This window comes from Callospermophilus lateralis, chromosome 1 (genome assembly GCF_048772815.1).
Source record: "Callospermophilus lateralis isolate mCalLat2 chromosome 1, mCalLat2.hap1, whole genome shotgun sequence".
NCBI classification, from domain to species: Eukaryota; Metazoa; Chordata; class Mammalia; order Rodentia; family Sciuridae; genus Callospermophilus; species Callospermophilus lateralis.
Window position 1 is genome coordinate 102,498,326 of NC_135305.1, and position 115,454 is coordinate 102,613,779.

At 37.7% G+C, this 115,454-nt stretch overlaps 3 protein-coding genes across 3 annotated transcripts; 1 reads left to right on the plus strand and 2 right to left on the minus strand.

Moving 5' to 3' along the window:
- Positions 1–3,794: 3,794 nt before the first annotated feature.
- Hus1 (HUS1 checkpoint clamp component) lies at positions 3,795–22,357 on the minus strand. Its single transcript, XM_076864513.2, has 8 exons — positions 22,270–22,357; positions 21,557–21,684; positions 21,300–21,476; positions 19,555–19,662; positions 18,463–18,537; positions 11,474–11,573; positions 9,447–9,566; positions 3,795–8,248 (listed from the first exon to the last, which is right to left on the minus strand). Exons 1-8 carry the CDS (start codon positions 22,319–22,321, stop codon positions 8,166–8,168), a joined length of 843 nt encoding a protein of 280 aa, XP_076720628.1. The 5' UTR covers positions 22,322–22,357; the 3' UTR covers positions 3,795–8,165.
- Positions 22,358–29,009: 6,652 nt separating this feature from the next.
- On the minus strand, positions 29,010–63,785 carry Sun3 (Sad1 and UNC84 domain containing 3). Its single transcript, XM_076864525.1, has 10 exons — positions 63,664–63,785; positions 60,595–60,656; positions 49,486–49,589; positions 42,557–42,597; positions 40,916–41,087; positions 39,671–39,755; positions 36,551–36,666; positions 35,111–35,278; positions 31,092–31,184; positions 29,010–29,129 (listed from the first exon to the last, which is right to left on the minus strand). Exons 1-10 carry the CDS (start codon positions 63,783–63,785, stop codon positions 29,010–29,012), a joined length of 1,083 nt encoding a protein of 360 aa, XP_076720640.1.
- Positions 63,786–70,723: 6,938 nt separating this feature from the next.
- Positions 70,724–85,028, plus strand: C1H7orf57 (chromosome 1 C7orf57 homolog). Its single transcript, XM_076854239.2, has 8 exons — positions 70,724–70,799; positions 71,386–71,458; positions 75,034–75,219; positions 77,765–77,873; positions 79,225–79,381; positions 82,339–82,436; positions 83,727–83,971; positions 85,000–85,028. The coding sequence occupies exons 2-8, from the start codon at positions 71,404–71,406 to the stop codon at positions 85,026–85,028; spliced, it is 879 nt and encodes a 292-aa protein (XP_076710354.2). The 5' UTR covers positions 70,724–70,799; positions 71,386–71,403.
- Positions 85,029–115,454: the final 30,426 nt, after the last annotated feature.

The window sequence follows — 115,454 nt, forward strand, 5'->3', positions numbered from 1 at the left end:
GGTTCTTGCTAAAATAAAAAGGTGAGGAACTGTTCTCCCATGTCATGGATGGCATTTAATGATTTGGGCGAGTATATTTGCAACTTAGACAAGTGCATATGTAAAACATACAGGGGGAAATTAATTTTAGAATGATGTTTCTCATGAGTAATCAACCTTGCTTCTCAGGTCATAAGCCCAGGTTCTGATTATTATTACCTCATGACCTTCATGCCTCAGTTTCTTACCTTCAAATGGTGTTTCCTGGGATGGCACTGACTTTCACTCCATAAGGGTCTTAGCAAATTGGCAGTCACTCCATTTCTATTACATTCCTAGAAGCACCTTGTGCAATGAGGACACTATTGTGTATCTTTAGATACTCTGAATCCTGCACAGCAGCCACTCCACTTTCAGAAGCACTTGAGGTCCCAACACACAGAGTACCAAACACAGCACCAGGGCCAATTTTTGGTAATGAAATTGTGGCATAAATAAATAAGGGAAAGATCTTGGTAGAATGTGCAACTTACCACTTGCTGAGCCAATCCCTGGAGTGGATTGCACCAAAGAGAATAGGGATAATGCTCCAATTAGCACCCTCCACCCAGGTCCCATGGGTCCTCTTGTTCAGCATCAAAATCACAAATGGCTTTAGGCAAATGAGTGCAAGCAGGAGAATGGCTAGAAGGGGGTTCTGAAGCACAGAAGGGAACTGGGCTTCCCTTGTCCATGGCCACAGCAGGGAGCCTTCCCAGTCCCCACCCCACCCAGCAACTGGAGCAATCAGCCAATCATGAGATGGACCTGGGAAACAAACATCCTCTCCAGAGGGGGTCTGGGATCTTATGCCCTCCCAACATTTTCTGGGCTGTTTTCCCTAACATAAATATGTCCCAAAAGGTGCTAATTTTCAGGGAAAAGGGTGTTAACCATCTTTGAGGCTCAACAGTAGCTCCACTAAACATGGTTATAACATGACTTTGTGAAAAAATAGCTGGTGCCTTGTAATTTGTAATGGAGAGACACCAGGGCACTTTGAAGGCCATTTTCAAGTCAGTAAAAGCACAATTTTGTATAGCAGGGACTAAAAATGAGCATTCAGAGGCTGTGGGTGTGACTCAGTGGTAGAACATGTGTCTAACATGCTCAAGATCTTAGGTTCAATCCCCTGCACCAATAAACAGGGATAAAAATGGTAATTTTGTCTTATACAAATCATAAATACTTGTTGGATTACAAAGGATGCCCATTTCATCTATAATCATGCATGCTTCCCATTGGCTTCAAAATAAATATATCCATAGCTCAGTCTATCACATAATTAACACCTTGGTAAGTTTCCCCCAGATGCCTTTGGTCCTTCAGCCATTTGGAATGTAGGGAGGGCATCAATGTCCTGTTCTCTCCGCAAAATCACATGCTGCAACTCCATGGGAGGGCTGCAGTTATCACAGTAGGGATCATCTTTTAGGATTGCAGGGTTCAGTGATCACTTTATCACTTTGCTTTATTTTGAGTGGGTAATTAAATAACCACCTATGTTGTCCAATACATTTGCCAAAAAAAAAAGAAGAAAAAGAAACCAACCAACACACACATACACACACACTCTCTGGGGGAATTTATTAGGTTCTGAAGCACATTATTTTTTATTTTTAAAAAATTGTTCTAAGTAGTTATAGGATAGAAGAATGCATTTTCAAACATTGTACACAAATGGAGCACAACTTCGTATTCCTCTGGCTGTACATAGTACAGAAAAGAATCACACCGGTAATATAATCATACATGTATATAGGGTAATAATGTCCATCTCATTCCACCATCCTTCCCACTCCCACAACCTCTCACCTCCCTGTGCTTCCCTCTGCCCAATCCAAAGTTCCTTCATTCTTCCCTACCCACCCCCGCCCTCCTTATGGATCAATATCCACTGATCAGAGAAAACATTCAGCCTTTGGTTTTGGGGTTTGGCTTATTTCACTTAGCATGATATTCTCTAGTTCAATCCAAGTACTTGCAAATGCCATAATTTCATCTGAAGCACATATTTTTAATTTGATTTTGTGAACAACTCTCTTTATCCTCTTGATTCCTGTGCTCACCCCCACATGCCAGCCTTGCTTCCCCGCTTTTTTTTTTTTTTTTTGTCTAGAGTGTTTTTTCCACATCAAGTGAACAAGTATTATTTGGTCCGACATATCATAAATTCTGATTAAAGTCTTCTTGAGAAACCTATGCTACTAGATCACGTATATAATGTGAGAATATGCAAAACAGACTCACGGTAAGTGCCCCTGGTTGGGCATGGTTCCTTTAAGCTTCCCCCACAGAGCTGGGGTAAAGTGGTCACTGTTTCTCTTGGTTATTTTAGATATGTTTAATATGGAGGGAGGTCCACCTTTTGTCTTTGAGGACAAATAACATCCAAGAGTCACACTAGCATCACATTCCTGATTTGACAAGATTACATGCTCCAGAAATTGGTGAAGCCCCAGATGGTGAAACTGCTTTGGGTAACCTGTATGTGAACAGTGAAGGGTTAACCAGGAGAAGCTGCCTGCCAGGCCTTGCCCTCTTATGAGGTCTCCTTCCTTAAACTCATTGCCTCCTCAGCAGGATTTATTTGCAAAGAGTGAAAGCAGTGAACAAAGCACAAAAACACCAGGAAGAAGCTCAAGACCCAATGCTGGTTCTTGCATCTGTTTGGTGGCCTGTTTTTATCCCCTTGAGGGGAAGTACCTCGCCCAGGTGACCCAAGTAGGATTTTCTAAGAAAGTTGATCACACAGACATTTCAAAGGGGAACTTGCATGGTAGAAAGTGGTTATGATATTTACATGTACATTTTTTAAAAGCCTAAATTTTAAAATAACTCTAAGCTGGGAACACAGATTGTCAGCCCTAAGGTCACTGGATGTTGTCAATGTTCTGGGCAGTGCTGACCAAGCCTCTGTGAGCTTCAGAGAAATAGTGGAAGTACTGGGTCTGCCCTGTTGGCTGCTATAAAGCAGCATGGATCCACTGGTTTACTTTTTATTTTCTTTTTTTTTTTTTTTGTAAGGCTTACAAATGCTGACATCTTATACTTCCCAATTGAGAACTGTGTCTCTGAGGAATTGAATTCCTTGATATTCCAACCACAAAGGCAGTGAACATTAATAATCACTGTTAGAGAAGCCATCTCTCTAAGATGTTAACTGACTTACCCAATATTAGGAGGCTGGGAAGAAGCAGGATCTATCACTGGATATTCAGACGTGGGATTCAGCATCTTTCAGAGCCATGCATGTTGTATGTGATTACCAAACTGGCTCAGCTGGGTAATGCTATATGTACAGGACCTAGACCAGAAACAGGTGCTTTATTTCCTCATGTTACCATTGGGGTTATCTTATGGTTATCATTCAGTGAATTTTTTTTAAGCCCTCTGACCTAGCTGGTCTCAGAATTTTTCAGACTAAAACTACTGCCTCGCCACAGGCATAAAAGCAATAGGTCAAAGCCTGTAGACTGAAACTCCCCAAACTTTGAGCCAAATATACCTTTTCTCTTATTATCTCAGTATTCTGCAACAGTGACAGAAAGCTAACACATTCACATGGGATAAAAAGAGGCCATTCTTCAATGTACTACCATTTTATTGGTCCATGCTCCAGCATTCTGAACTTGGTATAATTTCAATATGACATATAAGTTTAATTTTCTACTCATGAGAAAAATATGTGCAGAAGTTCAGGAAATTAAACCTGAAGTTCAGGAAACTGAAAATGCCAGCTAAATATGTACAAATAATAAATATTCAAACAAATATTCAAATAATAAATATTTATTATTCAGTCCAATGAAAGTATTTTTTGTTACAATTGGTTATAAAATTGTTAGAAAACACATAATTATACAAAGATTGAAATCAGAATCACCCAGAAATAGCCAGGTTTGGATGTTGGTATATATGTATCTTCCCAGTCTTTTTCTAACACACCTGGTTCATACTAACATCTAATCCACTTTTTTTCTTTTTCAGTACTAGGGATTTAATCTAGGACCTCACACATGCCAGGCAAGCACTCAACCACTGAGCTATATCCCCAGCCCTAAACTGCTTTTTTAACTTGACTATCAAGTCATAAACATTTTGTCATCTTGGTATACATTTTTCTGTAACATTATTTTCACAGTATGAAACATATCAAAGCATGGATCATAAAACCAATTACCCATTGATTTATATTTAAGACATTTTGTGGTTTTCATATTACAGTACTAGAATATCTTTGATTATAATCTTTATGTAAATTCTTATAGGAAGAAGTATTATCAAAGAAAATCACACATTTTTTTAAGGCTTTTCATATATAATAAACACCAAACTGGACTCCAACAAGTGATATCAATTCACAATACCATCAGCAATGTCCAAGTGGGGTTAATTGATTTCTCTGTAATCTCAGGGTATTACCAGTTATAAAAAATGATTTTGTCTTAGTTCAAAAACCATATTTAGAAGCAGCTCTGAAAGTTCAAAAAATTTGAGCTTCCTTTCAGACTGTCCCTATCGGAATCCTTACAAAGTTCAGAATTAAAGAGTAATGTCAGCAAAATGGTGGAGTTCTCAGCTTCTTTTCATGCCCACAGAATTTCTACCAGCAACTATTCAGTGGCAAGATTACCACCTTGAGTACTCCAGAACTCAGTGAAGCTGTGTTGCCCCTTGAATCACAGATATGAGAAAAACTGCAATCATATGTTAAGAGAAAGTTCTCTGTGAGGCTCCTCCCCATCAAGGCAATGGAGTGCCACCTGCAGCAAATTTCCCTGAATTGATGATTTCTACTGTAGAAAAAGTAAGTGGGAGATGGCATTTGTATTCCCCACCAATTACAAATGGTTAAGGGTTATGTAATATAAAAAGTTATAAATTGTGACATCAAAAATTCAAAATGTGCCAGACTCAGTGGTGCACACCTGTAATCCCAGCTACTCAGGAGGCTGAGGCAAGAAGATCACAAGCTTAAGGCCAGGCTGGACTACCTAGTGAAACCCAAAATAAATTTTTTAAAAAGGGTTGGAGTTGTAGTTCAGCAGTAAAGCACTTACCTAACATATGTGAGGCCTTTAGTATCACACACACAATAACAACAACAACAACAACAACAACAATAATAATGTGAGGATACGAAGACTTAGATTTTTTAAAAGATTTTTTTAGTGACCAAAGTTCAGTTTAAAATAACCTTTTATAATTATTTGCAGCAACATGAATGAATGAACCTGGAGAAGTTATGTGAAGTAAAATAAATCAGGCATGGAAAGACAATCATTGTATGATTTTGCTCATGTGATTCATATGTGGAATCGTAGAAGTAGAGAGTAGAATAGTGGTCACCAGGGGTTGTGTGGCTGTGGCGAAGGTAGGTATGTGGAAATACTGATCGAAGTATATCTAATTACAGTTAGAAAGGAGGAGCTTTAAAAAGATGTCCAGAAAAGACAAATGTACAGAGGCAGAAAAGTAGACAACTGGGTTGCCTGCAAGGAAAAGTGGAGCAGGGGTTGGAAACGGGAATGGTTTGGGATTTTCCTTATTGGGTAATGACAAAGTTCTAAAATTGTGGTGGTGGCTGCACAAGGCCTGTGAATGAACTAAACCCACAAGATTGAATACTTTAATGGATTAACTGTATGATCAGTGACTTTCAATAAAGTTTTTAAAATAAAAATGCATAGAATTGTATCTCTCTTCAAAAAGATGAATACTCTATCCATTGGCAACATATACCAAGAATATGAACATCACTGAGATAAAACCAGAATTCCTGCTCCAGAACTAATGCTGATGCCACTTTTCAGGGCAAGAGCAGGGTCCTTTGTGCTAGGGAAGCATTATCCAATAAACTATATCTGAGACCTGATTGGTAAGCAATTCCCTGCTGAACTAAGGAAAGGCTGCTGGAAGATGGCAAGGCCACTTGGATGTGAGCTTGAGTACCTGGATTAGAAATGCTTATGTCTCCCTGACCTACTCAGGATGATCCAAAACTCAGTTCAAGATGTGGCTATCAGTTGCACATGGTGATGCACCCTGTAATTCCATCAACTCAGGAAGCTGAGGCAGGAGGATTAAACGTCTGAAGCCAGCCTCAGTTAACTTAGGGATACCCCAGCAACTTAACAAAATGCTGTCTCAAAAAAAAAATAAATAAAATCCACTGAGGATGTAACTCAGTGGTAAAGTGCCCCTAAGTTCAATGCCCAGTTCAACAACAACAAAAGATGGGGCTACCAAAGGTAAGTTGGGCTCTGAGCCCATGCAGGCAAGGCAAGAGGATGCCTTACTGGCTCTGACATTTAGGACAGTGCTCCTCAAACCTAAATTCTTACACATGCACAGCCAGTAAAAGTGTGTTTCCAAAATCCAGAAGTTATCTTTGGTCCTCTAAATGAACTAAGTTGCTATTTCTTGTTTACATAATCTTATCTTGGCACACTACTCAATAAAGCAACCCCAGACACTTCTTAAGTTTGTGGTTTTCTACTAGTTCCCTCCCTCATCGTATAGGTCTGTGAGATGCAAAGAGTAGGAGACTTGATGAACAAAACAAAGCAAGTTGTGGCAAAAATCAGAAAGACTGTAGCCTCCCCACTGCCAATGAGGACTTCTTTAGCCACATTCCAAGGACAGGAAATCCTGAACTATCCATAAAATCATACAGTTCAGATACACTGATAATAAATGTTATACAACTGGTAAATCATAACACATTTTCACAAACATAATTTTTTATAAAATAATTTTCAGATATCATTCTATTTTGCATCATGATTTTTAGGTTTTATGACTATAGTGGGAATTGATTTTATTACAAGCCAAGAAGGGAGACAGCATTTCAAAACTAAAATGTCTGATTTTAAAACGTTAACCTCACAAAATAGAACATCCTACTGAAACTAACATTACTAAAAACCAGAAAAGTCATTCACATACATTGGTTTTATCAAATAATAAAGCCAAAAGAGATTTTCATTTTTGCTGATGTTCCATTTCTTCATCTTATCCTAAACAAAATAGGTCTTGACTTTGTAATGAGACATTACAATACTCTATGTATTATGTCCACCTCCATAGGTCACATGAGATTTAATTAAAATAGGAAATATGATGGAATGTGCTTCAGGGAGAATGAGGAAGCACATCCATCACAACTGCATCAGCTTTGATACATAAATGGAAACAAGGTCTCATCATTTAACACAAAAGCTAACTTAGAAATTCCTTTTTTCTACTCTAAATGCAAATTCTTCTCAAAATGAAAGATCTGATGTACCACAGAGGAAAAACACTATAAAGAATTATAAACCAAAGGACTGGGGATGTAGCTCAGTGTAGCATATGCAAGGCCCTTGGTTCAACTCCTGGCACTGCAAAAAACAAAATAAGAGCAAAACTGGCCCCAGGGAGACAGTGAGAGCAGCAGAAGGAAGGGACAAGCTTGCAGCTGAGAACCATGTTGTCTGGGCCAGCTCTCAGGGTGCAGAGAGGCAAGTGGGCTGGAGTTCTTTGCAAGTTGGACAGAGGGTCCTATGCTGCAGTTATTGAGCACTAAATAACCACAGGTGCTGTGGGGGACGGAAGGAGCATCTTTTCTATCACTGGGCTCTTGGGGATGGGAGCAAGGAGAGAGAAACATGCTGAAATTTGAGAGTGGCCAACAGTGTGCTGAGCTAGAGATTGTACTTGGGGGAAAACTCCAAGCTCCATGGGCAACACTCTTATGAATTCTATGACACTGATTCCACGTGTGTGAGGATTTTCATAACTTCAATGAGAAACTGCTGTTTAACGAGGAGAGGATCAGGTGTAGCTCAGCAGTAGAGTGCTAGGGTCCATTCCCAGCACCACAAAATAAATAAAGACTGGATAAATTTTAGCTCTTCTTCTCAATGTCTTAAAAGCAAATAAAAAATAAAAAAACAAAACAGACATAAATAATATAAAGTAATACGTTCATCCAACTATGTTGCACTGATTTCACTTTTAGTTAAAATATTATAGAGGAAGAATAAGCATGGTGTGGAGATTTGTGGTGTTGTGAGGACAGATAAGCGACTCAGAACACATTGCCCCACTGCCTCTCCCGTCAGGACAAAGGCCTCTGGGCTTTCAAATCTGGCAAGGTGGTGCTAGGACAATGCTGGGATGAAATACTGTAGGGAGACGTCTTCATGAAGCAAATCAAAATGAACAATCCTATTATTCACAATATCTGGGGAGAGAAGAGCCACTATTTTAAAGACTCATCACAAAACACACATGCCCCCCATCAGAGCAGTTATTCCACACTGAACACCTCCTATGGAAGGTCTCTGTCTTCTCAGCAGGTCCCTGAAGAGGTCATAACACAGGCAACTGTCATCTCTCGGGGGAAAAAAATGAGAGAACACAGCTTCCCAGGTCTTAGGTTCAAACCCAAAAGGCAGGCTTCCCAGTAAACCACACAGAGTCAATCACACCCTTCCATGGAAAAGCTGCTGCCCACCAGTGAGTGACACAATGTAGAGAAGGCCCAAGTGCCCACATTCCCCTTACACTGGGCAAACTGTGCTACATACTCCATCTGCCACCTTCCCTGAGTACCTGACGCCACCACCCCTCTCAGAGTCCCTCCTCTCTATTCTTAGTGCTTTCTCTGTGTCTCTCTTTGACAGAGTCACCTAGAATTTTCTATTTCTTCTCTACAGTGTAGTGAAGATCCAAATGTTCTAAGGTACTGTTCTGGGCCATTCTCCTCAGCTTTATCCACTAGTGTCTGAAGGGTCAGCCTTGGAGCTATTTCACAAAAGGAGGAGCTTCATATCCAGGCCACAATTTCTTTTAGATTGCTGCAAGGAGGCAGAAAACACCCTGAGAAGCCCTTGACAAGACTGTCCTGCTGACATGTGGCCAGTAGATAAGGAGAGCCAGGGTAGGTGTGTGACCTCAGAGTAGGGATTAAGCCAGAATTAAGAGGTAATCAGTAATAACCAGGATCTGAGAAGGAGATTCTGGTGGTAAGCACAGGTAACGTGGTCAAAAAAAGGAAGCAAAACACTGTGAATGAAAATTCAGATCTAAGCACAGCATACAGGGAACTCTGAATGTGTAAAATCTGAGGAACCTGGTGAACAGAAGCCATCTGTGTGGTCCTCCTGACAGTGTCTCTGCAAGAATGACCTGCTGCGTGGTGGCCGCATGAGGCAGGCCACATGCCTACCCAGTGTGGCTGTAGGCTTTCCTCTAGATGCTTCTAAATCCAGGCAAATTTTAAGAACTTGACTATCCTAGAAAGCTTAAGTCCATATACTTGAGATCATTTTACATTTATAAGATGGCATGCAATCTGTTGGACTAGAGTGACTAAACTGCCTAAGATAAAACAAAAAACAAAAAAAACCCAAAAACAAAAAACAGAGAAGCAAACTCACTGCATATGGCCTTTGTAGGATTCACCTGCTGTCCAGCAAGAAATTGGAGGAGCTTCTTGATATCTATGTGCACCTCAGCCATCTCTTCTGGGTTTCTGTTCTGAGAAGTATTTTCAGAGGCTAAAATGACACAAATGTTTTAAAGTATAACATCCTTGGAAGTAACAGAATCCAGAAATATGCAAAACATGCTTACTTAAATAAATGTTTCACCTTGCAATTGATTTTAGTACCCTGGAGAAATATAACAACTTGTAAATATTGTCACTCATTACATGAGTATTTATTTGGTCCTAACTATTTAAAATACTGTAATAAGCCGAATACAGTGGTGCACGCCTGTAATCCCAGCAGCTCAGGAGGCTGATTCAGGAGGATTTCAAGTTCAGAGCCGGCCTCAGCAATTTAGTGAGCTCCTGAGCAACTCAGTGAGACCACTATCTTCTCTAAATATAAAAAGGGCTGGGGATATGGCTCAGTACTTAAGTGCCTCTGGGTTCAATACCTGGAACCAATAAATAAGTAAATAAATAAATAAATAGTACTGTGATAATTTCCAGGGCATCTTCATTTACAAGAACTTGAAATATGGTTCAACCTCCCCTTTATGTGAAAGAAAATTATATTTGATATTCACTATTTATTTATTTTTGGTATTGTGTACTGAACCCAGGATCTCTTGCATGAGCCCTTTCCCACTGAGCCACTTCTCCATCTCCTTCTCTTTAGAAAATTCATCTTATTTTATTTTGAGAAGAAGTCTTGCTAAGTTACCCAGGCTGACCTTGAACTTGTTGATCCTCCTGCCTCAGTCTTCTGAATACCTTGGATTACAGGTATGCACCACCACACTCAGCTTCTTACTAGGCATTTAAAAGCTGAAATGTAGATAGCTAATACAAAACCTCTTATTCTAAAGTAGAATGCAATAAAAGAGTCTTTCAACTTCTGGGAAAGTACCAAAAGTAGTTCTGTTTTGTATTTATTAAAATAAACAAAATAGCCAGGTGTGGTGGTGCTCATCTGTAATCTCAGAGTCCCTAAGGCAGGAGGATCACAAGTTCAAAGCCAGTCTCAACAACTTAGCGAGACCTTTACCAACTTAGTGAGACTCTGTCTCAAAATAAAAAATAAAAAAGGGCTTGGAATGTGACTCAATGGTTAAGTTTAAGCCCCTGGCTTTAATCCCTTGTACTAAAAAGTAAAAAATAAATAAATAATGCCAAAATAAGTCATTCCATGCAGTACTGTTCAACTTTAATCATACAGATTTTACTCTGCTATAGTAGTATACACTCCACTACAAAGTAAAAATCCTTTGCAGTGTTATGCTAAAATTGCTTATCTATGTATAGATAAGCAAATGTAGTAATAAATTTTAATTTTAAAGGTGACTGGGAACTATTTCACCTGTTTCCAAATAAATATATATGTCAGGAAATAATTTGACATTGTTTGCAGATACTTTTTCTTTGGTCTTTTGCTTATCTGCTTGAGCCACATGTGCCAGCTCCTCTGGCCTCACTGCTCAGCATGCTGTTCAATCTCCTCCTTCACTGCTTGCTGAACCAACTCCACAGTCCTTCATTACCTGACTAAGTATATCTGTATCACATTTTATATCTGCTAATCTAATTTTATAAATACTGAAGTGACTAAAGAAGGAGAAAATAAGAAATGTACCTGCCTTTCTGAGCATATTCCAGGACGGAAACTGAAATCTCTCAGAGCAGAATGGACTGACAAGCTAGAAAGGATCTTGGAGCTCATTTAGTATGATCTGAGTTCTAGAGAGGTGGAAGAATCCCCTGTGCAGTTCCCTCAGCTGTCTGGTGTCTCAGCCCCTTCCCCCAATGGCTAATGTCCCACTACAGGGTAGGGACAGATAGTCCAAGCAGGAAATGCTTGGACTTCTCAAGCATGAAATTGAATAAACTGAATTTCAACTTTTCTGCATCGAGACCTCAAAACACATGTTACCTGAAATAACTTATCAACAGAAAAATATAATCCACAAGAAAACTTACCTAATGGAGGATTTCCAAGATCTTTAAAATGAGTTGTAATACATACTAATTCAGTTTCTATCTTCAAGTTCAAATCTCCATTTAGGTTTGCTTCAATAATCTACAAATTGAATATTGTAAAATTGTCTTAAAAAGACAAGGAAGGCAAAAAAAAAAAAAAAAAAAAAAAAAAGAACCCCTCGGATATTAGCTTCCACAAAGTCAGGTGACCAGGCAACCTGTTAAACCTCAGAACACCTCAGGCACTTAGATCATGGTGATGTCAAGGACAAGAGAGGAGATAAGTCCTCAGAGCCCAGAACTCAGATATTCCCCTAAGACACCAAAAGAAAGGTTCCCTTAGTGGAGAACTCAGTGGGAGACAAGAAAACAGGGGTAGTAGGAGGGGCCTTGCTGGAAACAATGGCTAAGGGACCTGGCTCTGGATGCCTGGGCAGAGGGCTCCCTTACAGGATAAGGAAGCCCTATACTGAAAAGGAACAGAGAAAAGTAAAAACACAATTAACAGGAGGCACACTCTTGGAAGTAAAGTGAAGGAAGGTTTTATAAAGGGGAGGAAAAGAGGGACAAGTCTCAGAAAGTCCTAGGGAGATGGTCCCAGTCTATATATCTTAATATTTTAAAGAATAAAGAAGCTGTGAAGTTAGAAAACTGTCTTCATTCACACATCTACAATGAAACTTCTTAAAAGAACCAAAAACACAATAACAACATTTTATTTTTTGGTGACAACAATAATAAGAGTTGGCGAGGATGTGGGGGAAAGGGTACACTCATACATTGCTGGCAGAACTGCAAATTGGTGCAGCCAATATTGAAAGCAGTATGGAGATTCTTTGGATAACTGGGAATGGAACCACCATTTGACCCAGCTATCCCTCCCCTTGGTCTATACCCAAAGGACTTAAAAACAACATACTACAGGACACAGCCACATCTATGTTGATAGCAGCACAATTCACAATAGCTGAATAGTAGAACCAACCTAGATATCCTTCAGTAGATGAATGGATTTTTAAAATGTGGCATATATACACAATGGAATGTTACTCAGCAATAAGAGAGAATAAAATCATGGCATTTGCGGGTAAATGGATGGAGTTGGAGAGGACAATGCTAAGTGAAGTTAGCCAACACCAAAAAAACAAATGCTGAATGTTATCTCTGATATAAGGAGATTGATTCATAGTGGGGTAGTGGGAGGAGCATGGGAGGAATAGATGAACTCTAGATACAGCAGACCGGTGGGAGGGGAAGGGAAGGGGCATGGGGTTGGCAATTGTTAGAGTCTGTAAACAAGTCGCAAAATGCCAGGCACCATCCTGACTTGTTTACAGACTCTAACAGGCAATGATGGTGGAATGTGATGGACATCATTATCCAAAGTACATGTATGAAGACATGAATTGGTGTGAATATACTGTATATACAATTTCTATTACAACTGTATATTATAATTTCTATTACACATTTAGAGCACAATTTTTCATAAGCCAGAGATATGAAAAATTGTGCTCTAAATGTGTAATAGAAATTGTAATGCATTCCACTGTCATTTATTTTTTTTTAAATCAATAAAAAATTCAGACTATGACTGAATTCTATATGTATTTGAAGAAAAAAGAGAAACAGAAATAATAATACCCAAATAGCATATGAAAAGACCTGAAAATACTCCACAAGCAAATGCAGAAAATGAACTTGAATAAACAAACAATAGAAGCAAGGAAAGAACAGCAGTAAATCAAGATTAGGGAAGATTAGAAATGAGAAGACCACATAGCCAATCCATAAAAAAAAAAAAAAAGAGCTGGCAGAGCTCAGGAAATGGTTAGAAATATAAGAAAATTTCCAAAAGTAAAGTAAACTTGAAGAAAGAGAAGAACAAATAAGCAACAAAGATCACAGTAAGTAAAGCTGTAATAGAAAGGCAAAAATGTAAAAATTACCAAAGAGAAATAAAGGGCTAAAAAGAATCTGAAAGAAAACAGATATGGAAGTGAAGAAGATCCAAGTCCAATGAGTCCCAGAAGAAGAAAATCAAAGGATTGGGTACAAAGAAATGCTAGCTAGCATAGTGGTGCACTCCTGTAATCCCAGCAGCTCTGGAGGCTGAGGCAGGGGGATTGTGATTTCAAAGCCAGCCTCAGCAATTTAGTGAGGCGCTATACAACTCACCGAGACCCTGACTCTAAATAAAATATAAAAAGGGCTGGGATGTGGCTCAGTGGTTAAGCACCCCTGGGTTCAATCCAAAAAAAAAAAAAAAAAAAAAAAAAGGGCTAACAGTCATAGTTCAAAACGTTCCTGACGTGAAGGAAAGCTGGCTAACACACAGAAGGTATACTCCCCACACCTGGTGAAGTGGACCAGGTATCAAGACAATGGGATTCAAAGAAAATAAAAGCAACACACACACCAAAAACAAAACAAATTCTGGGGTATTCATGTCCCCTCACCTCAAATTAATAATCCAACTTATTAAAACAAAATCAGAATGACATCAGTCTCTCTGACAGCAGCATTATATAACAAAGACAATAAAGTACAGTGAGCCAACAAGTGACAAATGAACATCATGAACAAAATGACATCATGAACATGGGCCAGCTAATGAAATTCTTCGGCCTTCAAGTCCTTCCAGAATGAGATGCTAGAGAATAAGCTTCAGATAACAAAAAATTATTACAGTTACAACACAAAGACAGATATGGTTGCTTTTATCTGTAAAGCCAAAATTAATAATAAGGGAAGATAATAAGGTACAATAATTGTACTCTATGACAATGGGACCTAAACACAATTATTAAAAAGCAGGAGCAGGGAGAATGGGAAGGGAACATAGAAATTAGTGCCTTATTTCTATAAATGGACCAAACTATCTGGCATAATTACAAATTTAGTATGACCATAGAGACATTCAAAGTTTTATGAGAATAATTTATCCTGAAAATACTTTAGATGTTGGCAAATGAGATTTCCAGATTCAAAAAGGTAGGGGCTGCTGTCATGTAACGAGAACTGAGCAAGACACAATGTTGCTGGTGGCTAGTCTCTGCACCCATAGCACAGCTTGGGGAGAGGACTAAGACCTTTGTCCCTCCCTTCTCCTCTATCACAGGCCTCTCTGCAACTTCTGCTCTTTCTGCTCTTTTTCCCTTGCTTTGGTACCAGGAATTGAACCCACGGGTACTTAACCATGGAGCTACATCCCCAGCTCTTTTTATATTTTATTTTTAGACAGAATCCCACCAAGTTGCTCAGGACCTCGTTAGGTTACTGAGGCTGGCTTTGAATTTGCGATTCTCCTGTCTAGCCTCCCGAGCCTCTGGGATTATAGACACACCCAGCTCACTCCTGCTCTTCCCATCCTGGGACTGGCCACAAAGGTCTCAGGGGGTTCCTTTCCTTTCAAGTTCTTCCCTTTACTCCACCAACTTACTGATTATTGTAACTGAAGTGAAGTATAAGCACGATGTGCATTGAGTCTTGCTAACCTGCTCATGGGACACTGTCTTTCGTTTTCTTTTTTTGGTACCGGAGATTGAACCCAGGGATGCTACATCCTGAGCCCCTTTCGAGATAGGGTTCTCACTAAGTTGCAAAGGGCCTTGCTAAATTGCTGAGGCTGGCCTCAAATTCCTGCCTCAGTCTCCTGAGGCACTGGGATTAATGGTATGCACCACCATGACCACAGGGACACTGTATTTCTATTTTGGATGTTGGCATCTGCCTATTGTTAAAGCCTGTATAGAGTTTGCTGTCAGCACTCTGCCAAACAGTAGTGAAGTGTGCCAGCTAAACTAGAGTTCAGTGAGTACAGGTGAGTACAGGCCTCTGATTTAGTAGGCCCCACACATCTTTGAAAGTGCTATTGGGAGAGGGGCAGAGAGACCTTTGGAGGAGCGGAAGAGTATCCTTCTGCACAACTCTGCTAGAGCACCCATGTTTAGGGAATATCACTTAGTGTTTCTCATTCTCATGCCTTAAAACTGCCAAAATCTAAATCATTCAGATTCCAGAAACAAAAAGTTTTTATGAACTTGAGTGAACTCTTATTTCTGAGCTTTTGACATCAGAATAAGTCCTCCTTAAACTCACTTTTTGTATAATCTTGTAAATTTACTTTTGAATAAAAAACATTCATCGTAAGTCTTTCATTAGCATAGAAATATACCAGTATATTTATTAACCTACTATCCTCTAATCTGGAACAATATTTTATTAAAATAAAATAAATAAAACCATCCTTGTGAATGTTCTGGATCACTCAGTGGGGCTCTTTAGAGCTAGCACATGACATATACCTATTTGTTTCAAACAACCACATACCGGAGATCTGTAAATTCCCATTGCTTTTGAAGGAGAGTGGTTTTAGAAACAAATTCTTGGCCAAAAAAGCAACTTGCATTGGTTCTAAATTATATTCAGGCTCTTATGCTTTTTTCCAATTTCTAAAATATGTGTAATGGAACATTAGATTCAAATTTGTTTCTGATCCTACCCAGTCTGGCACATGGTAGCATTCAATTAACACTCTGAAGGAATTAACAGCCAATTCTCTGAACATCTATCACTGATTTTTATGATTCAGTTATCTGAACTACTATGTGCATCAACATAATCAATTTCTTAACTATGAGGACAGGATCTTACTTCTTTCAATGATTTCCTTAATAATTGTTACCTTCTATTCATTGAACGCCAATGAACTATACTGGGCACCTACCACAAATTATTATCTCTCAATTTATAATAAGTGACAAAACCCATGATAGCTCTACTATTGTCCCATTTAGGGTAATAATACTCTGCACTAAGGTTCACAATGCCACCCCTCCTCCACCACATATCACTGTGCTTCCTATCCTTAAGTCATGTTCGCTTATTTTAATCATTAAGCTGATCTTGTGAAGGCCCTTTCTCTCAAATGACCTATAGCATGGCATGCATCACTAAACATTGCTGCTGGGAGTGATTCAAAGACAGGCAGCATCAGCACCGTGAGCTGGTCAGAAGTGCAGAGCCTTGGCCCAGCCCATTCCTCCCAAATTCAAACCAGATTCTAACCAGATCTCAGGGATTCTTGTGCACAGGTGGCTTAGAAGCAACGTGTCAGAAGATGGCATGGACTCCTGGTGGTATTTGCTGCTTTTTCTACGTGACTCACATATACAACCCAATTCTATTAGCCTTCTTGCCTTAAATGAAGGAAGGTAGGGATCAAGCATCTCTTAGGGGAGGGTAGACAATTTTATTGTGTTGAGTCTCATTCATTTTCCTTAATTCTACTACCTATTATTTTCAGACACAGACTTCTGGTTATCCAGGTTAATCTCATTAAGCACTCAGCTAATCTAACTTGGTAAGCTTCCATTTAGCAATTTCACATTATAATAGTCACTCCAAAAAACTTGTAGACATTTTTAAACACTCCTGAAAAGGAAAACTAATATCTCTGGTTTTATCTAAGCCACTTTCCACCTCTCTATTTTGCTGATTCATTTCCATGGAACAGAAAGAACAAATATGCCCTTCCAATAATTGCCACATCTTCTCCCCTGGGTCTCTCTGAAACTCTCTGGAAATCCCAGGAGATCCTAGAGGAAGCCAGCCTGACAACTGGATCAGCACCATGGTGGATACCACTGTAAGCACAATGCATTGCTTCATGGGAAACAGATTTTAGCCTCAAATGGGTTCTGTGAAGATTAAATTACATGAGAAAGCTTTCAGCTGGATAAGCCTAATGTCAGCACTGTTTTTAAGTTAGCAGAACTCAAAGAAATAAAACGGCCCATGAACATTTTCTAGGCTTCAAAAAAAACTTTTCTTTAAAAAATTCCAAGCTAAATTTCACACCAGATCCATGCAGCAATACTAATTACTGCACACCAAGTGACAATTGTACCCTGGGTCCTGGAACATAGAGTAAGACAGGTTCTCTCCTTTTCAGAAGATGGCAGTTGAAGTTCTGATACTAGCAGGTTTATGGTGTACACTGAAGAAAGGAGTTCAGTGGAGGAGGGGCTTTCTGGCAGACTGTGGGAAAGGGTCTGGGGTGAACAGTGAGAATGTTTAAGTGCTTCCCAGGAGATGACAGACATAAGAAACTGAGTGTGAAATGGCCAAGAAACAAAACCCAAAAAGAAGAGAGGAACAGTTAGATATGGTAGAGCCCAGTGTGGACCTATAGCCCACAGAGCCCACAGAACCCAGTGTAGCCTGGTCCCATAGAGATATAGAGATATGGCCCAGCCACATCTCCATGTGACTGGGAAGATCAGAGGTTTAAGTTTATAAAGTGAAATGTGGCTTTTAAAGATAGAAGGGTATAAATGTGTTTTGTTTTTTTTTCCTTTTTTGGAGGTGGGGATGTGAAAGTAAAATTCAGGATAAGCCCTGCTGTGTAGGAGGACTATCCACACAATTCTTCATCACTGCAGCATATTGTAGTATTTTGAGCATGGCAGAAGGAGACCTTCACAGAATAAATAGAAAAATACAAGCATCCATTGGTTTGGTGTGAGATCTTTTGGAATTAAAAAACTGCTGAGGTGTGAGGAATCTTTATGGTTTACTGAAAGACATTTGGCAAGCAGATAGAACATTTTACACTGTCAACCGAATCCATGATTCATTTTAAAAAACATATACACATTAGCAGATAAAAGATAGAAGTTGCTGTCTAAAATAAAGAAAAAGAAGCAGAACTGTTAAACATATTCATAATAAACTATACCCATAGACATGAGGGATTAAGAATAAATAGAAAGCCTTCCCCAGTGAATGATAGTTGAAACGCACTAGGTTTCTAAAGGCAACTGTAAAACTGCTTGTTCTTAGCACCAGGCGAGGCCTCACAAGGATTTTAGTGAGATGCCTCAGAAGTCTCACAGTGGCACAGGAGCACCATACCCAGGTCCATGGTAGGCTGTCCTCCCAAAAGAAGGCTAACATTATAGGAAAAAAAAAAAGTTATTACTTACAAGATGATTGCTGATGTTTTTCATTTTTTCTACAACACTCCTCATAGTCTTCAAGACTGGCAAATAAATACTCACCTACAAAACCAATAAGAGCAATCACAAGTATAAAAAAATTAATACATTCTAGTTACGAAAAGTTGCTCAATAACTAATTTGGGATTGCACACATGCTTAAGAACTCTGAATTCCTGGTTTTTAATTTTCTGAATAGAGTTCTTTTTTAAATACTAAAAGGAAAACAACTGTATAATTTCATTAACTCACAGGCATTTGAGTAAAATTAAAGAAATGAATGCCTGCCTCTGGTTACCTCAGCGACTACATCCCTATGGGCATTCCTTTGGTTTGAGGACCAGAGTGCCACAACTGAGATGCCTGTATATGAGCCCAAGGGAATAAAATTCAAGCACTGAGCAGAAGACTTGCCCTGAGGGATGTACACAGCCAGGTCTCAGGGGCCTTTTGTGTACTCTGCACAAAAATACAGTGCAGCAGCCACTGCTTCTCACCTGAGGCTGTCATTACCAGTGCTTTACAACAGGTTGGCTTTTTCCTAGTTTGTGTAGTTGTTTCCTAGTGAAAAAAACAAGTACATGTTCTATCCAGTATAATTATAATTTCCAGTATATGTTTGTAATTGTGAGCAAAAAGCAAAGGACTCTTTGGCTTCATCATTATTTTCAGTAGCTCCAGGGTTCCTATCAAGTTCTAGGTCATGCAAATGTCTATCCTTGTGGCTTTTTAACACATATTTGGCCCTCAAGTCCTGTAAAACTCAACTTGGTGCCTAAGGCCAAGAATTCTAATAAATATAAATTATCTGAGCAAGATATTCTACCTCTTGTATGTAGAGAGGATGGCATTTCTACTATATACAACAGTGATTTAAGATGGCTTAAATAAATCAAAGAAAACATTCTAATTTTTTTTTCTTTAAAAATAAATAATACCACTTTCATTTTAGGTACTACATAACCTTCAAATAAAATGTACTGCAAGACAGTTAAAATTAAAAGAATTCACACACACACACACACACACACACACACCCTTTAATATGCAATGAGCAACAAGACTGCAGGCCTCACTCACATCAGAATCTGGGACTGAGGGTTCTTGTAAGTCCTTCCACAATCTTCTAGGAATAATCGTTATGGGGATGTCATGGGTCACAATGCGACTACTGCTTGACACAGATAACTGCCAAGAAAAGAATTCAAAATATATTTTATGTTGTCAATATTAAAAACAAAATCAAAAGCAAAGGATTAAGCATAAAAAAACTGAAAATATCAAATCTAAGTGGAATGTTCTCAATTCATTCATTTAAAATCCATTCAACCTATACTGGCATTATCAGTTCTGCTCTGGGTTCTAGGAGTAGCTGGCAAATGTGGTGAACAAACAAGAAGTCCTGATGCTCCAGTGGAATGAATGTATCAATAAGAAAAAAAAAATATATCATAAGAGATACTCATTAAAGCCTTCAAGAAAACAGAGCAATGACCAGGCTAAGCATGAAGGAGGTTCCTAGACTGGGGGGCCCACGTAGGCCTCTCTTAGGAGGTGATGTTTCAGATGACACAAAAACTAGAGGAAGATGACTATGGGAAGATGGGGATGAGGAGACATGGTTTCAGGCACAGAACAAAATACCTAGTTCTGAGACAGAAACAAGCAAGCTTACTATGTTGAAGCAACCCAGAGACCATTCTATGAGCACAGGATGTTCAGAGTGCTGCACTTTCTACACTGCTAAAAGAATAAACTATGTTTATTTCTAGGGGCTTTTGTGAGACTCAGATAAAAGTATCTTGCATTTTGAAATAGAAAAACTATTATATTTTATTACCCCGCTTTCCCTTAAGAAGTGGAAGAAAACTCCATACTTAATATTGTGACATGGAATATGCTGATGAGCTCTAAGATCTGCCTAACTGCAAAGAGCTGAGAAACAGTTATTTAAAAAAAAAAAAATCCTCTTCCATAGAACATTTGAAACTGTAAATAATACTCATATAGATTACCAAGCACAAACAAAACAAGGGGAGAACTGTAAGGACAAGGGAGACTATGGAGGAGGCAGTACTGATGCTGAGTGCTAAAGAAAGAGAAAGTTTAAGAGAGGAGAAAGACTCCAAGTAGAAGGGCCAATGTCACCATTCTGTGAGTTGGGAATGAACTGGACACATCCAGAGAACCAGAGGGTGGTAATTTGGAATATAGTTCCAAGATAGCCTGGGCTATATGTCAAAAGCTTTGAATATCATGTTAAGAAACCAAACTTCATCATGTGTGTGTTCTGATAACCATGCACTAAACTCATCTGGCAGTATGTGAGACAGTATGTTTACTAAAGAATGACTGTTACTGAAAGGTACTACAACAAAGGTGGTGATGGGGGAGGAGAGCACACCAAAGGTGAAAATGGATAAAAATCATGATTTGTAGAGTAGCTAATGATACCACTAAAAGAAACAAGAGATGTGGAAGTTTCACTGTTTGGAAAAGGCAGCATCTTAGTTGAATACTGTGTGATCAGAACATTAACATAACAAAGAAGAACAACTGAGTGTAAGTGAGAGAAAAAAATAGGTATGCAACAGATCTTTATAAAACAAACCAATTATCTTTCAACCATACTATTTATAACCCACTTGAATCAAATGTATGAAATATGATATGTCAAGAGCTTTGTAATGTTTTGAACAACCAATTAAAAAAAAAAGAAAAATAAATAAAAAATAAAAATAAAAGCCTGGCTTTTTAACTACTTGTATCCTTTAGGGGCCAAGACCTTTGTGGAAAGCTTGTGAAACCCTGTTCTTCCTACTCACCAGCTCTACAGAGATTGTGAGGCAGGGAAAGTGTTTATTAGTCAGCTTGATTTTCAAGGATCTGGCATTCTGGGTAGTTTTCAAAGCTCGAGATAAGTTTTCCGATGTTAGCTCTAAATAAATCTCATTGTTTTCTGCCGAAACACCCTCCATTTGAAATTCGCTGAAAAAGTTCTCCTAAGGAAAGAAAACGAGTATTTGTGGGTTTTCCAATAGCATTAGGTGAAGTCTGGGGCCTTTTGGGAACTTCTGCTTACCTGCTCCAGCTCACACCACATGCTCACCCCTCCACTGGCCAGTTTATCAGAAAGGATGAAGTTCAGCTTATTGGGGCTGATTCGGAGGGTGCAGGTTTTCGCAAGCTTGGCTATCATGTTACTGACTCCTGAGACAGGGAGTAAAGTAAGGTGTAACTAAGACACACATCATGTTTCCTAGAAGTCACCTTGCCTTGCAGAACTTCTAGTTCATCCAAGTGCAACTAGCAGGCGGAAAAACAGTGTATGTAGGGATCACGATGGAAAATATTTCAGTACCACGCATGTCATGCCAGTCTTACAATAACCCGGCGAGGCTTGCAGCACACACCATTAATGTTCAAAATGGAAACTGGGGTTCGGAGGCTAATTGGCACATAAGGGCCATTCATACATTCAACACAAACTTATGGACAGCCGGGTGCTGCAGCACACAGTTCAAAGCAATGTTGGCCACAGTCGGGTGGAAGGAGGAATGGGGCCTAACGCAAAGGGATGTCTATGCCAGACGTCGATGGGAGCAGTAGTACAAAAGAAGGACCAAGTGATCAGAAATAGGTCCTGTAACTGTCCTTCTTCCCAGAGTACCCGTCTGCAATCCACGGCCAACGTCCAGAACTCCGAGCCCCACCCCCAACGTCCCGCAAGGCTGCTGCGCGCCAAGTAAGCCTACTTCCGGTTTTCCCCGACTCCCCACAGCCCTCCCAGCTCACGCGTGAACTGATTCAGGCAGGCAGCGTCCACGATTTTGGCACGAAACTTCATTGCCGCACCAAGCCCTGGCGGGGGCGTCTGACTGGCAGCGGATACGTGTCCCTCCTAGAGCCTTCCGTCTCGGAAACGCGGCGGCGTTCACAGAGGTTCCGCGGAGAGCCTTTCCGCGATTTTTGCCCAGTCATGCTCCGGGCGAAGCTGGGTTCCTAGTCCCCTGACCTCCATCCCCATACCCACTCCACCTACAAGAAAAGGTCTGCCTTTTGTCTTTTTTGCGGTGCTGAACTGCATAGAGTATTCTATGCTCCTATTTGCAAAGGACTTAAAAAAAAATATCTTGGGTTGGGGATGTACCACTTGCCTAGCCTGTAGGAGGCCTGGCAGGTTTCATCCCCAGCATAAAAAGAAAATCTTTACATAGATAATCAATAAAGTTTGTATCCACATAAATTGGATGCAATTTTTCCGTTACCCCTTTAAAATTCCTCTTAAAAAAAAATTCTAATACTTAAAAGAACTTTTTTTTCGAATTTGGTGAAGTTCCTATTGAGAAAAAGATGCAGAATTATCATTTAACATCATTGTTCTTTAACCATCCTGTCTTTAACAACTATTCAGTATTATGTTTAAAATTGTAAATATTTAAAACAGTTTTCAAAACCTTAAGATACCAGTCTGCAGAGATAGCAGTACTATCAGGTTGGAAAGGATTTAAAGCTGCCTTAAAAAGTTGTATCTAAAATATACTTTAATTCTTAAAGTTTGCTTTTATTCAAGTATTTTAACACAAAACCTGAGCTAGATGTCAAAGTTTTTTCAAAATGTGAATTCTTAGAAACATTTCTCCACACCTGGGGATAGGAAACTCCGGAGTCACTAAATGTCCTAAATTTCTATTTGTAAAGGACTTAAAGCACTCAACAAAATGTGCTTTTAAAAGTTAACTTACAAATTAATTTGAAATAAAAACTATCACTTATGAAATAATGTGATTGCTAAGTAGAGCACAGATATGATTAAGTCAGTTTTGTAAGTAATGTTTCATTGCATCTGAACTTTATGTAAAATGCTTATTATTATGCCTTAAAAAATGATAAGACATTTTTTAAACTTCCTAAAAGGTATCGGATTTTGCATTCTTTCTTGCCAAAACCCAAATAATATAGGATTTTTTACTCAATGAGTTTAAAATTGGGCTATAATATTTTTTTTTTCCTTAGGAAAAAAAAAAGGGCATCTTCGGTGTGCTCTTGCAGTTTTCTTAACTAAATAAGTTTAGCAAATTAATTCAACATGGACACTGCTTTCCTATTTTCTTTCCAAATGGTTTTGAGTCCAGAAATGAGTCACAAGAGGCTCTCTAATCCCCATGTGCCTGTTTTTTAAAACAATAATATGTTCATGTTGCTTTTGGTCTAGCTAGGAACTAGCTTTCTGGTTTTTTAAAAAAAGTTCTAACCTCAGGGTTTAGCAATTCATCATGCATGAATCTGGAGAACAGTGTTGATGTTGTTAGTTATATTGGTTTATCTTATTCTTGTCTAGGAACCAAAATACAGTATTCTATGCTCCTATTTGCAAAGGACTTAAAAAAAAATATCTTGGGTCAAGGATGTACCACTTGCCTAGCCTGTAGGTGGATGTAAAGTGTCCAGATGGATGATTGGAAGTAAGGAAAGTTACTTCTTTAGAGCTGCAGAGAAAGTAAACTCCAACTGGATAAGCAGTGTGTTTTTACAGCTGTGAGCCAAAGCTGTGTTTGGCTGCTGTCCTTCAGATGCTTGCTCATCTTCACTAGTCCCTGAGGAAGGAGTGACTATTTGTAGTCCTGTTGTTAGCAGTTATTGTAGGAAAAATTACCCCCCTGCCCCTAGGGAAAGAAAATGGCATTGCTCAGAGGTTCTACATCAAACCTAAAGGAAATATTTATTTTTTTTTAACATGAGAAAATTGTAAAGGGAGGGAACTCCAGAGATAGCCCTAATGATCATTTTATAAAAGCTGCCCTCACTTAAGGGATGCAGTTTTGCTTAAGCAACTCTTCACAGAATCGGCTCATCTTTGACACGTCAAAGAAAAAATACTTCTGAAATTCAGTCTATTTTTAAATTTATGTCTGTGGAGCACATAAGAAATACCAGCCATAGTGGGGAAGGAGGAGCATCTGAGGAGGAGGACTAACCCATATGCAGAAGGAGAAAGCCCAGCATTTGTTGAGTATGTTTCATTAAAAAACATTTTAAAAAATATGTCCATCATGGGCTGAGGCTATAGTTAAGTGGTAGAGTGCTTGCCTAGCATGTGTGAGGCGCTGGGTTCAAGCCTCAGCACCACATAAAAATAAATAAGGTATAAAAATAACTTAAAAAAAGAATGGATGCTAAATTTTTAAAAAGTATATTGTCCATCAGCAAGGTAATGTATGGAATTTAATTTATTCCATTTCAGTCCCTGGTGCCCTCCCTCACCCTCTCCTTTTCTCTCCCACATCGTCCTTCTTCTACTCTACTGGTCTATTTTCCACTCATTTAAATATTTTTAATTGGTGATTTCTAGATTATTTTATAGTACAGTAAGCTGATAACATCAGCAGAAACATAAATGCCCCCCTTTATGAGAATCTGAATCAGCAGGTTGTAAATGGACAGAGACCCACAAGTTTCTGCTCATTGAACCAGGTTTATTTACATTTGACCTTCAGGAAGACGATTGATAGCACAGAATTAAACAGAGACCACCCAAATGAGAATAAGGAAAACCTGTTTATTTGGAGTTGACCATCCTTGCGACACAGGGCTGAGATTCATAGGCAGGCAGAGGAGTGATTCAGCTCACTTTGGGAAGAGAGGGCTCCCTGATAAAGGCTAGAGTAGGGTCCTTTGATGTGATTTGGCTAAGGGAGCATATTTAAGCATCCCTAATTGATCCTAAGTTGGAAATGAGACCAAATATTAAGGAAGCTGTCAGTTACTAATCAAGTGCTGGCCATTTGGGACCAATTATTATAGGAGCTGTTTGGCTTCTTGGCTCAATGTTCTGACTTCCCACAAGTCTAATTTGTAAGAAAGAAGACTGAAGTCCAGGACAGGTTACTGTAGAAAATGGATTGGTTTCTAGAGCTCTTTGCCACAGATTGTATGACAGAGTTCTATTATTATGTATGGTCTGGTCCTTACCTATAAAAATAAAAAATAGAGATGGAACTCAGCCAATTTGTAATCTTCTTTTAGGGACTGGGAATAAGATTCTAGGAAACTGTAGCAGTGGGAAAATGAGGAGTTTATCAGTTACCTATTAATGTATAAGACACTACTCCAAAGCATGTGACTTCAACAAGGACTTATGTTTTGGGCTGAGTGGTCCCTCCACTGCTTCCCCTGGGCTTCTTCAGGAGGCTGCATTCAGGTGAGGGTCAGCTAAGCTGGGAGATTCACTTTACCTGTCTGAAAACTGGTGCTGGGTGTTTCCTCGGCATCTCATTCACTATGGCCTCTCATCATTCAGCTGGCTAACCCACCTTGTTTACAAGGACAGTGGTCCAAGGAGAGGGCAGGTATAAGGAAGTGTTCACTAATGCTTTCAATTCACTCAGCAGGAACTAAAATATAGTTAGGTGACTATACTTTGGCCCCAAGTCTGTAGGAGAAGACCCTGTGCTCAAGGGAGGGTTTCAGGTGGAGCTGAGGATTGGAATTTTGAGCTGAAGCACTGCTTTTCTATAATAAAAAGGGAGGGTTACTATGATTTTGCTTCATGAAAGGTATATGGGATTTTTCTGTTTTCATATCATGCCATCATAGCCACATCTTGAAGCTCCCAGAATATGCACAGGCAGCACCTCAGTGTCTGTTTTCTCCATTTCCCATCTTTCTAGCTCTTTGTTGTTTCAAAATATCCAGTGAATTTCCCTCATATACCACCTGGGTTGACACTGAGCACAGCCTGAGAACACTTTCACAAATCTTTTCTCCTACAGGATCTTGCCCACTTTCCTGGCTAAGGCCCCTGCCTTCCTATGTCCGTTTTTTTTTCCTTTACATCTCTCACTCTTTATGTAACTTTCCTCCTTTGACCACTATGTTAAAGAGAGAGAGAGAGAGAGAGAGAGAGAGAGAGAGAGAGAGAGAGACCATGTCTATTAAAACTTGTTTAATGTCTAAATAGGTAATATAGTCACATAGTTTAAAAATACTATAAATATACAGTGAAATACTTTGATCCTATCTTTTTGGGGTCCACCTACCCCATCCCCATCTCTTACTCCCTTTTCTCCTGGGAAGCATTGCTGATGAATAACTTTTTATGTTTGTTATATGTGATAATTTTTTGAGTCAAAGGGTGTATGCATATTTAATTTTGAAAAATATTGCCAAGTTCTCTCCATAAAGTTGTACTTATTTGCATCTGTGCCAACAATGTGTTAGAGATCTTACTTCTCTTGCATCTCAGAATAAATTACCAGATTTCTGGAGTTTTCTGATTTCATTAGTATAAAATTGTACTGCAATTTAATTTTTGTCATTTTTCTTCAATGAATAAATTTGAATAGTGTTCATACTCTTTGGCCATTTTTCTAAAGGGTTAATGATATTGTTTTTTTGAAACTTTACTAGAAAGATTTAGTTTTGTAATATTACTACTTACACACTTTCTTTAAATTGTTATTTTTTTTTCTTTTTGTCATGCAGAAGTTCTTGTTTTTTTATGTAATAGACTTTAGTTTTATTCTTTTGTGGCTTCTAAATTTTGAATCTTACTTAGAAAGGCCTTCTTCTATCCAGTATTATATACGAATTATCTTAAAATTTGTTAATTTTATCCACTTGTGAATCTTTTACCATGTTGAACTTGGAATTTATCATGTTGTGAAGTAAGAAGTATCAATGCAAATTTATTTTAATTATACTTTATTTAATTAATGAACAGATAATTTTCCTAACTCATTTATATTTCCTTTTTACCATATGCTATGATTTGAATATCCTTCCCAAACTCATGTTTAAATTTAATCCCTACTCCTACTAAGAGCTGTAAGAAATGGAGCCTTTAAAAGGTGGTGATTAGAACTCCTCCCTCATGGATTGAGTAACCCATCTGTGTGATGAACCATGGATTAAGAGTAGATTTGCTATAAAAGCCAGTTTGGCTAGGTTTCTATAGCTCTCTGTGTTTCACCATGAGACAGCCAGTGTCTTGCCCTCTGCCAGTAAGAAGGCTATTAACAAATGCATCTTCTCAATCAGGAAGATCAGAACTGCTAGCCAAGATAAACTTCTTTTATTTGTAACTTATCCAGTCCATGCTATTATTAGCAAGAAAAATGAGCTAAAACACCATACCTTTTGAGATGCCATTTTTATCATATACCAAATTCCCAGATGTAATTTTTTTAGACTTTGTTCCATGAATCTATCAATGTGCTAGCACCACATGTTTTTTAATTATCATACCTATGTCACAGAGCTGTTTCCCTTTTTTGATTTTTTAGAGATTTCCTAGCTTTATACTAGGCTTATTATTTCCATCTGAAGTTCAGAATCAAGTTAGTTTAAAACACACTCCTTTGGGGTTTTAAAAATACAAATGTGTGTTTTATTTTCCAGCCCCTTTTGAAACTGAAAAATCAAACATAAAAATTTAGACAGAATAGCTTAATGAGCCCCCATGGAGAGGCAACATAAAGCTTTGGGATAATTTCATGGCCAATCTTTATCATCCATCTTCTTATCCATTTATTTTTCTTTGAACAAGATCCCAGATATATCATTTCAACTGTAGATATTTAAATATATAAATCAAAATAAAGATAAGTCTTTTTTTTTCTTTTGGTGGCACTAGGAATAGAAATCAGGCTCTTGCATGTCTCTAGTCCAAGAATTCTTTTTAAAACAAAATTATAATACAATTACATAGACATCTAAAATTGTTTTTAAACAATTCTTTTATGTTTCATAACTGCCTCCCAAATGTAGTTTCCCCATTTTTAATATCAAGATTAGTAAGATACATTTATAGATTAACTTAGGGAGTAGTAATATCTTGATAATTGAGTTTTCTTATCAAGAATATGACATGTCTTTCATTTACCAAAATTTGGTAATTTACTGCTGTTTGGCAGTTTTCTTCCCATAGGAATTTTACTACCTTTTTTATTTGATGTTTATTATCTTTGTTGTGGTTTTTGTAAATTATACTTCTTCTTGTTTTACTTATGAATGATCTTGATTTATATGTGATAATGTTGTATATACCAACTTATTGCAGTTTTTGTTTATGTTTTTTAATAGACTTCATTGTATTTCATGGAATTGATCACATAACCTGCAAATAAGTCATGGCCAGAACTCTTCACTAATTTAAAAATGTCTTTTCTCTTATTACCTTAACCAGTGTTAATATTAGTGGGAACAGTGAACATTCATACCTGGTATAGATAATGAATAACAGAAGGTGCTATTATGAGCATGGCTGTTAAATATATATAACAGTCTAAGTATAAAAATCACCTTTCAGTGCTCTAACAACATGATACAACCTAAACAGAAATATAGTACATGGATGTTGATTTTTTTATATTTTTATTAGTAAAATTCATTCACTTTTCACTGGCAAGTAGGAACTACTTTGAGGTTTCTTTTCCACTCCCAATTTTTGACTTCTAGGGGTGCAGTCTAATCTCAGGGAATGAGAATCCTAGAATATTCTGGACATGTGGTCTTGGCCTTCTGTGCCAGTTCCTCTAGGTATGATCAGTGGGGACACCATGAACCCTGAATCGATACAAACAAGTATACTTCGGGTGTCCCCAGTTGCTAAGGATTTTAAGATTCACACATAATAAAGGTTCAGAAACTTCATGCTGAAAATAAAGGAAAGAAAAAAAAATTAATGCCTTGTAAAGAAATCCCATTGAATCTCAATGAATGCTTATGTAATGGAAAATTAAAATTTTCTTTTCTCCCTAACATAAGTATTTTCAGATACTGTCAAATGGACAAGAGAAAGAGCTTCTGAAAGGAAATAAAAGACAATTAGGGGGAGAAAGATAGTAAGGTAGTCTGATGTCAAGTGTCTTTCACTACTGTGCTCTCTCTTGAGTGTTCCTACTGGCTTCACAAGGAATACAGAGTGTTGGTTGTATAAAAACAGATCTATGAAGTCAACTATAAAAGTGAATGTGAGTGTATGAGCCAAATGCATGTGATTATGCAATCAAATATAAACTGTATAAACACCTTAATTTCTAATGCTTATATCTGTTACTTGGTATCTGAGAGAGAATGGCTCTGGGACCCCCTGCTAATACCAAAATCTGTGGAGGCTCAAGTTCCTTATATAAAATATATGGTTAATATATGAACTATGCTCATCCTCCCATGTACTTTAAAACCTCTAAAGTACTTATAACATCTAATTTAATGTAAACACTATGTAAATAGTTGTTATACTGTATTGTTTAGGTTACAGTGAGATAAGAAAAAAAAAGCCTTTACATGTTCAGTTCAAATGCAATTATTTTTTCAATTTTTAAAAAAGCTTTAGTTACAACTAAGGTAGGATTTGTTTATTTTTTAATTTTTAAAATTTGTTTTAGTTATACAATGACAGTAGAATGCCCTTTGATTCATCATATATAATGGAGTATAATTTCTCATTCTGCTTGTACATGATATTGAATACACTGGTCATATAGTTATATATGTACATAGGGTAATAATGTCTGATTCATTTTACTATCCTTCCTACCCCCTATAGGCCCTCCCCTCCCCTTCACTCCCCTCTACCTAATCTAAAGTAACTCTATACTTCTCAAGCCATCCCCATTGTGAATTATCATCCACATAATAGAGAAAACATTCAGATTTTGGTTTTGGGGGGTTGGCTTATTTTGCTTAGCATGATATTCTCCAGCTCCATCCATTTACCGTGATTTCATTCTTCTTTAAGGCTGATATATATATATATATATATATATATATATATATATATATATATATCACAGTTTTTAATCCATTCATTTGTTGAAGGGCACCTAGGTCAAATATTTTTGATCTGTAGTTCACTGAACCCATGGACACAGAACCCATGGATATGATGGGCTGACTATATATTATTTTTGGCTTAGATTTTTCTCACCATTGGCCACAAAGTTTCATAAAAGGTTTATTTTTACATGGTATGAGTTGCTTTCTACATCTCTTCAGTTACTTCCTGTGGCTAATGAGAAATAATGAAAATAGTTTTCATATACCGTAGTGAGTTACAGGGGAGTTATAAAGTTAATAGCTGGCATTCTCCCTTTCCACTAGTATTAAATATCCTCTCTTCCTCTAAGTTCCTCCTGCCCCTATCTACCTCATTCTGCACCATCATCCCAGTCCCTTTGTCCAAGAAAGATAAAATAGTGAATATCAAATGTAACAGTTTCAAGGGTTCAAGAGTTAAAAGAAGGATTGAGGGGCTGGGGATGAAGCACAGTGGTTGTGTTTGCCTCCTATATGTTGGGTCCCTGGGTTTGATGCCCAGTGTCCCCAAAATAAATAAATGAATAAATAAGTAAATAAATAAATGAGAGAAAGGACTGAGAAACCTAACAGAAAGACAGCAGATAAGGAAGAGTTTTGCTTAGAAATTGCTTTTGTAATTTCTCTTCTTTTGCATTAAAATCAATGTAAAACCTGAGCAAAGAAGTGAAATTCTGATAAGACTTGCCTAGCTCATGTTTTTGTCATAACTTATTATTGTACACCATGCAGCAATTCCAGCAGAATTCTCCCAGTAATGAAACCAAACATATCTTATTTCCCAGAGCAGACATTACCTGGAGTTCAAATGTTTGAACGGTGTTTTCTGTCTTGTTGTATATAAATTGACCTAGGAAAATTTCTTCTCCTTCACATTTTTTTGTGATGCCCTATAAAGAAACCAATGGATTTGGAAGTTACAAGCTTGGTTAAAACAAATGGATGTAGTTATACAAATAGCAACAATGTAGTAGGCATTTTGTGTTTTTCTGTGAAGGGCTGAGTGCTGTGCTAGAGTCAGGATTGGCTTATACACTCAAAGAGCCTTAACCTCGAGGGTTAATGAGGCCAGAGGCTGATTACAGAGCTGGACAGGAAGGTAGGTAGGCAGATATATAGACAGAAAGAGATAGATGAAAGTAGATGAGAGCTACGTGTGTGTGTGTGTGTGTGTGTGTGTGTGTGTGTGTTTAAGGAGACAGATCAAAGATTGCTGGTAGGTAGAGTGACAAATGATAGGGAGATGTGGTGGGCTGGAGTGTGGCTCAATGGTAGAGTGCTTGCTAGCATCTAACCTTGGGTTCAAGCCCCAGTGCTAAAAAAATAAATAAATAAGATAGATAGATACATGACAGAGCATGACAGAAAGATAGAAAGGGAGATAGATGAAAGACAGATGATAATGAGATGGCTAGGGAGAAGATGGATGATAGATAAGATAGATAGATGTAAAATGAATCCCAGCATCCACACTGACAATTTGAAGTCAACATAGTTTGAATAAAATTTAGAAAAGAACATCCTTGTTGACCCTTCTATATCCTGCTTTTGTTACTGAACAGAAATTTTGGTCTTTGTATGCAATTCCCCTCTGTTTTTTCCCTTCTTTTTCTACCCCTCAAATTGAAGATCTGTGAGAGGAGAATGAACTGGTGCAAATGAATTTATTTTGAGAACTTGAAGATTATTACTAGACTCCTTAAATTATGGAAGTTTAATCATTTTATAGTGAAAGTATTAATATTAAAACAGCACCATTTTATTAAAATAATTAGGGACATCATGATTACATAATGTACTCACAGTTACATATATACATACATATACATAGATATGATTTAAGCCTCATAGAGTTCCTTTAGCTTGCTAATAGAGGAGTGCTAATTTTATATTCACATTTATAAGACCTGTTTTTAAATTTCACTTGGTCAATAAATTCTCTAATATAGAATAAAAATAACAAGAAGTAGTCTTGACTATCTGAAGGATTCCTGCCTGCAGAATCCACTCAAATTCCCCTACACAATGAGCAGCTATGTGCATGGTCTGAGACAGGACTGAATCTGTTCAACTTCACCCTACCTCAACTTCTAGGGTACACCTGCGATTGGGGTATAGGCTGGCATAAGAACACAGTGGTCTTCTGCCTAGCAGCCTCAGAGCCCCAGAAGCTAGATGCCTTCAGAGGACACAGGAGGCAAGCTGTTTAACACTGAGGCCACCTCTAGCAAGTAACCTCACAGGATTGAAAACGCATGAACCCAATGGTGGATGGTGGGGTGAGGGGTGATTACACTCTCAGACAAAAAAAAGTGTGGAAATGGCTAAATGGGATCTGAAGGAAACATAAACTTCTCTTGTTAGAGATGAAATCAGCAGCACATGGATTTACAGTGCTAGTCCCAGAAAGGCCAAGGGATTGGGGCTGTGGGGTGAGGAACAAGAGAAAGAGAGACCAAGATCTGAGGCCTGGGATAGTTTTTTCAAAAAGAGGTTAGACTCCTAGTCCATGGTAGGTTTCTGCCCTTACCTGGTTCTGCAGGATCTCTGGTCTATCTCCAGCTCTGACAGGCACAGCCCTAATACAGCTAAAATAAAAGGGCTGATCCTGCCCTATGTCCTGAATTGGTATTATACCGCCCCTTCCTCCCCAGCAGCTCCCAGTATGTTCTCAGCCAAGCCTGTACCTCCTGTTGCAGGACTGCAGGACTCCTCTCAGGGTCAACTTCCCCAATTCCACATTCTGGGGCTCCAGAAGAAATAGCTAACCAGACATTCCACCTGTGGAACTTGCTGTTCATAAGCCCCACATGAGCACAGAGCTTGTGGCCAAATTTTTATCAGAAAAATTTTTTTGGAGGGGGTACCAGGAATTGAACTCAGAGGCACTTGACCACTGAGACACATCCCCAGCCCTATTTTGTATTTTATTTAGAGACAGTGTCTCACTGAGTTGCTTAGCACCTCACTTTTGCTAAAACTGGCTCTGAACTCTTGATCCTCCTGAGCTGCTGGGATTACAAGTGCGCACCACCACGCCTGGCTATTAGCAAACTCTTAATGTGATAGAAAAGCCTCACAAACATTTGAGGAAGGACATTTTCAAAAAGAACAGAGATCCTATAAACAAGCAGGACAAAGGATACCTGTAAATAAAAATAGGAGGGAGCAGGAAAAAAATTAAATAAAACTATAACTATTATCAATTAATTTCTTCAGAAGCATTAAGAGAAGATATTTCATCCATGAAAGAAAAACTCAGAGCCTAAGAAAGGGAATATTTATGGCAACCAATGTCTTAACAAGTACAATGTGATAGCAGAAATTAAATATTCAACATGAGGATTAAGATGCAAATGGATAGTCACTCAGAAGTAGAACAAAAAACAGGGAAAATAAGAGAGAAACAAATAAAAACAAAAAATAGGTTATACAAGTTAAAGCCTCAGTTGGCAGAAATGAAATCCCATAAGAATAGGTAAGCATCAGGCCCACCTAGCAACCATCAGCAGAATGGCAGAGCTACATAAGGAATATCCTGGAAGGAAAGAGGAAGGGCAGGGAAGGGAAGGGAAGAGGAAACATAAATTATATGACATGAATTAAATAAAGGGAGAATATTTATACTTCTGCTTAAGAGACTGATAATGTTACTTATAGAACTATAGCAAACCAAGCAAATTAAATAAAAAATAAGGCACATCAAAAATCATGCAAAAAAGAAAATAGTATTCAAGTACCTTATACAACTCAACTGAGAACAATATTGTTCACAGTTACCATGAAATTGATTACCACTGAATATTTATTCAAACAAAAAGTAAGATATACATCTTAGCAGTACCTCAAACATTAAATATAAATCTACCACGTGAAATCTAGCAATTTCAATCTTCGGTATATACTCTAAAGAAACAAAGAACAATGTCCACACACAAATTCTTACACAAATGTTGACAACAGCATCATTCATAATAGCCAAAAAAAAAAAAAAAACAAAACTGTAAATAATTCAAATGTTCACCAATTGAAAAATAAACATAATGTGGTTTATTTATACAATGAAATATTATTCAGCGATTTAAAAAGAAATCAAATATTGACACATTACAGCATGGATGAGCCTTAAAACATTATTCACTGAAGACCATATTTAATATGATTTTGTTTATATAAAATGTCCAAAATAGGTAAAATTATGGAGACAAAGTAGATTAGTGGTTGTCAGGACTGGGCTTGTGATGAGGGAATTAGAAGTGACAGCTAAGTCATGTGGAGATTTTTTTGGGGGGTAATGAAAATGTTCTAAAGTTGATTGTGGTGATAGGTACGTGATTTTGTATATATACCAAAGGCTCCTGAAGTGTACATTTCAAATGAGTAAACTAAATGTTATGTGAATTTAACAAAAAGATCCTGGGAGGATGATGGGGAACCCACGGAAGAGAGTTAATAATTCATTTTCTACTGGAGGATGTAAGCAAAACTGAATAATTAAGAACCAAAACTGAAAAATGAAGAAATAATAGACAAGCAAATATGAAGACAAGGACCCTCCAAAACAGCTAAAACTGTGGGAAAGAATTGTGAACAAGGAGAAGTGAGATAATATAAACTTTATGGACATGTATAACTTTTTGTACACATATAACTGATAAAAGTAAAAAATAAAACTAAGCAATAGAAATCATCTGGTTTAACCCTGTCACTTTGAGGATAATAAGGCCAAGGCCCAGGAAGTAAGTAATACAACTAGTTAGTTGTATCATTAATATGATAATCCAGCTTTTAATGACATATTTAGATAGTTTCTCACATAGACAGAAAATTCCTTGGGTGCACTGGAGATGTTTCCTGAGGGTGACACTTTCTCTGAAATGTGCTCCATGGTAACAGCCGTTGGTGTGATTTTTCTGGCAAGCTTGATTAAAATATGACCCTGGGAACCTGGAAAGGCCCAGCATTTTCCAGGATGGACATCTGGCTGGAAAGAAAACATCAAATTAATCTCTTCTTTCGGTATGTAAATCTACCCTGGAATACAGGGGAACTAATCACTATTGACTGCAGATCCTTTGTTCAAGATATATATCAAAAGAAAAATTTCTAAGATACCCCCTAAGTTTGATTGTTTTCCCAGAATACTTTATTCTTCTATTAATCAGAGCTCTTTATCATACGAGCATGTTTCTTTCACTGCTCTAGTTGGACCTTGAAATACGAAAAGGCAGCTGAAGGGGATGAATGGTGGTAGTGCTGATGACACTAATGAAGACAGTAGTGGTGGTGGTAGTGATGATGGTGGTAATAATAATAGCAGTGGAAGTGATGGTGGTGGAGGTGGTGATTGTGATGATGATGGTAATAATGATTGGGACAATGGAGACAGAGGTAAATTTGGAAGTGACCACAGTGATAATAGTGGAAATGGTGGTGATGGAAATGATCAATAGTGGTGATGACGATGATGGTTAATAATGGTAGCAACAGAAGTGATGTAGTAGAGATCATGGTGATGGTAGTGAATGAGGAGTCAATGATGGGTGGGTGAAAATGACATGATGGTGGTAATGGTAGTGATGGAGACGGTAGTGCTAAGGACAGTGGTGGCGGTAATGATTGTGGTGATTGAGGGGATGATGATGGTAAAGGAAAATGAGGTGTGTATCACTGTCTAGATCCAAAATAAGGCTTGGAATAAGATTCAGAGTTGTCCCTGGAGGTACTTCTGAATTTGAAACCAACTTCAGATATGTGGTTTGTAGTTAAGACATGCCCTACAGTCTGTTAAGATCTACTGCCTTTGGGATGTATCTGAAAGTTTCAGTGGAAATCTTATTTGGTTATTGCTTTAGTTGTAAATGGACTTAAGAACATGTGATGTGAATAGCATTTATCAAAACACTAGAATTGAGAACACAAGCACTATTGATAAATGTTGTCTGAACAACTGAAATTTTCAATGGAAAAGAGGCCACAGAATCAACTTTTAAAAAATATGGAATTTATATTTTCTATTTGAGAATCAAATAATCTAGTTCACTTGTCTCTAAATCACATATGGTCACCAATGATAATTTAATGACTATAAAACAAGAAGGGATTAATGCAGTATAATTACTTAAAATGTAAGAAGATTTCAGGTGTGTAATGAGTTTGAACAATGTCACACTGCCTCCATTTTAAATGTTAACATTTTCATGATAAATTATCATAAAATCAAATAGAACTTGGTTCTTCTTAATTTCACTTTTACCTGAAGAATAATATCTGGAGGCATTTCATAATTTAGGAATCCTATCCCATGCCAGTACAGTTTTGCTTTATTATTTTTGTAACTTGCTGAGGTCCCAGCTTCAATGATAGAGGCTCCTAAAATTATAAAATATTTTTAAAATAAAAAATTAAATACATAATTCAAAATATATCATTTTAATGATGACCTTGGAAAATTATTACTGGGCAAATTATAATGGAGATAAAACTCATTCTCAGGAATAGGTAGGAAAATGACATTTTTTATTACCACTGAAATTCTGTCTTTTGAGAAGTCATGTTTGCTCTGTGTGGTTTGCAAATGTTCTCTCTAAGCCTGTGACTTGTCTTTTAATTCTCTTGTTTGTCTTTTGCAGAGTACAAGTTAATTTTGAGGGGGCCTTTATCATCCATTATTTTCTTTTTTATGGATCATGTTTTTTTATGGTGTCATGTTTAAGAATTTTTTTTCTCTAATACAAGACTAAAAATATTCTTTTTTTTCTATAAGTTTCATATCTTTAACCTGTGCATTTAGACCAATGACCCATTTGGGATTCATTTTTATAAAATGTGAGATATTTTGTACATGTGAATCAAGGTTTATTTTTATTTTATTTTTTTGCAAATAAATGTCTTTGACTTTTCTACTTTGTCAAAAATCAATTTACCACATGTGTGGTAAATTATTTCTGGACTTTCTAATATTCCATTGAATTCATTGTTAGAAATAATGAGGTGCTATAAGAAATCAAAGATGTGGTCAAAGTGGGTAAGCAAGGCAACATTTACTTCTGCCAGAAGAGTGTGCTACCTGAACCTAGCTAGCAAGCACCCTGGGCAGGCAATCTGCTGGTTTATATACCTAATGTGGACTACCCTTTGCCCTGACTGGAGGACTCAGGGGTACAGTCTATATGATTGGCTAATTTTAAAATTGGGATGGGCAAAAGGGAAGGACTGTAATTAAAATGGCTACAATTGGATCCAATTAAGCCTGAACACTATATTCTGAAATTGGACCACCAGACTTTTTACTTCTCACAAATACTCCCTTTTTTCTTTTTACACCTATAGGTGTCCTACACGCTTATTTCAAAATTAACTCCATGATCTCTTGATTACTGTAACTTTATAATAAGTTTTAAAATCAGGTAGTATGAGTTCCAACATTGTTTTTTCAAAACTGACTTGGATATTGCAATTCCTTTGCCACTGCATATATATTTTAGAATTAGTTTGTCAATTTCTACAAACTTCAAGAGTATTGAGATCTTCATGGCATTGAGTTTTCTAACTCATGAACATGGTATATCTATCCATTTACTTAGGTCTTCTTTTGTTTTATAAATGTTTTTAGTTTTTAGCACACAGATTCCCCACATATTTTGTTAAGACTTATTTCCTATTTTGCGCGCACACACACACACACACACACACACACACACACACATATACTGGTTCAAGCCTCACTTATTCTAGATTTTCTTTTGTAATTTTCTCTGTAAACAATCATGTAATCTATGAGTAGAGAGGTTTTTATTACTTTCTTTCCAATTTGCCTTTTCTTTCCTATCTCTTCCTCTCTGTACCTTTTTTGCTTCCTGCCTTACCTTACTGTTTAGAACTTTTATTACAATGTTGATTAGAAATGGTGAGAGTAGATACCAAGATCATTGTAATGTCATGTGTAGCTAATAAAAAAAAGGAAATTAAAAAAAAAAAAAGAAATGGTGAGAGTAGATAATCTTACTTTGTTTCAAATCTTAGGGAAAAAACATTCACATTTATCTGTTTCAAAAATGAGTGTGATACTAGCTGAAGGAATTTTTCAGGTATCCTTTATCAAGCTGAGGGAAGTTTCTTTTTAGTTTGTTGAATAGATAAGTTGTTGATGCAGTGAGCTTTGTTAAGGGACTTCAGTGGATCTAATTTGATGATCTGATGATTATATTTTTAATCTGTTGGTGTAGAAAGTAAATGGATTTATTTTTCAAAGGATAAACTGGACTTGTAGTTCTAGGCGAAACCCTGCTTAGTCATGCTGTATTATCATTCTTATGTATTATTGGACTCAATTTGATAATATTTATTGAGGGATATTACATGATGATAAAAGGGGCAAAAGTGAAACTTTTAGGCTTAAATGTTTTCTTTCTCATTTTATTTATTTATTTGCAGTGTTGGACATCAACCCAAGACTTTGCATATGCTGTATAAGCACTCTACTACTGCATTACATTCCTACTCCCAGAGTTGTTTTTTTTTTAAGAAGGGTTTTTAACTATTCCTCTAATAAATGTACATTATCATTATCTACTTCTTCTTAAGTGACCTTTGATAGTTTGCATATTTCAAGAATTAGTCCACTTCCTCTAAATTGTCTCTTGTACTTTTTCTTCCCCTCCTCTCTTTTCTTATCCATTGCTCATTGAACACATACTGCTCATAGATTGTTAATAGGCAGGACATTGTAGAGATTACTAAGGTTAATGACTCATAGCTTTAGCTCTTAAGAATTAATTTCAACTGGAAGATATTAAGAATATTATTTTGTAAATGACATTTAAACACTGGTACTTAGTCACTAATAATCCATTTAGATTTATTACATGTATAAGTCATTTTAGTATATAATAATATAAAATATTTTTCTGTTTGCTATGCCTAAAATATTTTCTGCCTTCCCTAATTTCTTTGTGGCATCTCAACTTTTTTTCCTCTAAATATTTATTTTTTAGTTGTACACAATACCTTTATTTTGCATATTTATTTTTATGTGGTGCTGAGGATCAAACCCAGGGCCTCGCATGTGCTAGGTGAGCGCTCTACTGCTGAGCCACAACTCCAGCCCGCATCTTGACTTTCTTTGTGGTCCTTTTAGTTGCATGCTAATGAAGATGCACAGTTTTCATGACCTCTAAGATTTGCATTCAGAAAACATAAAAGACAACCATTTCTAATCTCTTTTTTATTACCTGGTTTGATTAGGCTTGCCCTCTTGTAAGCTACATGTGGATAAATACGTTTTTCTAATAAAGACATTTAAAGAATAGAGAGATCCTACTTAAAGGATTCCTTATTTTTTTTACAATTAGCTTTCCCCATTTTCTATACTCACCAGCTGACTTCAGGGCATAATCAGCCATTTGTACCATGTCCCCTCTCAACTTTTTGAGTACATAATGTACCAAGTTTGACATTTCCTGTAAAAATTGTAAAAAAATTTCTTTTTAACAATATCTATCAACTGCTTGAGTTTTGGCTATTTACTATTGATCTGAACCTAAGTTTCCAATTCTGTAAAATAATAACAGTTTGAACAGCTCTCAAACTGCTTCTGATCTAGCATGGTATATGCATTGGAATGACACTTTCACAATTCTGTGGAAATAGTCCTTCTCAGACAAATGAAATAACTAAAGCTACAATATTTTCAGGGACTCCCCATGGCCACACAGCAAGATTGACCAGGGCCCCTTCTGAATCCCTGTCCAGCACACCATAGCATTCCCCTGTGGAGTGTGAGATAGGGTTGTGCTATGTGAGCTGTTCATTGGTGTCCTAATGTTTAACAATAAAGACTTGAACATTCTGTCCTTATTTGGTAACAATAAAGACTTGAACATTCTGTACTTATTTGGTAACAATAAAGACTTGAACATTCTGTACTTATTTGGTACTCAGGCAGTTTACAAAGAATGGATGATTGCTTACATTAGAAAATTTCCATCCACTTGAATTAATTTACTGAATTCTGAAGGATGTTCTGCTTTTAAAATAAAGAAGTATCCTGAGCAGGTATAGCAGTTCTAGTTCTCACTGTGACAAGTTTGTCACAGTGACAAGGATAAAATGGGCCCAGGAAACAGCAGAAGGTCAGTGTCAGATCTCAACGCATTTCAAAACATAGTGAGGAAGAGAAAGATGGTTGTGCTGGTGTCAGCAGAAGAGAAGCAAAGCCAAGCTTTTGTCAAAATCTGACCTAAATTACTAGCTTATCAGGATGGGAAATAAAAATTTCTTATTATCTAAATATTTGTATACAAATATTTAATTCTAAATACTTTGTTTTTGTGGAAATACATTTTGTACAGATATTTTAATTCTAAACAACACTTTGGAAAATGAAACTGAATCAATTGATTTTTGTGGCAAGTAAGTCATACTGCAATCCAGCATCTTCTTGTGACACAGCACTGGTGAAAAAGTGAGTTTCCCAGGGCAAGCTCTAGTGAAAGTATCAGGGGAGAATATCAAAACAGACAGTCGGAAGTAGGGTCTCAGGGCAGAGGAGCAGTGGGATTAGCAATGGGAAATCCAGTTTAATATCACCCCAGCCTCCCATGCCTCCAGCCCGCCTTGCCTCATCGAGCATCTCTGAGCTGTCCTGGTCCTGGGCAGTGTCTCCTTGGACATTCCAGCTGTAATTGTATGTGCCAGCCTTCATATCTCTAAGTAATGCTTTCAGAACATCTATTTGTTCAATTAAAAATAGAATTTCACGAAAATTGTTTTCCAAAGTCTGGCTTTCCTTCCTGTACATGGAGAATTATAAGGTAAAGAAGTGAGACTTAAAGTCCCTGTCATCTGAGGGTGCTGGGCTTCCATGCCAGCAATGGGAAACATAATCATATGAGGAAGGACAGAGAAGGGAAGGCACGTTTGTCAAAAGCATTATATTTCACTACGTAAAATAATCAAAGGCATTCAGAAGACATGTCTTGAGGGTGTCCTGATGCTTGACTGTGCTCCACTTGGGGCAGGCAAGGCTCAACTTTGATTGTCCTTCAGTTGGGTGACTTTACACATGTGAATCCTAAATCACAAATGTCATACTCTTTCAAATTGAGACACCTTGCATTTCAAGAGCAGTACAAAGCACCGATTTTCAAACTGTGGCCTAGAGTTCTGTGGAAGTTCTTGGAAGTGCTTTCGCTGGTTTTACAGTCTGAATGTGCAAGATGTTGTTTCCAAGAACGTTTTGTACTACTTTTACAGCTTGAAAATTACTCATAAAGTGTATAAGAAAATGTCAAGTGAACAGGTATTTCTTGATATTGATAAAAATATAAGCACTATATCTCTAGTATTTTTCCCAAAATTGTTAAATACATGTTTAAAATTGGGAAAATACAAATATTTCAAAGAAGCAAACAAATTTTAAATTTTGGTGGGCTTTTAATAGTTTTTATTCCATGCAAAAAAAAAAAATCAGTAACAAAATAGAGATCGTATTTGTAATTGTGTGTTCCAAAACATTCTAAAATCATTAAATATATTTTAGATTATTTTAATGGCTTCATAATTCCCCATTACATGAGTAGACTCCAATGTATTTAAATAATGGCCTATTTTTCTCATCTAGGTTGTCTTCCATTTTTTATAATCATAAATAATATTGGAAGCACATCAAATATATATTTTCTTAAGGAATAATCCATGGAAATAGAAACATATCAAAGGGCAAGTAATTTCCTAAAGCAATAAAAATGCTATTTTTTTTTTTTGGTTTACAGAAACATACTTACTATAAAGAAAAAAACACAACAGAGAAATATAAGAAATAATATTTCCCAAAACTTCACTCCTAGAATTTCTCATCATTCATATTTCGTGACACTATGCCTAGCATTTCTCTGTGCACACATTACAGATGGAAAGGAAAGAAGAAGAGAAAGAAAAAATGAAAACAACTCGAGGATTAGAAGTGAATTGGTCTGTGTGTATCATTTCTAATTTATAATTAGTATGTTTAATTTTATTTGAATTTATAAAAGAAAATAGCCCAAGAAAATTGCTCTCCTTCACTCATGCATATATGTTATTTTAAAGCAAACTGCTTTTTTTTTTTATGGGGGAAAAGAGGAAATGGCCAGGAAAATATGTTCTTGACTGGCATGAAGAAATATGGCTTGACAATATGGGGAAATGACTTTAGTTTTATCATTGTACAAAAACATTTCAGCATTTGGAACCACATCAGAGTGACAAATATCTTACTTACTTTAAGAGTTCCAGTTGCTCTTTAGGCATACGAAGTCTGATCTGAAATAAATAAATAAGTAAATAGGTAGACAGACAGATAAATGGTAAGTCATTAGGAATCCCACCTATTTGACTGAGTTTTCTTTTGAAATCACACTTGAACCCTTGAGGCTCAGAACATGAGATGATGGGAGACATAGGAGCATCCTCCAAAGTGTCCACATCCTTCTCAGTCTCACCTGTGCATGGTTATTATACTAGGAGAAGAAGAGTAACACACAGATCTACTTAATAAAGAGGGGCATCCAACTGAAACTCTAAGATGAGGTTATCCTTTCCTGTTTCTTAAAATGATGAAAGTGCTAAACAGGGTCTAAGAGTGGGAGAGGAAGATAGGAAAGGGGGAAGGAGTGAGAGGAAGGGTAAGAATCTAGGATGATTTAGAGCCTAGAGGATCATGCTGAGCCCTTTGGCTTATCCCTGTAAACAAGGAGCCCTGGAATCCTCCATTTCTAAATAAAAAAGTGATGTGATTAACTTTGGGTTAGGTCAGCAATAAAAATCAGAACAGCAGTCGTGTCTAATCTTGACAAGGCATCTGGGTAAGGATTGGGCAGGTGGTGCCCTAGCCAAGATGAGATCAGGGGAAATGAATTTGGTGGTTGGACACACTTGATGTGCGTGGGAGGGAAGCATTATGAAGCATCTGTAAGGAGACAAACAATTGAGAGATGGTATAGGATTGTGGGGTCTGCACTCTGGAAGTGCACAAAGGGCTGCTGCACACCCTGTGCCTCTGTCCAGGATGTAGCCCACTTGCCATTTCCCCCCTCTGAAAAGACCTCAGCAGGGCAGCCAGTGTCTCTGTTCCTATGAGCTCATCCTGTTCTGTCTTTACCAGTCTCTCCCATGTGTGATGGTGACTGGATGCTCCCATTTCAGACACCATAAGATTACTGACCTGGGAGCAACCTGAGCTCCCTACATCCTCCCCATCCAACTGTACTCAAGCGTGGGATTAGCACACACACACATCTACATACTCACACAGGCATACTCAAACACATTTATGCACATTCATATACACACTTTTACACATACACACATGTGCTCTTAGCATACATATACACCCATTAAAAAGCATACATATACACTCACATACACACACATGCATGCACGCCTAGCACCTACTCTAACACAGAATGCTCAAAGAGGGTCTGTGTGGGAGCCAACAAGAGCAGTTAGCAGACAGAGGAGACATGTAAAAAGAGGATCCTGATACAAATGGTCAGCAGCACTCATGGCCTCTGACATTCTTTCTTTCTGGTTCAGAACTCACTTTCGCTGAAATATTTTACTGAACATGGTTTATTGTTGGTTCAGGAGTATGGTACATTTCACTATGTTCAAGGAAAATAGCACAAACCAGAGTGGAGGAATAAAAACCAAGTCTGACTCAAGCAATCAACTCCATTGGATTAATTATAGCTTCCATTGTATAGGATTCTATCAGTTTTTTCCTGAACTTCTGTCCTAAATGAAAATTTCTCCTTCAGTCTGAAAGAGGCATCCATGTACTTATTGGTCATTTCCTTTTGGTAACAAAGCCCACCTTTCAGGAGTTCCAAAGAAAACTCAAAGTGACTGCATGAGGTCTCTGGAGCTGCTATAACAAATGGTTGCAAATGGGAGGCTTGAAACACCAGAAATGATTTCTCTCACAGTTCTTTCTGAAGGCCAGGAGTTGGACATTAAGGTGTTCACAGGGTACCTTTGAAGGCCCTCAGGGAGAGTTGTTTCTTATTTCCTCCAGCTTCTGGGAGCTCTTTTCATTCTTTTTTGTGGCTACATCACTCTAGTCTCAGCCTCTATTCTCCATGTTTCTCTCCTCCATGTGTCTTTTATAAGGACACTTGTTGTTGGATTCAAGGCCCATTATCCAGGTTGAATATTAATTACATCTGCAAAGATCCCTTTTTCCAAATTAAGATCACGCAGACTCTGAGGGTTAGAATGTAGACTTATCTTTTGAGGGGGTCACCTTTCAACTCCCTACAGAAAACATTAATGTTATCTGGGCCTGGAAATTTTGGCTTAGTGTAAAGCACTTGCCTACCATGCACAAAATCCTGGGTTTAATCACCAGCCCCCTTCTCCCCCAACACACACAATGTTATCTGGGAAATATTGCTCCATCTTTCTTCTCTGATTAATTTGCTTTTTTGTTGCAAAGAATCTCAGTTCCCATCAGTTTTTCTCAGTTTGCTCCGTGCAACACAGAGGGACATTTTACAAATGCTGTTGTGCAATGTGTGATAATGGCATCAGGATGGAATGCAGGGTGGCATCCAGGAAAAAAATTAACCTGGCATTTTCTCCCCTGCTGAACAATACAATCTTTTATAGGCTCTCCTCAACATTTTTCTTTTGACAGGGATGTGGATTTGGGAGCTTATTATAGCTAGGTAGAAATTCTCATTTCTAGCTTTTCAGTTTGTTTGAGTAAGTTCCCTATCAGTAGGGGCTGTGTTTTCAATGTTTCTTTTTTCTGTTCTGGCCTTAAAAGAACTATAGAAAAGACACCTTAATTAATTTGCTGATAAACGAATTTGAAAGCTCCTTAAACAATAAAACTTTCTACAGTTTTTAAAATGTTTGTATTTTGCTCCACTCCCAAAAGCTTTTCAGGTTTGATCTATTATAGGAAGGTGTGTGTGTGTGTGTGTGTGTGTGTGTGTGTGTGTGTGTGTAGAATAAAAACATGCAGGACAAAAAATAAACAAGGACATAAAAAAGCAAAGAGAAAATAAAGGTTGGAAAAGTAAAATGATGCTAGAAGCATGTTTGAACATACATGAGTCTTAAATTCTTAGAAGTCATTAGCTATGGGTCATAAATTTGTTTCTGAGAATCATGGCAACTAACTCGAGTGGGAATAGGAATGATCAAAATTCATAGCATCCACAGTGTATAAAACAGAAACAGATTCAGGACTGAAGGTGTAGCTCAATGATAGAGCACTTGCCTAACATGCCCAAGGCTTTGGGTACTATTCCCAGCACCATAAAAATTTAAAAAAAAGAAAAATACTGCAGAGGCTGCTTTGTGTACAGTTTGTAATCCCTCTGCAACACTTCTGGAAATAGGATTGATGTTCCGTTTTCTAAGAACCTATCCTTTCCCGTCCTTCCCTGTGGATAGGCAGCCTCACCACAAAGCCGAAGGCAGGCAAATCCCCAAGAGTGTAAGACAGCCACAGCATCCAAGATGCACAGCCTGCAGGAAAACTGTTTCTGCAACAAAAATGGACTCCTGGCAGAACTCCTGTAGTTAATTCTAATCATGAATTAAGAGAGAATCTGTCTGCATGTGCAGCCAATTGAGCAGATAGAGGATTTACAGCCTCCTGGGGTATAAAGGCAGCAAGTGGAGGCAGCCAAGAGAAGGCCACAGGCAGAGAGAGCCTCAGCTTTATTTGCTTAGCCTTTTAAAAAATCTTCCCTAGTATGGGTAATGCTAGGCAACCGCTCTGCTACTAAACTATAGCCCCAGTACTGTTTTGCTTTATTAAGATAATGTTGACTGCTAACCCAACATTTTATGCCTTAAAACATAGCTCTGATAATTTAGTTTGGACAAATTCAGTAAGGTGTATGAAATTTGGCCATATGGCTGTTAATTTTATTCTCACTACAAAATTCATTAAGATGTTTAATTTTAAACTGTATAACTTCCAGGTGAATACTAGAAGACATAATGATTGCAGTCTGTGTCCCTGGGTAAATAATTAAGCTTGCTGCTTAATGTGGGGCTTTAGATATAAACCAGTTAAATGCTGGAGCAAATAATTTGAAACCATGGTCTTAAATTCATCCTGGAGACAGTAAGTCTATGGTTTCTGAGGCTACACTGTGTGTGACAATAAGATTTCATCCTTCATGTAAGCAGGGAGCAGTTGGCAGGTTGAGTCGCAGCCAAGTCTTGCGTTTAGATTTCAGCTTCAGGATTTGTAGCTGTACAACCTCAGGCTGCTGCATTTCCTTGCTCTGATCCAGCTTCCTAATATTTTCATGGATCTAGTAAGACTCTTCCTAAAGGGTCGTTTTGAGGCTAAAGTGAAACATGTATTTGATGTGCTTAGGACTGGTTCTGATGCATGACTGTTATCCTGATCTTCATGGTGGGAGAGTAGAAAGCATATCTAGCTTTTTTGAAAAGGTGTATTAAGTCATTAACATAAAAAGATTACCTTGGAATTGCAAATACTCCATGTTTATCTTTCTTTTAGAAGTGTATATTATAGTGACGCAGCCACATCAATGTTCATAGCAGCTCAATTCACAATAGTTAAACTGTGGAAACAACCTAGATGCCCTTCAATAGATGAATGGATAAAGAAACTGTGGTATATATACACAATGAAATATTACTCAGCATTAAAAGAGAATAAAATTACAGCATTTGCAGGTAAATAGATGGAGGTGGAGAATATCATGCTAAGCAAAGTAAGCCATTCCAAAAAAGAAAGAAAGAAACGAACAAAAAAAAACCAAAGACTGAATGTTCTCTAGGATAAGTAGATGCTGATCCATAATGGTGGTGGTGGGGTGCGTGGAGAGAATGGAGGAACTTTGATTGGGCAAAAGAGAAGGAGGGATGGGGAGGGGGCAGGGGGCAGGAAAAACGGTGGAATGAGATGAACATCATTACCCTAGGTACATGTATGACTGCACATATGGTGCAACTCTACATCGTGTACAACCAGAGAAATTAAAAGTTGTTCTTCATTTGTATATAATGAATCGAAATGCATTCTGCTGTTATATATAAGTAATTAGAACAAAAAAAGAAGTGTATCCTAAGTAAATAATCAAAGATGATTTAAGACACTTAGCCACAAGATGTTCATGTTTATAATACTGAAAAATTAGAAACAGTTCAATTGTTCAGATGTAGGTATTAATTGAAAATATTATTTATAAGCCATAAAATGATATTATAAAATAATATCTAAAGACATGTTTAATCTATTGTTACTAAGCTAACCAAAGCAAGCTATGGAACAGCATCTACTGCATGTAGCTTGGGATCTATAAAGTGCTCACATAGAACTAAATCACAATCAGTCCCCAGTGATTTCTGATGGCTTTTGTATGTGTGAAAACCAGCATAACACTGGGGCAAAAGTGAAAGGATTGTAATTAATCTTCAACTTCAGTCTCATAAAAATACTGTCCTTAGAGCCTTTAGGCACTTTTTAAAGATAAAACACTGTTGAGGATGATGATCAGAGGGGTTACCCAACACTCAGGCCCTAGTAGCCCCTGCCAGACATATTTATAAATGTATTAGGGTATTTCAGAAAAACAGAACTAATCTGGGGTTATGTGTGTGATTTTCTTTTAAGGAACTGGTCATGCAACTGTGGGGTTTGCAAGTCTGAAATTGTCAGGGAAAACTGGCAGGATGGAGATCCAAGTAAGAGTTGATGCTGTAGTTCAAGTTTAAAGATCATATGGAGAGCTGGGGTTGTGATTCAGTAGTAGAGTGCTTGCCTTAAATGTGTGAGGCACTGGGTTCAATTCTCAGCACCACATATAAATAAATAATAAAAGTCCATCAACAACTAAAATGAATAAAATAAATAAAATTTTAAAAAAGATCATATGGGGGCAGAATTCCCTCTTTCCTAGGAGATCTCAGTTTTTCTTTTTCTTTTTTTTCTTTTGAGCTACACAACTGGCTGGATAAAGCCCACCCATATTAGAGAGGATAATCTCCTTTATTTAAAGCCTATTGATTACATGTTAATCAGATATGAAAAACTCCTTCATAGTAACATTTACATTGGGCTTGAGCAAATATTGAGGCATTGTGGCTTAGCCAAGAAGACATATAAAATTAACCTTCACAATGAGGGTAAGTCATAAACAGACAATAACTGGATCCTGTACTATCCACCCTGAATGTTCATCTCTGTTTTATTGGAAATGAGCTAACTATCTGGCCCAGCTCCCAATGGCTTGGGATCTGGTCTTTGCTGTGAGGATGCGTATAGTGTAGGAGTTCTGTCAGAGGCTAACTCCCTGTGGAGTTTCCACAAGACTGTACTTTTGTCCAGGACTTGAGCTCAGAGATTCTCAGAATATACAGAGAGAAACATTTTTTATGATTTGGAGTGATTCCAGGTGTCAGCCTATGAACTTCCAGGGAAATGTTTCAACTGGCCTTGAATCCTGCAGGAACCATACCTGTGCAATTGCCTTTCTTTAGGGATTCCACATGGCAAAACACATTGGAATATAACCATTTCTGGAAGAACTGGGAAGTAGAGGATGTCAGAAGACCTGCCTTAGGGAAAAGGGCAGGAAGTATATCTAAGCACTTAGGTCCAGGGTCAGGATGGAGCCACCTTTGTGTTAAAAGGTCAGCACATGTGTGGACGCAAGTCAATTCATCTGCCTCTTCCCATGGTGCAATGGAGACCAAGCCATGGATCCATCAACTTTTTCCCTCTCGTTTTTTGAGGCCTAAGTACAGAATGGATAAAGCTCAGTGTGAAATGTTAGGGAGGTGTGCTTGGGCTGGGGTGGACCAGAAGAGGATAGATAGTCAAGGACTGGCCTCCATCTAAACCCACTGAGATCAAACTAGCTTCAGGGTGAAAGAAAATACTATACTGATCAGAGTATCAGAAAATTTAACAATAAAAATTGATCTGCCATTTTTCTTTAGGCTGGAGCTTCTAGTGGGGTACTTGTAGGGATCAGAAGCTGTGGAGAATTTTTGGGTCCTCTTTGGAAACTACTTAAAAGAACTCTTCTTAATATATTATTTCTATAAGATAATCTCACACAAAACAAAATCACATACTGCAAACTAGACCCATCCTGTAGCATATTAAGTTTTAAATGAGTGACATACAACAATAACTTAAAAAAGCATCACCTGGTAATTATAAAGTCTTGAACCATATTCTGCAATCATGGCATATAATTGACTGGATTTCTGATGAAACTCTGTTTGTTTAAGCCACTGATGGTTTAGAAGTCCTGTTACAGAAAAGACAATTCTGATTAAAGAATTTATCTGTAAATATTTTACATGCATTAACAGTTTTTTTTTCTAAGCAGGAGGACATAGATAGATAAGGCAAATAGCTACTCTATAATGTCCTTGGGTAACAATATAGAAAATGGCAGAACAAGACATTCAAAGAATCAGTCATCCACAGAAACAATTAGAGCACAAAAAGACTAAAAGGATTAACTCTAGAATCCTGTTCTACAGCAGATTTGAGATGGGAGAGGAAAAAAAAAAAAAAAAACCAGTGAACTTGAAACTGGGACTATTGAAATTCTGTAGTCTAAGGAACAAAAAGATCAAACAGGCACTGCGGCAGTCCCTGAAGGAGGAATGTGAAAGGGACAGAAAGAATATGTAAAGGAATAATGGCTGAAAACTTTCCAAATTTTATGGAAAACATGATCTACATATTCAAAAAGTTCATTAAACTCCAAGTAGACAAACTTCAAAGATATCCACACGACAACAATTTACACTCAGACTGTTAAAAGACAAAGACATAGAAAAAAACCTGAAAATGGCAAGAGAGAAATGCCTGCTCAGTAGGATTATCACTTGCTTTCTCTTTAGAAGTCATGGAGGACAGAGAGCAGTGAGATAATATAATATTTAAAGTGCCAAAAATAAAAAATAATGACATGGGTGCCAAAACAATAGAAATTATATATCTAGCAAAACTATCCTTATAAATGAAAATAAAAATTTAAGACATTCCCAGAAAAAAATCAGAGCATCATTATCATTAAACCTATCCTATTAAAAAATGCTAAGGGGGGGGTCCTTCAGGCAGAAGTGAAAGGATGTTCAAAAAAGTAATTCAGTTCCATATAAAGAACTCAAGATTTTTCTGTAAAGGTAACAACATAGGAAGAACAGCATCATTGAATTTTTGGTTGGTAACTCCTTTTAAAATTTCCTACATGATTTAAAAGACAAATGTACAAAACATAATTATAAATCCATATTAATCATACACAGCATATAAAGAAGCAATTTTGACAATAATATAAAGAGGGGAAGAGTTATAGAGAAATAGTATTTTGATACTATTAAAACTTATTTGCTATCAACTCAAATTATTGTTATGAACTGAGCATATGAACTGAGCATGTTCATATATAACTCCCATGGTAAACACTAAGAAATTATCTACACATGTAATAGAAGATAAAACAGTATACTACAAAAATCAATTAAACACAGAGAAAGGCAATAACAGAGGAAATGAGGAACAAAAAATAGTATATAACATAGAAAAAAATAAAAAGTGAGGCTCAGTGGTACATGCTTGTAATGCCAGTGACTTGGGAGGCCAAAGCAGAAGGATAGAAAATTGGAGGTCAGTCCTGGCTACTTAGTGAGACCTTGGCCCCTCTTATCCTAAGAGGGGCCAAGGATGTAGCTCAGTGGTAGAGCACCCCTGGGTTTACTTCCAAAAGAAAAACTAAAATTAAAAATAAAATTTTAAAGAAGGCAGAAAAAACCCTTTCTTTAATGTAATTTAAATGTAAATTAACTAAACTCTCCAAATAAAAAGTAGAGACTGTCAAAATGGACTTAAAAACATGATTCAACTGCTCATATGAGACTCATTTTAGAACCCAGTCTGAAAACTATTTGTTGAAAAAAATCAAAGAACTACATAAATAGAAAGGGAATCCATCAATCCATGTTCATGAGCTGGAAGATTTACTATGGTTAAGATGGCAATGCTATCCAAAGCTATCTACGGATTCAAAGCAATCTCAATTGAAATCCTACCAATATAATACTGGTATAAATAATAGATGCACAGAAAAATTGGATAGAATTATGAATCCCAAAATAAATCTATACATCTATGGCCAAGTGAATTTTGGGCAAAGGTACAAATACTATTCAAAGATTTCTATGAGGAAAGAATTATATGTTTTAATAAATAGTGCTGGGTTGACTGGATATTCACATGCAAAATAATGAAGTTGGGCCGTTACCTTGCAACATACACAAAAACAAACTCAATAGAGATAAATTACCTAATATAAAGGCTAGAACTACAAGACTACTACTAAAACAGGATAAATATTCAGATTTGGGGTTTGGCAATTCTTCGACAAGACACCAGCAAAATTATAAACTTTGTGCATCAAGGACATTATAAAAAAGTGAAAAGACAACTCACAGAATTAAAAAATATATTTTCAAATTATATGTCTAGGAAGGGTTTTAATATACAAAGAATATAAAGAATTCTTACAATTCAACAATGGAAGGACAAAAAAAAATTCAAAAATGAGCAAAAGGTAAATAGACAGGTCTTCAAGGAACACATAAAAATAGCCAACAAGCTCATGAGAAGATGCTTAACAATGAAACTGAAAACACCATCAAAAACCTACCAATGGGGGCTGGGTTGTGGCTCAGCCATAGAGTGTTTGCCTCACACATGTGAGACATTGGATTTGTTCCCCAGTACCACATAAAAATAAATAAATAAACAAATTAAAGGTATCATCCATCTACAACTAAATAATAACAATAACAACAAAATAACCTACCAACAAAGAAAAGCTTGAGATCAGAAGGATTCTCAGCTGGGTTCTACCAGACCTTTTTTTTAATGTAAATTTTTAAAAATTTATAAATGACAGCAGAATGCATTACAATTCTTATTACATATATAGAGCACAATTTTTCATATCTCTGGTTGTATACATAGTATATTCACACCAATTCGTGTCTTCATACATGTACTTTGGATAGTAATGATTATCACATTTCTACCAGACCTTTAAAGAAGAACTAACACCAATTTTCCCCAAATTATTCTATGAAATAGAAAAGAAAGGAACCCTTCCAACACATTCTGTGAGCTAGTATCACACCTTGATACCAAAACCAGACAAAGATACATCAAGGAAAGAAAACTGCAGACCAATATCGCTGATAAACATAGATGCAAAAATTCTTAATAAAATACTTGCAAATTACATACAAAAACACATTAAAAAGATAGTGCACTATGATCAAGTGGGGTTCATCCCAGGGATGCAAGTTTGGTTCAACATAAGGAAATCAATAAATGTAATTCATCATATCAATAGACTTAAAGAATCATATGATCATCACAATAGATTCAGAAAAAGCACTTGTCAAAATACAGCACTGCTTCATGTTCAAAACACTAGAAAAACTAGGGATATCAGAAACATATCTCAACATTGTAAAAGCCATATATGCTAAACCCAGGCCAACAACATTCTAAATAAAGAAAAAGAAAGCACTCCCTTTAAAAACTAGAACAAGATAGGGATGCCCTCTTTCATCGCTTCTATTCAACACAGTCATTGAAACTCTAGCCAGAGCAATTATACAGAAGAAAGAAATTAAAGGGGTACGAAGAGGAAAAGAAGAGCTCAAACTATCCCTATTTGCTGATGACATGATTCTATGTTTAGAAGACCTAAAAACTTCCACTAGAAAACTTCCAGAAGTCATAAATGAATTCAGAGAAAAGTAGTAAGATAAAAAATTCATACCCATGAATCAATTGTATTCCTAAATATCAGTGATAAATCAGCTGAAAGAGAAATTAGGAAAGTATCCCATTGACAGTACCATCAAAAACATAAAATATTTGGGAATCATATAACAAAAAAGATGAAAAATCTCTGTATCAAAACCAATAGAACTCTAAAGAAAGAAATTGAAGAAAATCTTAGAATATGAAAATATCTCCCATGTTCTTAGGTAAAAAAAGAATAACTGTTGTCAAAATGGCCATATTACCAAAAGTGCTACACAGATTTAAAGCAATTCCTATTAAAATTCTAATGACATTCTTCATAGAAATAGAAAAAGCAGTTTTGAAATTCATTTGGAAAAATAAGAGGTCCAGAAGAGCCAAAGCAATCCTCAGTGAGAAGACTGAAGCAGGAGGCATCACAATACCAGACCTAAAATTATACCACACAGCTATAGTAACAAAACAGCATGGTACTGGCATTAAAAGAGACATGAAGAAAGAAACAATAGAAAAAATTGACAAAACTAAAAGTTGGTTCTTTGAAAAAATAAATAAAATCGACAGACCCTTAGCCACGCTAACGAAGAGAAGAAGAGAGAGAACTCAAATTACCAGCATACGGGATGAAAAAGGCAATATCACAACAGACACTTCAGAAATACAGAAGATTATCAGAAATTATTTTGAATCCTTATACTCCAACAAAATAGAAGATAGTGAAGGCATCGATAAATTTCTTAAGTCATATGATTTGCCCAGATTGAGTCAGGAGGATATTGACAACCTAAACAGACCAATATCAATTGAGGAAATAGAAGATACCATCAAAAGACTACCAACTAAGAAAAGCCCAGGACCGGATGGGTATACAGCAGAGTTTTACAAAACCTTTAAAGAGGAACTAATACCAATACTTTTCAAGCTATTTCAGGAAATAGAAAAAGAGGGAGAGCTTCCAAATTCATTCTATGAGGCCAACATCACCCTGATTCCTAAACCAGACAAAGACACTTCAAAGAAAGAAAACTACAGACCAATATCTCTAATGAACCTAGATGCAAAAATCCTCAATAAACTTCTGGCGAACCGGATACAAAAACATATCAAAAAAATTGTGCACCATGATCAGGCAGGATTTATCCCTGGGATGCAAGGTTGGTTCAATATACGGAAATCAATAAATGTTATTCACCACATCAATAGGCTTAAAAATAAGAACCATATGATCATCTCGATAGATGCGGAAAAAGCATTCGACAAAGTACAGCATCCCTTTATGTTCAAAACTCTAGAAAAACTAGGGATAACAGGAACATACCTCAATATTGTAAAAGCAATCTATGCTAAGCCTCAGGCTAGCATCATTCTGAATGGAGAAAAACTGAAGGCATTCCCTCTAAAATCTGGAACAAGACAGGGATGCCCTCTCTCACCACTTCTGTTCAACATAGTTCTCGAATCACTGGCCAGAGCAATTAGACAGACGAAAGAAATTAAAGGCATAAAAATAGGAAAAGAAGAACTCAAATTATCACTATTTGCAGATGACATGATTCTATACCTAGCAGACCCAAAAGGGTCTACAAAGAAACTATTAGAGCTAATAAATGAATTCAGCAAAGTGGCAGGATATAAAATCAACACGCATAAATCAAAGGCATTCCTGTATATCAGCTACAAATCCTCTGAAATGGAAATGAGGACAACCACCCCATTCACAATATCCTCAAAAAAAATAAAATACTTGGGAATCAACCTAACAAAAGAGGTGAAAGACTTATACAATGAAAACTACAGAACCCTAAAGAAAGAAATAGAAGAAGATCTTAGAAGATGGAAAAATATACCCTGTTCATGGATAGGTAGAAGTAACATCATCAAAATGGCGATATTACCAAAAGTTCTCTATAGGTTTAATGCAATGCCAATCAAAATCCCAATGGCATTTCTTGTAGAAATAGAGAAAGCAATCATGAAATTCATATGGAAAAATAAAAGACCCAGAATAGCAAAAACAATGCTAAGCAGGAAGTGTGAATCAGGCGGTATAGCTATACCAGACTTCAAACTATACTACAGAGCAATAGTAACAAAAACAGCATGGTACTGGTACCAAAACAGGCGGGTGGACCAATGGTACAGAATAGAGGACACAGAAACCAATCCACAAAACTACAACTATCTTATATTCGATAAAGGGGCTAAAAGCATGCAATGGAAGAAGGATAGCATCTTCAACAAATGGTGTTGGGAAAACTGGAAATCCATTTGCAACAAAATGAAACTGAATTCCTTTCTCTCGCCATGCACAAAAGTTAACTCAAAGTGGATCAAGGAACTTGATATCAAATCAGAGACATGGCGTCTGATAGAAGAAAAAGTTGGCTATGATCTACATACTGTGGGGTCGGGCTCCAAATTCCTCAATAGGACACCCATAGCACAACAGTTAATAACTAGAATCAACAAATGGGACTTACTGAAACTGAAAAGTTTTTTCTCAGCAAAAGAAACAATAAGAGAGGTAAATAGGGAGCCTACGTCCTGGGAACAAATCTTTACTCCTCACACTTCAGACAGAGCCCTAATATCCAGAATATACAAAGAACTAAAAAAATTAGACAATGAGATAACTAATAACCCAATCAACAAATGGGCCAAGGACCTGAACAGAAATTTCTCAGAGGAGGACATACAATCAATCAACAAGTATATGAAAAAATGCTCACCATCTCTAGCAGTCAGAGAAATGCAAATCAAAACCACCCTAAGATACCATCTCACTCCAGTAAGATTGGCAGCCATTAGGAAGTCAAACAGCAACAAGTGCTGGCGAGGATGTGGGGAAAAGGGTACTCTTGTACATTGCTGGTGGGACTGCAAATTGGTGCGGCCAATTTGGAAAGCAGTATGGAGATTTCTTGGAAAGCTCGGAATGGAACCACCATTTGATCCAGCTATTCCCCTACTCGGTCTATTCCCTAAAGACCTAAAAAGAGCACACTATAGGGACACTGCTACATCCATGTTCATAGCAGCACAATTCACAATAGCAAGACTGTGGAACCAACCTAGATGCCCTTCAATAGACGAATGGATAAAAAAAATGTGGCATTTATACACAATGGAGTATTACTCTGCATTAAGAAATGACAAAAATCATAGAATTTGGAGGGAAATGGATGGCATTAGAGCAGATTATGCTAAGTGAAGCTAGCCAATCCCTTAAAAACAAATGCCAAATGTCTTCTTTGATATAAGGAGAGTAACTAAGAACAGAGTAGGGACGAAGAGCATGAGAAGAAGATTAACATTAAACAGGGATGAGAGGTGGGAGGGAAAGGGAGAGAGAAGGGAAATTGCATGTAAATGGAAGGAGACCCTCAGGGGTATACAAAATTACATACAAGAGGAAGTGAGGAAAAAGGAAGAAAAATATAAGGGGGAGAAATGAACTACAGTAGAGGGGGTAGAGAGAGAAGAGGGGAGGGGAGGGGGGAGGGGGGAGGGGGGATAGTAGAGGATAGGAAAGGCAGCAGAATACAACAGACACCAGAATGGCAATATGTAAATCAATGGTTCTGCAACTGATGTGATTCTGCAATCTGTATATGGGGTAAAATGGGAGCTCATATCCCACTTGAATCAAAGTGTGAAATATGATATATCAAGAACTATGTAATGTTTTGAACAACCTACAATAAAAATTAATTTAAAAAAAATAAATAAAAAAAATAAAACAAAAAAAAGAGACATGAAAACCAATAGTACAGAATAGAAGACACAGAGACAAATCCACATAAATACAGTAGTCTCATACTAGACAAAGGTGCCATAAACATACATTGGTAAAAAGATAGCCTCTTCAACAAGTGGTGCTGGGAAAACTGGAAATTCAGATGTAGCAAAATGAAATTAGACATCTATCTCTCACCCTGCACAAAACTCAACTCAATGTGGATCAACTACATTAAACCAGAGACCCTGCACCTGCTAGAAGAGAAAGTAGGCCCAAATCTACTTATGTTGGCTTAGGAACTGACTTCCTTAATAACACTCCTAAAGCTCAAGAAGTAAAAATCAAGAATCAATAATTGGGATCATATCAAACTAAAAAGCTTCTTCACAGCAAAGGAAATGATCAATAATCTGAAGAAAGAGTCTACAGAATGGGAGAAAAATCTTTGCCACCTATACCTCAGATAGAGCACTAACCTCCAGGATATACAAAAGAACTCAAAAACTCAACACCAAAAAACAAATAACAATAAATGGGCTAAGGAACTGAACTTCTCAGAAGAAGAAATATGAATGGTCAACAAACATGGAAAAATGTTCAACATTTCTAGTAATAGGAGAAATGCAAATTAAAACTATACTGAGATTCATTCTCACTCCAGTCAGCATGGCAATTATAAAGAATACAAGCAACAATAAATGTTGAGGAGGATGTGGGGAAAAGGTACACCCATACATTGCTGGTGAGACTGCAAAATAGTGCAACCACATAGTGCCTGGAAAGCACTATGGAAATTCCTCAGAAAACTTGAAATGGAACTACCATTTGACCCAGCTATCCTACTCCACAGTATATACTCAAAGGACTTAAGATCAGCATACTACAGTGACACAGCCACACCAATGTTTATAGCAGCACAATTCACAATAGCTAAGCTGTGGTACCAACCTAGATGCCCTTCAGTAGATGAATGGATAAAGAAAAAAAGTGGTATATATACACAATGGACTATTACTCAGCCATAAAAATCAATGGCTTTATGTCTTTTGCCAGTAAATGGATGGATCTAGAGACTATAAAGCTAAGTGAAATAAGCAAATCCCAAAAAACCAAAGGCTAAATGTTCTCTGGATACTAACACACAACAAGGAGTGGGGACGGAAGAAAAGTTCAGTGAACTAGACAAAGGGGAATGAAGGGAAGGGAGGGGAAATGGGAATAGGAAAGACAGTTAAAGGAATCAGACATAACTTTTCTATGTTCATATGTGAATATATCACCAGCACAAATCCACATCAGGAATAACCATAAAAATGAGATCCTAATTAGAATAAGTTATATTCTATATATGTATAAAATGTCAAGATACACTTTACTGTCATGTATAACTAAAAAGAACAAATAAAAAAAGAAAAGATGTCTAACTTTAGTCATTAGGGAAATGCAAATCATAACCACAGTGAGATACCTTTGCATGTCTACCAGGATGGATATTACGAAAATAAATGGAAAATAAAATGAGTTGGAGAGATGTGGAACAATCAGGCTCATCAATCATTCCCACTGCTGGTGGGAATTCATAGTGGTGCAGCCACTGTGGAAAACAGTCTGCCAGTTCTTTCTTGGCAACTCCACTGTTACGTATGCACTCAAAAGAATTGAAAGCAGATATTCAAACAAACACCACTATCCACAATAGCACCACTATTCACAATAACCAAAAGGTAGAAATAGTCCAAGTGTCCATCAGTAGATAGAAGAATAAATAAAATGTAGTACATACCTAAAACAAAGTATTATTTAGGTATGAAAATGAATGAAGGACTGACTGATACACCCTACAATATGCATGACCCTTCAAAATATTATGCTAAGCCAAAGAAATGAGACAAGAAAGGACACATGTTGTATGATTCCAAAAGAAGTAAGTGCTTAGAGACAGAGTACAGATTAGTGGCTACCAGGGTCTGAGTAGAGGGGAAATGGGGAGCAAACTACTCATTGGATACAGGGTGATTCCTTTGGGAGGGATGAAAATGTTTAGTGAGTACAGAGAGGAAGTGATTACACAATATTGTGAGTGTACTAAATGCCTCTGAATTATTCATTCAAAAATAGTTAATTTGGCTAGGGTTGTAGCTCAGTGGTGTGGTGGATTGCTTGCCTGGCATGTGTGGGGCACTGGGTTTGATCCTCAGCATCACATAAAAACAAATAAATAAAAATAAAAAATGTTTGGAGCATGGTGTTCCCTTTAAAAAAATAGTTAATTTTATATTATGTAATTTCATCTCAGTACAGAACAAGAGTATCAGAATTCAACTTAATCCTACTGAAATCATTAATGCATCAGTAGGATCTAAAATGGATCTAGCACATTTGTTGGTAAATTAGCCAGCTTGAAATTAAGAAAATAAAAATAAGCAGTTTGTATCCAAGATATATGTGTATCTTACAAGATGTTGCTATAGTTTGTATAAGTGTTCCCCAAAGGCCAAGGCGTATCTTTTCTCTCTCTTTCACTTGCTCTCATCACATGCTCCCACCATGATGTACTGCCTTGTCATCAGCCCAAAACCAATGGGCAAACTGGTCATTGTCTGAAACTTTTGAAATTAATAAGCTTAAAACAAACCTTTCTTCTTTTAAGTTGATTATCTTAGGTATATTGTCAAGGCAATGTAAAACTGACCAACACAGATGTCAGAGGAAAATAAAATATAATTTCTAGAGTGAGAAATATTCTGAACATAAAAAGCACTATTTCCCACACTGTGTGTACCTTAGTCAGGCACTGAAATGGAGCCAGAATAAAATAGGTTTATATCACTACATATGAGCCTGGGCCAGAGCTGTGAGGATACTTCATCCATAGGGATGGCAAGACAGTGGTAGCAGCAACCAGAGGGGGAAGAAAAGATGAAGGTAACAGTTTCAAGGTTAACTGAGATGAAGAAAAGACAGCCAGGAAACAAAGCAAGTCATGAAGTGTGCAGTTCTTACCAGAAACAAGAACATTCAAGACCTAGTAGAGATAACCTGAGTTGGGAGGGGTGCTTTCAGTTCACTAAAGCTACAGTTAGAGGATGCAGCCATGCTCACTTCGAGCTGATGTAGGGTCAGGCTAAGGCAGCAGTTCAGGTATACATATGCAGCAACAACAAAAACAATAATAGTGCACAGAATACTGTTATATTATAAATAACCTTTTGTGGAAATAACCAAGTTGAAACCCTGGTTTCAGTAGGAATTCCATATCTTAAGTTGTTAACACATTGAAGAGAAACTTTCTAATGTCCACGGGTTGTGATTTGTAATATTGGTCAGTCAAAAGCCAAAAACTGCCTGTAAAACAGCAATATCCTTGGAACCATGTGATGACTAAGTGTTTGGTTGTCCAAACTGAGCCCCCCAATTTAGAAAATATAAAATGTATTTGCAATAAATAAATAAATATAATTTGCAATAAATAAATGTAAAATGTATTAAGGACTCTAAATTTTACAGCAACTTCTGTTATTTTAAACTACAATTGTAAGAGAAAAAAAAACTTTTTAAAATTTTCTATAAAGAAACATATTTCCAAAATATGCTTCCAAAATGTGCAGTTCCCTTACAGTGTTTTCTGTGGCACTTAATTACAAATATAAGCCATTCCACTGAGATCTCTCTTACTGTACAGATATATCCTGTGAAACTGCTTTAAGGATCAATAGTTAAGACTTACCCACAAGAAGAAAAGTAAATATAAATATTATACTTAAGATAATCTTCCATGATCGAGTTAACCTACAAAAAAAAAAGCCAGTAAAAAATAAAAGAGAAGAAGAATTTTACAGTGTAATCCATTACTATTAAGCTTTAACTTGGACTTTAGCCACTACTCCCAAGTAAACATGCTTGCTATTCACATTCATGCTTATTCTACATAGATTCTGTGAGTTAACTTAATCCCTAATCCATTATTCTTGAAATAGAGAGAAAATAATTTTCTTAAGGTGCACACATCCATAGTTTTATGTTCCTTATTCACACATATATAACTATGGTCATATTATATGCCTATCTATATTCTTTAAATGCTGATGAGAAAAAAATAAAGACAGGTATCCTGAAAGTCTCAAGTATGGCTTTGATTTTGTAGGAATTAGGTATTAAACTAAAGTACAATGATAAAAATTATTTAATAAATTGTTAAGTCATCATAAGCCTCTTTCCACTTTGCATTAAGATATAGATAGCATGTACACAGAAGTACACAAATAATAATTGTATAGCACATCATTGTGTGACGTAGAGCATCCTCAGTGCTGTGGACTCTAAATTGCACTCCTGGACCCCTGCATACAGATGTTGAAGCACTCCCCACACCGTGTGACTATATTTGAAGACAGAATCTGTAAATGTCATAGGGAATGTGCAGGATTCTTTAGGGGCTAATTGAGGTTAAATGAGTTCATCTGAGTGGGCCCTAAATAGATAGGGCTGAAGTCCTTAGAAGAAGGGGAAGAGGACGAGACCAGAGCATTTTGTCTCTGTGCACACAAAAGAAGGGCCACACAAGGACATAAGCAGATTGTGGCTGTCTGCAAGGCAGGAAAGGAGTCCTCACCAGAAATTAAATCAACTGGAACCTTGATCTCTGCCTCCAAAACTCTAAGAAAATAAATTTCTTCTGTTTAACTCTTCCATCTATTTTAAAATCATAGCTCACATAGATGAATATACCCGGTTCATCAGAAAGCCCTCTCATATCTATGTCTTCTTCCTCTGAAGGTAACAGCTCTCTTGAGCTCTATCCCAACTAGGTGTGCTCAGTTTTGTCTTGTACCTAGGTGGAACTCCGTGTGTATGTGCTCTGTCTTCCTCTCAGCATATGCTTGTAAGTCATTACGCTGTTGTGTGTGGTTGTGATTCATTCATTCTCATGACTCTCTAGTCTCCCACCATGTGGATATAACCCTGGTGTCTATTCTAATATCGATGGGCATTTGGGACTAGGACAATTATTTCACAAATATTCTTAAGCAATGCTACTATGGACATTCTTATACATGATTTGTTGATGAACACCTGTATGCATGTCATTTAGGTGTATTCCCAAGAGAGGAATTTCTGGGTCATAGGATATGTGCATATTTAACTGAAGCAGATTTGCCAAACAGTTTTATAAAGCAGTTGTAGTCATAACCTTTTCATACTCAACTTTTTTTTTTTTTTTTGGTGGAGTTAAGGATAGAATTCAGAGGCTCATGCATGCTAGGCAAATGCTCTACCACTAAGTGACATCACCAACCCTCATACTCAACCTTTTAAAAAAGCACTAAAGGAAAAGGGGGTTGCTTAAATAATTTGAGCAGAACACAAGGCTGTAAGTTGGAAGCAACAGGGGAAGATCTGTGTCACAATTTAGGAAAGACTAGTGACACGCTCCCAGAACATCAATTCTCTCAGCACTTTGGTTCACCTACTGGCTCTGAACTAGTCTTCATCAACTGAAAAGCACAATTCCCTGCCCAGGTCTATAAGGAATGTCTAAGAAGATAACCTTAAAGTCTAGAAATGATGTGATTCATATTTAGATACGAGTATTTCCTTAAATTTTACTTAATTATGTTCAACTATCATTAAACATATTACTTAATGTTTTTTGAGTTAGTTGATGAAATGTTGTACAGATTTACTCTTTACTGATCTACTCTTGAGTTATAATGTCAGTTGAGCTTTGTAAACCTACAGCTTCAATACACAGGGAGACTTAGAATGAGTCACCCAGTTCCTTAACAGAAGTTCTAAATGCCTCACCTCCCCCAAAGTAGCTAAGAGAGTTTTCCTCACTCTTACTTCCAGAAAGTATGTTCTTGAAATCATTCAATCCTTTAATTATTACTGGTCATATAGGAAGTGGTAGAGCTCACTATCTAAAGAAAGGTATTCAAAGGTTAATTATGGTCTCTTCTGGAGGACTGATTTGATTAAAATTATTATATAATAATATTTATCAAAGATTGATTCATCTTTTTTTTAAAGCCTGACTGCCAGGCTCTGTTTTGCAAAAGTCCTTCTATGCCTTCATCTAGCCTGTGGGATTCTGGCATTTGAGCAAAGCATGCTTTATTATTGACTGATTTTAAAATGCTGTTTTTCTTGTACTTATAACTCTGTAGCAATTCTTACATTTTTTACACACAGTTTTGTTTCTATGCAAGTGCTTTATTGGTACTATTGGGATGATTATTTCATTATTTTCAGTTTTCTTGTCCCATCAGGCAGCATAATTGGCCCATCCAAGTGGACAGGGCTTCCCTGCAAACTCTGTCCAGAGACTATGTAATGTTTACAAGGGAAACTCAGTTATTAGCTCAAAATGTGTATCCATTATCAAGCGGTTTAGTCAATTCTCATCTGAGAGTATAACAAATGCCACTCTATAGTTAGCACTTTCTGTCCAGCATTGAGCTCTGCATACCATGGAGACTGGATAGTTAGGCCTTCAGTGAAAATTGAGTCATCTCTAAGGTTTAAATTACTGCTACTGAGGTTCATATTTTAAAAATATGGCTTCTCTTTCATGGTCCTTGTCCCCAGACTTCTATAATTAATCTAAATACCACTGACATAGAAAGAAGAGAGCATGCCACAGGAAACATGGTGACTGATAGAAACTGGAAATGATTTTCTCTAAAAGGAAGTTAAAACATCTGTTCAGTTATTTTCCAGGTAAACAGGGCACAAACTACACACATGACATGTACAACATAAGCTCTTACAGAAACCATTCTGTGAAGTTACATACCCATTTCCATCAGGGTTTTCATGCTCTGAAAGCAAAACATTAAAACTTGCACTGCTGCCAGGTTCTTCAGAATGACCTCGAAAAAACCGTGCACCCCTTCTCATTTTTGTTCTGCCATTCATCTTCCCCCACCAAGTAGCATAGAGCTCATGGAATGAAAGATACCATTTGTTGTCTCTTTCCTATTTTGTGGAAAACATGAAGCTACCCATAATAGTTTTGGGTTTGTTTTAGGTCTTCTTACTTCACAGGTATTTCTCCTTCAAGGGGGAAACTGTGAGTGAGCAAATTTTGAAAAGCCCATGACTCTTCTATTGCATCATTCTCTGTGACACCTCATAAAGATAGACAGGCTACCACGCCCATCCAGGTGCTTAATACACAGTCACCTCTCTGCTTCCCATTTTTTGTTGTACCATATTTGAAATCCACTGAGTAACATAAAGGTTCCCCCATGTACCTGCTAGTTTGCTATAGCAAATCTGGATATTTTGCTGTTTGCTTCAGTACTTAAAAATATAGAGGAAATACAATGGAAGATCCCCCCAAATATACCCCAGTCTCACACCTTTCCTTTTTTTCCCCACAGATAACTCCAACCTGAAAATTGATATACTCCACTCTCATGTGTTTTGTGATATTTTACAACATAAATATATATCCACAAATGATATAATTTTTTCATGTTTTCTGTTTTTTTCAGCATTATATATCTTGAGATATATTAGCCCAGGTCATTCCTTTTACCTGCTCTTTGGGTTTCATCACATATAAATTATAATTCATTTACACCTTTCCTACTAATCCTTTACACTTAGGTTATAATGCTCAGTGCATGGTTTTGTATATACCTAGGAATGGAATTGCTAGATGAAAAGATTAGTTAGCTTATTTGGGGTATATAATTCTAGAGTGATAGCTATTTTACTCTCAGCAGTTAATGGCATCTTAATCTGTTAAAAGTGAATTTTTTGGAGTGATATCAACAAGATGACAGAAGAGGGCCCCTGCTTGTATCTCCCCATAGCAAAAATAATTTGGTAGATATTGTGGGGAAAAAGGTTTATATGGGAGCTCTGAGATCCAAGTGGGAAACTGTGAAACCCCAATGGATCCTTAAACTGAGGATGGTTATTCTGAAAAGGCAGACCCATGCGCAGGTGGCAAGATCATGGAACATGGCCCCAGTTAAAGACCTAGAAATAGTCCTTCCTCCCTTGGTTTGGATATAGCCTCTTAGTTTACTACTTGGGAAGAGTCACACCCCCCCCCATGCCTAGAATCATAGACCTGCTGACTTCAGTCCTACATGTGGACATCAAAGTAGCTTATGACCCACTTATAGCACTTCCCATAGTTCTGCCCACACAAGAACAATGCAGTAGACACACCTACCTACATGCCTGACATAGGCATGGCAGTCATTCAAATACAGATCCTGAAGTATCTATGCAACCCAGCTCTAGACCCCCTCAGCCATGATCTGGGAGTCATTCAGGTTGCTAAGACAACCAGAAAGAGACATGCTCACTCATGTCCCCAGGGGCAGGCCACTGAGTTTATTCCCATAGAATATACTGACAAAGGTATGCAACTGTGCTCCAGTCTATCTCAGCTGAGTTTTGAGGGTAATTATGCCCACCTAACAATTCAATGGGAGATGAACTCATCTGTACATCCAGAGGCTGCTGATATTGGCTCCAGCTGTAAACCCTGAAGCAGTCCTGTGACTTGCTTCCAGCCCATGCAAGCATGACCTAGGGACAATTATGCTTGTTCAGGAACCTGTTCAGTGAGCCAGCATAATCCCTCCCAGGCACTCAGTAGGAGTCACATCTGCCCATGAACCTGGTAACAGACCTGAATCTGCAGATACAGTTGTGGTCCTGATGTGGACCCTGGTCCCAGTAAAATCCCTATTGACCAAAGTCCTAGAGGCATTCATATTCACCCAGGAACCAGGTACCCACACCCCTCATGACATGTATGACAAGTGAAGACTTGGGAGTAGACATATTATTTGATTGCAACCTGCTTGGCCATAATACTGGATGCATTCCCATTAGCCTGAGGGTCTGACAGAATAAGATCATTATCTACTTAAACCATTCTGTAAAAACTGAAAAAGCTGTTTGCTATCTCAAAGATGCAGACACCTCTGCAAGGATGATAAAGATGCAGGCAAGCGTAACATCATCAAAGGAGATTAATAAACTCCAATAACTGACCCTAAAAAAAATTGAGATATACAAATGGAGATGGAGAATTCAAAATAATCATTTTAAAGAAGCTTAATGAGATGAAAGATAACACAAATAACTAAACAAAATTAAGAAAATAATGCATGAGCAAAAGAAGAAACTTGATAAAGTAACAGATAAAAAAAATATACAACTAATCAGAAACACTTGAGCAAAAAATACCATGACATACTGAAAAGTTCCACAGAGAACTGCAACAGCAGATTCAATCATGTGGAAAAAGAATCAGTAAACTCAAAAACAGGTCACTTGATATTAGTTAAAAGGGGAAAAAGGAAAGAAAAAGAGTGAAGACAGGGTGAAGTAGGACCTTTAATATGCCAAAAAATGAATGAATATTTGCATTATGGGAATACCAAAGTAAAAGAGAGTGACACAAATATAGAAAGATTATTTAAAGAAATAATTGTGGGAAATTTCCAAAATTTTGGCAATGATATAAACAGATTCATGAAGCTTAAAAGTTGCTAAGTAAGATAAATCCAAAGAAGATTACCTAGACACACATTATATTTGAATTGTCAAAAGTTAAAACAAAGATAGAATTTGGAAGCAGCAAGAGAAAAGTGACTTGTCACATACAATGGTCATCATAAGACTATTCACAGTGATGACCTAAAGAAAAAAGAAAACTGTCACCCAGGAATTTTTATTTGGCAAAGCTATCATTCAGAAATAAATGAGATAAAGACATTTCAGACAAATGTGATGAAGATTTGGGCCTACTTTTTCCTCTATTAGGCGCAGGGTCTCTGGTCTAATTCTTAAGTTCTTGATTCACTTTAAGTTTTGTGCATGGTGAGAGATCCCTATCTCTTTATTTTCATTTTTATGCATATGGATTTCCAGCTCTCCCAGCACCATTTGTTGAAGAGGCTATCTTTTCACCAATGTATGTTTTTGGCACCTTTATCTAGTATGACATAACTGTATTTATGTGTGTTTGTCTCTGTGTTTTCTATTCTGTACCATTGGTCTACGTGTCTATTTTGTTGTCAATAAAATGTCTGTTTTTGTTACTATAGATTTGTATAGTTTAAGGTCTGGTATTGTAAAATTTAAAATCTTCTTCTCAGCAAAAGAAACAATCAATGAGGTGAAGAAATTTATAGAATCAGAATGGAATGCCAGTTTCCAGTGATGGAGCAGTGTGGGAAAGTGGGAATGGGAACATGTGTCAAAGGTATTAAGTTTCAGTTACAGGATGAATGAGTTATTGGGAGCTAATTTACAGCAAGTTGACTAAAGCTCACTCTATTTTATTGTATACTTGAAATCTAATAGATCTTAAGTGTTCTTATCACACACTAAAAAAGATGATTATATGAGATGATGGATATGTTAATTAGCTTGATTGTGGCAATCATTTCAAATTTTATACATATATTAAATTATCACAACTTGAATATATAGAATTTTTATTTGTCAATTATACTTCAATAAAATTGGAAAAATTAAAATGTGCCATTTTCTTCTTAAAAGTTTTGACTAAAGAAAAAGGTTGTTATGTTTTTTTTTTTTTTTTTTTTTTTTTTTTTTTTGGTACTGGGGATTGAACTCAGGAGCACTTAATCACTTAGCCACATCCCCAGCCCTATTTTGTATTTTATTTAGAGACATGGTCTCAGTGAGTTGCTAAGCACCTCGCCATTGCTGAGGCTGACTTTGAACCTGGGATCCTCCTTGTCTCAGCCTCTGGAGCCGCTGGATTACAGGCACGTGCCACCATGCCAGCATTAGAGTTTTAAACACAATTCAGGCCACAATAGAAAGTAGTGACAGGAGCTTAAAACAATCCAGTCTCACTTCATGTTTCTGAGACAATGATCCTTTTTCATTGACTAGGTTGACAACCCAAAGTGCTATATAATATTGAAATAAATAATGCATGTCAAAAAAGGAAGAGTGTGAAAACCTGGTATTGCTGCACAATCTAGAGGGAATGAACGAAGCACTAAGGTGAGAGTCAGGGCAGGGATTGTTCCAGAGCCTTTTAGCTATGTGGGATTGGAATAAATGGTAACATAGGCAAGATAAGTGGAGAATTAAAAGTACAATATAAAGACAAATTTAAATAATCCAGCTTCCGCCAACAACAGGAGTAAACCAATTGACGCCAGGTAGAAAGAAATGGCCAGAGGATTTTGTAAAATTAGAATTTGAACATAAATAAAATTTTTTTCTTAAAATGCTCATTATCAGGAAATACTACATATATAAGGATATCTCATTATCAGGAGATATCTACATATATGTATAAGTAAAACTGGATAAAATTGAGCATGAAGTGAGATTATATTTGAGGGTGTGCGTGTTAGATCCTTCTAAATCCTGAGGGATATTATATGATAGAAAGACATGAAAAAATTTAGGAAATAAAGACAGAGTTTTGTTTTTTTGTTTTTTTTTTTTTTTACTATAAATGGATTATCCTTGTTTCATGTTTTTTTCTGGTTGGCATCATTACCTAGATTCTTATTTGCCTGGCATCAACAAATACCCATAATTTCAATAATACTCCAAAGGTCAAAGCTTTCTTCTTCAGTCTATAATTTTAGCTAGAATGGAAGTGTGTCAGCTTGGATAAATGCGGCACTCTCCTGTTAATCCAAGTGAGAAACTGATACTCTATAGTCATGACAGTTCCAGTTACTAAAATCAGTTATTTTAAAAAATAAGCTTTCTTGTCAGTATAACCCCTACCCAGATAATGTTTGATTTACAGAAATGGAAGCACTTATTATGCTTGATGATAACTTGAGTGCCTCTCTATACAGTGGAATAAACTTGTCATTGCCGTAGGGAGTCTTTTTTTTTTTTTTAAATCTTGTATTACTAATTTAATTTTAATTACTTCTTGTTTTTCATTGATTTTTTTTAAGTACATGACAGAAGAATGTATTTTGAAATATACATACATGGGGCTGGGATTGTGGCTCAGTGGTAGAACACTTTTCTGGCATGTGTGAGGCCCTGGGTTTGACCCTCAGCACCACATAAAAATAAAATAAAATAAAAGTATTGTGTCCAATTACTTCTAAAAAAATAAGTAAATGTTTTAAAAAAGAAATATACATACATGATTATAACTTATTGTAACTTGGATCCAACTCTTATGGTTGAGAACATGATATAGAGTTACACTGGTGGTGTATTCCTAAATGAATATTAGAAAGTTATGTCCAATTCATTCTAGTCTTTCCTTTTCCCACGCCCTCTCCTTTCCCTTCATTCCCCTTTGTCTAATCCAATGAACACGAAGTCTTGATTACCCACATGAGGGGGCCAGCTGAAGCTCCCTAGAATTCATTACAATATTATATCAGATTAATATTATAACTAATGTACAATATTAATATATTGTTACTATATATAATTAATATTGTTATATAATAATTATACAATTCTTATATAATAATGATATTAATAATTAATATTAATATTGTACATTTGTTACATTATGAATCATTACAATATTATATCAACATTATATTATAATGTATATTATTCATTACTATATCATTAATTATATTATTATATATAGTAATATATATTAAGACAGAGATCAGCTTAATTCCTTCCACAAAAATTATCTTCTATTTACCCAGTTCCTATATTACCTGCCTTCTACTAGATTTATAAAGGCTACACTTGAGTAACAGAAGCAGTACTTTGTTTAGCTCAAGTGGTTCAATAATCACCATTATAAAATGCTTTGATTTTTAAAAATTCAATAAGTGAAAATCAAGTCTACTTACAGTTGCCTCAGCTGTAGTAACCTTTCTATGAGGGTTCTAATAGTTTATCCTTAACTTTCACAAGGGGTTAACCCTGGGAAATTACCCCACCATCTGGCCCAGGTGGGCATGAAGCTTTCTGAGTAAGTGTCTCCTCCCTACCTTTGCCAAAGCTATTGTTGCCCACTGACTTCATCAAGCACTTGCCAGATCATTTCCATTCTTGTGAAGCATAATTCCTAATATAATTATTGGGGCTTTTGTGAACCTTAATCCAGCAAAGGCTCACTATTAAAGCCAAGGGTTTGAAACTGTAAACACTATACTGTAGAAATATAGTTAAGAACTTTTTAAAGAGGTTCCTGGGCTTACAAAACAGGAATATTCCCCAAAATGACGGTATAAGGAAGAACATTTACATAATTTACCACTAATATGCAACTGGCAGACATGTCTATTTGCTGAGTTTTACCAAGTATGCATTTCTCTCTCTCTTTCTCTCTCTCTCTCTCTCTCTCTCTCTCTCTCTCTCTCTCTCTCTCTCAACGCACTAAATAAGCAAGAGACTTAGTAAGCAAATTATTTCTAAATTCTTTTGTTAGATGCAAAATTACTCTTTCATTTGCCTGGTAAAGGTTTATCTATTGAAGCTTTTTTCTTAAGGTCAGTTACCCTTGCTTGGCGAGCGTGGTGGAAATTCCTAGTTTTTCTGGACCACGGTGCAGTTTATGAACTACTGTGCAGTAACTGGGGTTCCAGTGGGTGAGTGGGGCGGTGTGACACGAGGAGGTCCTAAGCCCGGCCCCGCCCCGCTCCGCCCCGCCCCACCACGCTTCGTCACACCACGCCCTAGTCCCAATGAGACCCCTCCCCAAGCTCCAGACGGTTGACAGGTGGCGCCTGCGCTCTGCCCATGTCCTGATTGGCCTACTGGCACTCCTCAGGTTTCCCCTATTGGCCGGTGACACTCTTACTGCACCTGTGGGTTGGCTGCTGGACGTTGCCCTGGCGACGAGGGGCTGTTGTGGTTTCACGCCGCGCTGGGAGTTTCCGGTTGGTTCCCGCCCACCCGCCCGCCGCACACAAAATTTAGTCCTGAGTGCAGTAGGCAGCAGCCAAAGAGACCCTGGGCGGACAGGTGAGCCTGACCAGCGGGGGCGGAGACCACCGCGGGACCTTGGTGCAATCCCAAGTCCTGCAGCCTTTGATTATCTGTGGTATACCAATATGTACTTAGTACTGGGAGTGCACGTTCTCCTTGTTGTGATGGTTCCTTGATCTTGCTGTTTATCCGCACGACCTGCCCCCTTCTGTACGCCCGGCATGCATTCAAGTGCCTGGCTGCTTGTGTCCCGACTGTATAACCTGTATGATGTGCCCCTGCTGTGTTGTGTATCCAGTGTGGACTGAACCTTGCTAGGTGTTTGGCGTGCGTTTGTAACTGCTGTGTACCCTGCATGGATGTACAAGCACTTGTGTGTTGTGAGGCATCTTCAGGCATAGTAGGTGGAGGTGGGCAGGACTTGCTGGATGGAGTGGGGTGGGCAACTCTGCAGATGCAGCTCCCAGGGAGCCAGGCCAGCAGCGAACCCTGGGAGCTGCATCTGTAGAGTGTCCCCTGTCCCCCACCCACCCGACCCCGCATCTAGCAAGTTCTGCCCGCCTGCTTCCACCTTTTATGCCTGAAGATGCCTCACAAGTGCGTTATCTGTCTCTTCCCGCAGTGCTCTCTGCTTCTGGCCATGAGGAACACCAGCAAGGAGGTGCAGGGGGTCTCACACCGCTATGCTCCCTGTGGTGAGTGAGTTGTTCAGATGGTGGAGGTCGGGAGCTAGAAATAATGCTTGAACATTTCTTTGTAATAGTTAACCCTGTGTAAATCTCACGTTGTTTTCCTGAATGTCGACTAGGGAACTCCCCGCCCCTCCCAGTTGTATTTCCCAGGTATTTTATTGACTTCTAAAACCCTAACCAAATTAAATATTTCTTGCTTTAAGTGACTGGATGCAGAAAACAAGTATTCAGTGGAGGTTCATGGCTTATGTACCAGGGGATGAAGTTGAGAAGGGAAGGAAGAAGTCTTTTTTTTTTTTTTTTTTTTGGCGGACACAACATCTTTGTATGTATGTGGTGCTGAGGATCGAACCCGGGCCGCACGCATTCCAGGCGAGCACGCTACCGCTTGAGCCACAACCCTAGCCCCAGGAAGAAGTCTTGAGATGCTGTCTTCTTTTTGTTTTTACTCCACTTTATTTTGGAAGGAAGAGAATAGAGAAGAGAGTACAGGTGCTCAGATGTAAGGGACAAGTTGGAGCAGTTCTTATATGCCCAGAAAGGAAACAAAGGCCCTTCATATACTCTAAATGAACCTCTAGGTCTGATTGTTACCACTATTGGCAACCCAGGCCATGCTGCGTGTTGGAGGAGAAGGGCATGGATTTTTAGACAGCCTTCTCCTGGAGCTCTTTCTCCCCCTATCCCTTTGTGTATGTGGGACAGGTGGTGACTCTTGGTTTTTACTTATTTGAGCCCTTTCTCTCTGAGCTTCTCCTTTGCATTCATTTATAAATGGATTATAGTTCAGTGCTTGCCCAAGCTTCCAGTAATGAGAAGGTAGAAGATACACTGTTCTCTGTGGATTAATTAGTAATCAAAACAGAAAGAGGAAAAATAAAGCAAGAATCAAATATCCTCTCTCCAAGAGAGGAAATCTTTGAGCTGAACCTGATCAGAGCATGAAGCTGCTAAATTCTTATTTTTAATTATTAGATTGATTTTCTGTGATCTTTTGTGTAATTCTTTAAGGCTTTCCCAATGTTTCTTTAATTTTCAAAAACTTATAGTATTGATTTAGCTGTTTAATGTCCTTTAGATACTTAAAAGATTTTCCATGTTAAATATCATTCATTTTTATGCAGTGAACCCAGCTTTAGTAAAAATTGGATGTCTAAGCTATCAAGCTTTAAAGGATGATAACTTCTTGTTTCCAAGCCCTGAGCGAACTGATTGATTCAGTACTATTTTCCTATATGACTGTTAATGTTTGTTCCAGTGACATAATCAATAGGATATATATATATATATAGGATATCTACCTATATATGGAGAAAGAGAGTCTTATTTTAAGGAACTGGCTCAAACAATTATATAGCAATAAGATGAAATCTGCAGGGCAGGCTGGGACTAGATTGCAGTTCAAGTTAAAAATCCATCTGAGGCAAAAGGCCTCTTCCTCAGAGGATCTCATTCTTCTCCTTAAGACTTTTAAATAATTGGATGGAGCTCACCCATATTGTGGAGGATCATCTGCTTTACTCAAAGTCCACTGATTTAGTGTTTGGGGGTTGTTGTGGTTTTTTTTTTGGTACCAGGGATTAAACCCAGAGACACTTGACCACTGAGCCATGTCAACATCCTTTTTATTTATTTGTTTTTTAAATTTTGAGACAAGGTCTCACTAAGTTGCTTAGGGCCTCACTAAGTTGCTGAGGCTGGCTTTGAACTCTCACACAGTCACTTCTGCCTCAGCTTGCCGAGTTTCTAGGATTACAGAAGTGCACTACCATCTCTGGCTTGACCAGTGATTTAAATGTTATTTTTATATAAAAATATACCTTAATTGAAACATCTAGAATAATGCTGACCAATATCTGGGTACTGTGTTACAGTCACACTGATACAAAAAGTTTGCCTCACATGAACTGGGTATTGTCTTAATGTCATGAATTTTGTCACAGTACAGTCTAATAAGTGCCATCAAATATACTCTGTCACTATGCCACAAAGAATTTGAATCTTTTGTATATCGTATTTTTCCTAGATTTTGTTTATAAACTTTTTAATCAGTTGTGAGGATTTTTTTCTTACATTTGGGCAGGGCATATGAATAATCAACTTTGAATGCAAAGTACCTAAAATCACCTACAGTCTTGATGCCCCAGACCTCTTCTCTCTGTAAGGTCATAAATAAGCACTAACAACTCCAGGTCTTGAGATTTTGCCAACCTCCCCAGCTATTTATAGAAGCTCCTCCATCTATTCTCCATGGAGCCTTATAGGCAAGCCTATAGGGTCTGTTCTGGATGCCATCAGCTCAAGGATCAGTGAGCCTCCTTACTTCTCTGGGTCATGCACACAGAGTTCCTTTCCCTTTCTGTGTTGAACTCATGTCACAGTGCAGAGGAAGAACAGAGGGAAAGCTCTCTCATTTTCCTGTCCTTCCCGCTCCCTGCACTATTTTGCCTACGTCACAATAAAAGCCACATGATCTATACTCATCCAACTTGATCTTTCCCAAAGGAAAGTCCTTAGGAATATCAGGCCTGAGAAGGTTTTCTAGAATATGTGTTTGTTCTGGTGAAATGATTCCCTCATTGCCTCCTTTCCCTCTTTAATACTCATCCAGGCCTCTGATACCTTTTCTTGCCACTGTGGCCTCTAGCACAGTGAAGCCAGCTGAGGGGCTTATGTAGAAATGGGTTGCTGACTCCAAAACGACAGTTTGCAGTCTGCTGCCAGGGTGGTGGAAGGGAGCCAGGCAGGAGCTGCCATCACAAGGTGTTCATTTCATGAGGCTTCTTTAACCCCCTTGCTTGCCTTCCTGCTCTTGTAAAATTGGTAAACATGTTTAATCAGACTGTTGTTCCTGTGACTGAATTTATATTTCAGTATTTTTAACATACCAAGTTTATCAAATGTTGGTCAACATTTTACCACATACTTCATAGGCTTACCTATAATGTTTTGTGTAAATTAAAATTTTTAAGGATTGCATACTTCCAACATAACTAGGAAAAACTTAAGTCTTCATTTTATGTAAGTGAGAGATTGAGACAGATAGACGGGCTTGGATACCTGTCTAGGAAGCTAGCACACCAGTGGAAGAAACTGGGGCTCTTTGGGAGGAAGGTCAAACCACATCAGAGAAACAGGACTGGCAGGGCTGAGTAGGAGGTGCTTTTCCTTCTCTTGGCAAGAGTGGTTGGCATATTATTATTATCATTATTTTGCAGTTCTGGGTATTGAACCCAGGGGTGCTCTACCACTAACCTATGTCCAGTGATCTTTTTATTTTCTATTTTGAGACAGGCAGGCCCAGACTGATCTCAAACTTCCAATCCTCCTGCCTCAGCCTCCTGAGTTTCTGGGATTACTGCACCTGGGCTGGTGGTTGGCATTCTGTGGTCTCTGGGGACTTAATTGTCCTCCTGGTCCCAGGTGTTCAGAGAGGGCTCATGTGCTCTGCTCTGTCATGTGTGCTGCCCTGACTGCTTGGTCTGCACAGTCTCAAAGGGGACTGGAGCCCTTCCCTGATGCCAGCATCCTCCTACAACCCACACTTAACAGTGAAGCTCTGCTTCCCTCCTGTCTAGATTGGTATTACCACCTGCCCACAAAGCGCTCTGAGAAGGCTGTGGATGTCCCACCAGCGTCCCAGATCCCAGGACTCAGTAATCTGGAAGAATCACACAATGGGAACACACCTGGGACTAGGAAGTACTGGATAAAAGAAACGGACTCAGAATATGTAAAGCTTGCAAAACAAGGCGGCAGACCTGGTAATGCTCTTTGGCTTTGTGAGCAGGGTAGGGGTGTTATAATTTCATCCATACAAAAATATATAAAATATATTTACTATAAAATCTATGACTTTTGCCCAAGGCCTTTAGAAGTTTAGACTCACTGAGTAGGTTGAAGATGTGTATAATCTCCAGGGGGAAATGGTTTTTGTGATGTTAGACTGAAAAGACTTTGGATTCACACAATTGGTTATGTAAGATATTTTTTCTGAGTGTTACCTTTGGAATCATTATTTCCATCGCCCCACCCCCTTTTATTTTGTTATTGCAAGGAGAATCTCAGGAAGTTGCGCATTTCAAGAGATCTACTTTTGCCCTGTAATGTCCCTTGTTTGATTCAACCAATTCCTGGCTAATTTGTGAAAAGTTTTTGTTTTTTTTCTTGCTTATTGTCATTTCCTCTATCCTTATTATAAATAGATTTTAAATAATGAAGACAACCAACATGTTTCAATGGTAATGTTGATGAAAGTCAATTTTAATGCAAGATTTAATTGAAAAAGTTCTGATTAAATATTTGAAAACTGAGGCATATTGAGTTCAGTAGAAATCACTGATCAGAGGGTTGAGGGAACATCTCTCAAATGTCTCATTGCTAGCCTTTGGGATAAGTGGCAATGACAAGTACTAAACTTTTCTTTTTTCCCCTTTGCCTGCTATCATCCCTTCAGAGAATGTCATAGGGATAATGAAATACAAAATGGCCACATCTGTGCTGCTTTAACATTAAAAAGTCCATAACAACCCATTTACCTGACTACGCCTAAAGTAGGTAGAAGACCTAGACACTATCTTCTCCTGCCATTGGTTGACAGAACACTAGTGGGATAACTGGCAAATTGGAATGAGTTCTGTAAATTTGATAAAAGTATTGCATCAGTACTGCCTCAATCATCTTTGCAACACTCTGACAAAATCCCTGAGATAAACAACTGGGGAGGAGGAAAGGTGGATTTTGGCTCACAGTTTCAGGAGTTGCCATGCATGGTCGCTTGGCCCAGTTGTTTTGGGGACTGTGAGGCAGTACATCACGATGGAAGCACATGGTAGAAAACGTTGCTTATTTCATTGCGGCCACCAAGCAGAAAGAGAAAAGGGGCTGCTTCCCAATGTTACCTTTAGGAACTCACCACCAATGACCTACTTCATCCAGCTAGGCCCTACCTCCTAAAATTTTCATTGCCTCCCAATGGCATCATGAACTGGAGTCCAAGCCTTCAACACTTGAGTTTTTGGGGAACATTTAAAATTCAAATTATAACAAATAGCAATATTCTCAGTTTGATCATCATGCTGTGATTATGTAAGAACTGTCTTTTTGAAACATCCACTGAAACTGAGGATGAAGGGGAATGCTGTCTGCAACAGATTACCCAAAGGTTCTGAAAACAGTAATCACAATGATATTTTTGGTAGTGGAGGTTAAACCCAAAGATTCTTTACCACTAGGCTATATACAAGTCCTTTTTATATTTGATTTTAAGATAGGGTCTCACTGAATTGCTGAGAGTCTTCCTAAGTTGCTAAGACTGTCCTTGAACTTGTGATTCTTGTGCCTCAGTCTTCTGAGTTTCTGGGATTACAGGCAAGTGCCACCTTGCCCCATAATGATAATAATGATGATGATTATTAAAACATAGAGAAAGAAAATGATCAAGCAAATGTGATAAAATGAAGTGAAGGTCAGAGGAGGAACCCATACTATTGTAACTTTTCTACAAGTCTGAAATATTTAACAATAAAAATTTTTAAAGTGAAAAATGGGAGATTAAAAATTTCTTACTGAGATTATTAAATCAATACGTTTTCTCGGCTATCACAGGTATTATTATTATTATCATTTTTGCTGTTGGTATTATCTGGCAAAATCAGTTCTTCCCACCAGAAGCCTTTTCATAGCAGCAGAGGGGAGGGATAGAAGCTAAAAAGTCAGCTGGTGAGTCAGGAACCAACCTGAGTCTCTGAGAAGGAGCCTTGAGATTTTTCCCCTTTACATTGGCTAGAAAAGCCAAGATAAATTCCCCAGGGACTACCCACCTGGAAACCTGAAGAGGAGGGGTTCTTCTGGAAATAGTTGTATTGGGTGGAGGGAGGAGTCCAGGACAACCTGACAATGATAAAAGAGGCCATCTAGGCTTGGATTGTTCTAGGCTCAGAGAATGGTCTAGGAATAACTGAGGTAGGGGAGCAGCAAGCACAGCTTCTGGGGACCTAAGGAGAGTAGTGATGGTATTGGCATAGGTGCCCGCTCAGGACCAGGAGATCTTTCCAGATCCTTGAGGAAAAGTGAGATGGGTGAGGGGTTCACATGGGTCATCCCTGTCTGAAGGTGAAACTGGACCCTTTGGACCTTCACCTGTTAGCCCATGCAGAGGCAGGTGGGGGTCAGGAATGCTCTGGTAGCCCCCAGTCCTGAGGCAACCTCAGGGTGATGGCACAGTTCCTCTTGTTACACTTTCACTGGTTGTGCCTTCTTTTGTGTGAACAACAGGCCCACACGCAACCCTGTCTCATTCTTTTTGAGATCTGCTGAAGCATTTTGCCCCTGGCACGAGGCAAGGCTCCCCGGTGGCCTATGCCCTACCGGACTGGTACATCCACCACAGCAAGCCACCCACGGCCCACCAGCATGAGTGAGTATCTTGAAGCACCCACATTTTTTTAATTGAAAAAATAGTCCAATTTGTATTTTTAAAAATATAAATATCTAATACTGATAGCGAGTGTGTGATATCACAGGTCCAGGTACTATTTTTCAATAGCTAGCTCTTTAGGGAATATAGCGGAGTTGTCAGAAAACCAGAGTTGGGGAAACATGGAGCATCTTGTGTCCCCCTTGAGGTATGGGTCTTTGGCTGCTTATTGGTAAATAGCTTCAGATTTTCTGTTTTCTGACACGTGGGATATCCCCATGTCTGTTGGCTACAAAAACAGCAGCCTGTCTAAAGCTTTCTGATACCGATGAAATACACTAGATACAGCTAGAAACGGAGGTACATCTAAGTTTCTATAATGATTATAGAATTGTAGGGAGCCCTTGTCCCCCACAATGTTTGAAATGAATTCCTGTTTGTGTTATGTAAACTTGACCCTCCAAACCACCTCTCTTGGACTGAGAGGAAGCATGAACAATCATTCTGTTTTTTTGTTTTTATTTTCCTTGTAAGATAGGACCACCATAGACATGCTTCTAAGCTATTATCTGGTGTCATCTGACTGAGGGTTCTGTTCATGGTCACAGAGAGATTTTTGGTTTCAGGATTCTGATTTTCCTGTTTTTGTTGTGTTTTGTTTGTTTGTTTTATTTTTTGGATAGGTAAAAAGAACACAAAATTTATGCCATGCCTAAGGCATGGGAACATTAGACTTCTCCCATTTTAAAAAATGAATATGCTGTTTGCCTGCCTTGCATAAGGTCCTGGGTTTGATCCCCCCCACTCCTGCCACACACATACAAGAATAATCTGTACTAAGTTCAGTAGGAAAAATGAATAAGACACTGTAAAACAGAAAGGGGTGCAAGAACTTTGGAGATGACTCTTCCGGGTATGGTGTCAGTGTGGGAAGATCAGTTTAAGTTTAAATTTAAATTTAAATGACTGTCCAACAAAACAAATATTATCTTAATTATAATGTTAAGTGGTAAATGTTTAGGGATGTTTAGCTGTTTGAACAGGACAAAATAGTAAATGCTATTCTAAAAGAAATAATTATAAGTTATCTGCTTTATAAATTCGTATTTTAATATACCCTTTTTTAGTCACATGAGACTGATTTCTGAGTTGACCTCCTGATCCTGGGGGGCTGTCCTGGAGAAGGGTGCATGGGTTTATTCAGCATGAGCAGAGTGGAGGGAAGCCATCTGTGTCTTTGAGGAAGATGGATGATTCTTATATAAAGAGTGGGAAAGGGGTTGGGAAGAGAAGAGGGAGGGAATGAAATGGTGCTAGGTACCAGCCATAACTGTCTCTTCTGTTCCTACAGAGTTCCTGTGGTCTCCATGCCAGACTACATGGTGTATGAAGAATTCAACCCTGGTCAGGCCAACAGTAACTATGAATCCAGAAGAGGGCCCTTTGACTTTGACATGAAAACGGTTTGGCAAAGAGAGGCCGAGGAACTAGAAAAGGAGAAGAAAAAGGTGCCCTCATAAATAGATGGCATCTGCATCTGCTTTGTTTCCATGTCTCCCTGAGTAATTAAGGGATGAACTTGTCAGCTCCTGTCAGTGTCTTAAGATGCCCATAACATTGTTCTTGTACTCAGAATTTTAAGTTTCATTCTACTAAAAGGCAAGCGTGACACTGTTGTCGTTTTCTTTTTGTAAATGTTGATTTTATAGGTAAGATTACTTTTACTAAGTGTTTTTCAACCAGTTAATACATATATAGGGGAAATATGGCATAGCACTATGATTTGGTACATGTAGGAAGGATATCTTGCTTCTGATATCTTTGCACTTTAAGTCTTTAAGTTGAATTTTTTTTCCTAGAATTTCCTCACTAGTAATAAAGTAAGAGAGAAGGAATTCTTTTTTTCTGTACAAACTCCCAGGGGTATATTGGATTACAAAGGGGAGACAGATCTCTGAACTGAAGACTTCTTAGGCAATTTGCATTTTTTGATTGTGCAAATATTTACAAAGTGGTAATCAATTTCCAAGACAGGTTTGCTAGTTGTCTTATAAAAGAGTAATTTTGGAGACTTGTCTCCTAATACTCTATATTCAATACTTAGTATTTTTTATCTATTCCTTTTAGATATACATGACAATAGAGTATATTTTGACATATTATACATATAATATATGGAGTATAATATTCTAATTAGGATCCAATTTTGTGGTTGTTATGTGATGTGGAGTTTCACTGGTCACATACTCATATATGAACATAAGAAAGTTATGTCCAATTCATTCTACTGTCTTTCCTATTCCCTTCCTCAATCTCCCTTCCCTTATTCCCCTTTGTCTACTCCATTGAACTTCTATCCCCCACCCTACCATTGTGTGTTAGCATCCGCATATCAGAGAGACTGAGTTGGTTGATGGGTGGTTGTGATCTCTTGATAGAAGCCTGTCTGGTCTCCTGGCTTCCTCTTGGGTATCTCCAGGATCTCCAGGGACCACAGTAAGGCCCCTAGCCCCATTGAGGGCTTGAATTGCTATTAACACTAAGGTCTGAAATTAGTCTTAGTGCTTGAGACATTGGGATTTATGAGTGAAATAATGAAGTTTGTATTAAATATGGCAATACTGTTTTGATACTGAGAACGAGAGCCAACACCATTGTTATTTGAGTATTGGGGCAACTAGGTGTATCTTAGGCACATCCTACTGATTCCCAGGCCTCACTTATCAGTATCCTGGTATGTAGAGGACCCTCAGTTTCTTTGGAGACTTGGGTGGCTGAGTACGAAGTACAGCATGAGTTGGTTGCAGTGGGCCGCTTGTTTATTCTTCAAGCCATCCCCAGTGTTCCACTGTCATTCTGGCTTTGAGCCATTAGCATGTGTATGAAAGTGGAATGGACTCTTAGGGATCAGGCCTGTTTCTCAGTGGTATATAAGTGACCAGTTACACTGAGCTGAAATCTTGAACACATGGATGTTAACCACGGTTAGAGTACAGAGCTAGAGAAATTTTAAAACAGTAAATGCGGCTTCACTGACAAATTAAATGGGGTTGTTTATTTAGTAACCACTTTAAAAAATTGTGCTGAGGGCTGCACAAATGCCTGAAGCCAGCCTGTCTTCCCTTGCCTAGCATGCTGAGACGTTATGATGTCCAAGAGTTCAAGACACTGACACTGAATAGGTAACAGCTGAAGGCATGTGGTATTGGGTAACTTAGGCATGAGCCACATGACTGCCTTAGCAAGATCACATCATCCTCACTTAGGACAAAGATTACCTAGGAGTATTTATTAGGCTAAGGTGGGGGAGTTCTTTGATTTGATTTTCTTCTTGTATCTTGCAAGTCCTTTTGGCAAAGGTACGGTGAGAACTTGAACCTGAGAAGTATCACAACACTGAACTATCAGGTTGTACTGGAATTTCCTCCTGCCACTCTGAAGCCTGTCATCTATGTCCTAGGAAAGATTATGGGATGCAGCACTTTCCACAACCATGCCCTGACCCCTCCCTCAGCATGTGGAAGATGCTTGAGAGTATTTAGGGCAAATATGCTACTGGTTGTTAGCCAGAACTCAAAGGATCTTGCTTACTTGCTGGGTGATTAGAAGGGTTTTGTTAGCATCTTTTCTTCTTGTAAATGCTGATATACTTCCATGGGTTTTGCTTGCTTTTTTTTTTTTTTTTTTCTGTTTCTACTACCATTTTTATCTGTTTTTAAAAATAAGATACAAATTGAATACAGGTCCCTGTTTGTATAGTACTGTTGGATAAGTTTTGACTAATGGATGCGTTGTGTGAACACCACAGCCATTGAGCTATAGAGCAGTTCTGTCACCACCCAAGTTTCTCAGCCCCTTTTTCATCAACACCTCATGACTTCTAACCCTGACAGGCAATGATCCGTTTTTTTAGTGTTATGTAGTCCTTGACACCTGGCTCTGACACCTGCCATGTGGCCTTATGCATTTGCAATGCAGCCAAACTGTTAGGGGTGTCTGAGCCTGGTTCCTCTGTATTGTGGAGAGGTGTTTCATTATGAGCCATTTGTACTATTATGGTGCAATTTGTCCATTCACTGTCAATGGACATTCAGGTCACTTGAGTTCTTGGTGATTATTACTAAAACCGCTGTGAACCTTGGCATGCATGGCTTTTGTGGGAACATATGTTCCAATTTCCTCTGGAAGTTCCATCTGAATGGGACCTCTCATAGAGCCTCCAGCATTTCCCAATAAGTTGTTAATCATTTCATTCTTGAGTAGATAGCATCTTTACTGGAATGCAATGCCTTGTCCCTTTTACAAAAAAGCCCTTTTGTTGAATGGGATTATTGTTGGGTTACATTTCATTGTAACTAAATCTATTAAATACTTACCGCATTGAAAGGCTAGTCCTATACAGTTTGTTTGCTACTCTTGGTGAATTTTCATCTCTTGACTTGGGGATTTGTGTTTCTACATACAGGTGAGGCTGCCAGCCATTAACTCAAAATATCCAAGCAAAACGGGGACCCCGCTTGGCCCTAAAGACACTGCTGGAAGCAGATTGTCTTTCCCTCCCATGTAAGTGCTCAAACTATGCTGACAGATATGTAAATGAGATTTGGAGTTGCTCTTCCCACTTCTGTCCAAGCATGACAATGACAACATCCAGACAACTTCCTGCAGGCCAGCCCACAAGGCTCTGACCTAGCCTCGCCTTCTCCCCACAGCTGTGCTTTCATTTCTTCTTGACATTGATTTTGCAACTTTGAGCGCATGTCTTCCCTTCTGCATTGTTTGCTGTGCAAGTTTGCATTTTGGGCCACTCATCTTTGCACATTCATGCTGCTTCTTTTGATGTTTTCTGTCACCAAGACCTTAACCCAGAGGTTTGTGCCTGTGAGCATCTGGCTCTGTGCTCAGCTGGAGGGTACATTAGGCATGCTGCCATCTGTTGATCTTCCGGCTGGAAAGGGAAACTCTGAGGCCTCTGTGTCACCTCCCTTTCCCAGAATTCTGGTACACAACTAAAATAGATGTAATTAATTGCCTGACTAATAGCTCTCATCCAATGGGGGAAAACCAGTTATATTAATTACACTGTAATAAATGCCATAAGACTGGGAGGGAGAGAAAGAAAAAAAGACATATATATGTAAATATGGAAAGGGGTGGAGAGGGAGAAAACCATTAGAATAATACTCTTGACAATGAAGTGATTTATAAGTAAGAAGGGAATAGGTATTTTTGCACTCGTCACCTGCTTGAGTTGAACACTCATGCAGCCTCCACCACATCAACTGCCTTGATCCATGGAGCTCCAGCAGCTGGTGAAAGTCTAAGTGAACAGTGACAAATGATAGGAGATAAAGCTATGTCAAAATGGTGGCAGATAATCTTTAATAAGGACAAGAGAGAACTAATTAAGAAAAAAAAATCATTATTTAAAGGTGTGATAATTCTGAGCAATCCATTGTGGATTAGACAGTGGTGTTTTTGAAGATTTCCCTGTCAAATGTTTGAATGATTATTAACTTGTAATTGGCTAACAGCAAGAAAAGTTTTAGAAACTGGAATAAACATATTCTCACCCATGTACAAGGGATACTTTTAAAATATGATTTTTATCCTTAAAAATGGAGAAGGAGATGAGAGGCAGACAAAGGGAGACATACCCAGAGAGATAAAGATAGATGGGAGAGTCAGAAAAAAGAGAGAGAGAAGGAATGGAAGAGAGAACGCTCAAGAGCTCCCTTATGCTTTAAGAGCTAGTTAGGCAGCTGACTTAATATCAGTGTGTTCCCTGAATACTGTTTCTGGTTTTTTCATTAACCTTTGTAATTAAGTTTAACATTCATTTTTCTTTTTGAGGCCTGGTCAAAAAACCAGTTCCCCAACAAACTTTTCCAAACTTATTAGCAATGGCTATAAAGATGAATGGTTACAGCAGCAGCGAGCTGATTCCGACAAGAAGACACCAAAGACGTCCAGGTCCTCAGTGTCATCTCAGTCCACACAGGACCCAGAAGGATCCCAGGATACAGAGACACCCCAGGATCCAGAGGCTCCCCCTGAAGGCGCTGAGAAAGCTCAAGATGAGGTGCACCCAGCAAGTGGTATGTCCTGCAGATTTTCATTAATTGGGGTGGCAGCAGGCAACTTTCTTATCTCACGTTGCATCTCATAATGGAAAATAAGTAATTGAGAAATTATGTTTCCAAACCACAGGAGTGTTAAGGTTACAGATAAACATAAGGAAAATATAAGCAAAGCTAATATGTAAGAAAAATCCATGACTTCTGGGGCTTCACATTTTTTTTTCATTAGAAATTTTGATATTCCATGTAGGGTAACAAACACTTAATATATAAAATAATATCAATGTTAGTTTCCTGAATCCAAACAGTTATGGTCCTACAATGCTGGTCTTTGACATAAACAGCCAGTCTTCTTCAAGACTGCTTCTCAGAAAGCCCTTTATTTCTCAAAAAGAATGTCAAATTCAAACTCAAAAATTTGAAATTGCTCCATTATCAGCATGTCTTAAGTTTTGAATAATTTAGAACTTTCTCTGTAATTAGATGTTCAAAACACTATATTAATTTTTGTTTTTTAAGAGTGACTGGGAGAATTAGTCTCATTTTCTTGGATGTGTGTACCTTAAAGTCTATCCAGTATTATGCTTTTTGTCTATGGCTCTGTTAATTATTGACCACTTGCCCCTGGGCTTATTAGTTTGTTTTGGGGGTTTTATTTCTTTAATTAGGGGGGAAGAAGGCATGTCACGTCTGCTCAGGCATTTGAAGGATTTGAAGGGCTTGTTCCAAATTTTTTTTTTTTTTTTTTTTTTGTGAGCAGCTCTCTGCATGGCTTTCTACAGCCAGTTCCTGGCTGCTTTGGTGGAGGGACATCTGCCAGTTAACAGGCTGACTCTCTCCTTTATCCTGATGGAGGAGATGAGTGACAAGTTTGCACAAAATGTGGTTTCAAAGTGCCCTTTTGAACTTTACTAAGTTGATGGTGTTTTATGACTTACTGTTGTTTTAAGTAACACAGTCTTTTACTAATTCTTCAAATAATTAAGAGTTACTTTAATACTTGGACTTTCCCATTAAACTGAAAAATGATTTATTCTTTATTGCAGAGTTTTCTCCTCCAAGTGAGTATTTGTAGAGAAATGGATCTGCACTGAAATACAAAGTTTTACCCAAAAGAATCAATGGGCAGAGAGTCCTTAAATCTGAGACTGCAGCCTCTGAGCAGCCTTCAGAAGCCTTCTCCAAACTGCATGTATTCTGACTCCAAAAGCCTGTGCCATATATGCTTTTGAAATATGCAATCTATTATCATTAACTGGTCACCTTGCTGTGTAGCAGATTTCTAGAATTTATTTCTTCTAACTAAAACTTGATACACTTTGACCAACATCTCTCTATTCTTTATCAAATACTTCCAATACCCCAGCTCCAGCCTCTGATAGCCATCTTTCTACTTTTCTGCTTCTAAGTTTAGCATTTTTAGATTCTACACGTGAAATCATATAGTATTTGTCTGTGCTTGGCTTATTTTACTTAGCATCATGTCTTCCAGGTACATTCATGTTGTCACAAATAACAGAATTATCTCTGTGTATGGCTGAATAGTATTCGATTGTGTTTGTATGCCATTTTTTTCTTTATCTGGTCATCTGTTGATGACACTTAGGTTGATTCCATATCTTGGTTACTGTGAACAATGTTGCACTAAAAATGGGAGTGTAGATATTTCTCTGATATACTGATTTCAGCTCCTTTGGATATATAAGCAGTGGTGAGATAGCTGTATCATGTGGTAGATCTATTTTTGGTTTCTTGAGGAACCTCTATACTGTTTTCTTTAATGGATGTACTAATTTACAGTCCCACCAACAGTATGCAAAGATCTCTTTTTCTCCACATCCTTGCCAACATTTTTCTTTCATTTTCTTTAAACCAACCATTCTGTCCAATATGGAATGACATTTCATTGTGATTTTAACCTTCATTTCCCCGATGATAATGATGTTGAAAATTTTTTCACATGCCTCGTGGCCATTTGTATGTCTTCTTTAGAACAAAATACCTGTCGGGTCTTTTGCCTGCCCATTTTTTATTTTGATACTAATCACCTATCACATGTATGGTTTCCAAACATAATCTCCTACTATATGGGCTGTATTTTCATTTTGCTTATTAGTTCGTTTGCAGTGCATACGTTTTTAGTTGGGTGTGATCTTATTTGTTGTTGTCGCCTGTGCTTTTGGTGTTCTATATACACAGTCATTGCCAAGACTAATGTTTGGGAGATTCTCCCCTGTATTTCTTCTATTTACTTTTATAGTTCAGGCCTTTGATTTAAGACTTCAATCTAGCTTGAGATGATTTTTATATATGGTGTGAAGTGAGGGTTCAATTTCCATTCTATTGAATGTAGATATCCAGTATTCCCAACAACATTTAATGAAGCAGCTGTCCTTTTCTCACTGTGCATTCTTGTTACATTTGTTAAAAATCAGTTGACTTTAAATGTATGGGTTTTTTTGGAGGTTCTATCCTATTCTATTGTTCCACATGTCAATTTTTGTACCAGTACCATGCTGTTTTGATTACTCTAGCTTTGTAATATATTTTGAAATCAGGTTGCACAGTGCTTCCAGCTTTATTCTTTTTGCTCAAGATTGCTTTGGCTATTCGTGGTCTTTTATGGTTCTATATGAATTTTAGAGTTTCTCTTTTTGTTTCTGTGAAAAATGTCATTGGAATTTTGATAGGGATTTCATTGAATCTGTAGATACTTCTGAACAGGATGGACATTTTAACAATATTAATTCCTATAATCAATAAATATGGAATATCTTTCCATGTATTTGTATCTTAATTTCTTTCATCAATGACTTAAAGTTTTCAGTGTATAAGCTTTGCATCTCTTTGATTAATTTAATCCCAAGTAACTTTCTGATGTTGCTGAGAATCAGATTGATTTGTTAGTTTCTTTTTTGGATAGTTCTTTGTTAAATGTATAGCATGCTATTGATTTGGGGATGTTGATTTTGCATTCTGCCAGTTTAATATATTCTTTAATCAGTTATAACAGATTTTTTTTCATGTTGTCCTTTGGGGTTTTCTATAAATAAGATTATATTGTCAGCAAAGTTTAACTACTTTCTTTCCAACTTAGATGAATTTTATCTATTTTTCTTGCCTAATTGTCTAGTTAGGATGTCTAGTACAATAATGAATAGAAGTAATGAGATTGGGTGTCCTTGTCTCATTCCTTATCTTAGAGGAAAAACTTCCAGCTTTTTACCATTTAGTATGATGTTAGTTAAGAACTTGTCATATATGCATCTACTATCTTGAAGAACAGTCCTTTTATAATTAATCTGTTGAGAGTTTTTTCAGGTCACAATGTTGAATTTTATCAAATATATTTTCTATGTCTGTTGAGGAGATCACATAGTTTTCTCCTCCTCCTCCTCCTCCTCCTCCTCCTCCTCCTCCTCCTCCTCCTGTTTTGTAGTTACAATGTATTTGGGTTCATCCTGACAAACTTATACATACATGGAAATCTCTTTCAGTTCATGATTCCCCCCATTTCCTTTCCCCCTTTTCCCTCCCAGTCTCTCTCCCCTCTCCAATTCCCCTTCCTCTACTCTGATAGACTTCCTTTCACTCATCTATTAATTTGTATTTGATTGTTTTATGGGGTTTTTTTTGGTACCAAAGTTTGAACCCAGGAGCTCTTAACTACTGAGCCATACCCGCAGCCCTTTTTTATATTTTATTTAGAGACAGCATCTCACTGAGTTGCTTAGGACCTCGGGAAGTTGCTGAGGCTGACTTTGAATTCAGGAACCTCCTGCTCAGTCTCCTGAGCTGCTGGGCTTACAGGCTCAGACTGCTGTGACCAGTGATTTAATTGGGTCTTTATGTTATCATATCCTTCCCTCCTCCTTTCCTTTATTTTACTCTAGCTTCTACATATGAGAGAAAACATTGGATCTCTGAGTTTCTGATTTTAACTAATTTCACTTAGCATTATATTCTCCATTTCCAAACATTTCCCCAGCAAATGCCATAATTTTGTTCTTTTTTTATAGCTGAGTAGAACTCCATTGTACATATACCACAATTTCTTATTCCATTCACCTATTAATGGGCATCTGGGTTGATTTCATAATTTAGCTATTGTAAATTATGCTGCTATTAATGTGGCTGTATCACTATGGTATGCTGAGATCATAGTGTTCATCCTTTATTGTATCAATGTGGTAAATCACATTTATTGATTTGTGTGTTTTGAATCATTCTTGCATCCCAGGGATAAATCTGCTTGATAATAATGTAGATCTCTTTAATGTGCTGCTCATTTTAGCTTGCTTGTATTTTGATGAGGGTTTTTGTATCTTTGTTCATCAGGGATATTCACCTGTAATTTTCTTGTAATATCTTTGTCTGGCTTTAGTATGAGGGTAGTGTGGATCTCATAAAATGTTTTTTTTTGGGGGGGTGGGGGTTTGGTACCAGGGATTGAACTCAGGAACACACGACCACTGAGCCACATTCCCAGCCCTATTTTGTATTTTATTTAGAGGCAGAGTCTTGCTGAGTTGCTTAGGACCTTGCTAAGTTGCTGAGGCTGGCTTTGAACTCAAGATCCTCCTGTCACAGCCTCCTGAGCTGCTGGGATTACAGGCATGTACCTCTGTGCCCAGCTTCATAAAATGTTTTGAAAGTGTTTTCTACCCCTACTTTTTTGGAGGAGTTTTAATAAGAATTGAAATTTGAATATTTTATAGAATTCAGCAGTAAAGTCATCAGGTCCTGGACTTTCCTGTGATGGAGACTTATTATTACAGATATAAAGGATTCAGTCTCCTTCCTCATTATTGATCTGTTCAGGTTTTCTGTTTCTTCATGATTCAATGCTGATAGGTTTTAAGTTTGCAGGAATTTCCCCATCTCTTCTGGGTTGTCCAATTTGTTAGTAATTGTTCATAAGTCATCTCATGAGCCTTTTTGTTTCTGTGGTATCAATGTAACGTGTCCTCTTTCATATTGTTTTTTTCTTTTGGCACCAGGGATTGAAACCAGAGGCACTTAACCACTAAGTCACATCTCCAGTCTTTTTTATTTTTTTTTTTTTAATTTTGAGACAGAGTCTTACTAAGTTTCTTAGGGCCTCACTAAGTTGCTGAGGCTGGCTTTGAATTTGCAATCCTTCTGCCTCAGGCTTCTGAGCCACTGGGATTAAAGGCCTATGCCACCGCACCCAGTTTCTCTTTCATTTCTGGTTTTACTTGAGTCTTCTATTTTTTTCTTGGTCTAGTTAAATATTTACAGTTTGCTTTCAGAAAATTAACTCTCAGCTTTATTGGTCTTTTCTATTGTTTTTTTTAAGTATCTATTTCATTTATTCCTGTCTGATCATTATTCCTTTCATCTGTTAACTTTGGGCTTAGATTGTTCTTTTTAGGAATATCCCCCCACTCATACACACACCCAGTTTAGAAATACACACGTAGTGACTGCAGAGGTTCACCCACATGGAATATGTTAGGGTGAATGGTTTTGAGTAGGTAAAATTTTCTTCCTCACTAACAAAATAGAGTCAAAGGGCTACCACTCAGTATTGGTATAAGTTTATCAAGTTTCTGTCAGGAAATACATCATTTAGGTATTAAGTAACCCATGGGCTACGTTAGCAACATGACCTGTTTGGTTCCAGAGAGATATTTAACCATCCAGCATTAACAAATTCACAATAAACAGCCAAGTGCTTATAATCTGAGAAAAGTGCTTGGTGGATGTGAGCAAGGAGGGCTGCACTATGGAAATCCAGCTCCCTCCCTCCCCCTGTGCTGGGGCTGATAGGGCCAGGTTCTCTCTCACTCGCATTGCCTTTTTATTTCTGCCACTTCCTGACTTCTTCTGTTTCCTATTTCTCCCCTGTCCACTGTGGTTTAAACTTTATAAACAACATTATCCAAACCAGATGGTGCCTTTTTCCTTCTGGCTAGAAAATGCTACACTTTGAGCTCCTGCCATAACTTTCTGGAAATAAATCTAGTCCAGGCTTCTTATTAATGTTTTCTTACTTCCAGGGGACACAAGATGATTATTGTTACTTTACCCCTGTACCTGCGTAAATGCTGTGTTGTGTCAGAAAGGTGACCTTTAGGTTACGGATTCGGCTTTATACTTTGGCAGGCTTGCTCACATTTGTGAAGGGACATGAGACTTGGAAGAGAGGGGCAGAGGCTGCATAGAGTCTGCTTTCCAGCTGAGGAAGAGGCACATGACTTAAGTGCAGTCGCCTTCCTGAGGCTGTGCTCACACTGTTCAGTTCTGCTCAGCATGTTGGTACCAGAATCTTTCCGGCATGGGCGAGCATGACTCAGAAAGTAAATGTCATTCGTGGGGCACTTTGTCCTTTTCTCCCAGTGCCAAAGTTGTTTTCTCATGTTTTCCATGTACAACTGGTCCTGGGAAGTAAGACTATGTGCTAATTTTTGTGTAAACTTTGGGTTCAATTCTCATGAACAGGTACAGAAACGTTACTTTCTTTTATTTAAATTAATGAGCAATTTTTAAAAAAACGTATTTAAAACATTGCCTTTGTCTACTCATGTATTTATTTTGTGTTGCAGGCCCAGAAGCATCTCCAGCTGCATCGACACCAGCAGAGCTCAAATAAAACTGGGTGTAATTTTTACAATGACAATTTTAGTAGCTAACTATAATACAAATCAGGGCTGTATTTATAAGGCTCCCATTTGTATATTATTAATATAGATTTTTACAGAACAATTCATCTTGCAGCATATTTGGCATTGCTGTGGCATAGATGGTGGAAGCGTTGGTTTTTGTTTCTTGCCTTTCTCTAGGGTGTTAAATACATGGTCAGTAAACACAACCATGGCCTCTATTACCCTTTCCCTTGTTGGCCTGGTAACATCCCAATGTCTTGGGACTAATCACACCTCCTGTGTGCCCCGTGGTGGGGATGGAATTTCTATGAGATTTTGAACTAGAAGATCAACAGAATAAGCTTTAAGAATCTTCTGTTCTTTGCTCTTTGTAGGAATAATCTTCCTTTTACAAAACAAAATTCCAGAATATGGTGATATCTTTTAGATTTTAAAAAGATTTTATTATACCTTGATGTTTTAAGAACTTAATATAAAACATTGTAACATTTGCTAGTCTTAAATTTTTGCTAATACTTTCAGAATAAACTGAAGTGCATTATATTAAACACTTATTATTTTGTATCATCTAGGCAAAAATATATATTTAATTTTAATATGTAATTTAGTAGGTATAACAAAAACTTTTTAAGAATCAAGATTGTTGTTTTATAAATGTTGTTGTTCATATAGCATTAAAAATATAGTTTTATATTTTTGACATTTAATTCATTGACTAAATAAGTTTTTGACAGGATAGTTTTTAGGAAGCCAATGAGGTCACAGATATTTTAGCTTCTTTTCCCAGAATTAACTTATCATGCATTTGCTCAGCTAAAATTTGTTTTAAATTAATTCATTAACTGGCCTACGTGAGCACTTATTATCTATATTGTTTGATCAAATAGTAATATGGGGGAATATATGCAATATGTAAGAATGTGAATGGCTGTATGTATTAAATAAAAACAATATACCATTATAGTAAGTTTTTTCCTTTTTTTTCTCCCCTTTTCTCCTCTTTCTTTTTTTTACCTAATTCCTACCTCATACCTACACATTCCCACCTAAATGACAAAAATCATGAGAAACAGCCGAAGTATAGAACTCTTTAGTTCTTTTTTTTAGGTTATTATAGTAACAGAAACTTGAGGCTTACGAAAAGAGAAGACAAAATTTGGAGAAAGAACTATTGATCAAATCTTGACTTCACCTAGAAGAGCAAGGGTCTGTTATTTAAAAAAATGAGTCTTGTAAATTAACTTTTTGGTCAGTAAAATACAGCAAACTTATTTTGAAAACAGGAAATTTGCAATTCCATCCACTTGTTCTGAAATAAATGAGTTATTTTTTTAAAAAAAAATCAAGCTCACACTACATATAAATTGCCAGTTAAAATCAACAAAGAGATTTTTAAAGTAACATGACTTTCACATACTACACATGTGCATGGTATACACCCACCCACCCACCTACCCACACAGATAGATGCCCTTCTTGTGTCCTGACCGCTATCTGGTAGGCATCTGAACACCTTAGCTCACCACAACCTCACATGTACTTACTTCAAAGAGCTGGAACAAGGTTTTGACTTCTCTGAACCTCATTCTTCTCATCTCATGAAGATGAAATGGGCCTGGAGGCAGAGCTCTGTGGAAAGCAGAGCCAAAGGATTAGAGGAAAAGGGAAAGGTGACAGAAGAGCTTTAAGAAGGGGAACATAGAGCAACCCCAACAACTGTTCCTATGTAAAAATGGAAGAAAGCAAAAATCACTGTCAGGAACTAAAGATGTGATGGTAGAGGGGAATGAGTACTATGCTCCCCTACACTGGGCTTACTTGGGCTCCATGAGACATCTTCAAAAATTGTTTGGGGGCTGTGGCTCAGTGGTAGTGCACTTACTTGGCATGTATGAGGCATTGGGTTTGATTCTCAACACCACATATAAATAAATAAAGGTCTATCAACAACTAAAAAAAAAATCTTTTTTAAAAAATGGTCTGAATCATACATTAAAAAGGAGCAGAGAGCCCAGGTGGATTCACCAATCAATTCTGACCAACATTTAAGGAAGAAATACCAGTTCTCTAGAATTGCTTCCACACTGTAATCCCAGAACCCAGGAGGCTGAGGCAAATTAGAAGCCAATCCCAGTGATTTCGCAAGACCTTAAACAAATTAGCAAGATCCTGTCTCAAAATAACAAGTAAAATGGGTTGGGGATGTAGTTCAGTGGTACAATGTCGCTGGGTTCAATCCTCAGTACTGGGAAAAAAAAACAAACCACAGTCTCCCGGGTACAGTACATAGTCTGTCCCTCCCTCCCTCCTTTCTCTGCCACCCCTAAAGAACATATTTAGTTATTTGAACGTTATGAAAAGCACAAGCACAATACAACCTTGGATTTTTTAAAAACTATCTCAATACATACTATTTTAAATAAGACAAACCATGATATAACTCCACCACACTCTAAACAGACAGGCGGGGGGGGGGCGGGGGGTCACAGAGGATACCTCTGGGTTAGATGCCCACCCCTACATTCTCAGGGCAGCTTTGTCCTACAGAGACCTCAGCATGCTGGCTTCCTTAGGACTCTGGTGGACCTGCATGTTCTTTAGTAAGAATTGACTAATGAAAAGCTTCAGACCTTCTTGCAATATTCCTAGCTTTGGATTTAGACCAGTTTTTTTTTTTTTTTTTAAAGAACATCTACAAAAACCTAAAGCTAACAACATACTTAATGGTATGAAACTGAAACTTTCCTGGTAAGATCAGGAATAGGGCAAGAATGTCCCATTTGACCATTTAATATCATACTGGAAGTCCTAATTAATGTAATAAGACAGGGAAGTAAAAATTAAATAGATTGGTAAGTGCTATGGTCTGAACATTTTTTCCCCCTCCAAATTCATATATTGAAGCCTAACCTCTATTGTGATGGTACTAGGAGGTTGAGGGGCTTTGGGAGGGGATTAGGTTATGAGGGTAAAGCCCTCATGAATGGGATTAGTGTTTTTATAAAAGACCCCTTGTGCTTTCCACTATGTGTGAGGACACAGTGAGAGGGCGCCATCTATGAAAGAGGGCTCTCACCAGATGCCAAATATACCTTTAGTCTTGGGCTTTCTGAATTCCAGACTATGAGAAATAGACTATGGTAGTTTATAAATAATACAGTTTATTATATATTGTTAAAGCAGCCTGAGTGAATTGGGATAGACAAGAAGAATCTATGCAGAAAATCTAAAAGATAAGACAAAAACACAAAACAAACAAACAAACAAAACCCTGAAACAAAACTCTTGGAACTAGTACCAATTATGGTAAAGTTGCAGAATACAAGGTTAACATATAAAAGTCACTTTCCTATGTATACCAATAATGAACAAGTAGAATTTGAAATTTAACCAGAATAATGTTTATAATATATGATAAAAATAAAACACTTAAATCTTAACAAAATATGTACAGGATCATATAAGGGGAACTACACAACTCTGAAAGAAATCAACTTTGAAAGAAATAAGAGAAGAACTAAATAAATGGAGAGGTATTAAACATTCACAGATAGGAAGACTGAACATATATTAAGCCTTCTTAACTTGATCTACAGATTCTACACAATCTCAATAAAAATCCCAGCAAGTAATTTTGTGCAAGTTGATAAATGGTTAAGAAGAGGCAAGGGATTCTGAATGGGCAACACAATATTGAAGGAGAAGGTCAAGCCAGAGGACTGGCACCATCCATTAAAAAGCTATAGTAATCATGACAACGTGTTATTGGAAAAAGAACAATCAAACAATGGATCAAGTTGGAGAGTCCAGAAATGGACCATGCAAACATAATCAACTGATTTTTGACAGAGGAGAAAAGGCAACCAATGGAGAAATAACACTTTTTCAACAAATGGTACTGGAATAATCAACATCTACTTGTAAAAAGAAAAAAAAATCTAGACAAAAAACTTACAGTGTTCACAAAAATTTATTAAAAAAGTATAATAGTCCTAAATGTAAAACACAAACCTACACCACTCCTGAAAAATAGCAGAAGAAAATCCAGGTGACATTGGTGATGACATTTAAGATACAACACCAAAGGTATGACCCATGAAAGAAGGAATTAATAAGCTGGGCTTCAATAAAATTAAAAACTTCTGCTTTATCAAAAACATGGTGTGATGGTTAATCTGAATTTCAACTTGAATGGATTAAGAAATGCAAAGTTTAAGAGGCTTCTAAGTGTCTCAGTGAGGGTGTTCCTAGGAATGATTGGATGTGGGATGTTGAATTAAAGGAGAGACCTACCCTAAGTGTAGGCAGCACCATCCAATAGGTTGGAGCCTTAGATGGAACAAAAAATGGAAAGAACAAGGAAGTCACAGCAGTCACAAGCTCTATTCTTCTTTGGCATGTTCTTGATTGCTGCTGGATCACCTGAAGACATCAGACTCCAGCTCCTTCACTCTTCCAAAGCTGACTTTGCCCAGTGACTCTCTAGGAAGTTTCCAGGATGTTGGTCCCAGAGGGGCCATATCATTGATTCCTTAGTTCTGAGGCTTCTTAGACTGAGAAGCTACTGGTTCCTCCAGCTCCCCAGCCTGCAGACAGCCATTGAGGGACTATCCACTTCTGCTTGTGTAAGCCAATCTAACAAATCTCCTTTTTATAATCAGATAGATAGATAGATAGACTCTGTTGGTTCTGTTCCTCTAGAGATTCTATTTAAGAGAGTGAAAAGAAAGACCATGAAGTAGGAAAAAATATTTGCGAAAGAAATATCTGATAAAGAACTGTTATTCAGAATATATGAAGAACTCTTAAAATTCAACAGAAGAACACTAATAACCCAATATAAAAATGAGTTGAAGACTTTGACACCTCACTAAAGATAGACAGTTGGAAAATAAACATCTGAAAAGATCTTCCATATCAGGGAAATGCAAATTAAAATAGCAATCAGATATGATCAGATACCACTACATAACCTATTAGACTGGCCAAAATCAAGACAACCGATGACACAAAACACTGGCGAGGAGGATGTAGAGCAACAGGAACTCATTGCTGATGGGAATGCAAATGTTACAGCCACTTTGGAAGACACTAAAGGGGTTTCTTGTAAAACTGAGCATACTCATCATATAATCCAACAATTGAATTCCTTGGTGTTTACCCAAAGGAGTTTAAAATCTATGTCTATAAAACCTGCCTACAGATGTTTAGAGCAGACTTATCCATAATTAGCAATACTTGAAAGCAACAAAGATGTCCTGAAGTAGGTGAATGGATAAAGTGAAAAGAAGTGAAAGAAGCCAATCTGAAAAGGCTACATTCTGTGTGACTCCAACTATATGGCATGCTAGAAAAGGGAAAACTATAGAGGCAATAAAAAGATCAGCAATGGTCGGGGATAAAGAGAGGAGAATGAATAAGGAGGATTCTTACTGTGGTGAAACTATTTTGTACCAGACTGCAATGTGGATACATGTCATAAATTTAATCAAATCCGTGGAATGTACACTACCAAGATTGAACTAAGAACTTTGAGGGATAATGATGTGTAGGCTCATCAATTATAACAATTTACCACTCTGGTTCAGGAAGTTAACAGTAAGAGAGACTGTGTATATTTGGGAGTGGGGAGTATATGTGAACTATTTGTACTTTCTGTTTAACTATTCAGGCCCGTCAAGGTTATTTAGGATAACCTTTACTAAAAGTCAACTGATGGTGGATTAATCACATCACATCTCCCAAAGACCTTCACAGAAAGATCTAGATTAGAGCTTGACTGAAAGACTACAAACTAGAATAAGTGGCCTGGCCAACCTGACACACAAACTGACTGTCACAAATAGTAAGTGATCCATTAAACAAATATTTGGGGGTTTTGTTTCTGTCTTTTCACTTTTTGAATTTAGAAAATAACACATACAAAATAGCACATATCGAATAGCATCTAACTCATAAATGTTCAAATCAACAAATATTTATACATTAAGCTCTCCTGTAATTGCAGTTAAAGTCCAAAAATGGAATAGTGCAGCCCCCAGGAGCCCTCCCATCCCTATACTCCTTATTGACAATCTACCCCTCCTGACCCTGACCCCAGCAATCACTCTTGATTTTCAGAAACTCACCTCCTGCTCTTCTTTAGACTCTTTATTATGACAACATATTTTCTTTTCACTTTGTTTTCAATTTAAAAAAATTGTAGTATGAGTTCATGTCTGTCTTGTTTCACCAACATTACATGTTATTACACATATTGACTACATAGTCATTTCTTTTTTCTTTCTTTTTTTTTGGTACCGGGGATTGAACTCAGGGGCACTCAACCACTGAGCCACATTCCCAGCCCTATTTTGTATTTTATTTAGAGATAGGGTCTCACTGAGTTGCTTAGTACCTTGCTTTTGCTGAGGCTGGCTTTGAACTAGCCATCCTCCTGCTTCAGACTCTGGAGCCGCTGGTATTACTGGCCTGTGCCACCGTACCCAGCTCATTTAGTTTTGTTATTTATACAATGTACATTATTATATTAGATGAATGAATCCTATTTCTTTATCATTTCTGTTGTTTTCAGCTATTGGTTCTCATCAATAAAAGCTTAAATCTTAGGATTGGAATTGTTAGGTCATGAGATATAGATATTGTTAATTTTACCAGATAATGTTTATTTTCCAAAGTGGCATAGCATACTGGCAATATGAAAGAGTTGGTCCTCATCTTGGCCAAAACTCAGTTTTTTTGTACTTTGATGTTTGCCAACCTCCTTTTCCTAACGTTGAAAAAAAAATGAAATCAAATAGAAAAATGGCATTAGCCTTAAACATACTTAATATCGTTTAAGGATCGATAAACATATTATGCTCAGTATCATTAGCCATTCAGGGAAATCTAAATCAAAATCATTAACACAATGATCTATGCCTATTCACACACCAGAAAGGCTAAAATTAAAAACCCAACAAAACTGACAATGCTTAGTGATGAGGGGTTGTGAAACTCTTGGAATATTCCAGAACTACTGGAAGCCCAATGCTGCCCAAGCTGAAGCCTACTGCTTTGTAAAATATATGATGCCCTCAGGCCAATGTGCTTTGGAAAAGAAGAAGTGAAAGCCCCAACATGTTCTGAACACCTACCTAGTCTTGCTTCATGCCACCTCCATTATTCATTTTATTCATGGAATGTGCACTGCTGTCTAAAGAGTCAGGCATGTTATGATGATCCAATTGAACCTCTGTTGGGTGATTATTGATCTATCTTACTTAAAATATATTCACACGTATTTATTTATCAACATCATTTGAAGCACTAGATAGATATACAGTAGTAATTAAAACAAAGTCTCTACCCTCATGAAGTTTGTATAGCCTAAGAGATAGATATATACATAAATAATGTAAATTCTTTGTGATAAATTGGTGGTCAGTATCAAAATGGTATACTTTCATTTAGACAAAGTGGCGTAGATACATTTTTTTCCTATTCCTTCCCCATGAGTATGACTGTAAACCTTGGAAATGTAGGCTGGCATGGTTTTGGTCATATATACATTAGTGGTCCTATTAGATTATATCACCTGGTGATGTTGGAGCCATATTATTTTGTGTAAGTACCCACAGTGATATTCACACAACAAAATCGTCTAATGACGCACTTCTCAGAACATATCCTTGTGGTTAGGCAATGAGGGACCATAACTCAAGAAACAACCAAACAGAATCTGAAAGACAGTAAGAAGGTGCTGAGCTGATAGGTTGATAGGTAGGACCCCCAGACTGAAGGCAAAACACCATGGTGAGACATCTCAGTTCTCCCCATTCACTAGGAGAAGAAAAACAAGACCCTGAGGTTTCTGATCCCCAAACCAGCAACAGAAGGCAGCCTAGGCAGGCAGTACCACCAATACTACAGGAAAAACTCCACAGAAAATATCAGGTGAGCAGAGAAAGAGGGTTGGTAAGGAGTTCCAAACGCAAATGGTCAAAGGACATAGTCTCCTTTTCTCCCTAGCCTGAGGCAATTCTTCCCCATGGAGAGCTGCTGAGGCAGACAGCATGCAGCCCATGAAAAGGAAAGACCAGAGAAATAAGACACATACTGCAAATATAACATTAATCACTAACATTGATAATTAAACACAGATGGTACATATATGCTGACCAAAAACCAGATTGGCAGAGTGAATAACAAAAAAAAGATGAGAAAAACAAAAATTAAAAAAACCCTATAACCCAAATATATGCAATTTATCAGAAACTAACTTTAAATTTAATATGAGAATGAAATACATCCAAATCTCTAGGATGTAGCCAAAGCAGTGCTGAAAGGGGGGTTGATAGGACTAAAATGCTTACATTAAAAACTTTCCTAGTTTTTAAGATTTCTATTTGAGAAACTGTTCAAAAATAGAAAAATTAACCCAGAGCAAGCAGAAGAAAGCAAAGATCAGAATCAATAAAATATAAAATAGGAAAATCATAGAGAAAATCAAAGAAACAAAAGCTTGTCTTCAAAAAAAAATTCAAAATTAGCAAGTTCCTAGAAAGACTAAGAAGATATACATCACCGATATAAGAATGAAATGGAGGATATCATGATAGACCCTGCAACTATTCAAGTGGAATGAGGACATATTAGGAATTACTTAACCTTCATAAATTTAATGATAAGAAATAGACCAATTTCTCAAAATTACAAACCACCAAAACTCAACAAAGGTGAAGTAGGCAGTTTGAACAGTTCTGTAATAATTAAAGAAACTGAATTTACAACCAGAAAGCTCTTTAAAGAGCAATCTCCAGGCCCAGATGGCTTCAGTGGAGATGTCTAATAAATGTTGAAAGAATTAACACACTCTTGTACACTCTCTTTCAGAGATTAAGAGAGAATGTTTCCCAACTCATTTTCAACTCATTTTATGAGGCCGGTATTATTTATTCTGCAACCTGTCTGGGCTCACTGATTCTAGATGCTCAATTATTCTAAGACAAAGACAGAATGCATAGAGAAAATGACTGACTAAGATTTCCCATTAATTCAGATAAAAAAACCCCACCTCTTTAACAAATTCAAACAAAATCTCAAAATGTTTAAAAACAATTATATACAATTATAAATATATTCTACAATATATTATCATATTGTATTATATGATTACATAATATGAATTGTGTAGTATTCCAAGTGGAATTTATTGCAAGACTGGTTTAACATTAAGAGGTTAATCAATGTAATTCACCATATAATCATCCTAAAGAAGAAAAATTATGTTTCTGTGAAATGACACAGAGAACTTGGCAAAACTTAACACCTATTTATGACTTTTTAAAAAAATTGCAGCAAATTAGAAATAGAGGGAGACTACCTTAACTTGATGAAGAACATCTTAAAAAAAATAGTTAACATTGTTTTTAATGGCAAAAAACTGAGTGCTATATTTCTCCAATGATCAAGATCAAGGCAAAGATTACCACTCTCACCAGTCTTATTTAGCATAGATAGTACTGGAAGGCCAAGATAGTACAAACAAGACAAGAAAACAGAAAATTCATGGATGGGAAAGGAAGAAAGAAAACTCTCTTTGCAAATTACAAGATTACCCATGAAGGAAATCCCAAAGGATCTACAAAAAAACCTGCCTAAAATAAGTGAGTTCAGCAAGGTTGCAGAACAAAAGACCTGAACTATAAAACTATGAAACTGTGAGCCCCCAAATAAACTTTTCCTCCTCTAATTATTCTTGTTAAGTCTTGTAATCATGGCAGCAACAAAGCTAAAACAGAGGTAATGGAACTGTTAAGAGGTGGGGTCTTGCAGAAGTCTTCTGGTTATGGGGGTGTGCCCTCAAAAGAGATTATGACTGCCTATCAGAGCATGCTAATTTAGGCATACACATAGAACATTTATAGGATCTGTATGCTATAAATTACCAAATGCTGATCAAAGAAGTTTTTTTTTTAAAAAGACCTATATAAATGGAGAAACATATTGTGTTCATGTAGTAGAAGGCTCAATAGTAAAAATGTAGTTTCTATTATTAACGAAAAAACCTATGCATGGCACTTTGTAAAGACTGTACTGTCTCCTATAGGAAAACTTTATTCAGGGATAATGCAATTAGTATACCAACTACTGCAATGGGATTTTACAGCAGGAAGAGAGATTGGGTTCAACTCCAAATACAAGAACAAGTGGGAATTTATAGGAAAGGAGAACACTGGGAGTTAGTGAAAGGAAATGATAAGAGGAAATGTTAGGGCTCGGGGAATTCTGGCTTAGCCATAATAAAGTTCTAGCTGAAGACAGGCCAAGGTGATGAGCTATCTAGTCTGGAGGATGAAGAATTTGATCAGGTATCCAAAAAAGGAGGATTTTTTTCCTAAATTACTAGTCCATTTTGTGTGTCTATAACAAAATACCCAAAGCTGAGCAGTATAAATATAAACGATTTATTTAGCTAATGTTCTGTTTTAAGAGAATGATATTTGCATCTGTTTTTTTTTTTTTTTAACTTTGGTGAAGGCCTCGTGGTCTCTTGCATCACAATGTGGAAAAGAGCAATGATGAAATGAAAAACAAGAGAGAGAAAGAGCCAAGACAGCTAAACTTACTTTATAGCAACCTGTTCTTGAGAAAAGCAAGTTCTGTGGACCAGCATTAATCCTTTCCAAGGGCAGTGCCATCAGGATCTGATTATCACCCACTAGGCTCCACCTCTAAAAGTTCAACCATCTCAACATCACTACACAGGGGACCAAGTTCCCCAAACCTGAATATTTGGTGTACAGACTCAAGCCATTTTGAAACAACAGCACCAACTTAGCAGGCTTCTTGCTATAAGTGGATTGCATGGGCAAAGACTCTGGACTAAGGAGAGGTGAGAACCCAGTCAGAAAGAGGACTCAGAGCAGTCAAAATCTGGTTAAAAGAGAGAGCTTGGACACAACTCAAATCAATCTATAGATTTAATGCAACCCCTATGAATAAGCCCACTATGGTTTTGTACAAATAGATAAGTTTATTCCAAAATTTATATGGAATAAAAGTGGGACACACCTTTAATTTCAGTTACTCAAGACGCTGAGGCAGAAGGATTGCAAATTCAAGCAAGACAACTTAGCAAGTTAGCAAGACTGTCTCAAAATAAAAATAAAAAATGGTAAGGGATGGAGTTCAGTGGTAAAAGTGCTATAGCTCTTGCCTAACATCCCAAAGCTTTGGGTTCAATTCCCAGTACTGCAAAAGTAAGTGAATAAATGATTAAATACCAAATAGATAAAATGTATGTGTGTGTGTGTGTGTGTGTGTGTGTGTGTGTATATATATATATATATATATATAGAGAGAGAGAGAGAGAGAGAGAGAGAGAGAGAGAGAGAAAGTTCAGCCTTATAAGAGCTAGAACAATCTTAATAAAGAAGAATAAAATGAGAAAATCACTCTATCCAATATTTTTGAGTATTGACACAGGGCTAATAATCAGAAGTATAATTTTGAGAAAGCAGAGATAGTCACATTGATGAATAGAACAGAATGGAAAACTCAGAAAATACACACACACAAATATGCTTAACTAAATCCTAAGTTTCCAAAGCAATGAAATAAAAAGTAGCCTTTTCAACAAATACAGCTGGACCGCCATACTCACAGCAAACAAACAAAAAGGAATGTTCACCCAACCATCACACCTAAAAATAAACCGTGAACCTAACTATAAAGCATAATATTATTAACTTTTAAAGATTTTAGAAAAACACATAAGATGAAATTCCTAAGGTCTAGAGCTTTGGGAAAAAAAAGATGACCCATAAGAGAGAAAAATAGATAAATTAACCTCATCAGAATTTTAAAAAGAAAATTTACTTGGTGAAAACTTTCATGAAGAAGCTAAAAGGCCGCAGACTGAGAGAAGATATTTGCAAGTATATATCCAAAAAAGAACTCTCAAGTCTGAACCAGAGTAATAAAAACAACATCAAACCCTGTCTCAAGGGGGCAAAATTGTGACATATGCAGTCGAGGGGAGAAATAAAAAATGTCCACGCTTCTGCCCCTTTCAATGCTTTATTCACTCAAATTACTCAACACAATTTCACTCTGTAGGTTCTGAATCAAGAAAACGACAATCCTTAATGCTAGGCACTGCAATAGACATAATCAATTCAGAGCAAACAGTTGTGATAGTAGAAGCAAATGTGACTCCATTTTATTTTGTGTCTCCATTCTGTAAAACAACCATGCCTAGTAGAAGGGTCATGACTGGGGCAAGATGCTCTTTTCCTTTTGCTATAGAAACCTTTAAGAACACGGAACTACCTAATGGGACCTTGTTTCTGTAACTAGGGTAACAGGGCTCTGTTTCTGTAACTGGGGTGATTGGGCTAACTGTGATTGGTTAGGCTTCTCACCACTTGACTGCCCCCTCCCACTTCTGTAACCTGGCTTGCTTGCATTGGCTAGACCCCCGAACATCCCTTTTGTGGTTTTCAGGCTTATAAGGAGCGTCCTTGCAATTGTTCTTGATCAGGGGAACAGCTTTATGTTATGGTCAGTCACCACCAGTGTGCTTCAATACAGGCTTGATTGGATTATACATGAGGGGTCTGGAAGTCAGTTTATGAAACCCCGGGACGAAGTTTTAACTATAATATCTGGGGGCTTGTCTGGGATCCATTTCTTCCCTACCCTCACGCCAAATTTGCCTCCAAAGACGGGCCTTTGGAACTTGGCCCCAGAGTAGAGGGGAGTTCCTGAGAGATGTTCCTCAGCCTCACTCCCAGGGCGACTCCAATCTGTCCTAGGACACTCTGAAAAGCCTCCTGCAGGCCTGTCAGATCAACTCCTCTGGGGAAAAGGTCAGATTGGATGCAATTGCTTACACCTTTCCCAGGACAGGACTAGACTTTGTCACTGTCTCCCTGGAGGCCTCACGGTGGGGCCTCACCTGTGCCTGGGGGCAGGACGGAGTCATCATCTCGGTCCCACTGGAGGCCTCCCTTCCTGGCCTCATCTGGTCCTGGGGGCAGGAAGAGATGTGGTCTCTGCCCCATTAGAGGTTAGACGTCTCCCTGTGTGACTTCAGCGATTGCTGCTGATTGTTGCTTGTCCTGTGTCTGTTCCGCTATTTGTCATTTCTCCAGCATCTGCCTTGCTATTTGTCGTTTGTCCAGTGTGTTTGTCTTGTGTTTATCTGTGTGCTGTGTGTGGGTCCTTTCCTTGTTCTCATAACCGCTCTTCTTTCATCAGGGCTCCTTCACTGCACCGACATCATGGGACAAGGAAGCCCTACAGAGATCTCTCCCTGGACCCCTTTAACTTGTTTTCTTAACAATTTTCAGGACTTTGTTAGTTTGTTTTTGTTTGTTCCCTTTGTGTTCTGTGTTAATTTCTACATCAGTTTGTTTCTAGTTGGAAAAAAATGATTAAAATGGTTTTAACTGTGCTCACTAAAGCTTGCATTAAAATGTAAAGTGCTGCCAACAGAACTAAAAGAATTATCAAAAGTAAAAGCTAAAGGTTAAAAAAAAAAAACATTCTGGAGATTACCTAGGAACTGGAACTGGGCCGTTCCTATAGAGGACAGATTAAAACTAAAATGTTTTATAAAATTATTATTCCTGGATTTTATAACAAAAAGAATAATTTTGTCTAGGAAATTTGGCTTTTGTCTCAAAGTATTTGCAAGCATGAATAACTCCCAACTATTAAAAAAAAAAAAAAAAAAAAAAAAGGTCCAAAGATTTTTCAATCTCAGGCTAAAAGTTGGTGGCCGCTATCCAAGAAACCAGAAAAACCAGTTTAAAATGGGACCCCAACCTGGGGGACTCTCCCAAGGAGACCAATGGAGCTGTGTCTTTGGGAAGTTCCTTCAGGAAAAACAATAAGACCACTTCATTTGTCTATGTTCCCTTAACTCTTTTCAGCTTTGATGAACAGGACCACCTCAGGAAAAAGCTCTGAAAAACTTTTAAAATTCTATATTTGTTAAATTCATAATTTTGATCCAATATGCCTAGATTAATATGTTTTCCTGATTACACTCTGCTTCATTCTAAGGCCAATTTATAGGGGTTAACTCTCAATCTAACCGGTTTTAAAAAATAAGCTACAAGGCTTTCATTTGTCTGTTTGCTTTGTGTGGGTGCACCAGTGTACTGTCCGTCTACATGTATTGCCATATCTACATATATTTGGTACAAAAAAATTGACATATGAGCTCATAAATCAAAATTTAAAAAAATGGATCCAAATAACTTTTGTTAATATGATTTAAAAGGTTAATATGACTTGAAAATAAATACAAGTACAAATGTCTTTAAAGTTACTAATGCACAGTTTGATTAAATAGCTATAATGTCTATAAAGTGTCTAAATCCATTGTTTCTAGGATTTTTCTTCAACAGGAAAAAAATCACTAATGCTATTCAATACACTTGTCCCATACTTTGTTTTTCAAAAAAATATGTAAATTAGATCTAAATGTATGAAATTAATCATAGATGTGTTTGTTAGAGACATTTAATTGGTTTACAAAGTTAAAATGCTAACTGTTAAATATAATATCAAGTACTCTTAACTCCTTAAATTCCATAAGGTAAAATACTTAAACAATGTTGGTGTTTTCATAACTTGGTAAATTAAAGAGAAATTTAAAATTATTTTGTGTTATTATAAAAACAAGGTTACTATAAATTAAAAGTCCCAACAGGTATAATTCTACATACAAGGAGTCAAGAGGTTTCAACTGCATTTCAATTAAAGTACTGTAAATAACAAAGGATTTCATCTTATTAAAATGGATTAATTTATCTAAATTCAAAAATTTATAAGGATTATTTCAAGGTATAAACAGAAAGAAGGATCAACTTATTAAAAGGTTCTAAAAATAAAAGAATATTTAGTAAAAAAATGTTTCCAGGTTAAAAAAAGTCTTTATGTGATAAAATATAATACACCTAAGTAAACAACAAAAGGGTCTAATTAAGTAATATAAAGGTCTATAAATAAAAGATAAATATTAAAAGGTTTATATGTAATTAAGTTGGTTATATATGTAGCACAAATAGTTAAAACTATCCAAGGTTGTTCCCTACAGACAAACATTAATGTACTGAAATATTTATATGTTAAAATGACAAAAACTTCTAAAAATATTAATTACATTGTGTCTGTTAAGTTTTATTCCCTAGAGCAACTAATCTTGGAAAAATTAAGGTTTGTACATCTGTGGTTAAAGAGCAACTGTTATTTTAAAGTATTGTCCTACATTACAGATCTAGATTTTTCTTTAAAAGCTAACCTTAGTTAATATAAAACACCAACAAAAGTGTAGTAGATTTCTCTTCTTTACAGGTTAAATGTGTTCATATCTTTAAGGTACACAAGTCTTTAAGGTAAAAGGTTTAAAGGAACATTTTATCAAGCTGGTGTTCTCCAAATTAAAGTTGTCTGTAATGGTAATTTTAAACTTATCAGGATAATGGATTTTATTGGGGATTTATTTATATTACTTGATATTTTGTAACCAAACCTTATGTTACCTTTTACATTGGGATATAAAAATTTAAATGTATTTTTAAAAGTAATAATCTATTTAAAGGTTAATATCATAAAACATTTTTGTCACTTTTCCACACAAAAGAAAAGTTAAGAGCTCTCAGCCCTTCCTAGATTCATGTTTCAGATGTATGTCATGTTGTGTTAGCTAACATTCATACAGACTCAGGAAACAATATATGTAAACTTTATAAAATGATATCTAAAAAGAGAAATAAAGATCAGCTTCAGAACTAAAACACTTTACCTAAGATTTGTAAAGAGCCCTGCCTTACCTGAGATAAGGCTCTGCCTCCCTCCTTACAGCATGTCAGATGACTTCAAAGTAGTCCAGATTTCAATTAGTTTAAAGTTATATTCAAAGATCGATTTTATTGGAAAGATTACTGTGATCTCATGTAGGAAATATAATGTATAACTCAGCCAAAATTCAAAATTATATACAAGCTAAATATGTTTTTACTTTTGTTAGTTTCACTTTGTATTCTCATTATAACTGAAAGGAAAGTGACCATGACAATGGGAGTGACCAAGAGATCTTTATTGTGGCAGTGTCTGATTAACAGGGAAGGGGGAGAAGAGAGAGAGAGAGAGAGAGAGAGAGAGAGAGAGAGAGAGAGAGAGAGAAGGGGGAGGAAAGCGCAAGAGAGCAGGAAAGAGAGAAGAGAGTGAGAGAGTGAAAGCAAGAGAAAGAAGAAAGAGAGAACCCGAGAGGGGAGCCTGGCAGAAGACAGTTTTTATAGCCAAAATCTAATGGGCTCTGGGGCTGGGGATGTGGCTCAAGTGGTAGTGCGCTCGCCTGGCATGCGTGTGGCCCGGGTTCGATCCTCAGCACCACATACAAACAAAGATGTTGTGTCCGCCAAATACTAAAAAATAAATATTAAAATTCTCTCTCTCTCTCCCTCTTTCTCACTCTCTCTTAAAAAAAAAAATCTAATGGGCTCTCTGGGTCTGCAAACTGCCTTGTTAGCATACAATGATTGTATCATACAGTAGTTGCTAAGGGTATCATCTTCTGCCTTCAGGCAGCCATGGCAGGGGTCAGATTTCCCTTGCACCTGAGGGGTGGAAGTCCAGTGTTCAACCTGGAGTGGGGTTAAATGTTCAGACTTCAGGCAAACAAGTGAAGCTAACATTTGTTCAGGCTGCTCCGCAACTAACAATAACTGATGCCTGTTAATGTTTTATAGAACTAATACTTCATGAACACACAACCTAAATTAATTTGAGATATTAAGCCATCATCTGTAGATAGATAATAATTAAAAGAGATTGAATTAAGTATGAAGGGGCTAAAGTTACGGCTCAGCAGTACAGTGCTTGCCTTGCATGTGTGAGGTACTGAGTTCAATCCTCAGCATTACATAAATTAATAAATGAAATAAAGATATTATGTTATGTACAACTTAAAAATCAATTATTAACTGTAAAGTTATAAACATTAAAGTTAAAGCCCAGTAAGACTGATAAAAACTGACTTGCCAGATGTTTAAGGCCAAACTTAAACATTAAGGTTAAAATAAAGGGGCCAAGAAAACCAGTATTTGGCTTTTGCCCTCTGAGTCAGCCTGAACCCAGGAAAAGGGGAAGAGCTTTACAACTCTGGGCCACATAACCTCCCGATACGGGAGATTAATGAGACCACTGGAGAACAGAAAGCCAATGAGTGTGCATGCTGCAAAAAAGGAGGGTCATTAAAAAGGGGAAGAAGGCCACATGGGAAACCACATGGTCAGCAAGACCTTGACCCATCCTAATGCAGATGACATTAACAGAGCTGAAAGGCTGCTCACAAGTTCCCCAAGAGCGTCCTCCAAGGAGACTCAGCTGACTCTTACCAATAGATAGGAACAAGGTCAGTTTGACCAGCTTGGTCTTAAACACCTAGCAAAAACAGTTAAAACCAAAGCATAGCCATTCCTGGACATTTAAAAAGAAACAACAGTTATTTTAATGTAACTTAAGATGTATACTTGTATAGCACCCCCCCCCAAAATAAGTAAGACTGGAGACAACAAAAGAGAGATTCTTAGGCAAAAATGCCTGATAACTATCAATAAAAACTATCAAAGCAGTTTTTATTGACAACTATCAATAAAAAAACTGCTAGAAATTTTTAGTCAGTTTAAGACCTACAGATCTTCCTAACCACCTACACAGGTAGACTTAATCAGTGTTTGCTAGTATAATTATCTGGCCCTAAGTAACAAAGAAATCTCTACTGAATGTAGAGGTCATGCCAAAAAAGACATTTTACAAAAATCAGATGACATTAACTAGCTTAACTAAATGTTGTGTCTACATTCCTGATAATTCTGACAACGTCAAAGATTTAGGTTCCCTTAAAAAGGGCCTTATTAGGCTTTGTTAGGTCTTGTTATGGGGACAATTTCTCAGGTCTTCTGCCTCCTGGTAATCAATTATTAATTTCTGTCATTTTCATGATATTCATGGACAGGTTTTCAGATGATACAACTGCTATTTTGTATTAATCTTGTTTCAGTACTCATGTCTTTTTGTTTCTCTCATAGGAGTGCCCGCCCTTAGGAGAATTTATAACCTATTCTTCCTGAACCAGAGTTTTACCATAAACTCTTTGACCCAGTTTCTAAAAAGGGACTCCAAACTGCTTACCCACTGCACATTGTCCCCTCTCAGCTCGAAGCAGCAAGAACGTCATTGTCCTTTTTTCTTACAGCAGTAGGAGGTCCCTAACATTAGAGGAAAAATTATGGTCAGTATAGATGTTCACCAATATGTCTAGCTCAGGAAGATGTACCTGGGGAACTACTCCCAAGATCACCTTGGGTGATCTCCCAGAAAGAGACACTTGCTTCCACAACCCAACTTATAAGTGGAATAACTCCCTGTTCGCCAAAAATTGTGCTTCCTGGGTCCTATTTCGAACTCCTTGCCTAAATCTCCAAACTGTCAATAACTCTAAACTATGTAACCTACTATTTGATGGAGTAAAAGGACTTATTAAAAGGCCAGGGCCCACTGATTTATCAACATAGACTGGCTGCCCCCATTTTAGTTCCCCTTCTGGCTGGTTTGGGAATAGCTAGATCTACTGCTTTAGGAACTGCAGCTCTTATCACAGGCTCTAAAAATTTTAAGTCCCTCAGCCGTCAAATAGATATAGATCTAGGAAAGCTAAAAAGGTTAATATCCAAACTAGAGTTTTCTCTAGGCTCTCTGACAGAAATAGTCTTACAAAACAGATGGGATCTAGATCGTCTGTTTCTAAAACAAAGAGAATTTTGTATGGCCCTAGGAGAAACTTGTTGTTTCTATACAAAACATTCTGGGATAATAAAGGACAGTTGGTGCTAGTGAGAAACAGGTTAAAGAAAAGAGAAAACACACACACACACACACACACACACACACACACACACATAAGAAGCTTCAGGCAATTAGTTCCAAAAGCTATTCTCATGGTCCGCTTGGTTGACTACCCTCATCTCAGCCATAGTTGGGCCCCTAGTCCTTCTCCTGATTGGGATTACTGTAGGAACCTGCCTCTTAAAAACCCTCCTCAACCATATACACAAGAATGTAAGTGAGGTCCGACTTATGGTCTTGCGAGCCCAGTATGGTCCCTTAGACACAGAAGGATGGAAAAGAAACTGAGACCTAAGGATGTGCAAGATTGACATCAAACCTACTAAAACCAGTGGGGAATATGATAGTAAAAGCAAATGTGACTCCATTTTGTTTTGTGACTTCATCCTGTAAAAAAACCATGCCAAGTAGAAGGGTCATGACTGGGAAAGGTGTTCTTTTCCTTTTGCTATAGAAACCTTTAAGAACACGGAACTACCTAATGGGGCATTGTTTCTGTAACTGGGGTGATTGGGCTCTGTTCCTGTAACTGGGGTGATTGGGCTAACAGTGACTGGTTAGGCTTCCTGCGGCTTGACTGCACCCTCCCGCTTCTATAATCTGGCTTGCTTGCATTGGCTAGACCCCCCGAACATCCCTTTTGTGGTTTTCAGGCTTATAAGGAGCGCCCTTGCAATTGTTCCTCAGGGGAACAGCTTTATGTTCTGGTCAGTTGCCACTGGTGTCCTTTAATAAAGACTTGATTTGATTATATGTGAGTGGTTTGGAAGTCAGTTTATGAAACCCCAGGATGAAGCTTTAACTATAACACAATTCCAGATTAATTAATTCACAGCAAACAATTCTAGGTTAATCCTAAGCACTGCAAAACACACTTAATCATGATAGGCTAATGACAGACATTCCCTCTGCATGATAAGTTCAAAAGTCTTAAGCCTTAGGCTTTAAGTCCAGCAGATGCACACTCACTCAGACCGCGGTGATCAGGTCTGGAACCAAGGCAGGCTTTTCCTGGCGTGGAGTGGACGGCCGGTTGAGAGGGGGGTTGTAGGGAAAAGTTGCAGCTCTCACCAAGGTCCAGATGAGGCGGTAGAGTTTGAGAGCGGTGAGGATCATGCAGAGGCTCAGGAATGATGACAAGTGATGGGATGTCAGGTTCTCATCAGGCTCTCCAGCTTGAGCGCATCCTTGTTTTCAGCTGGCTGAATCCCTCCTTGTTCATTTACTCTATCATTTATACTAAATTTTGGTGTTTTTTTTTTTTTGACCCCCCTTTCAATCCTTATCAGCTACCCCCGGATTTCTCAGTGACATCATTTACCCTGGCGTCAGAAACATCTGGTCTGGTGGTCTCCACTCTGATCTTTTCACCTTTCCCTTTTATCAGGTGAGGACAGCCTGCCAGGGGCTTCACTCTCTTTGCCAGGGAGAGAGAAAGTAACTTGTTTGAGGCCATACCAGAGGGATCTGTGGATGTGCCTGGTGAGACTGCAGGTTTTTAAAAATGGAGTTGCTTAGGCTCAGGCCTAAGGCCATCTTACTTAACAAACTCCCAATCAATTCAATTAGAAAATGGGAAAAGAAGAACAAGCATTTTTCGAAAGAGGATACAAAGATGTCAACCCCCACATCAAAAGATGTTAACATCATTAGCCACATCATTAGAACAAAGTAAAAACCACAGTGAGACATCACTGCACACCAACAGGAATGGTTAAAATAAAAAATTGCCTATGGGAATGGAAAATATTATATACACTCTGGAAAACAGTTTGGCACCTTCTCATAAAACGAAACAAGCAATTACCATAAACCCAGCAGTGGCACTCTAGGCATTTACTCAAGAGAAATAAAAAGTTATGTTTACTCAAAAATAGGGACATGGAATTTCATGCAGCTTTATTCTTTTCTTTTTCCCTTTTTTGGTTTGGTTGTAGGGATTGAACCCAGAGGCACTTAACCATTGAGGAACATCCCCAGCACTCCCCCTACACTTTTTAATATATATTTTACTTAGGGACATGGTCTTGCTGAGTTGCTTAGGGCCTTGCTAAGTTGCTGAGACTGGCTTTGAACTCGCGATCCTCTTGCCTCAGACTTCCAAGCCTCTGGGATCATAGGCATGTTCCACTGTGCCTGGCCAGCTTTATTTTTAATAAAGAACAAACCAAAAGTATCTTAGATGTCTTTCATCAGGGTGATAGAATACTTACTTGCTCAGCAGTTAAAAGTAATGAATTACTGATACACACCACACGGAAGAATCTCCAAGCAATTACAATGAATTAAAAAAAAAAAAAAATCCAGACTTTAAATGCTGTGTATTTCCATTATGTAACATTTCAAAGTGATGAGCTCTAACGACTAAAGAGCAGATTGATGGATGCAAGGCTTAGGGGTGGGTGTAGGCGAACTGGAGGGAGATGGGTATGTAGCGGCACTCCCTCCTCCACACACACACACACACACACACACACACACACACACAATCTTAAGCTTCTCCAGAAATCTTCACCATAATTGATTTTAAGACTATAACCAAGAGAGTCTCTACAAAAAAGTTCAATGTAGTTAAAATTCCTATTTTCCTGTTGCTCTATTTTATTTGGCCACTGGCTGGAAAGAAATCAGCACTCCAAGTGCTGAAGGCCCCTTTACTTGTCTTTCACAGACATGTATTCAGTATAATAGTTTGTAGAAGTGTGTTTGCAGGGGCTGGGGTTGTGGCTCAATGGTAGAGCACTCGCCTAGCACGTGCGGGGCGCTGGGCTGGATCCTCAGCACCACATAAAAATAAAATAAAGGTATTGTGTTCAACTACCACTAAAAACAAAATATTTTTAAAAAGAGAGAAATTATGTTTGTAAATGCAAAATATGATAAAAAGAAGACAGATCCTTTAAGCAAGTCCTCTCCTTGAGCTGGGCTTCACAGAGGTGTCTACATTTTTAAGATAAGAGAAGTTACCAACTGGGCTCCATGGTATCAGCTGGCAGGGGGAGGAAAGAAAGGGGAGAAGAAGCTTTCCCCTTCTCAGGTGTTGTCCTTGAAGGGTTAACTTGCCCAAAACAGTGAAAGAAAAAGAAAAATGTGAACTTCTATAAACTGTGAACTTCTGAGCCCCTCCCCTTACATTCTGGGTATAAAATTCTGAAACTACCCGAACTTGGGGTTCAGGGGATTGATTGATTACAGCCAAAGCTGTGCCCTCTGAGCCTGGCTGCAGCCAAATAAATCTGTTTTCTGCTGTCTTTCGTGCCTTGCCTCCTCTGTCCCTAAAATAGGTATGAGATGTAAAAGGGCAACACAAGGGATCCCTTGGTGATGGAACTGTTCACTATCTTGACTGATGACATCATACATGGGGCAAAATTGTCTAGAATGAAATCTAATATAAAAATGAATACAGAAAAACCTCAGGAAATTTGGATTGTGTTAAAATCATATCCTAGTTATGATGTTCTCCTAGTTTTGCAAGATGCCACCATTGGGGTGAAACAGGCAAGGCCTACAAGGGATCTCTCTGCATTATTCCTTACTTCATAATCTACAGTGACTTTGATCAAAATTGCATTAAAAATCAAACTGGAGCCAGGTGCAGTGATGCACTCCTGTAATCCCAGTGGCTCCAGAGGCTGAGGCAAGAGGATGGCGAGTTCAAAGCCAGCCTCAGCAATGATGAGGTGCTAGGCAACTCAGTGAGACCCTGTCTCTAAATAAAATAAAAACAGGGCTGGGGATGTGACTCTGTGGTTGAGCGCCCCTGAGTTCAATCCCAGGTACATTTCCTGGCAAAAAAATCAAACTGGGGTAGTGAGGGTGGGGTAACCAGTGTACTGGGAACAAGGAAGACTCCCTTTGGATCCAAATGGGGAAGGAGGAACTGGCCTCTGTAGAGGAAGCCCACATGGAGAGTCCTTGAGCAGGAGCTTGGTCATTCAGAAAAAGGAAACAGAAGCAAGGAGGTGGTTGGAGGGTGCCTGAAAGAATCTATGTGGCATTCTCTCACAGGTTGCCTGGATATTTCTCCACCAAGTACTTTTCCTAAGCTGGTTTCCAGCACTTGCAGAACATGATCAGCAAATTCTTTAGTTTATGTCAACACACCCTTGAGGATTATCTGTGACAACACAGTATTAAGAGTTAAATAATCTGAATTATCTTTTTAAAAAATAACCATAAAGCCAGGCACCATGGTACATGCCTGTAATACCAGCAACTTGGGAAGCTGAGACAGGAGGATCACAAGTTTGAGGCCAGCCTCAGCAATTTAGTGAGGACTTAAGTAACTTAGAGACTCATTCTGTCCTGAAATAAAAATAAATAAATAAAAAGGGCTGAGAACATAGCTCAGTGGTAAAGCACCCATGGGATACAATCCTTAATACCAAATCAAACCAAACCAAACAATATAACAAAACAAAAACCCCAGCCATAAAGGAGGCATCTCAAAGTACTAAATAGTTGTATATAATGAGTGAGTTAACAGGAAGCTGATGTGTGACAAGAATCTGTCCTATTATTACACACTTTTGCATCGCATCTGACCCTCTGCTATCCTGGAAGAGCAGCACTATTCCCTTTTCATAGACTGGGTGGCTCAGCTTCATTAATTTAAGTCATCAAAATGCAACCTGTCCAAGGACACCAATGTCATCTCACGTGAGGGAAAGGCCTCCAATCTGAAATGAACTCTCATTACTTGTGGGTGGAATTTGCAGAGAATGTCAGGCTGAGATAATAGTGTTTAGAATGGAAACACTACTCAGGTAGAAAAGTGTGTGGAAATCCAGATGCAGACAGAGTCGTGACAGCAAGGATGAAAGGAGGTGAGAAATGCTGCATCAAGACAGCTCCTCTTCCAAAGGTGAATGGTGAATGAATACCCAGAAGGCAAGAAGATGTCAGCCCTCAGTGCCCACCCATTCCTGGGTGGGTATTTTTTGTTGAAAATTCTATCACCTCTTCCTTTTCTGTAAACATGAAGATGAGCTGCTAGAGCAGTCTCTGCACACATTCCCTTCAGGTTCAAATGTGCAGCCGTAAACATGGGAAATCATCCCATGCAACCAGGGAATTTGATGCTTCATTATGAAGTAGGCTAGAAGAAAAAATTTAAAAAAAAAATTAGGTAGAAAGGAGACAAAGGCAAGAGCAAGTAAAAATAATTTGTTTCTACAAAAAGAAAGTATCACTGCTCCAGGCCTTCTCTCTTCCAGACAGTCTCCCTTCCAGAACTGTCACTCCGACATTACTGAATTAAATTTACTTATATAAAAATTACCTTGTGCACTGTTAAATAGTTCTTGCAATAAATAGGTTAAGTGAAGATATGCACAACATTTTAAGAAGCTTGTAATTTAGGGGACTTTCCAATGTTATCTACCAGATCAGACCATAGAGACCATGTGAGCCCAAGGATTCTGAGAATGACCAGACTGATGTCATCCTCACATTCCTTCCTATACCCATCCCTCACCAAGTTTCCTTTGAAAAAAGAGCCTGAGGACCCACAGTGTCTCTCACTCTCCAGATGGACATCATTCTCCTTTGAATGTGCATTCCATGCTTTATCCCATGACATTTCTCTCTTGAGATTGTCCCCACTCTCCTTTGAATATGTATCTGTTTTCCTAAATAAACCTCTGTGTCTCTGACAGGCAGAATGCTGAAATAAATTATTTTCCCTAATATACCCCAAGCCTTTCCTGGTGACAATCGGATTGGCCAGGTGTCTCAGGGAACATGCCTGTCACCGTGAGCCTCTCTGAACTGAGGTGTGGGTCCAGGCTGAGGAGTTGAGTATAATACAGTAAACTTACCATGGTCTCGTAGGAGTGAGCCTCTGAGCTGGGGTTTCGGTTCCTGATGCATACAGTCTGAAAATTGCTGTGTATGTCAAAAAGGCACGTGCCCTTCTGCATGCAAAGCAGATGGACCTTTGCCACTCCATTCGATCTCCTGGA

What these genes read in the sequence shown, in the direction of transcription:
- Sun3 (XM_076864525.1), bottom strand. Translation starts at nt 63,785, where the DNA reads ATGAATGGCAGAACAAAAATGAGAAGGGGTGCACGGTTTTTTCGAGGT. An exon ending in GAGCAACTGGAACTCTTAAA is followed by an intron (nt 41,088 to 42,556) that starts GTAAGTAAGATA and finishes CTCCATGTACAG; the next exon opens with GAAGGAAAGCCAGACTTTGG. An exon ending in CTCCAGATATTATTCTTCAG is followed by an intron (nt 35,279 to 36,550) that starts GTAAAAGTGAAA and finishes TTTTCTTTCCAG; the next exon opens with CCAGATGTCCATCCTGGAAA.
- Hus1 (XM_076864513.2), bottom strand. Translation starts at nt 22,321, where the DNA reads ATGAAGTTTCGTGCCAAAATCGTGGACGCTGCCTGCCTGAATCAGTTC. An exon ending in CTGCCTGAATCAGTTCACGC is followed by an intron (nt 21,685 to 22,269) that starts GTGAGCTGGGAG and finishes TCCCTGTCTCAG; the next exon opens with GAGTCAGTAACATGATAGCC. An exon ending in TCTTGGAAATCCTCCATTAG is followed by an intron (nt 9,567 to 11,473) that starts GTAAGTTTTCTT and finishes GTGTCATTTTAG; the next exon opens with CCTCTGAAAATACTTCTCAG.
- C1H7orf57 (XM_076854239.2), top strand. Translation starts at nt 71,404, where the DNA reads ATGAGGAACACCAGCAAGGAGGTGCAGGGGGTCTCACACCGCTATGCT. An exon ending in ACACCGCTATGCTCCCTGTG is followed by an intron (nt 71,459 to 75,033) that starts GTGAGTGAGTTG and finishes CCTCCTGTCTAG; the next exon opens with ATTGGTATTACCACCTGCCC. An exon ending in TGAGGTGCACCCAGCAAGTG is followed by an intron (nt 83,972 to 84,999) that starts GTATGTCCTGCA and finishes TCTTTATTGCAG; the next exon opens with AGTTTTCTCCTCCAAGTGAG.